General features: G+C 45.6%; 3 protein-coding genes across 15 annotated transcripts; 2 read left to right on the forward strand and 1 right to left on the reverse strand.

Annotated features, from left to right (window-relative positions):
• The first annotated feature begins 29,726 nt into the window (after positions 1 to 29,726).
• Positions 29,727 to 95,714, forward strand: FRMPD1 (FERM and PDZ domain containing 1). Of its 2 annotated transcripts, XM_059657370.1 has the most exons (17): positions 29,727 to 29,838; positions 56,241 to 56,330; positions 65,543 to 65,700; positions 66,520 to 66,622; positions 67,590 to 67,635; positions 71,786 to 71,899; positions 74,147 to 74,254; positions 76,684 to 76,779; positions 78,821 to 78,946; positions 80,123 to 80,242; positions 81,445 to 81,581; positions 83,403 to 83,529; positions 83,650 to 83,745; positions 86,072 to 86,254; positions 87,018 to 87,165; positions 89,388 to 90,182; positions 93,217 to 95,714. In XM_059657370.1, exons 2-17 carry the CDS (start codon positions 56,245 to 56,247, stop codon positions 95,586 to 95,588), a joined length of 4,815 nt encoding a protein of 1,604 aa, XP_059513353.1. In that variant the 5' UTR covers positions 29,727 to 29,838; positions 56,241 to 56,244; the 3' UTR covers positions 95,589 to 95,714. The 2 variants fall into 2 exon arrangements, with proteins under 2 accessions (XP_059513353.1, XP_059513354.1); XM_059657371.1 differs by lacking the exon at positions 71,786 to 71,899.
• Positions 95,715 to 100,258: 4,544 nt separating this feature from the next.
• On the forward strand, positions 100,259 to 113,765 carry TRMT10B (tRNA methyltransferase 10B). Of its 11 annotated transcripts, XM_059657379.1 has the most exons (12): positions 100,259 to 100,308; positions 101,224 to 101,363; positions 102,093 to 102,240; positions 104,261 to 104,396; positions 104,533 to 104,735; positions 105,141 to 105,249; positions 105,866 to 105,990; positions 107,532 to 107,684; positions 108,727 to 108,805; positions 109,228 to 109,295; positions 112,714 to 112,837; positions 113,407 to 113,765. In XM_059657379.1, exons 5-12 carry the CDS (start codon positions 104,550 to 104,552, stop codon positions 113,511 to 113,513), a joined length of 951 nt encoding a protein of 316 aa, XP_059513362.1. In that variant the 5' UTR covers positions 100,259 to 100,308; positions 101,224 to 101,363; positions 102,093 to 102,240; positions 104,261 to 104,396; positions 104,533 to 104,549; the 3' UTR covers positions 113,514 to 113,765. The 11 variants fall into 11 exon arrangements, with proteins under 11 accessions (XP_059513362.1, XP_059513368.1, XP_059513369.1 ...); XM_059657380.1 differs by lacking the exon at positions 100,259 to 100,308 and having other exon boundaries at positions 101,207 to 101,363; positions 104,538 to 104,735; XM_059657378.1 differs by lacking the exon at positions 100,259 to 100,308 and having other exon boundaries at positions 101,208 to 101,363.
• Positions 113,766 to 115,765: 2,000 nt separating this feature from the next.
• On the reverse strand, positions 115,766 to 121,162 carry EXOSC3 (exosome component 3). Of its 2 annotated transcripts, XM_059657394.1 has the most exons (4): positions 120,415 to 121,143; positions 119,574 to 119,723; positions 117,704 to 117,855; positions 115,766 to 116,194 (listed from the first exon to the last, which is right to left on the reverse strand). In XM_059657394.1, the coding sequence occupies exons 1-4, from the start codon at positions 120,736 to 120,738 to the stop codon at positions 115,993 to 115,995; spliced, it is 828 nt and encodes a 275-aa protein (XP_059513377.1). In that variant the 5' UTR covers positions 120,739 to 121,143; the 3' UTR covers positions 115,766 to 115,992. The 2 variants fall into 2 exon arrangements, with proteins under 2 accessions (XP_059513377.1, XP_059513378.1); XM_059657395.1 differs by lacking the exon at positions 117,704 to 117,855 and having other exon boundaries at positions 116,032 to 116,194; positions 120,415 to 121,162.
• Between the last annotated feature and the right edge of the window lie 4,583 nt (positions 121,163 to 125,745).

The following is a 125,745-nucleotide window of genomic DNA, read 5'->3' on the forward strand; positions in this document are numbered from 1 at the left end:
ATTGGGAACCATTAAACTTCACTCTATCGAGGGAAAGTTCCTTCATATGTTCTTAGAGTGAGACACTGGTAGCAGCTTTGACCAAGTATCCCAGGTCTATATGTGGGATTCCTTCCTGAACTTACTAGTTTCCATTCACAGCTTAAAATTGCCACGCACAACTGTGATTTGGAGGAGGTAGCAGTTGGAAAGATGAAAATCCAAGTTGCAAACTGTATGAAATCTCTAAATCCCATGTGTGAAAAGACTCAGTTCTTGTATTGTAATTGCCTTTCTTAGTCTGGCCCTTAGGGATGGATCCTAAGTGAGATAGGAGGCTGGTTCCATCTCTAATACTTATGATTTTTGCATTCAGATCTCTGATTTTTGCCGAAGTACTTAGATGAAATGCAGGCAGAGAGCTCCCTGCTGGGAAGTCATTTGAGGAAAGTTCTGAGTATTGCTTGCTGCAGCAAGCACAGGGAGATGCCTCTATTCTCCTCGGGAGTGCTCCGATTTGCTGGTCCCAGACATCAGCCCGAGGAAATCTCTCCCGAACCCTGGGCAGTTCCTACATGTTTAAGTGGTCTGCTGTTCTCTGTCCCAGGGGTCTGTTCACAGAATCGCTTCCAGAGCTGAACGACCTGGGGAAAATGTGTAAGCAGCTAAAGGAACTGTAGGTGTGGAGACAAGATCATTGGTGTGGGAGGCGTGGTGTGGGTCACCCTTCGGCCATTTCAGCAGTGAGGGGGCAGTCTCCTCCGGAGAGGACGCCTCCTGGTGTCCACGGCTTTGCCCCTGCAGGCCTAGAGGGCGCCTCCCCACCTGGTGGGCTGTGTGAGCAGTGCTACTCAAAGTGGGGTCCGCAGAGCAGCAGCAGAAGCATCCCCGTGGAGCTTGTGAAAAATGCAAATTATGTGCTTTGCCCACAGACCTGCTGAAGCAGAATGGGCGGGGGAGCTTGTGCTGAAATCTGAAATCTGTGTTTTCATCAGGCCCCTGGGGGAGTTGTGTGCACTCTGAAGTTTGAGAGGCACTGGTTTAGAATACAGATATGGCTTCGCTGAAGAATGTGAAGATCTTGAGAGGAAAATCAGATGCAGAGAGGCGACTGTAAGTTTGTCTTCATTCCCTTTGGCGGAACAGATGCTCACAGAATTGGGCTTTTATAGTCACTGCCAGGTCCTGCATCTTGCACGCCACCTTTCCTCATCCACTTTTTCTTACACTTGCCCAGAGTTGTTTATTTCAGCTCTGTCGGTCCCAAAGAAGCACAGTTCTTTCACTCCCTGTCCTTCCAGCTCCAGTCTGAAACTGCAGTCTTCAAGGCCGTCAGAAGCCCAGTCCAATTTCTTTACTTCAGTTCCCCAAGTTATGGAATTTCTCTGGTCTTTCTCCTTCCTGGCCATGTTAAATCTCCAAGAGACCTCCCTGCTCCCCTTTTGAAAACTTTTTCTTGTTTTTATTCTCTACCTTCTTCCAATTGAAAAATAACTCTCCTGGCAAAATTTTATTTCTTTTTTTAAATTTTTTTTTATTGATTTCAGAGAGGAAGGGAGAGGGAGAGAGAGATAGAAACATCAATGATGAGAAAGAATCATTGATTGGCTGCCTCCTACATGCCCCACACTGGGGACTGAGCCTGCAACCTGGCATCAAACTGTGACCTCCTGGTTCATAGGTCGATGCTCAACCACTGAGCAACGCCAGCCAGGCAAACGTTTTATTTCTAACTCTTTATCTCTGGCATCTTCCCACATCACTGTCCACAAGAGTTTTAAGATGCAGGGTCCTCTCCTTTCATCTCCAGTCATTGCTGGGTTTCCGTTTTAGACAACTCAATGTTATTTCACCAGGCCTTTCCCCAGAGTGGGTTACTCCTAATCTCCTTAGTTTGGGGATACTGGGTAGAGGAGCATATGTACTCAGGTACTATGATAAAGTTGCCAGATTTTGGTTGGGGGAAATATAGCGTATTCTGGCTACAAAGTAATGGGTAGAACGAATGGAGGTTCCTAAGAGTGATCAGCAGGATCCAAACAGCCTTAAACTCAGCTCAACTCAATGTACATTGTTTTGAGTTTCTGAACACTGACTGGGATGAGTACCAGGTGCTCACAAATAGGGTTGTGACATATAATGGTGCAGTTAAAAGCAGGATAAGCCTCCAACAAAAAGGAAAACCCTCTACTGGCAGACCCCGGTGACTAATTAGGCATGCTCCGTTGCACATAGTAGACACTTAAGAAACTCTTTGTTAAACAAAGAAAATGACTTTCAGACTAGCATGCCTTTTGATTATGTATGTCTTTTCACCGAATGGCAGTGAATTGGGGTGGTGCACCCATGCTTCCAGCCCTACTTGTCTCCCCTCTGATTCTGTGATAATGGACAGGGCATTGGCGGGATGGAGTTTTACTGGAAAATGTGAAGGAGACATTTGGACTCAAGACAAAAGAGAATTTGTAAACATGTTGGTCTTTGGGGAAATCTTACTGCAAATTGCTCTGAAGAATGGAGGTAGAGAGAAAAAGGACAGTCAGAAAGAAAGAGCGAGGAAGGAGAAATCAAGTTTGAAAAGCAAACAGAAATTACAGCTTAGATTGGATGGGTTTGTGTCACTAATAAACCTACTGAGCCAAGGAGCCTCATTAAATATAGCAACTATATTTAAAATTTAAATATAAAATTAACATTTTGTAGGCACGAAGTACTTATCAGACCCTTTATTGCTCCTCTCTGGGTTGGCAACTAATGTAGCTACCTGAGGGGGGGCCACATGGTGAGGCAAGATGAGAAGGGACTTAGGCCCAGGCCAACCTCACCATAATCATAGTGTGTGATCTTTGGCAAGCCCCTCCTCTCTCCGTGCTCCAGTTTCTTGTCTGTAAAATGAGTAGTTTAGATGAGGTCGGAGGTTCTAAATGTGTGGTCCCTGAACCAACATCCCAGCATCAGCAGCATCTGGGAACTTGCTAGAAATGCAAATTCCTACTGCATCAGAGACTCTGGGGTGGGGTCCAGCAACCTGTCTTTTAACAAGCCCTCCTGGTGGTTCTGATGCATGCTCAAGTCTGAGACCCACTGGACTAGTCATTCTGTGTTTCTCTCTTTAAAAAAAAAAAAAATTCTTTATTATTGAAAATATTACATATGTCTCCCTTTTTCTCCCATTGGCCCCCTCCAGCCCGCCCTCCGCCCCATTCTGTGTTTCTATAAATAAAGTAATTGCAGCAGACGTAGGAAACTGAGGCAGAGGTTGGTGTTGTGCTCCAGGCCGCCAATTTACAGGTGCTCGGGCCGTGGACTGCCGGAGTGGGCTGAGTCCCAGGGCAGATGACCCACTGTCGGGACAATAAGCGCACTCCCAGGGCACCAGCAAGGCAGGGCCACACACCAGCATTATCTTAGTATGGAAAACATTTTAATACCTGATGTTTCCCAACAATCATTAAAGTGGTTCTCATAGGAAAAATCAGAACTTGGCTAGACGTCTTTATATTTAGTTTCTAGTTAGTGCTTTCTTTTTTTCTTCAATTTTAAAATCCCCAAGGCAGGGGTGGGGACACAGTGGGAACGCTATAACCTTTTCAAAGTTGAGGGTATTTACAGTTCTCCATCCTGCCTTTCTCCTTGCTTTTCCGTGAGGTACTGAGTAAGTCACGTACCACACTCCAAACACTAAGAAGCACATCTTTTTTACCTCGGCGATTACCATAGATGGTGCCTTAGATCCAGCGAAATATGCTATATTGTTGGCACCGCTGATGTTCCTTAGAAGCCATTCTACATCAGGCTTTCACCCAAATCCTGTCCTGAAGTCTTAAACCCTCTTATAACCCCTGCCTGGAGTTAGCGGTCAGGGGCAGTGTGCGCGTGGTTAGGCATTCTGACAAACGCAAGCAGGAGGCATCCACTTGGTTCCTCATAGAGCTGCCGTGGTTATGGCGGCCCCAGGCTATGCAGTGCTGGGACAAGCAGCTTCCTCCGGGCAGCTTGACTACTTTTCGGCAGTGATTAATGTTCTGAAAGACAGTGTAGTGGGCGGGTAGGCACGTAGCGTGCCCTCTATGTGTCTACCCACATAGGAAGCTGGACATTCTAGTGGACACAATATAAACATCAACAGATGTTAAGAATGTACTGTGCTAAATGCCGTAATGGAGGCAAGCATGAACTTCTACAGAAGGGAAAACTACCCCCTGGGTTTGCTGGGTGTGACTTTGCGGAGGAGGTGGCACCTCCCGGGCCTGGAAGAATAGGACATCACTCAGGGAAAAAGGAGGGCAAACATGGCCCGTCCGAAAGCACTGAGGGAACACTTACCATGAGGGACTTCCATGGTATGTAAATTATACCTCAGTAAAGCTGTGTTTTATTTTTATTTTTTAAAGGAAAGTGCTTACAGCCTAAAATGCAAACTGCATTTGAGAAGTGACAAGGAAATCTTTGTGACCAGCAGAGAAGGTGTTTGTGTGAGCGGTGACAGAGAAGGCAAGAGGGTGTGCTTGCAGCCAGCTTGTGGAGTTTGGTGGGTCCTACTGAGGTTTTTAAGTGGTCAGAAATTTAGGAGAGAGTGTGGAGTAGAAAACAGATGTGGAAGTTGGCAGGCCGGACTGTGAAGCTGTAGGATTTGTTGCTATCAGCCAGAAAAAGTTGCTGTCATTTAGCACGATACGTGACTCTGATTTTCTTGGCAGCATGGGCAAAAAATAATGTGTGGTGAATCAGATAGCTTTCATTAACTGACAAAGGGAAGCATGTCCATTTGTCAAAAGAGACAAATTACTTTCCTAGCTCTCAAGTCAAAGGAATTTCTCATGTGCCCCTTAATATCGGGGTCTTTGGACACCACCGTGTAACATAATTTCACATCTCTTCATCCTAACACCCGAGTCCATGCGGATGGCGCCTATGGGACTCCTCTCTGTAAGACTGGAAGTTGGGGCTCGGTAAATACTCGTGGAATGACTGGGAGACTCAGAGGCAGGAGGAGGCTCCGTGCTCAGGGCCCTCTAGTTCCCGGAGAGGAGAGGGTGCTGTGCTCGGTCGTTAAGGTCCCACAGGGCAGGCAGCATCACAGTGACAGTGGCGGAGAGAGGACACTGCAATTAAGTCATCATGGGACTTGGGATTAGGTTCAGCTGCAAATAACAGACAATCCAAAATAACAGTGGCATTGACACATAACGGATGAATTCTATCTCACGCATTTTCACAAAGTGAACTCACCCATGTGACCAGCAACCAGATGAACAACAGAACATTACCCAGAAGCCCTCTCGTGTCTCCTTCTAGACACTAGCTCTACCCAAAGGTCACTACTAGCATGACCTCTAACACACAGATTCATTTTTGAACTTTGTTAAATGAAATCATTAGTGTGTACTGTTTTTGTCTAGCTTCTGTTTGAACATCTTTTCATTGCAAAATCACACCTAGACACAGAAAACTGTACACAAACGTGTTTTTTTAAAGAGTTCTTATACGGATTATATATAATGAATTCTTGTACTCTAGTTCAAGCCAACCCAGGGGCCCCTCGGTGGGCAGTCTCAACTCCATTCGTCTGAAAGTAATCACTCTCCCGACTTTAGAATGATCATTTCTTTGCAAGTCTTTATAGTTTTGTCACCTAACTCCGGATCACTAGTCACCTATCTCAGGCTGTGCTGCCCTAGGTTCCACACGGGGAAAGCTGATGAAAGTGAGCACTGTAGGCATGGAGAGAATCTTCGCAAGGAGACCAAGAGAGACAGTGCCCCTGGCCTTCTCTCACTCCATCTGCACCATTGGTGTTGCTGCAGGGTTCCCTTCAGAGGGGCTGACCTGGCTCTGGGCCTGGGGCTGGGTTATGATGGTGGTGATGACCATCCCTTGAGTTGTAGAGTGTGCTTCCTTATATAGTATCTCTACACAGAGACCGTGTGAGTCAGGCAAAGTAGATAGAAAATATTTTGGAGAGGCAGCTACTTTACATGCAGGTCAAATCCCCCTGTTCTACAAATGTGGAAACAAGCCCCATGAATTTAACTAACACTCCTAAAAATCTCCAACTTAGCCAGAGGAAGAGCAAAGACTAGGATTCTAGGTTTCTGGGTTGGTGTCAGAAAACCAGCTGAATTGAAGGATGTGATAGATGAATGTTGTAGACAAAATCCCTTGAGTTTTGGGTTAAACTCTAACCTCTTAAGAAAAAACAGGCTTTCATCATTTGTGTTTCTTAGAGGCATGTTACTCACGTGAAGAAAAATAACCACAACTCTTCATGAAGTTAACATGTGATGAAATATTTAAAAAAACTCTTTCTCTGGGGGTTGCCCCAGGGCCAGTCTTTTCCGGCAAATGTTAACATTATCCACATCTTGTACTTCAACTGATCTGGACCACGTGTGTCCAAGTAACACACTAACTTAAGTTCTGAAAGATTTTTAGAATTCGATGTTAAATGGCGAATCAAAATGAAGATATCCAAAAGAATAAAGAAATAGTTAAGAAATTATTGCTATCACTGTAAATGAGATTTGGGGTATTTGCCTGACTGGTAAACTAGCGTCTCAGGGAGTGTAAAGGTCAGTGATCTTTCTGAGCATGGATAACTGCTACGGACTAATCAGAAACCATAGGAGAGCAGGGTCGCTTCAGCTCCCTGAAGCACAGCTTCCTCATCTGTGAGATGAAGGAGTTCTGGTTTTCCGTTGCTGTATAAAAAGCCAGCCCAGAACATAGTGCCTTCAAACAGTAAATATCAGATATCTTGTTTCCAACTCTGCCATGTGGACCCGGCTCAGCAGGAAAAGCTCCTGTGCTCCATGGGATATCAGCTGGATGGCTGGACAGAGGGCTGAGGAGCCACTTTCAAGATAGCTGGCAAGCAGTGTGGGCTGTCAGCTGGGAGTTTAGTCAGGTTAGAGACTAGGGACCTTGGTTCCTCCTCCGGTGGCCAGAGATTTCTCACGGCCTGGTGGCTGAGTTCCATGACAAATATCCTAAGAGAGAGAACCAAGTGGAAGCTAATTTGCCTTTTATGACATCCCCTTGGAATCACTAGCAGAGTAAACGCTTGTTCCTGGCAGTCCTGCTACTTACTTCCTTTCTTGGCTTTAGAGCAGGCCCTCTTTCCACTTGTTTCCAGAAACATGGTCTCTATGAACTTCCTTCGATGCCATTTGGAGCTCTGACCACGGACGGGCGGAGAAGGAGACAGAATAAACCAAATTGGGAGTCTAAAAAGCACCAGTGCCTGGATCCTCAGGCACAGTTCACCTGTATGGACTCTGACCTTCCAGAGCCCTGGCCTAGGAGGTGCTATACAAGTAGACTTCACAGGTGAACAACTAAAGTGCCCGAAGATGGGTATGAGTCAGGGAAGGAGGAGATTATATTCACTGTGGTTGGGCGATGCATGGAGAGAATCAAGGAAGAGTTCATGGAAAATGTGATGTTACTCTGACCGAGAATGATAGATAAGATTTAGGCACATGTGAGACAGGGAGGGAAGCAGATTCTAAGTAGAGGGGCCAGCATTGACATGGCCAGGGAGACTGGAATATGTGGGCCACATTCAAGACACCTGAGTGGTTTGGGGTGCCCAGAGCGTGAGGCATAACGAGGTGATAGGGGAGAGGATCAGTTTGGTGAAGTGGACCATATTGTGGAGGGTCACTGAGTGCCAGATCATTCAGTGGGCAACGGACTGTAAGCATCATGAGATCACAGAAATATCTGCTTTATTTACCATTGTATATCCCAGCACACATAGTTGGTAATCAGTCTTTATTCGTTGAATGAATGAATGCGAGTGATTTATTAAAAGGTCTGGGGCAGGTGTGATACAGCTAGAGCTGTGTTTCAGTACGCACTGCTAGCTTGGTGAATAGCCTAGGGCAGGTGAGATGGGAGGTGGGAAAAACAGCTAGGAAATTGTTCTAGAGCCTCGGGCAAGCATAATGAGGACCTTTATCAGGGTAACAGCAGTGTGATGGAAAAGAGGGAATGGCCAGCAAGGCATCTTTGGGATAGCATTGATAAAACTGGTATTGGAAATATAAGGCAAGGAAATACTGGACTCAAGGATTCTTGGGGATTGAGGTTTGAGTACAACTGGATACAGATCAAGTTGCTGCTCTCTACAGTTAATACTGTGTTGTGTTTACCAACATGACATTTGATGGGGCCCAGTTTTGATGGGACCCAGTTTTGCTCTCATCGGTTGTAAAGTCAGGCACCACCACCCTTGCCAGTCTAGGAGAGGAGGAACCCTAGCCTAGCCCCCACCCTCAGAGCCTTGCTTTTAGTGTCGGAGCGCCAAGCTCAGGGGGCAAGACACTACCCTTTCTATGTGTCCCATCAAGGAACAGGCACTGGGGAACATCGCAACCTGACTTGACTCCTAAAATTCCTCCTTCCATGGATTCCAGCTCTGTTTCTGTCTTGGGCCTCCAGAGGGTTGAAAACAGGCCTCATCTTCCCTCATATGTCTGATTTCCCTTCTCGGAAGCGAGGCCTGTCTGGAACAGAGGGTACCTGCAGTTGTCCACTGCAGAACGAACAGCCCCTGGAGCGTTTGAAATACAGCCGCCCTCCCTCCGAGGAGCACATCCTCACGAAGGGACGCTGCTTCCGTTGCAGCAGCCCCTGCAGGAGATGAAGGCCCGGGGAGGGAGGGCCCCATGCGTTTCTGGGTTTGTTGGACAGGCTCTCAGTTCTAGGACAGTTAGTGAGGGTGGCCTACCATGAGACAAGCAGAAACTTCCATTTGTTGTTCTGGTCATGGTGAGTAGCTATATTCAACCAGCCCACCCTGGGACTCCGTCTGTGCCCAGGAGACAAGGATAACTTTCCCAGCAATGACTCACAGTGTATCAGAGCTTGGAAGAAACCTCGGGGGTCCTCACGTGGGCCCCTCGGTGGTTGAGCAAATGCATAGTTACATCCACTGCTGTTCTAGTGCCACTTCTGCTCTCTCTAACCAGCCATGCAGGTCAAGAGCCTGTTTTTCTCTCTTCTCAAGATAGTCGTTTCCCATGGAAAAGAAACCCATCAGCTTGGCTAAATGTCTCTACTCTCAGAACCTTGATCTCCTTATCTGGGAGATAAGGGGAGGGGGATGTCCTCAAGATGTCTAGCACCTGCTTCAAGATTCAGGACAGGTGAGGCGAGAGTTGGAGACTGAGCTGGGACTAGGATCCAGGCATTTTAACTCTCAGCCCCGGCCTCCTGTCCTGGTCTCACCCCCACACAGTGAAATAGGAAGAATCCTTGCCTTTTCAGAACCATGGAACATGATTATTCTGATTACTACAGAGAGCACTTACTACTAAACATGAGGATTCATTTTCGGTAATGCTGATATTCCACGTCAGGAGCCTGTTTAGCTCAGTTAGCCTCGTGTAAGATAATGGAGGGCAACGAAGTCTGTATGTTTAAATAAACAAGTCGTTGTTTAGACGCCTTTTGTTTGTTTTGTATTGCTGCTCCAGGAGAGAAGCAAGTGCGTGTTAGAGGTGCTTACATAAAAACAATATTCATAATCAAAATGTGGCTTGATTGACTTAGGTTCTGACAGCAATAATATTGGGCAGGCACTTTATACAACTCGCCTGAAATCTGAGCAACATTTACGTAGCAACACAAACTTAAACTACGGACTCATAGAATAAGAATTTTAAATATTGATAAGCACATGAAAACACAGTTACTTCCCTTGCAATCAAATAAATGCAAACACATTTTAAAAAGTAATGGGGTATCATTTTATTCCCTATAAAATTAGTAAAGAGAGAGAGAGAGAGAAGGCCCAGTTTGGCAAAGGTGAGGTGAAATGGGTACCTGCATATGCACAGTAAATGGGTATATTCTTCCTGGAATGCAATTTAACAGTTATATGTCAAGAGCGCTTTGACTCGGGAATTCCACTTTTAGAAATTTTTTCTAAAACATAATCAGGGAGGCAGATGTTGCTTTATGTACAAAGATGTTGATCGTAGCATTATTTGGGGAAAATGGGAAATAAAATGTCTAAAAATAGGTGAATGATTAAGTAAATTACAGTGCATCTTCAGGGAAGAGCATTTTGAAGCATGACCAGCCATGCTTTTGAAAACAGTTAACATGGAAAAGCATTAAGCTAAAATGCTCAGTCAAAAGAATAGAATGCAAACCTGTATGTCAGACAGTCAATTTTATAAAACAAACAAACAACTAAATAGAAACAGAAAAAAATGGTGGTATGTGGTAAGATTATGGGTTTTCTTTTCTAAACATTTCCGTATTTTCTAAATTTTATACCATGGATATATAGTATCTTTATAACCAGAAGAAATAAGTATTGTGTTTAAAAAGAAAAGGAAGGCCCAAGAGGGCTAGGGTAAATTCATGATGGCGTCTGGAGCAGAAGTGCTTGGAGCGGACATGGAGGCCCCTTGCCGTCCCAGGGCAGCGGGAGGACTTCCTTATCATTGATGCGGAGCCACCGTGGGCAAAACGGTCCAGGATGGGCGAGCACATCTTCCGCCACTAGCCTCATCTTGCTCTCCCCCAGTACCCCTGGGGCTGCTTTCATGAGCACAGTCTCTCATCACTGAACCCCCTTGGCATGTCTCACATTCTTAAATGTTTCCTGAAATTACGTTTCCAAGCAGGTCACTCTGTGCTCCAATCCATGCCCTCCTTCAGCCACTCTAAATCCAGATTCTGCTGCAGATAAAATATAGCGAGGCCCAGGATGACCTCCCAGAAGAAGGAAAAGCATCCAGGTAGCCCGGCCTCAGTTGTTTGGAGGCAGGGGTTCCTTAGGGAGGATGTGTTCCCACCACTTCCCACTGGCCTAACTCCTCCCCATCCGAGGCAGAAATCCCAGAAGGGAGAAGGCCTTTGTGGCAATGCAGGAAGACAGCAGCCTGCTCAGCGTTAGGTAATGTTCTTTCCAAGAAATCCCGGGATCTGAGAGGGTCCAAAGATGGAGGCCAGGTTAAGGAAGGACCTCTCCTACAGCAAGCAGTTTGGAACTCTGATGGAGCTTGGCTGGATAAATGAAGACGCAGAGCATTCAAATATCTCAAGAGCATCTAGTACAGTGGTTCTCAACCGTCTGGCCCTTTAAATACAGTTTCTCATGTTGTGACCCAACCATAAAATTATTTTCGTTGCCACTTCATAACTGTAATGTTGCTACTGTTATGAATTGTCATGTAAATATCTGATATGCAGGATGGTCTTAGGCGACCCCTGTGAAAGGGTCGTTCAACCGCCAAAGGGGTCGAGACCCCACAGGTTGAGAATCACTGAAGTAGGAGAGGAGTTAAACCTAGTTTACATGTGACCCTAATGATAGAACCTGAATCAACAGGCGGAACCCACAGGGAGGCAAATTTCAGCTCAATACACAAAATCCCCTATTTTTTAAAAAACATAATGTGTCTAAATTTTGTTGTTGTTGATTAGTTAGTATTTGCACAGGGTTAAACATTCAAAAGCTACAAAGGGCTGTACAGTGAAAAGGGAGTTGTCTTCCCATGTCTGTCTCTCCCCCAACCCCTCTACCCCCTAGCAACCAATATTAGCAGTTTGTATATTTTTCCAGAAATAGTTTAGAGTTTTGTATAGTCTATATAAAAGCATACTATAAACACACAATATAGGCTGTTGTGCATATAGTCTTTTTTCATTCAAAACTGTTTAAGATTATTCTCTATTACTCCAAATAGTGCTACCAACTTCATTTTTTCTTATTCTTTTTAATGAATATTCTTCTTTTTAAAATCTTTATTGCTGAAAGGATTACATGTGTCCCTCTTCCCCCATTGACCTCTTCTAGTTCATCCCCTTCTTTGTATTCTTTGTATGACTGTACTATAATTTATTAAGCCCTACCCTGTTAGTGAGCATTTAGAATATTTCTAATCTTTTGCCATTATATAAAACACTGCAATGAGTATCTTTGTACATATGGAACATATATGTAAATACATCTATAGGGTTCATTCCTAGAACTGGAATTTCTGGGTTAAAAGATATTTTTCAACATTCAAGTTAAAAAAATATTTAATACTATTACTCAGTTAAAAACTCAGAAGATACTAAGGGTATATGTGAAGAGTCTAACTTTCATTCCTATTCTTCAACCTTCTAGTTCTAGTCCCTGAGTCAGCACTATTATCAGTTCATGTGTATTCTTAAAGAACTATTTCCTTCCATTTTAAAAAAATGTATTTATTTATTTTATTATTTTTCATTAATCCTTACCTGGGATATTTTTCCATTGATTTTTAGAGAGAGTGCAAGGGAGGGGGAAAGACAGAGAGATGTGAGATCAGAGGTAAATGGCAGGACCATGATCCCCATTGATGTGAGAGAGACACATTGATTGGGCCCGAGAGCGAGCCTGCAACTGAGGCACATGCCCTTGACCGGAATCGAACCCACAACCCTTCCGTCCGTGAGCCAATGCTCTATCCATCAGACCAGCTAGGGCTCTTTCCCTCTTTAAAAATATAAGTGGTGGCATATCATATTCATGATTCTGTGCCTTGCTTTAAAAATTTTTTAATATGCAGTAGCATGAAAATTGTTCTCAATCAGTAGTACTCAAAGGGTTTTCTTTTTCATCATGACATGGCCTTCCATTAAATGGATATGCCATAATCTATCTGTTCTTTCATGATGGACATTCAAGTTGCTTATTTATTTACTTATTTTATAAAATCCTCACCCGAGGATATTTTTCCAATGACTTTTAGAGAGAGTGGAAGAGAGAGGAAAAGATAGAGAGAAATATCGATGTGAAAGAAACACATCGATTAGTTGCCTCCTGCACGAGCCCCCAACCAGGGCTGGGCCGGGAAGGAGCCTGCAACCGAGGTACATGCCCTTGACTGGAATTGAACCCTGGACCTTTTGGTCCGCAGGCCAATGCTCTATCCACTGAGCCGAACCGGCTAGGGCTCAAGTTGTTTAAAGTGTTTTGCTACTGGTACACATTTAAAAACTTTTCTTAGACATTGTCAAATTGCCCTTCATAGAGATTGTACCAATTTACACTCCCAACAACAAAGTATAAAAGTTTGTTTCCCCACATCTTCCACAACACAGTGCATTGTGAAACTTTTTAATCTTTGACGTTCTAATAGGCAACAAATGACATCTCAATGTTGCCTTTATTTGAATTTCTCTGATGAACGAAGTTGGGCATTTCTGTAGATGTTTAGAGCCATTTATAATTGCTTTACTATAATTTATCTATTCTTATCTTTTGCCTAGTTTTCTACTCAGCTGTTGGTCTTTTAATCATTGATTTTTAGAAAGTTTATATAGCATAAGGATATTATCCATTTATTTGCCATATGTATAGCAAAAATTCTTTCTAGTTTTTATGTATCTTTCGACTATGTTTATAGTGTTTTTCCCCCATGAAGGATATTTATTTTTATGTAATAATATCTATTAATCTTCTAATTAATGCTATGACATTCTCTGCTCCAAGATTAAATTATTCCAAATTTTCTTCTAGTACTTTTATGATTTCGCCACTTAAATATTTTATTTATTTGAATTTTTTTTTTTAGGAATAAAGAGTAAGATATAGGAAGTAAATAGGGATTCAGCTCTTTTATTTTTTTTTTAGATGGCCATATAGCATTTATAATTTAGAGTCTTTTGAGGGTCAGGACCATGTCTGATTCATCCCTGTGTCCTCCATAGCACCTCTCACTAATAACAACTAGCACTTAATGAGCACTTACTAAGACCAGGATGTTCCTACCTCCATGTGCTACAAAACCCTTATACTTCTCAGGACACGACCACCCCCTCATAGCCCAGGATCCCCTTATAGCCTTCCCCATGGGATCCCAGTCAATGTTATTTGAATGAATAAATTTGCATATACTTATTTTGGGCCCCATCTTGATTTGGACAATCAAAGAAGAGCAATTCATAGAATCCAATCAAGCCAAGCAGATGCCTCTACACATCCAGCCTGGAGATAAGCCATTGCATTGGACGAAGCACAGTCCTGCCGTTTACCTCTGACCTCCAAACAGCTGAACCGTTGTGTGCTTCTGTTTTCCTCATCTGTGAAATGGGACAATAACAAATAGCTCAGAGGAGTATTGTGAGGGTTGAGTGAGGTATCTGCATTAGGACTTTGAAGGACATCAAGGTGGTGTGCCTGAAGGGGTTATGGTTCAGGTATGGATAGTGCAGCTGCCATTAATGGCAGACCTCTGATGCCTCTTCCTGGGAGAACTGAAAGGAGAGGGGAGGCTGAACAGAGGGCAGAGTCGTGGGAGAGGTGGGGATATAAGTAGCTATTTCTGTTCTTCAAGTGACCATTCTCTAGGCACAGACCAAAATTCCCCCTGGAGCCACACTAATGGGCACATTAGTATCAGTTGACAAAAGTACCATATGCTCTGAAATGCTCTCCCATTAAGCTTCATGGGAAGTGGCCGGAATTCATAGTCCATTATAGGAAATCTGCCATGACTTTAGCCCCTAGTAAAACGCACTCCCAGCTTGCCTAGGCTCTGGAAGTTTAGGCGATGTCTGAACTACATGCTGATGCCCAAAACGTCACTGACTTTAAGAGAGAAAGTCTGTAAAGTCAGATTATCCTTGCCTGTCAATACTAGGATCCTAAAGGCATCTTTTATTTTTGAAAAACCAATGTATGTTTTCATAATGGATTATTTTGTGAACACTCTTGCTGTTGGGTTTCAAGCTACTCAGTATGTACGACAGGCATTAATCAGGGTTCACATTATGAAAATATCTCATTTCTCCAGTTCAATAAGTAAGTGGATTTTCATAATTCACCTCCTTCTATTTATGGTACTTCAGCATTCCTTTGCAAAAAGTATCGTTTCTTTCCATGTCAATCAATCTGCATAAAAAAAGAGAAAAAAACAAAAAAGACCAAAGACCCAAGCTCTACAAATTGAAAAAAAAAAAAAAAAAAAAAGAAGGCAAAGTGTCAAGATGTCAGCGTTTCCAAGTGCATAATAATAGCTGCCTTTTGTGGACAGTCTACACAGCACCCTGCTCACACACTAGGTACTTTGTCCTTATTATTTAATTTAATCCTCACAACACCCTTCCAGGGCAGTATTATCTCTTTGGTATTATAAGAAAACTGAAAGGTTACACTAGTTGTCCAAGGTCACAAAGCTAGCAAAGGGGAGAAGAGCTGGAATTCAAGCCACGTCTGACTCCACAGCCCAAACCCTTCCCAGAACATCCCTCTGATTCAAAGACAAGACTAAACACAATGTTGCAACTCACAGTACGTAGTAATGAAACATGAATAAAGCCTTGTTTTTAAGAAAATCTAGGCCATCCATCTCCCCCCCTAGCCTACACGGAAGATGGGAGAGAATGCCTCCAAGACTCTCCGCTGTGCCCAGGGCCTCTCCACGCACTATTTCCGGAATTTAGTGCTGCAAGAGAGCGTTTCAGCTGAAGAGGGTCCAGCTAGCACCAACCCTGCACCCCCTGGTTTCCTCCAGTCAGCTTTGCTCTGCCTTGACCTGTCTTCTACATGGGATTTCTGTTTAATGGGATGTGAAATAACAGAAGACTCCACTGGTCTCCCCTCTGCCAAGTTAGAAAAACACCGATGTAGCCGGATTCTCTGTTTTAAGATGAAGACACTCAGACCCAGGGAAGGTTTGACCAAAAACATGCAGAAAGGTGGCTGATCCCTTTCTCTTTAAGGTTTTAATTGCTGGGCCACAACAGGGAAACTATTGGGGTGGCAAAGACAACCACCATGGGAAATACATTCTAAAAGCCTTTCCGGCCCGTTGATCTAAAAGCGGGAGGGGGGGTGTGTGGGGGGGGGTGGGGGTGGGGGGGGGCTGACCCAGATTTAAATTCTGGCTCCATCACCTACTAGTTGGGTTATGTTGAGCAATTAACTGAACGTTGCTGAATCTTTTCATCTGCAAAATGGCCTCCCTAATACCTGCCTGTTGGAGTTTTGTGGTACTTAATAGTATATATTAAAAAGCCAGTATATAGTAGGTGTTCCTTCCCATCCTCAAAACCTTCCCAGGGGCTGTTCTCTCTGCCTGGGAACTCCCCTATTCAGTTAGCGAACGGGTACACAATCTTTAGTTTCTTTCTTTAGGCAACCTGGGTTTGAATCTAAGCTCTGCTAATTAAGTGGCCTTGGAAAGTTAACCTTAGTTTCATTATCTATAAAATGGGGATACTAATAATATGTACCTCAGAGAATTGTTAATATGAAATAGCACACACTGCTTAGAACAGTGTCTACCAATATTAGGTCTCAGTACATTTTTAACAAGGACTGTTTATGGAGTCCACAAAACCATTATGGAGGGTTCTCCTCCCTTCATAGGTAAGTTATTCACATTGTCTGGAAGCTCAGACCATTTTCTCTTTATTCTTACAGTATAGAAATTTCAGCAGGGTCTTCAGAGAGGAAGGGAGAAGGAGAAAGAGATAGAAACATCATTGATGAGAGAGAACCATTGATCAGCTGCCTCCTGCATGCCTCCCACTGGGGATCGAGCCCGCAAGGTGAGCATGTGCCCTGACCAGGAATCAAACCGCGACCTCCTGGTTCATAGGTCGATGCTCAACTACTGAGCCACGCCGGTCGGGCGAGTTCACTGTTTTTGTCCTGTTATCTCTAGTAAACCTATCCAGGGAGCTTTTAACTTCTCTAGTTGTGTGTCCCAATTCTGTAATGTCCATTTGGTTATTTTTATAACTTCTATTTCTTTGCTGATACTTTCTCTGTTTTCATTTGTTTCAAGAGAATTCATAATTGCTTGTTGAAGCATTTTTATGATGGCTGCTTTTAAAAAAAGCATTGTCAGATAATTCCAACATCTATAGCTTGCCCATTTTGCCATCTTTTGATTGTCATTTTCTCACTCAAGGTGAAATTTTTGTTTCTTGATATGATGGAAATTTTGGATATTATGTTATGAGATTCTGGATCCTTTTTGAATTTTCTATTTTAGCAGGCCTCAACTGATGCTGTACTGGTGGGAAAGGGAACACTGCCTCATTACCCCGGGGTGGGAATGGATGTCCAAGTCCACCACTCAGCCTCTGCTATCACCTCCTTGGTGTGGAGTGGAAGGTGTGTCTTGTTACCTTAGGGCATGGGTGGAAGCCTAAGTTTCCCACTTAACTTAGCCTGTACCGGCAGGGGCGGGAGAGTGGGAGTGTTGTGTGTTATTTTTCTGTGGTGTTTGGCTGGAATAAGGTGGGTGTTGTCGCAAAGGCTTCTGTCTCATTAGGCTGCCCTTTCCCATTCCTTGGGCTATGGAGACCAGTCTGTGCCCATTAGCATTTCCTAGTTGTGGGCTTCTCCAGTACCCAGTCTGGGATATTTGGAGGTTGAAAGAAACCACAGGGAATTCATTTCCATGTTGTTCCTTAAGTCCTGAGGTCCCTAGCTGGTCTTCCTTCTCTCTCCATCATTCATAAGAGTTTGATTTTTGTTTTTTTTACATTTGTTTGATACATTATGTCTAGGGGTTGCTGCTGTATTTAGCAGGGAATTGGGGAGAAATGTATCTCCTGTATCATTTCCAGAACTGGAAGTCCTAGGTCTGTGTTTTTAAATTACAACGCATAGAATTCAGTAAGTCTTTTCTATCTGACAATGCAAGTTATTTTTAAAGTCCATAAGATTTTATTCTATTATTTCTTTATTGCTTTGCTCCCTGCTTATTTTCGCTCCATTTGGTACTCCTATTATTTGAATAGATTCTAGCTTTTCTTATCCATGTTTTTAAATCTTTTTACTCATAATTTTCATTTATTTGTATTTTTGGCTTGGTGCTATAGGATTATTCTCTTCCTTTATCTTTCAGACCATTCAATCAGTTTTCAGTGGTGTTCAGTCTATTTTTTACTTCCACAATTGAAATGTTTAAATTTAGAAATTGTCTTCTTAATTTCCCAAAACTGTTTTTTTTCTCACTTATAATTTTCGATCTCTACTGGAATCTTCTTAAAATTCTTATTTTAAGAAATGTACTTTCTTTTCTTTTTAAAAAATCTTTATTGTTCAGATTATTTTTTTTAATTAAATCTTTATTGTTCAGATTATTACATTTGTTCCTCTTTTTTTTTTCCCCCCATAACTCCCCTCCTCCCAGTTCCCGCCCCACCCTCCGCCCTCACTCCCCACCCACTGTCCTCATCCATAGGTGCACGATTTTTGTCCAGTCTCTTCCCACATCTCCCACCCCCCCTTCCCCCCCAAGAATAGTCAGTCCATTCCCTTTCTATGTCCCTGATTCTATTATAATCAACAGTTCATTCTGTTCATCAGATTATTTATTCACTTGATTCTTAGATTCACTTGTTGATAGATGCATATTTGTTGTTCATAATTTGTATCTTTACCTTTTTCTTCCTCTTCCTCTTCTTAAAGGATACCTTTCAGCATTTCATATAATCCTGGTTTGGTGGTGATGTACTCCTTTAGCTTTTCCTTATCTGTGAAGCTCTTTATCTGACCTTCAATTCTGAATGATAGCTTTGCTGGATAAAGTAATCTTAGTTGTAGGTTCTTGGTATTCATCACTTTGAATATTTCTTGCCACTCCCTTCTGGCCTGTAAAGTTTCTGTTGAGAAATCAGCTGACAGTCGTATGGGTATTCCCTTGTAGGTAACTGGGTTTCTTTCTCTTGCTGTTTTTAAGATTCTCTCTTTATCTTTTGCTCTTGGCATTTTAATTATGATGTGTCTTGGTGTGGTCCTCTTTGGATTCCTTTTGTTTGGGGTTCTCCGCGCTTCTTGGACCTGTAAGTCCATTTCTTTCACCAGGTGGGGGAAGTTTTCTGTCATTATTTCTTCAAATAGGTTTTCAATATCTTGGTCTCTCTCATCTTCTGGCACCCCTATAATTCTGATGTTGGTGCGCTTGAAGCTGTCCCAGAGGCTCCTTACACTATCCTCGCATTTTTGGATTCTTTTTTCATTTTGCTTTTCCGGTTGGATGTTTTTTGCTTCCTCGCATTTCAAATCATTGACTTGATTCTTGCGCTCCTCTGGTCTGCTGTCGGGCGTCTGTATAATATTCGTTATTTCAGTCCGTGTATGCTTAATTTCTAGTTGGTTCCCCAATATAAGATCGAGGGTCTTATTAGTTTTCGTGTAGATCTCGTTAAGTTTATCGGCAGCTTCTAAACAGTTCTTGAGAGACCTTAAAAGTGTGGTTCTGAACTCTATATCTTCCATTGACAATTTTGTCCTGTTTCTTTGTCTCCACATTTTGTTATGCTTCCTTGGTGCACCCCCTAGTGGTCTTTGTTCGGAGTCTTATAGTTAAATCTTGATTGTTGTAGCCAATTCCAGGGAGGGTTTGACCTCCAGGTCAAGTGGCTATGAGAATCAGCTGTGTCAGCAGTGAGAGAACTTCTGTCCTCTAGGGAGGTGCTAATCTAGCCTTTGCCTGAGGCTATCCGGCAAATGCCTCTGTGCAGGGCTTGGGCGGGGCGGGTCGCACAGGATCAACAGGGTGGGCCGGAGAGAGCAGTTATGGCGGCTCTCAGTCCTGTCCCCAGGGGCTCTGCCTCTCTGAGTCCCAGCACCCGCTGCAAAGCTGGGAGAGAAAGCTGCCCTCGCTCTGACCGAAGCCAGACAGTCCCGCTTCTCCCATTTGAGTCTGGGTCCCTAAAGACTCGCCTGGATCTGGAGCTCAGAGTCTGCGACTCCCTCCCGATTGAAAACGCCAACCGCGCCCTCCGCCGCCAGCCCGCTCCGCGCACTCCGCACCTCAGAATTTGACTTCAGCACTGCGCCTCCTCTGAGTGTCCGTGTGCGTTTCTCTTTCCTCCTAGTTGTAGGACTTCCACTCAGCCAGCGTTCCTGTGGTTCTGGGTGATGTCCCTTCCGTTTTTTGGTTTCACTTTTGAAGTAGTTGTTCAAAGCAGCAAACTCCGGCGTTAACCTATGCCGCCATCTTGGTTCTCTCTATTGTTCAGATTATTACAGTTGTTCTTCTTTTTTCCCCCCATAGCTCCCGTCCACCTGGTTCCCACCCCACCCTCCGCCCTCACTCCCCACCCACTGTCCTCATCCATAGGTGCACGATTTTTGTCCAGTCTCTTCCCGCATCCCCCTCACCCATTTCCTCCCCAAGAATAGTCAGTCCACTCCCTTTCTATGCCCCTGATTCTATTATAATCACCAGTTTATTCTGTTCATCAGATTATTTATTCACTTGATTCGTAGATTCACTTGTTGATAGATGTGTATTTGTTCATAATTTGTATCTTTACCTTTTTCTTCTTTTTCCTCTTCTTAAAGGATATCTTTCAGCATTTCATATAATACTGGTTTGGTGGTGATGAAATCCTTTAGCTTTTCCTTATCTGTGAAGCTCTTTATCTGACCTTCAATTCTGAATGATAGCTTTGCTGGATAAAGTAATCTTGGTTGTAGGTTCTTGGCATTCATCACTTTGAATATTTCTTACCACTCCCTTCTGGCCTGCAAAGTTTCTGTTGAGAAATCAGCTGACAGTCATATGGGTAGTCCCTTGTAGGTAACTGACTGTCTTTCTCTTGCTGCTTTTAAGATTCTCTCTTTGTCTTTTGCTCTTGGCATTTTAATTATGATGTGTCTTGGTGTGGTCCTCTTTGGATTCCTTTTGACTTGTAAGTCTATTTCTTTCACCAGGTAGGGGAAGTTTTCTGTCATTATTCCTTCAAATAGGTTTTCAATATCTTGCTCTCTCTCTTCTTCTGGCACCCCTATAATTCGGATGTTGGTACGCTTGAAGCTGTCCCAGAGGCCCCTTACACTATCTTTGTATTTTTGGATTCTTTTTTCATTTTGCTTTTCCGGTTGGGTGTTTTTTGCTTCTTCGTATTTCAAATCTTTGACTTGATTCTTGTGATCCTCTAGTCTGCTGTTGGAACTCTGCATAATATTCTTTATTTCAGTCAGTGTATGCTTAATTTCTAGTTGGTCCTTTTTCATAACCTCGAGGGTCTCACTAGATTTCTTGAGGATCTCACTACATTTATCGGCGGTCTCACCAGACTTTTTGAGGGTCTTACTAAATTTATCGATGGTTTCTAGAAAGTTCTTGAAAAACCTTAAAAGTGTGGTTTTGAACTCTATATCCAGTCGTTTGCTTTCCTCCATTTCTCTAATTTGTGACCTGTTTTTTTGTCTCCGCATTTTTTATGCTTCCCTGTGTTGATAGAGTGGCTTTCTGTGCTAGGTGTCCTATAGGGCCCAGTGGCTCAGCCTCCCCAATTACCTGAGGTTGACACTCTTGGTGCACCCCTTTGTGGGCTTTGTGCACAGTCTTGTTGTAGTTAAGCCTTGGTTGTTGTAGGTATCACTGGGAGGAATTGACCTCCAGGCCAATTGGCTGTGAGAATCAGCTGTGTCTACGGTGGGAGAACTTTTGTGCTGAACCCTTATGAGGCAAGACTTGCTTCAGTGGGGCTTTGGTGCTCACTGAGTCTTCCCCCTGAGTGTGTCCCTTATGGATCTGAGGAGTTGTAATCTGGATGGTCCCACTCTGACCACTGCGTACACTGACTCTTGGATCTAAGGAGGTGCTAATTTAGCCTCTGCCTGAGGCTACCCAGCAGGAGCTATGAAGAGATCTGCAGATTCCCCTTCCTTGTTTGGGGTTTGGAGGTGCCCAAATGAGGCCCAGCTGCAGTTTGTTAGGTAATTTTCAGATTGCAAAGGGCCAGGGCATTCATATGCAAAAGCCTCTGCCGCAGCCTGGGTGGGGCGGGGTCTCAGGGAATCAACAGGGTGGAGCAAGCAGCTGTGGCTGATCTTCAGCCCTGCCCTAAGGGGCCCCGCATCTCAGTGTCCCGGTAAACCGCTGAGAGAAATCCACCCTGGAGTTCCGAGTTCTGCCCGCTCCCAGACAGTCCAGTTTCTCCCCATATGAGTCTGGGTCCCCAGAGACTCACCCGGAACTGGAGTTCAGAGCAGTCAGGGGCTTGTGACTCCCTCCCAATTCAAAAAGACAGCTGCGTCTTCAGTTGCCAGCCCTTGCCGCTTGCGCCTCCGACCCTCTGCACTTCCGCACCTCCTCTGAGTCTCAGTGTGCTTTTCTCTTTCCTTCTAGTTGTAGAATTTCCACTCAGCCAGCCTTCCTGTGGTTCTGGATGATGACCGTTTTGTCTTTTAGTTGTATTTTTGAATTTGTTGCGGGAGGCAGCAATTTCCGGTGTTTACCTATGCCGCCATCTTGGTTTCTCTCTACTTTCTTTTCTTAAATAGATGTTAACATGAGTCCTCTCTTCTAGTTGTTTAGCTTTCTTCATCTCCTTTACTTTTTCATAGCACTTTACAGTTTGTAAAACACCAGAGAGAGAAGTCATCTTATTTTATTCTCCCAATAGCAAATTGAGTTACATAGGACGAACATTATGATCCCTCATATTACAGATGAAGAAACTGAGACAAGATCAGAGAAGGAAAATGATTTGTATAAACTGGGATCCAAGTTTAGGTTAATCTGAAGAAAGTGGTGATGGAGAGAAGGTGGCATCTGCCCCTGGGGCTGTGGGGACCAAAGCAGTAGTGTGCAGCTATGGTCCCCTGGAAGATTCACAGCAGAATTGAGCCTGTGGGAATTAGAGCAGATGTAGCAGCACCACCAAAGTAGGGTCACACAAGACACTGGCCACAACCTCAAGCACATGTCTTTGAAGCTGATATTATGAGCTGGTCTCTCAAAAGTTGAACCAACAGAGGAAAAAAAAAAAAAGAGAATTTTAAAAAGAGATAAAAAGAGAAGAGTAAAAATTGCTAAAGCCACTCATATTTTTGTACCTGTCTCTCAGAACACAGAAAGATTTATCATTTGAGGAATGAGATAAAAACTTGTCTGGTAGGAGACAGAATGAGCACAAATACATTTTTCTATTGTAATAATCATTTCCAAATCTATGCAAATATCCCATCCCATCCCTCTGTTTCCAACCAAGTCATTAAGCCCATTGCATTAGCAATTGATTAGAATACCAGATTTCATCAAGGAGCAGAGACTGTGATTAGAAACAGGAAAAGATGCTTAAGCAGACAGGCTTATATGAGAGCAAAAGAAGCAATCTACAAAGGAGAGGTGTTTTTCAAACTTTAACGCTATCCCCCTCCTCCCCAAAAGTGAAAATAGGTCATCTTTGGGAGAATGACTGTGATCAAACAAGGTTTGGAGAATACTGGGAGACTGATCTCTCTTCACGAATACACAGATAATAGACTGCCTAGCCCAACTCCCTATTCTTAGTACTTTGCAGTTAACTGGATAATTCATTTTTAAGAAGTGAGCAGCGAATGTCTGCGTCTGTGTCCTAGAATTGTGGGAGTAAGAACATGTTGTTTTTGCATCGTCATTTCTCTCTGTAAAGCAACAATTTATTTGTCCTCAAGAGGTAATATAATCCGCATGGTAAGCACCCAGCTCCTTTTGCAGACAACAGCAGAACCTCTCCTTCTAACTGGACAGTGCTTTCTTTAGCTTTGTACATCTCAGTTTAGAGTTCAAGAGAACTTGGTTGTCATAAGTGTCATTTCCTCCTTTTATAGAAGAGTAAACTAGAGCCTAGAAAGGTGATGTCCCACACAGCAGGGTAGGGACAGACGTAGGTCCTTGAACCCTAGGGCACTGCTTTTCTAAGAGCAGCTCACCACAGTGCGGGCACGGATCTCAGCTGGGGCTGCTCCTAATGGGCTTCCTATAACACTCCAGTGGTCCATGAGTCCTGGTTCATTAAAGACTCAATGAAACCACCATCATTATCGTTCAGTATTAAGTCAATCTTAAATATTAAAAATACGTAATCAGCTTATATGGTATAACACACTCTCTTAACCAAACCATTCCATTCCCCATCCAATCTGGATTTATATGTAAATCACTACGCTTTAAAATAAACCCACAGTAGGCACTCAACAATGCTGAATGAATGGCCACTTTGGGGCCCAGGAAGGAATCATGTCATTTTAGATCTGAAAGAGACCTTGAAGGTCATGGTGTCCCACTCCTTTCTTCTGCTGCCTGAAGAGTGAGGGGACTTGGGCAAGAGGCAGACAGTACTAGAACCACCTCCCCTAAATTGCCAATTTATTTGTTTTGGTTTGCAAAATAAATGTTCCTAACATCTAATTTAAAAACACTACTCCATACAAAATGGCAGGGTGAGGGTTTTTGTTTTATTTTATTTTTTTAGCCATATGGAATTTGACCATTCCGAGGAAGAGCAGAAACATGTCCTAAATCACTGCAGACTGTAAAGCTGAAATTTGAAGCAGTAAACTATTCTATTTTGGGAACAATAGCTATGAAGTCAGGAAGAGTTAGGCATTCTAAGAAGAAAATTGTATAGAAAAGCTAACTATTAAGTCAGCTCTCAGAAATATTTGAATGCAAAGGAGATTAATGTGGATAAGGAGTAGGTATGGGCATTTAACAGGTGACAAATGGCACACTCATGCCAGAGAGAAAGCAAACTTTTAGCTGAAATGGTACTTATGGGAAATAAATTCAAACCTCAGATGTTTTGAGTCAGGAAGTCTCATTAGGATGCAACACAGCTTCTCATTATGGGTTATTACACAGTGTCACTGAAAAAGGAGAAGGACAAGGCATGGCCAAATAGCAATATGAGAAATTTCGGTCTTGCTGTATCTTGCTCTATATTTTTTTAAAATATATTTTTTATTGATTTCAGAGAGGGAGAGAGAGATAGAAATAATTATGAGAGAGAATCATTGATCGGCTGCCTCCTGCATGCCCCACACTGAGGATCGAACCCACAACCCGGGCATGTGCCCTGACTGGGAATCGAACCGTGACCTCCTGGTTCATAGGTCGATGCTCAACCACTGAGCCACACTGGCTGGACCATCTTGCTCTATATTAATAATGGATCATTTGATGCTATCTTCTAATCAAAAATGACTTCAGAGTGACAAAAATAGAGATTAAAAGCGATCTATATTGAGATGGCAGCTGCTAGGGTAAAATTCTTTTGAGAATCTTATGTGTATTTTATTTATTGATTTATTCATTCATTCAACAAATATCTATAGAGTTCTAGGAAGACAAAAATAAATAAGATCTTGTCTTTCTCAAGGAGGTCTCAAGAAGACAACCATGTAAATAAATCATTATACTGTGCTGTGCTTGGTGCTTTATTTGAAGAATAAACCAAGTACAGCACAGGCACAAAGGAGGGTCTGGAAAACCTGGAGGAGAAGACATTTTGTTTTTTGTTTTGTTTTGGTTTTTTTTACCAGAATTTAAAGGAGGAAGAAGAGTTTGTCTAGCAGTTGTGGTAAAGGTGAGCAAGGTAAAAGCTCATGCAAAGTATTTGGTAGTATGAGATTTAGAATCACCTATGAATCCCAGTGCAGCGACTTTAATGCTGTGGAATCTTGAGTAAATGACTTCACATCTTGGATCCTCAGTTTCCTTCTTTTTAACAGGAGCATAGTAATCCCCACGGCATGTACTGATTGTAAGCAGGACTAACAGTGCCATCTGGTAGGTAATGAATACTGTTCCATCTCTAGTAACTCTTTTTAGAACATTCTTAGGTTGCAGGTTTCTTTGTGCTCCCTTTGCACAGGAAGAAACCTAGAACTGAGAGGATATGGAACTTTCCCAAGATATGCAGGTTAATGAGTGGCTGCATTGGGATTTGAACCCCAGCAGTTTGGCGTAAGGCTATTTTTTAGCGCTATGCTCTATGCCAGGGTTCTCAACCTTCCTAATGCCGCGACCCTTTAATACAGTTCTTCATGTTGTGGTGACCCCCAACCATAAAAATTATTTTTGTTGCTACTTCATAACTGTAATTTTGCTACTGTTATGAATCGTAATGTAAATATCTGATATGCAGGATGTATTTTTATTATTACAAATTGAACATAATTAAAGCATAGTGATTAATCACAAAAACAATATGTAATTACATGTGTTTTCCGATGGTCTTAGGCGACCCCTGTGAAAGGGTTTTTCGACCCCCAAAGAGGGCGCGACCCACAGGTTGAGAACCACTGCTCTATGCCTTTCATTACATGAAATATTATATGTAAAGCACTTAACATGGCGCCTGACATATAGTAATAAATTAATAAATTATAGCTATTTTTACTGTTATAAAATACTAGGGGCCCGGTGCACGAAATTCGTGCACTGGGTGTGTGTGGGGGGGGGGGGAGTGTCCCTCAGCCCAGCCTGCCCCCTCTCACATACTGGGAGCCCTCAGGCGTTGACCCCCATCACCCTCCAATCGCAGGATCGGCCCCTTGCCCAGGCCTGACGCCTCCGCCAGAGGTGTCAGGCTTGGACAGGGGACCCCCATCTCCCCCCGATCACTGGCTCTGGCCCCCGCCCAGGCCTGAGGCCTCTGGCCCAGGAATCATGCCTGGGCAGGGGACCCCCATCTCTCTCTGATTGCTTGCTCCACCCCCCGCCCAAGCCTGACGCCTCTGACCCAGGCTTCAGGCCTAGGCAAGGGGACCATCATATCCCCCCAATCCCTGGCTCCGCCCCCCGCCCAGGCCTGATGCCTCGGCCAGAGGAGTTGACCCTCATCACCCTCCGATCACCAATCACCGGATCGGCCCCTTGACCAGGCCTGAGGCCTCTGGCAGAGGTGTCAGGCCTGGGCAGGGGACCCCCAGCTCCCCGTGGTTGCAGGCTCCGCCCCTGCCCAGGCCTAATGCCTCTGGCTGAGGCGTCCGGCTCGGGCAGTGGGGACCCGCAGCTGCAGCGGCCCCACGATCGTGGGCTTCGCTTTAGGCCCAGGCAAGGGACCCCTAGCTCCCGGGACTGCCCCCTTTGACCATGCCCAGCTCCCATCGCTGGCTCCACCCCTAATTCCTGCTATCACTGGCCAGGGCGGCAAAGGCACCTGATTCTCCGATCATGGCTGGGCCCCAGGGCCACCTTTGCCCTGCCCCCCAGCTCTTAGCTCCCCCCTGGGTTTCCGATCACTGTCAGTGGCAGGGGGCTTCTTCCTGCTTTCCCTTTCGCCTCCCTGCATTGTGCCTACATATGCAAATTAACCGCCATCTTGTTGGCAGTTAACTGCCAATCTTAGTTGGCAGTTAACTGCCAATCTTAGTTGGCAGTTAATTTGCATATAGCCCTGATTAGCCAATGAAAAGGGTATCGTCGTACGCCAATTACCATTTTTCTCTTTTATTAGATAGGATGATATGCCCTAGGAACATAGGTATTTATTGTGCAGGTATGGGGTGTGGTGGAGATGGGGTTGTAGCAGTAATAAGTCAGATCCCTGAGCGCTTCATGCCAGGATAAAGAGTTGGAACGTTATAGCAAGGTCAAGATGGAACAATGGCGGTATCTTCAGCAGGCGAGTGACTTGTTGGATTTGCGGTTTAAAATGATCACTGGTACCATGTGGCGGATGAATTGCAAATAGGCAAGACTGGAGGCATTTATGGCAGCTTCATCAAGAAATGGTGAGGCTCCAACTAAGGCATGGGGAGGAGGAGGAGGCATGTACATGAGTTGTTACAGAGATAGAGATGACTGGACTTCATGAGCAGTCGTGAACAGGGAAGAGTCTAGAATGGTCCATTGGTTTCTGGGGTAAGTGCCACTACCAGTTGAGATATGGGAGCAATGCAAAAGGGGTAATTTAAATGAGAGATATGAGTTGGGTTTGGGCTCTGTTGAGACTGGGGCACCTGAGGGACATTCAGGAGATGTCCAGCAGGCAGTTGTGTCTCTAAGGTTGGAGAACAGAAGAAGGTCTGGGCTGAAGCCATGCCGCCAATAGAATTGCGCAGTGAGGGTGAAGACAAAAAAAGAGACCAAGAGAGGACATGAAGAACTTGGGCATTTAAACAAATGGCAGAGAAAGGAAGGCTGAGAGAGAAGAGCAATCAGAATGGGAGCATGGGCAGAGTGGGGACCCAGGAGCCACATGTGAAATTCTTTACGCATAAATATATAAGCACCTGAAGAGGCGGATGCTTCTGGCATGCGCCGTTGGGAAATTGGAAAAAAAACGGGGCAAAATTCCACAAGCAGAATTTGAACACACTGGACAAGAGAGTTGAGTTTTTATTTTCCTTTCTGACAAGTGCCCTCTTCAGTCTAATCAGCAAGAGTAAGTTGGTTATTAATCTTTAGCTACAACACAATTTTAAAAACTCAACTTTATTTAGAGATAGCTGTAGATGCGCGTGCGGTTGTAAGAAACCATGTACAGAGGCACAACACTTAAGTTTTTAGAAGCTTCCTTTATTTCCACCAGGGCTTCAGAATTCGTCATGTTTGTCCGTGTCTCCTTCTGGTGCTTATCGGGGGCAGAACTTTGGACGCTGCATCTAGAGTGGAGATAGGGAAGCAGGCTCCAAGGGGTGAAGGGCCAACTCGGCCATGGATGTGGGAGGCAGAGGGGCTGGGGCACCGAGAGCGAAGGAGCTTTGGGTACTGAGGAGGCCTTTCAAACACAGAGCTTCTCAGGAGAGGTTTGGATAGAGGCCTGAATGTGGGGATGAAGGATAGAGAGGCAACAGGTCCTAGGCCAGGTACGCTCCAATGTGCTGAAATCAATGTTGCCCCCCCCCCTTTTTTTTAGCGAAGAACACATTTGTCAACTTAGATTTGTGCTCCATTCCATCACCAAAATGATCTAACAGGCCAGTCTGATGGTGCCCCTGCCCTCCTCAAAACTCCTCCTAGGGCCCCTGCTGCAGCTCTCAGCTCCTGCCCCTCCCTCACTGGGACAGCTCATCCTGGGGTCTTTGCTCCGGTGGCCTCTGCCTAGAAGGCGCTCTTCACACTCCCCCTTCCCATTGGCCAGCCCCGCTGGCCTTTTAGGTGTCTGTTTAGAGGGCCTCCTCTCCAGGAGGCCTGCTTTCCTCCCTCAGCCAAGGCAGGCACCTGCCATGGCCCCCGTGGCACGCTGGCCTCATGCTATTGCTGTAGGAACTGCACTGTATGATCGTCCGCTAGACAGTACATTCCATGAGGGCAGGGGCTGCGCTTTATTCCAGGCTGTATCTCCAGTGTCTAACACAGGCCAGGGACCTGGACGGAAAACAAGGAAAAAGAGTGCTTGGACAGAGGCATGCATTGGGTATGACGGATAGAGAGATGGTGGGACTGGAACCAGAGGGGTGGTGAGATGGCCCAGGGAGTGAGAGGAGGGCTAAGTGCAGAGTCCTAGGGCACCCCAGAATTTTAGGGGGTGGGGGTTTGAGGAGCGCTCAAGGAGACCAAGAAAGAGTAGCCAGAGAGGCCAAAGGAAAGCCCACCGAGTCCAGCGACCCAGAGCCAAGGGGAGGGGGGCGTGCGAAGGAGGGCCGTTCCTTGGGACTCTTTGGGGTTCCAGTTCTGGCCCCACCGCCGCCGGTCTGGGTGACCTTGGGGAGCCCTCTTTCTCTCCGACCTCAGACTCCCTGTGGGTACCGGGCGGACGCTGCGTGCCCAGGCGGGGAGCTGGGGGAAGGCCGGCAGAGGCAGGGCCCGGGTGGGAGCGGGACCGCCCACTGCGGCGGGCCGGGACCTCCAGGGCCCGCGGGGGCGGCGCGCGGGGCTGTGCGCGCGGGGCTCCTCCCCCGGGGCGGGGGTCGCGGCGCCGGCAGCTGGCGGCCGCGCAGCTGCAGCCTCAGCACCTGCCGCGGCCAGACGGCGCGGGCGCGGGCACGGCGGGGCCCTATCCCCCGCCCCCCCCCCTCCCCCGACTGCAGCCGCGGCGCGGGAGGCGGAGCCCGAGCCGATCCCGAGCTGAGCCGCTGCCTGAGCCTCGCACGCGTCCGAGCCCGCCGCCGGGGCGGGGCCGCCCCTCGCCCAGAGCACAGGGTCCGCGTCCGCGCGGGCGGCGCCGCCTCTGCAGGTAAGGGCGAGGTCCCTGCGCCGCAAAGTTTTGGGGGGACTGCTGGTCCCCACGCCCCGGGCCTGCGCGATCTGCACACTGCCGGCCGCTCGGCTGCCTCCGCGCGCTCTGCTGGCCCCACCGGCCCCGGGTGACCCGCAACCACTTCCAGTCGTCTGGTCCCCACTCGGCGGGGGCGCCTCTGCGGGCTCGTTCGGGGCCTGCAGCGGTTTTAAGTCTGTACACAGTATCGGTGCTTTGCTTAAGTTTTCGAGATCTGCATGATGTAGTGCCAAGAGCGGCAAACCAGGAGGCAGGAGACCTGGGTTCAGGTGCGGCCACGGCCCGCGCCAACTTTCTGAGTGACCTCCGACCAGCCTGCCCTGTGGGTCTCAACCGCACCTGGACCGGGAGGGGTTCGCCAGGGACATCGCCTGAAGCGCCATGCCTGTCTTGCCATTTTGTGAGTCCAGGGCTGTCTCCGCTCCAGGGCTCCTTGGCGGTGGAGAGGAACGTTGGGACGGACCCACGGAAGTCAGCATCAGGGGTCATGTTGCAAACCTGCCGCCGCTTCGGCTGAGCGTTAGGAAGGGTGTTGAGTCAGCCTCTGGGAATAGTCGATGCTCCCGGGGCTGGGCGTCGGGTCCCTGGCTCTCGGTGGCTTCTCTGCCATGCCCTGACTGTGTGACCTTGGGCGAGTACCCCCACTGGTGTTGCGGGGGAGGGCGGGAGGGTGCACCGGGTGCTGGCTGAGGTCCTTCCGCTGTAGATCCGGAGAGGCAGGATCGCCAGGTCTCCGTAGTTAGGGTCAGGTTGGGTAGAGGCAGTATTTCACCAAGGACCCACCCAGAACTTGCAGACGGGCGCGCGTTTACGGTCGTGTAGAAAATAAAGAAGGCATTTGCAGCTTACTTTGGGAATCCCGAAATAGATAGGGCAAGTACTTGTGAATGCTAGTGCTTTGGGCTATCATAAAATATTCAACGGCATAATGATTTGTTTTCAAAGTGGCTTATAAATCAGGAAGCGTTTCTGTTTGTGAGTCAGTTATTTTAATAAAAATCTCAAAATAGTTGCTTGGGGGGTAGGGTGGGGGGAGGGAGATAACGCACAGTTCTAGGAGTCCTGACACAGAGGCCAGCATCTACTGGTTTCTACTCTAAAGCGACGGTGGAGATGTTTGCCAGTCAAGCCGATATACTAGTAAAATCACTCCACCGCGGGCATCCTGTGGTGGGTGTTCAACGTCGGTGTGGTGGGAGCCACCTACAGTGTCGCCAGTGCATGTTTCGCAGGACAGGCGAGCGCTGGTGCAGCCACAGCGGATCAAGCGCCAGGTTAGTTCATCCCAGGCGGTGAACTTTGTTCTTTCGCCCGATGGCATAGCCTCCTGGTGCTGCAACAGCCATTTCCCCCGTGTGTGGGAGAAATCCATCACTATGAAAGGATTCGTATGGAAGTGATTTTATTATTTTATTTCCTTCCTTGACTTCCTGGTTTTCAGTTTCAAGCTTTTTGCAATCAGAACACTCGCGAGAGTGCTTCGGGACCGGGGCAGGAACATGGCAGGGCTGTGGTCCATGTTTGCCTCGGTTCCTGCCCCGGACTCCTAGTTGAGGCTCATTTGCCCAGAGACCTTTGATCTCTCAGATGCGTTCGAAGGCCACCCGTCTTCACGCACTTCATTTTTTGGTGGTTCAGCAAGCAGTGGCTCGGCACTCATTCAGGGCACAAACAGGGGAGATACCAATCAGCCCTACTCTCAAGGAGCTCAGACCTAGGGAGGGATCAAGAGGATTAGATCACAGGCCGTTCCAGGAGTTAGTAAGACGTGGGACCCCTGGGAACACGGAGGAGGGTGAATTCCAACCGGGGAGATGAGGAAGCCTGCACCGTGGAAGGCAGAAGGAAGTAGAAGATTTCAACAGGTGGTGGAAAGTGGAAAGGCCCTTGTAGGTCAAGGACCTGGTCCGAGACAAGCCACAGAGGCTGGAGAGCGCGGGGCCCAGGTGGAGAACAGCGAGTCTGCTTCCAAGCAGAGGACAGTGGGCAGAGGTGCAGGAGGCTCCGAGCCTGGCCTTGAAGCCACGCTGGCTTTGGGAGATGGTGCCTCTGAGCCTCACTGTTCTCACTTGTAAAAAGGGAATACTAGTAATTCCAAACTCACAGGGTTAAATGAGATCCTGTTTGTAAAAGCGCCTGAGTGTTTGCTTACAATGGGTGTTTGATAACAACTTTTATTAGTGTGTTCTCGGGCAAGCTCCATACATGTTGCTAGACACCATTGGGGTATCAAATGGTCCTTTTTGTTTTAGAGACCTCACCATCAGCATGAAATTCCCGTGACAGTGTCCTCTGTATTCAGGGTGCCTCCTGATTGATGCAAGGGGCAGGGACTTTTTGTAATTTGGGGGGAGCTCAGATCAGACACTGACATCAACAGCAGCCAGTGCCCTGTACATACTGTTAGGTGCTGGAAGGCCACAGAGGGGTTAACTGGAATACGCAGTCCCTGCCTCCCACAAGCTTATCACTGCATGTTCAAGGACCCAGGTTAGGGGATTAGACAGTCAGACACAGTTATAAATATATCAGCGTTGTCCATATATCCTGGGAGTGAGGCGCCGGGGATTTGCAGTAGCCAAGGGAGGAGAATAGGAGAGGATGTAAAGGACGGTGGTGCAATACCTTATGACCCTGTGTAACATCACGTAGCATCCATGATCCTGTACTTCATTTGTTCATTCAACAGCTATTTATAGAACACCTGCTCTGTGCCAGAGAATTATTCTAGGTGCTCCAGGAATGCACGGAACCAAAGGGAAGATCCCTGCCTTACTGGATTTATATTCTAGTTGGAGAAACACAATAAACAAGTAAACACATAAATAATCACAGGTTGTGCTAAGGACGAAGAAGGAAAAAAGCAGGGTAATGTGAGAGAAGAGAAGGCAGGGTGCTCCCTTTGAGAGAGCAGGGAAGGCCTGTCTGAGTCATTGAGAGGCAAAGGAGAGAAGGAGCCAGTCATGACAAGAGCTGAGGGAGGGGCGGACCAGCTCTGCAAGAGGCAGCATAGCTTCATGTGTGAGAAGGCAGGCCCTGGGGCCACACCACCTGGGCTTGAATACTGGTCCCTCCAACGACTAAATATATTAATGATCAGGTTAATTAATATTCTAGGCTTCAATTTCTTTTTTTAAATTGATTTCAAAGAGGAAGGGAGAAAGGAAGAGAGAGAGAGAGAGAGAGAAACATCAATGATGAGAGAGAATCATTGATCGACTGCCCACACTGAGGATCAAACCCATAACCTGGGCATATGCCCTGACTGGGAATCAAACACTGAGGCACGCCGGTCAGGCTGGGCTTCAATTTCTTCATCTAAACTTGGAATAATAACCCTACCTGACAGGGCCATTGTGAGTATTAAATAAGTTGATGTAAGTAAAGTACTTAGAATAGTGCCAGGTATGTAGTAAGCACCAAATAAAAGTTAAGTGAAACTGTTTCTGGCAGAGGGAACAGCAAATGTGAAGGCCTGGAGACCTGAAAGGGTTTGCTGTGTTATAGGACCAGACAGGCTGTCTGCACAGACATTATCCCCATGGTTTTTGGGGAGACTGTAGAGCAGATTACCTGCCCCTTTCATACTGTGGTTTAGGAGTTTTGAAAAGGGGAACTCTCAGCCTTAGCACTCTCACCTGCAAAATCAGGCCCCGAGTGGTGTGGTGAGCTGCTGCTGCTGCTGCTGCTTTAGGGGCGTTCCACTATAGACACTTCAGGATCTCTTCCCTCTCTCCCTTCATCTCTCTTTCCCTCAATTACCCTCCCTCTCTCACCCCTCCACCTTTCCACTCTGTCCGCCTCCCTCCCTCCCCTTCTCTCCCATTCCCTCATCCCCTTTCTCATTGACAAGGCTTGAAGAGTAGTGTCCCTGGAGGTGCTCAGTATGCAAAGGGGAAGCATGGGTAGGGCTGAGCCCATAGAGCCACCACCAAAGCTAGCCATGCCCTCTCACTGTGGGACTGATGGCCAGGCTGGAAACTCCATAGCAGGGGAGCATAGTCACCTATGAACTTACCCTCTGTCTGGATCCCTCCTTACTGAAATCTAGTCACTCACTTAGTCCTGTCATTCTTACTTCTTAAATCTTCCTCAAACATCTCCTCAGATTTCCATCCTCTCTCTGAACCTCAGGCTTCTGTTTTCTTTAAAGTGTAGCCCAGAGACCTTCACTGGGTCCCCTGTGTAAAGATAATGAAGTCCAGAGTCCTCAGCTGGGCAGATCTGATGGGCTGTCTCCCTCCCTCTCTCAGTCCCTCAGGCCCCCTCCTCCCTCACCCACTCCACCACACTTATGCCCTCCCACCCCCAGGTCTCTAGGCCTTTGCTTCTCCGTTTGGCCCCTCTGCCTGGCATGTGCCTCAGCCCTGGTGGTCTTGCTGAAGGCTCAGCTCATATCCTATCTGCCCTAGGAACTATCTCCCAGATGCCCTTGTCCCAGGGTTTTCATCTTCTCCTGATCTCCCACTACACTTAGGACCTCTCATGGAGACACCATCACCATTAACCTTGAAGGATTTTGTGTGCGGTCACCTGTGTATGTGGCCGTGGCCTTGAGAAGCCCCTGGGAGGGCGGGATTCACCCTGCAGCCCTTCTCACAGAGCCTCGCCCTAGTGCAAACTCAGTATGTGTTTGCTGCATTGGATTGACAAAAGCCTGTGATTTCCCTGAGATCTGGTTCGAGTCCAGCCAGAAACAACATGCTGAAGCTCAGGGGTTGTGGTTCTCAGCTGAACTCATTCGCAGCATCCAGATACCTCGGAATGTAGGTCCTTCATCTGAGGAAGAGTTGATGCAACCCCAGAGATGGGTCTGAATTTTGAATTTAGCTTTTCAATAAGGCCTATTTTTAAAAATATATATTTCATTGATTTTTTACGGAGAGGAGGAGAGAGGGACAGGGAGTTACAAACATTGATGAGAGCAAACCATCGATCAGCTGCCTCCTGCACACCCCCCACCGGGGATGTGCCCGCAACCAAGGTACATGCCCTTGACTGGAATCAAACCTGGGACCCTTCAGTCCGCAGGCTGACGCTCTATCCACTGAGCCAAACTGCTCAGGCCAATAAGGCCAATTTTTAAAAATATATAAAAATTTGAACCTTCAAGCTAGATGAACTTGGAAATAATTGTTCATATCATAAAAGGATTTTTCACCATACCAAAAGGTCTGGTATGGAAAGCTTTCAAATACCAAGCATGCTTGTGTACTTAACACCATTCGGTATGTAAAATTTTGATTTATGCACAGCTGCTGTGGCTGTATTTCTACTGTAGTCGAAGATATACACCAAACGTAATATACATTCACGGAGGCAGGGTAACACAGACTTAAATTTGTTTGGGTAACTACAGATGGCATTATGCAGCTCGGATGATATAAAGTTAACTCTCTGCCTGAAGGACAGTGGGAAGCTCGATTTGGTGCCTGGCCAGCTGATGGGAGGTCAGTAAGCCATTCTTTGCACGGGAATGGCACTGTTTTTCAAGGACCCGCCTGATCTTTGGAGACCTTTTGGCCAACGGTTAGAAATGGTCAGGCCTCCGATCTTTTCAGAAGCTGCTGCTAAATGACATGTGTGCTTAACACTGATTATTTGGGGGTGGGGGTGGGGGAGGAGGGACGGGAGGAGGGGGAGAGAAAGCACTAATTACGGCTAGAAAAGATATGGTGGTAAAGCTGAAGTATGAAAGTATGTGCTTTTGACCTCTCTTGAGGAATGACCTGAGCTCGGCCGCTTCAGTGAAAAGGGTAACATGGCAAATTTTCAAAATCCTGAACGGAAGGCGCTTCAGAGGAATCCATCCGGATGCAACGGTGCTTAGTTCTCCGAGGTTCTGACTTAAGAGAAGACAGATGCGCAGGCAGAGGAGAAATGAGCTTCCTGTTCTTTGAGCATCCAGAACGTAGCGGGTGGGCTAGACCTGGTCACGACCAGCGATAGTAATCCAGCCCCCCACCCCCAAAAAACAGCCTCTCCCAGGCTGACTTGTGAGCGTCCAGGTAATTAAGCTTCTGGGTTAACTGCTTTGTTGTTTCCTTTGTTCCAAATGTAGGATCCAGAAGGCTGCAGAAGGAAAAGCAATGGCTGAAATAAAGATGAGGTGCCACTTATTTCTTTTTACGGAAGTGATTCAGCGGGTAGCTGGAGTCTCTGTCCTCTCTGGTTTTCCCTGGAGAAGGAGCTCACGCCCAGGCTGCCCGGGGCTCCTCTGCTTCTGAGACATGTGCTGTGGCTCCTGCTCAGGTTGGAGGGTGGCGTTCACAGGAAGATGCGTGCTCTTCCTCTTCCTTTCTTCCTGGGGGCAGGGGGCATTTTGTATACAGGGGCAAGAAGGAGTCATCACTCCTTTCCTGAGCGCGCTCCTGGGTAGCTGCAGCACTTAGTTCTTTGCAAAAGCTTTGCAGTAAGTTTCTTAGAGCGTTCCCTGCCTCTATTCCAAAAACCTAGATCCACGCAGGCTGTTTTACAGGATATCTTAGCTGACAGTCGTGGATCTTCAAATGGGGTTGCCAGCCCTGGAGAGGATGAAGAGCCGCCTTTGTCTGGTGCAGGAATTCCCCCAGCACAGCCAGCCTCTCTCTGCGGTGGCCCGCCAATCCCCGAGGCCCTCCTATGCCATTGTCAGTGGGCTCTGATTATTAGAAAGTTCTTCATGGTGCTCGACCAAACCCTTCCTCCAGGCAGTGGCTGCCCCGTTGGCCTTGATTCCGCCCTCTGAAGCCCCACACAGAAATCCATGTCTTCTTCCCCTGGACAGCCATTTAGCCAGGGGGACATTCAAAGACAGGGGCCAGGTCCCCACGTCTTCACTTCTGCAGTCAGAATGCCCCAGTGTATGCAGAGCCCTGCAAAGGACAGGGCTAAGCGTTGGCACCGCCGTGCAGGTGGGGCTAGGCAGCCCGGAGGCCCGTAGCAGCCTCCCGTCAGAGTCTGCCCTTGTTGAGCACAGCCGAGGCCCAGTTAGGCTCTCTGTGGTCCCCCTAGCCTAGGGCCTAGAGTTTGCTGTCAGGCCCTCTAGGGGCTGTACACTGGGCCACTGGGGAGCTGCATGCATGTTGGTGTCATGGAGACCTGGTGGGCTGTGGAGGAGGGTGTCCCGAACCAGTGCTCACGTGGCGTGGTTCTGGGTGACTCAGCCGCATCTCTGGGACTCAGATCCCTCATCAGTCCAATTACTTCTAAGGTGGTGCGTTGGTTTTCTGTGGCTGTTATTACACATCACTGCAATCTTGGCTTAAAACAGCAGAAATGTATTCTCACTCAGTTCTGGAGACCAGAAATCTGAAATCAAGGTGTCGGCAGGGCCACACTCCCTCTGGAGGCTCTAGGGGCGAATCCTTTCTTTGCCTCTTCCAGCTTCTGGCATGTCTTGATTTGTGGACACGTCACTCCAATCTCTGCTTTCTTGGTCCCATTGCCTCCTTCTCTTCTGTCTGTGTCAAATCTCGTTCCACCTCACTCTTAGAAGGACACGTGTCTTGGGATTTAGGGTCCACCTGGATAACCTGGGATAAACTCCTGCCTGAAGATGCTTAACTTAATTACATCTGTAAAGATCCTTTTTCCAAATAAGATAACATTTACAGGTTCTTGGGATTAGGGTGTGGGCATACTTTTTAGGGGCTGCCCTTCAGCCTTTGGGAGCTCCACTTTCTCTCCACCTACGTGGCTGCCTTTTCTCTCAATTGTATTTGGACCCAGCTCTCTGGAGTCACTAGCGCAGGTCTTCATTCTGCATGTGTCACGTCTCTTTCTTCCCCTAGTGTCCTGGCTGCTGCTGTGCAGATGCCGGGCTGCTCTGATCATCCTGTTCACAGATGTGGGAGGGGGCTCAGGGATTAGGCTGCCCAAGGAAACGCAGGTCTTGCTGGGCCACTCCCTCATTTTCACCAGCATGCTCTAGCTCAGGGGTGGGCAAACTTTCTGACTCGAGGGCCACAATGGGTTCTTAAACTGGACCGGAGGGCCGGAACAAAAGCATGGATGGAGTGTTTGTGTGAAGTAATATAAATTCAAAGTAAACATCATTACATAAAAGGGTACGGTCTTTTTTTTTTTAGTTTTATTCATTTCAAACAGGCCGGATCCGGCCCGCGGGCCGTAGTTTGCCCACGGCTGCTCTAGCTAGTCAGTGGAGTTTTTATCAATGGGAAGGAGAAGCTGTGACTATTAAAATATTCATTACCAGTTCTTAGACTTAAGGGAGATACCGAAGATTACGTGCTCTAGCCAGAGAAGGGACACAGAGGAAGACTTAATGCCCTTGCGTTTCCCCTCTAATTTAGTCTGAGATTGGCTCATTGGACTTGAGGGAAATTATTTATATTCTCTGTGCCCAAACACATATCTCTTTCTGTAAAATAATAATAATAATAATAATAATAATAATAATAATAAAAAGTAGGAAATGCTGCTTTGCTGACCTGAAGTGTGCTGTAGTGTGACCTTCTTGCCCTTTAACTAGTCTGTTTCAGAAGTTCCAAGGTTCTTTTTTATTTTTTAATTCTCACTCGAGGGTATGATTTTTTAAAATTAATTCGTTTATTTTTTATATATTTTTATTGATTTCAGAGAGGAAGAGAGAGGGAGAGAGAGAGAAACATCAATGATGAGAGAGAATCATTGATCGGCTATTTCCTGCAGGCCTCCTACTGGGGATCGAACCCTCAACCTGGGTATGTGCCCTTGACTGGAATCGAACCTGAAACCCTTCAGTCCACAGGCTGATGCTCTATCCACTGAGCCAAACCAGCTAGGGCTGGAGGAAATGTTCTTATTGATTATAAAGCAAGAGGAAGGGGGAGAGAGAAAGAGAAACATCAATGTGCCAGAGAAACATTAATTAGTTGCCTCCTCTATGCGCCCTGACTGGGGATCGAACCGGAAACCTAGATAGATACTGGTATGTGCCCTGACCAGGAATCAAACCTACAACCTTTTGGTGTACAGGATGATGCTCCAACCAACTGAGCAACCTGGCTAGGGCAAGTCCCATGGTTCTGTTTTTGTTTGTTTGTTTTGGTTTTGGAGAGAAAGGGAGAGGGAGAGAGAGATAGAAACATCAGTGATGAGAGAAAATCATTGATTGGCTGACTCCTGCACTCCCCCAACTGAGGATCGAGCTCATAACCAGAGCATGTGCCCTGACAGGGAATCAAACTGTGACCTCCTGGTTCATAGGCTGATGCTCAACCACTGAACCACACTGGCTGGGCCCATAGTTCTTTAAGTGGGATCTTCAGTCTGCTGCTGGCTAATGGGCTCTCCAAATGCAATGCACCATAAAGCATGGGCACCACCTGGTTTGCAGTTGATTTTCCTGAGTCTGGTGATGGAGCGGGGGTGGGGGGGCATGGGGGGGGGGAGTAGGCGGAGACCAGTGTCCTGAGAGGGTCTGGCACCGAGCAGCTCCCAACTCTGCTTATGGCTGTCACTGCTGCTCCAGGATTACTGCCTCACACCTGTCCAGAGCATCCTCCTGGACTCTGCTCCACAGAGTTCAATATGCTTTGCTAAGAAAGGCCTGCCTAGGGATGGGGGTGGGAGGGGATGGGAGAAGACAGGTGAATCAGACCCTGCCCTGTCTGCAGCTGCCAGGAGGGACTGACGTTTAAACTGAGCCCTAGTGAGTGAGTAAGATAGAGAAAGAGGGGAAAGCCCAATGAAGCAGTACACCCAGAGGTGCCCTCAGTTGTATACCCACCAGGGCCCATGGTTGTCCTCCTCCTGGCCATCCAACCAGAGCTGAACTGGAAGGACCTCAGGTTTGAAAGGGACCATAAGGATCACCTAGTAAGGCAGATATTCCAGCTGCACTGCTTGGAGCCCCACGAACAGGGAACTGGAGCAGTTCAGAGATCTCTGCTTCTCGTTTTGCTTCTGGGTTTAAAGAACAGCGATTTTCCCATTTGCCAAGGCTTGTCCGATGCAACCGCTTGGAAATATCCCCACACCAAAACGTCCTGCTTTGTCTGGGAAATCTTTTTCCAGGCTGGGGAAGCTCTCCCACTCCTGCCCCCTCATCCCTCCAAGATAACCTCTCCAGGTCGTGTGGTCACAGGGTGTTTCTGCGGAACCAGTCCCACTTGACTCTGAGCTTCTCTTGGGCTGAGCCTTGCTGCTCACTCAATCCAGAGCCGAGAAGAGGGCTCAGTCCTGAGCATACAGTGTTGACTGAAGAAATGAAGGCCTGTGACTATGATGACTGCCTTACTTGCATCTAGCTCCCAGCTGCCCTCATTGCTCTTTGCAGTCACCAGTGGTGTCCTAGCTAAGTCAAGGGCAAATGTGGGCCTCTGTGTCTCTCTGTCCTATGCCTGCTTCTGAAGGAGGGATGATCTGTCAGCCTCGTATTAAGGAGGGATGGCCCCTGCTCTCTATACTTCCAGAGGATGGGAAGGCTGCTGAACTAAGGTCCAGTGGGTCATGGCCACGCTCACCTGTGAACTTTCTCACTCGGTCCAGCGGCTCTTCCTTAGCACCTTGCAGCCTCAGGACTAGGGTCGGCGAGGCACTGAGGTGCCGGAGAAGGTACTGGACTTTTTACTGTCAAACCTGGGTTTTCTAGCTGCATGACCTGAGGCACATTATCTACTTGCTTATTTAATTGATTATCTTTGAGTGTTGAACTTACAGAAGACACATGGAGGATATGATCGCTGTTTCCCACCTACACATGGTAAATATTCAATAAATGTTCATTTCCTTCTTATATTATCTGAAGGGTTGTCATGGAGAAGAGAGGGAAGGCTTGTTCCATGCCTGAGGGACTGTCCAGACTCAGACTTGGTTTTCCCCCAAGTTGTCATCCTTTCTAAATTCCATGAAGCCCCTCAGCCTCCTAACTCCTCCAGCATTGCTAGCATCCTGGATTTCTTTTCTTTCATTGCTAGCAGCTCTGTGTGTATTTGGAGAGGTCGCTTCCCGTGGCTGGAACTCAGTTCCCTGTCTCTGGACTGGGTTATTTCTAAGGTCGTGTATAGCCCCGGCACTACATTTGATTTCACAACATAGGTTGATCATCCACTAATTGGAGGGTGATGGCCTGGGCCCCAGGGCACATAGGGATAGAGGAACAGTCATCGGCCTTGTAGTGGCCACAGCCCAGTGTGAGAACAAACAAGTAAAGCATTGTGATGAATGCTATGGAAGGGGCTGAATCCAGAGCTGGAGGAATCCAACCCAGAACAGGGAGAGGCTAGCCATTTGAGGAATGAATGGGCTCTTTGCCTTCAGGGAAGAATTACCCCCAAACGCTTGTTGCCTGAATGAAAGAATGAATGATGAGGCTAGTTCCCCCCAGGTGGCATTCGAATTTTTCCTTTTTGAATTGGAATTATCAGCATGGAAAATCCCAGCAAAGAGGCAGGTATTAGGGGCCTTGTTTCCTCTCTTCTCCTCCTGCCTTTCTGCAAAGAAAAAAATAAATCCAAATCTCCAGAATATATTGACCTTTGCTCACAGAGCTCTTGGGATGTGCAGCACAGTTTAACAAGTACCGTTTGTGTGCCTCACTGAGAAATGTCTAGGTAGACGGAGAATTACATGCCTAAAGAGGATTAATCTATCCTCTGCCACGATTCTGTTCAGAGCTAATTTTCAAAGACAGTTTCCATTTCCCCAGTTGTCTGAATGATAGTTACAAATTGTGCACTCTCGTGCTTTCTCTTGTATTTATTCTACCCAATTTAATTTGGTTAGATTCCATAAGCTTTTATTGATTGTCTATTATAAGTTAGCCATATGTTGAGAGGCTAGGGGTATGAGAGAATGTATCACTATCCAGAAGTTTCTTTTCTAGCTGGACTGATCAAACATATACCCAGGAATCAGCAAACAAAACCATCTATTCATTGGGGGTTGCTGAGTAGATTGGTGTGAGTGCCAGGATTCCCGCCCCACCCCACCCTACCCCCCACCCCCACCCCCGGCAGAGAAGTGTGGAGAGATGGATGGTGAGGATGGTTCTCCAGAAGGCTGTTGGAGGAGTCTGCACTGGAGAAGGGCCAGGACTGCAAGCAGAGTGGAGGTGCAGGGAAGAGAGCAGAACAGCAGGTGAATTCAGCATGAACTAACTTTTCATTCTCATCTTTAGCCCCTCGTTCTCATGCCTTAATAATGAAAATAGTCCTTCAAAAGATGACACTTTAGCATGTCTCAGGACCTTTGCCTAGTCTGCCCTGTACCCTCAGTAAAACTCCACGTTTTCCCTTAATTCAAATCTTCTTCTGCAAGTTGGTCCTCATTAACTTTCCCGTTCTGGGCTTTTCATCGTGTTTTGTTAATGTCTTAGTATGGCGCCTGGAGCATTACGGACCCCCAAGAGCTATCAGGCACATAAAAGGATGAGAAAACAAATTACTGATTATTGGTTTTTGAGTCTGACTTACTACTGGGACTGTGAAATGTTAAGAAAGAAGTGGAGGGCACCAAGGTGAAAATGTGGGTGGCAGGTGCTGAGGGGGTGTGTGGGGGGGGCACTGGGCTGCTCTTGGTGGGGGGGGGGGTTGGGTAAATACTCTTTGGAGAGGGAATAGGATATTGGCTTTCCAATGAATAGATGCACACAATTAAAAGAATACTCTGAAAAATCACTAAACAACATATGGGGGGAAACCTGCCTCTAGTCTAGAGTAATCAAAAGGCTGCAAATAAAAGCAGCAGCACCTCATTAATAAACTCTACTAAATCAGGGGTCAGTGAGCAGTTGGGGGAAATAACTTTCCCATTGTCTGAGGGAGTGAGCCTGGGTTAACTTTTCTGGAGGGCAATCTGGCCATATCTAAAGCCTTAAAAAAACTTGTGCAGTCTTCCACCCAGCAGTGCCTCTCCTGGGAATCCATCCTCAGCGAATAACTAGAGATGTATTATGCAAAGATGCTTATCTCAACATTGTAATACAGACATTGCTAAAGTAAACCAGTTGTCCAGCGATAGCTTTACAAACGACCCTCCTAGCTATATGAAAAAGAATGTTTTCGAACAAGAAAGAGGCAGGAGAATTGTTTTAAGAGAAAAATCAGGCTATAAACCAGTACATACAGTAAGTTCCCAATTATGTTGAAAATGTGTATTTTCACCCAAAAGTCTAGAAGGGTAATTAGCAGCTTGTGGAGTATAGTGGATAAGTTTTTATTTTCTTCTTTTCCAGGAAGAAAAATTTCCAAATTTTCTACCAAGCACATATATTACCTTTATAATCAGGGGTGGGGGTGGGGGGGGGGGAGAATGAGTATTATGTAAGAAGAAGAGATAAGCCATTGGAGAGCACTGTTGGAGTCTCATTGGGTTGAAAGCAATTCAGACACATTGTTTATCTTGCAAATTCCAGACAGGTAGTGTTTTCAGAAGGCAGAGTGGTCTTAGGTCCATTTGTGTGAGTGTATTTATAGAAGTGAAAGCTTTGGGGAAGGAAATAGATTGATTTTTTTTCCCCTTGAACTTTTGAAATTATTTTTGCCACTCCATTTGTAATTGAGCCCACGGAGCTATTCTCATTTCTTCTTTTCTTAGGTACTACGTTCGACCTAAAAATGTTAACTGGCTTAGGATGTGGGTTTTGCTAAAATTCCCCTTGAAGTCTTCACTGGACTCATGCTTCACCAGTGGGGTCCCAAAGAAGACCACCGTTTGAAATGTACTTTGCTTTGCTGTCTGATGCTCTCTGCCCCCACAGCCTTGGATAAACCTGGACGGCCCAATAGGAAACCTCTCCTGCTTTGTTGGTGTGGTTGCATCAGCCACATGTAAGGGACTCAGGAGAAGGCACCTGCTCTGGGCGCTGTCTGTTGGGAAGGTTTATTTAGAGGCCAATCTGGCATCCACCTTATCCCGTGGACGTAACATTAGTCTGCAGAAAAAGAGATCAGAGCTGGGTGGAATCTCTTTAAATATTAATTCTAGCGATGCCTTTTGCCACACATCTCCAAAGAGCTCTGAACATTTCACAGACATTACCTCATCATTAATTTTCACAGCGTTCTTGGGTGAGAAGCGGATGGCAACTATTATGGTCTCCATTTAGGGCGGAATAAAACATATATTTTAGATAGTTAAAATAAACTTAGGCGTTGTACTGACTAGCTATTAATTGGTTTTTAAAAATTGAGGCAATATTTTGGTGTCTTGTTTCACAGTTGTCCTGTATTTCCCACAGATTAAATCGCCTTTCTGCATTTTTCTCTACCAACATTTGAGTGCCTACTGTGAACTACAGTGCTGAGCAATGTCGCTAGGAGGGACATTTAACCTCCTTAGTTCCACACTTAAGACCTTTGATGTTATGGCTTCTACCTGCCATTCCTACACTAAATCTCTCAACCCTGCTTCACAGACCCATTGTCCCCCTCAGCCCTAATCCTAACTTGTCTTCAGTGTAGCTCTGTGCCGTCTCCTTTCTTTGCATTTTCTATGCCATTTCCCAGCCACTGCCCCAGTGCCCTTCTCTCCACTCCTGCAGGTCTCACTTGCCTCTTCTTCACAGCTTGGTCACCTCTTACACAAGGCCTGCTCCGGTATCACCCTACTGTGTCCACAGCTGATGTGATCTCCCACTGTCCAATCCCCAGATATTCTACCAGCATCTCTGCTGTGGTCCTTACTAATTTTTACTTTGTATTTTAGAGATTTATGAATACTCCTTGATGGTATTTCAAGTTTCTTGAGTGCAGGGATAGTCCGATTCATCTGTATGCGTTTCTCAGGGACTTGCCCATGTTAGATGTCCAAGCACTCACTTGTGTAAAGGAATGAAATGGACATAATTTCAGGCCAGAGTTCACCAGTTTGTGCAGAGCCCTGTGGGGGACAGAGGATAGAGGTCACCGATAGAACCCTGCTTGGCCTGGCCCTTCCTTTGATCCTAGTCACTGAGGCCACTTGCTGCCTACAGGCCTGTTCTGACCTCTCACTGCCTCCACACCCACACCCTCTGAGGACCACCCCCACACCCACACCAGCTCTCATCTAAGACTTGTGTATTAAAAACCACCCTTCTCTCATGGCGTTCTGGGGAGACATAGGGAAAGGGACATTGGAGTGTTTTTAAGGGTCACCTCTGTGCTTATTTCTTTTTCCTCTGTTGTGCAAATCACCCACACTGTATGGGACCCTTTATCCAGAGCATTCTCCGTTCACATTCACGAGCGGGCATGAGGGCCGGGGTTGGCTCGTGCTCCACCTGTGGCAGGCTGTTGAGGCTGGGCAGGTTATTTAATCTTCCTGTGGCGTCATTTCCCCATCTGTTAAGGGGGGGATAGTGTGCTTGAGGGTGACCTGCCTCCCTGGGATGCTCTGAGGCTTATTGACTTAATGCCATTGCTATTAACGTTAACCAAAGATGGCTGGATGGAACCGGCTGGAGATGGGGCACAGAATAAATATTACAACCATAAAATGGACGCCTCGTGAGACCTTGGGCGTCATTTTCTGTGTTGCCCTTGGCACAGAGGAAACCAGTTAGCCCATCAAGGACCTCTAGGACTGGAAGGGCCTTAACAGGCTTCCAGTCCCGCCCTAGTTGGTGTGGCTGTGCAGCCGTCGGTGGCACCAGGGAGGTCCCAATTGCAAGGCTGTGGTCCCTTTTCAGGATGGATCTTTTGGTTATCTTGACTGATTTGTCATGAATGGTCACATATTCTTTTGTGTGTATGTAAATATATGGTAAATATATATGTATATATCATAAAATTTATTTTTAAAAATCCATTTTAAAGTGCACAATGTAGTGGCATTAAGTGCATTCACAATGTTGTACAACCATTAACACTATCTAATTCCACTAAATAGACACACCCTATACCCTCCTCCATTGAGCAGTTGGCAACCACTAATCTGTTTTCTATCTCTATGCATTTACCTAATCTGGATATTTCATATAAATGGAATCATACAACATGTAGCCTTTCGTGTCTGGCTTCTTTCACTTAGCATAATGTTTTTGCAGCTTGTCTATGTTGTAGCATGTGCCAGTACTTCATTGCTTTTTATGGCTGAGTAATAGTCCATTGTATGGATATGCCACAGTGTGTTCATCCATTCATCCATTGATGAACCTTTAAGTAGTTTCCCTCTTTTGGCTATGTGCGCAGTGTCACTATGAACATTCATGTACAAGTTTTTGTTTGAACATCTGCTTTCAATTCTTTTGAGTATATACCTAGGAATGGAATTTCTGGGTCGATGATAACTATAGTTTAACTTATGGGAGAACCACCAAAGTATTTCCATACCCCTTTTTTAACCTTCCTTCTCCCCAGCTCTCAGTTCTCTCTGACCATTTCTTCTCAGTTTGCTTCATGACTCTCTTGGGTTTTCAGGCCCAGAAAGGATAGTGCCACTCAGGGTTTGTTCATTCCTTCCGTAGTTCTGCTCTTTCTACCCTAGTGGTCCTCAACCCTATCTGCACATTACAATGATAGTTCCTTTAACAAACCCTGACCAGGACCCACCCCAGACCAGTTAAATGCCCGTCTCTGGGCTGATGGAACCTGGGCATTGGTGTCATTTAAAGGACCTCAGTGATTTGGATATGCAGCTCCTTTCAGGATAATCATTCATTTCATAGTTTCAACCTGATGACCGCCTAGTTTTTATTTCTGCTCCAGCTGTCTACTGGACATATCCATGAATGGTCCTCCAGTACGCCAATTCAGCTGTCCCCAACCAAACCCTTCATCTTTCCTCACAACCTGCCCTCTCCCCGTGTTTTCTCCTTCAGTGAAAGGGACCACCGTCTCCAGGCATCCAGACCAGACACTCGAGACTTATCTATGCCTTTTCTCTCTCTGTTATTCCAATTTCCCTTTGATTGATTCGTTTATTCAATAATTTATTGCCCAGTCGTTAGGACCGAGGGCAATTGGAGGGACATGCAGCCTAGGAATTATGTTAGGATGACAAAAAAGACATAGATGGAACACATAAGTCACAATATAGATGAGAGGATAACCTGAAATTGACAGCAACATTATTATAACTACCATTATGAGGACTTTCTTTGTGCATCCAGTGTATTCTGGTAATACTTCATATGTATATAGAATCTAATTTAGTGTGAGGTAGGTGAAGGCAGCCCACTTCACATGTGACAGTACAGGTTGAGGGAGGCTAAAGTACTTGTTCAAGAATGGTGGTTAGCACATGCTTAGTGAGAGTTGGGATTGGAACTCAGGTCATGTCAAAGCCTGTGCTCTTGACATGAGAGGTCCCTGGGGAAGAGCCATGAGCCCAGCAGCACTGTCATAGCGTGGAAGGAGGAGGGTCCAGATGTGACCACCAACTGAGATCATCCATGCTATGGGAGCGCTTTGAAAACTGTAGAGCCGTGGTTCTCAACCTTCTGGCCCTTGAAATACAGTTCCTCATGTTGTGACCCAACCATAAAATTATTTTCGTTGCTACTTCATAACTGTAATGTTGCTACTGTTATGAATCGTAATGTAGATATCTTAAATGCAGGATGGTCTTAGGCGACCCCTGTGAAAGGGTCGTTTGACCGCCAAAGGGGTCACGACCCACAGGTTGAGAACCGCTGCTGTAGAGGGTGGTGCAGATCCCTTGCAACCTTTGCTCATGTCTCTAGCAGACCTCCTCTTCCATTCTGCTCCGAATTACAGGTAGGTGTTTATGTCTCTGATTCCCCGGGTGAATTCCGGACTCCTTGAGGGTGAGAACTGGGCTTGCTTATCTCAGTGTCTCCCTCAGCCCCTGTACCTGGCACCTTGCTGCTAATCAATGAGCGTTTCTTGAATGAAAGTGTGGATGTTAGAGTTGACTCGGAGGAAGAACGGAAAGTGGGAGCCATGGTGGTGTTTGTCCAGGGATGTCACAGCTAAGCACTTCCCTGGAGGTTTGACTTAGAGAACTGAAAAGAAAGAGAGGAACTCTGGGGTTCTTTGGAGATATGAGTGGGAGAACCCATAACAAGATCTCCAAGGGAATGGACTTCAGCCCAACCTCTGACTTCCAGTTCCATGGCACAGGAATAATCGGATAATCTGATTCTTTTTGCTTCCTAGCCCTTCTCACTTTCTAACATTCTTTTTTTTTTTTTAAATATATTTTATTGATTTTTTACAGAGAGGAAGGGAGAGAGACAGAGAGCTAGAAACATCGATGAGAGAGAAACATCGATCAGCTGCCTCCTGCACATCTCCCACTGGGGATGTGCCCGCAACCCAGGCACATGCCCTTGACCGGAATCGAACCCAGGACCCCCCAGTCCGCAGGCCGACGCTCTATCCACTGAGCCAAACCGGTTTCGGCTCTAACATTCTTAATTAATTTCCTTTATTATGTCTATTGTTTCTTGTCTAGTGAGAGTTGTCCCTAGAATGTAAGCGTCATGAAGGTACTCAGCTTTGTCTATTTTGTTATTCTCCTCTCTCCCCCAATTCCCTCGACCTAAGCAAGCACTAGTAGCTTTCTGTCACTATAGATTTGCCTATTCTGGACTTCCAAATGAAAGAAATCCTATGTGGAACTGGGCGTTGGTGTCATTTAAAGGACCTCAGTGATTTGGATATGTAGCTCCTCTCAGGATAATCATTCGTTTTCATGGTTTCAACCTGATGACCATCTAGTTTTTATTTCAGCTCCAATTGTCTACTGGACATATCCATGAGTGGTCCTCCAGTACGCCAGTTCAGCTTTTCCCAACCAAACCCTTCATCTTTCCTCACAACCTGCCCTCTCCCTGTGTTTTCTCCTTCAGTGAAAGAGACCACCAATATGTGGTCTTTGATGACTGTTCCTTTCACTTAGCATAATGCTTTCAAGGTTCATCCATGCTTAACCCCTTAAGTTCACAGATAGGAAAGTTGAGGCTCAGGGAGGAAAGGGAAATGACTTGGGCCATGCGTCCTGCTGGTAACAAAGCAGGAACCTGATTTCAGATCTCCTGTCTCCCTGTACAGCGCTCTGTTCCTGCGTAGGGTGGACACAAGGGGTTCAGTAGCCGCAGCTGACCCAGCAATGTCATTCTGCCATTGACCTTGAGGCTACTTATGGGGCCCCTTCAGGTATAGCTGTGGTGAGGTGAGACCTTGCAGGTAGCATCACTGTTAGCATCAACCCTTTCCCACATCCAGTTCACTGTCCATCTGAGAAAGTGGGTGGCTTATGTGATCAGCTTCTAGTCTCCTACTTGGAGTGGCCTGGGTCCCTATGTCCTGAGATTACCAGCAAGAGAAAGGCACAGCCTAGGCCCCATTAGTGCTGACTGTGCCTCGTGCTGCCCTGTAGCTCCCAGAGGGCCATGCAGAGGCCATCTGTACAGAGCTAGATAAGAAGCTAAGCCCTTCCTGACAGACATCAAATCCTGTTATGCAGATATGAAATCTGAGTGGCATGACGTTGTCCTGAACCCATGTTTCCCAGAGGCTTGTCTTTGTACCACATGGCACCCAAGATGATTTTAGGTGATACATGGATGAACATTTTTGTTTAAATAGTTGTATATTTATTTTAATGTGTACCGGGAAGGAAAACTCCAGCATGATCAAACCTGTGATTTAATGAATAGTATTGTCTAGGGCAGTGGTCGGCAAACTCATAAGTCAACAGAGCCAAATATCAACAGGACAACGATTGAAATTTCTTTTGAGAGCCAAATTTTTTAAACTTAAACTGTATAGGTAGGTACATGGTTATTAACTTAATTAGGGTACTCCTAAGGCTTAGGAAGAGCCACACTCAAGGGGCCACAGAGCCTCATGTGGCTCACGAGCCGCAGTTTGCCGACCACGGCTCTAGGGTGAAGCTAACGTAGAATCCTTTTACAGAGGCTATGTACGTTACAGGTGTGGCAGTCTGGCAGTTTGCCGACATGGCAAAAGTCATAAGGACAGGTTGAGGTCAAGTTTCATTTGGGGGCTGTCACTCTGGGGTGATGATGACCTAGGGTACTTTCCTTGTAAAAATGTAAGATGGCAGAAGAGCTGATGGCCAGAGTTCCTTTACATGCCCCAGGGGCTTAGAAAACGAGGAGGAACAGCTGTGAGACACTGGTTGTTCTTCGGTCCATGATAAACCTCCTTTCGGACATTCCATGTCCTTTCTATAAAAAGGGGATTCCTGTTGGAGGCAGAGGCTAAAAGGAAAGGCAGAGGAGGAACAGGGATGATGTGTGGCGTCGACCCAAAACAAGAAACGAAAATAATACAATTTCATTTAGCTTTTGACTTTTGGGGGGCTCATTTGCATAGCACTTTATAGTTTTTAAAGAATTGTCACAACATAATGGAATGTAAGCCTTAGGCCAGTCCTGGAGCACAGCGGGGCATGGAGCATTGTCAGTTGTTAGAGAGAGAGCTGGAGAGAGAAGTGGTCTGTGCTAGTCCCGTGCACTGCCTTGCGCGCTCATGAAGAGCGAACAGGACTTGATGTATAAAAAGGACAAGCAGAGGAAAAGCATCTTCAGAGGCATGAGGGTGTGAGAAATCAGGGCCAGTAGGTCACTCAGTTCTGCGGGAGTGGACAGTGTGAGGGAGCCAAGATAGACAGATAGTCAGGGGCCAGATCACAAAAGGCTTTCACTGCCAAGGCCCAGAGGGAGGCAGGGGGATGGAAAGGTTGATCCAGCCCCAGAGACAAGCCAGCTAGTCTGATTTGAAATTCCACTTCTGGGCTAAAATGCATACCGTCTTTATGCCTCAGTTTCCTTTTTGTAAATGAGGATTGTAATCAGAATTAAATAAGATAACACATGTAAATTACATAGCCCATTCCTGGCACACAGCAAACAGTATATTGTTAATGTAGTTATTAGTAATATTATTGTAATTCTTGAGCTCAGACTTTATCCTAAAGATGAAGGGGAAACACTGGAGGATTTTGCAAATAAAAGTGACATGATTTGAATGACATGTTGTATCACTTTGGCAGCCTGGGAGGACAGATTGATGAAGAGTGCTTCTAGAAGTAAAGATACTGGCTAGAAGGTTATTATAGTATCTCAGACAGAACCAACATTTGAACTATAGTACTAGCCCTAAGACAGGAAGAGGAGGGGAGAGGTTAAGATAATCAGGAGCAAAGTCAGTAGAACTTGGTGGCTGGCTCAGTGTGGGGCATGAAAGGGGGTGGGGGGTGGGGGCGGGGAGTCAAGAATGATTCCCAAATTTTTGACTTGGGAAGTTAGAGAAGGTAGTCTCCTTCAACAAAATGTTCCACCTTTGAGTGGAAATTTGAAGAGTGGAGAAAAAAACAACAGCACAGTGAATTCTGTTTTCGATATAATCGGCTCAAGTGCTTACTGCATGCGCATCTTGGTGGAGATATCTTAGAGCAGTGGTTCTCAACCTTGGCTGCACATTAGAATCACCTGGGAATCTCTTTAAAATCCTGATTTCTGGGCCTCATCCTCCGGAAATTCTGTTTCTTTGTTATGGGGCGGGGCCACAACATTAGTAACGAAGAAACAGAATTTCTGGAGGATGAGGCCCAGAAATCTGGATTTTGAAAAGATTCCCAGGTGATTCTAATGTGCAGCCAAGGTTGAGAACACTGTCTTAGAGGCAGTTGGTTCTTAAAGCAGCTGAAACTGTGGGAGTAAATGACATCACCTGGCGAGTGTTTAGTGCAGTGAGTCTCAAACTTTGCTGTACATTGGAATCACTGGGGATGGGGTTGGGGAATGTCTTTAAAAATGACCAGCGTCCAGCCTGGCTGGTGTGGCTCAGTGGTTGAGCATCAACTCATGAACCAAGAGGTCACCGGTTCAATTCCCAGTCAGGGCACATGCTCAGGTTGTGGGCTCAATCCTCAGTAGGGGTGTGCAGGAGGCAGCCGACCAATTATTCGCTCTCATTATTGATGTTTCTATCTCTCTCTCCCTCTTCCTTCCTCTCTGAAATCAACAAAAAAAAATTTAAAAAAAGGAGAAAGTAAACTGTAATTGAAAAAAAAAAAAAGATTGCTATGTTCAAATCCAGAAAGGCTGATGTATGAAAGAGGGAGCTGATTTATTCTGGATGGTGGTGGTGGGAGGGGCCCGGGGGCAGTGCTACTGTGGAGGACTGAAGCGGCAGAGAGGTGGGATTCAGCTTTATGTAAAGAAGCTTTCTAGCAATAGGTCCAACAGTGAGTGACAGAACAATTAGAGGCCAGATGACTTCTTGGCAGTGGGATTGTAGAAAAGAGTCAAATGTTTGGGGATTATCTCGGCTCTTATTTTCTTCCATTAGCCTAACAATTCAGAGGCTAATACTAAAACCATTAGAAGGTCATTTTCTTGACTTTAAAATTTCCTGCTCAGACCTGGCTGAGACAGGGAGCACTTCTAATGGCTCGGTTGATGTAGTTATTTATTTGGTCTTTGGGGATCCCTGGATGAAGGCATGTGCCTACCCACAGGCCAGATATATAATGCAAATTAATTCTCTTAATTAGAGTCATATATGTTTATAGAAATCAATTAGCTAAATTGTACTTGGCAGCAACTTCCTAACAATCCCCTTTAAGTAATCATTGCAGTTTGGTGACCTTCGAAAGCAACGGAAAGGCTTGACAGTCCTTTTCTTTTTCTTTTTTTAATATATTTTTATTGATTTCAGAGAGGGATTGGGAGAGGGAGATAGAAACATCAATGAGGAGAGAGAATCATTGATCGGCTGCCTCCTGCACACCCCACACTGGGGACCAAGCCTGAAACCCGGGCATGTGCCCTGACTGGGAATCGAACCGTGACCTCCTGGTTCATAGGTCGATGCTCAACCACTGAGCCATATCAGGCTTGACAGTCTGTAGTCCTTAAGGATATGTCTGAGATCCCTGACACCTCTGCAGTCATTTGGAGATTGAAAGAACGTAGAGATCAGAGATTTTGTGTCTTCCACTGCCATGGTTACTTCAGGATTCCCAGAAACTCCAGGAGATGTGGGTCTTGGAATTTCAAGACAAAACACAACAAATATCATCTGGCCTGGTTCTTAGACCTCCAGTTGCATGGGTGGGAGGAACTGCAGAAGTCATCCGGCCGCTGTGTTCCGGTGTCCTGTCCCTGTATCCCATCATAATGCAGTTAGTTATTCAACCCCTGCTTGACTGCCTTCAGTGACCAGGATCTTGCTAATTCTTTTTTATTGTTGTTGTTAATCCTCACCGGAGGATGTTTTTCCATTGATTTTTAGAGAGAGTGGAAGGGAGGAGGAGATACAGAGAGAGAGAGAGAAACATCGGTGTGAGAGAGGCATCGATTGATTGCTTCCCACGGGGATAGAGCCTGCAACAGAGGTACATGCCGTTGACCGGAATTGAACCCGGGACCCTTCAGTCCAAGGGCCAGTGCTCTATCCACTGAGCCAAACTGGCTAGGGCAATCTTGCTAGTTCTTGAGAAAACTCATTCCATCCTCGGATCCCTAGGAACAGCAAAGAGGTCCAGCCTTAGCCAAGCTGAAGTCTCCTTCTCTGTGGCATTGCCCCCATTGATCCTGACTCTGCTTCCCAGAATTACGTGGAATATGTCTCTTCCACCTGGTGCTGTTTGTGAACCATGATCCCACAGGCCATTGTCCTACAAACGTTCTCTGATTTTTCAAGGAGTTGGCTTTAATCTCTTTACCATCCTGGTCCCCTATGAAAAGGTGCTGAAAATGCGATGCTCAGACATAAAACAAACCAGATTAATGTCCATATCCTAGATTGTCAGTTCATTTACTCCCGTTAAGGGCCTGATGAGGCAATTGGTACTATTTGAAAACAGTATCCTGTGGACTCAGTTGGATGTCCTTTTCTACACTTTGTGATTAGTCTCTGTGTTGTCAGGACACTAGAATCTACATTCTTGACCCTCCATACTAAGTCTCACAGAAATATGATGTGGCTTTGTGTCCTTGGGAAAGGGACATTAAATAATCGATATTATAAAAGACCTTTTACAATAACAAGAAGGTAAACATTCCAGTAGGAAAATAAGGGAAAATCAGAAGTAGGAAAAAATAAATGCAAATGGCCATAGTGAATGAAAAATCTTCAGATGTATTAATTATTAAATAATTTCAAAACAGTAATGAGCTCAAATTTGGAAAGATGTCATGATATATTCACAGTTTAAAAACTGCAAGGTGCAGACCACTGAGTATAGCATGATTCTATGTTTGTGGACTAAATATTTTAATATACATACTCTGGGTCTCTACAGATTTAGGGCAAAGTTAAGTGTGAATACCCACCAAACAGTGGTAATCTCTGAGGGACTGTATTAGATGCTTAAAATATGATGCTTATTTTATATAATTTTTAGTTTATATAATTTTTAAATATATATATATTTAAACCAATAATTAGATGTTACGTTCCATCCAGTTAGCAAATATGTTTAAATTATAATATCCAGAGTTTATGAGGATGTGTCTACATGGGATGACACTCCAACCAACTGAGCCACACCAGCCAGAGCCCTTTTTGTACTGTTTTTAATAGAATTGGTATCAACAATTGTACTGGCTGCTTAAAAAGAATTTGGAAGCTTTCCTTCTTCATGCTCTAGAATAGCTAAAATAGCATTTGGGGAAAAACAAACTAAGTTGGCTAAAAGCAACATTATCCTGGATTGGATCCTGGAACATAAAAGGATCATTAGTGGGAAAAAAAAAAGGCGAAACCTGAATAAAGTCTATATTTTAGTCAATATTATTGGACCAATGTTAATTTCTTAGTTTTGACAAAGGTACAATGATCACATAAGATGTTAATATTAGGGAAAATTTGATAACGGGTATATATGGGAACTCTCCATATTATCTTTGAAACCTTCTATACATCTAAAATTATTCCAAAACAATAAGTTTATATTTGAAATAAAACAAAAGATTATCAGGAATAAGGTACATTGTATAGATTTAAAATTCACCTTTCAACCTGTCTGTGTCTGGGCCTTTTTTGGGGGGGACAGGAGGGATAGCTCTTTAACAACTTTCTCTTCTATGGTAATTGTTTATTTAGATTTTCTATTTCTTTTAGGGTCATTTTGTATTTTCCTGGAAAACCATCTGTGTCATCAAGGTTTTCAAATGTCTTTGTGTATTATTAAGTAACGCAACCTCTTAAAATTCCTTTCATATTTTCTCTGTTTCCTGGTTATTTCCCAATGTCATATCTTATTTTGTGTGATTATTTATTGTGTTGTGAAATTAACTTGGTGATTTGAGACCAGTATTTTAAGAAAGTGAAATAGACTAGAATAGAAAAGAATATAAATATATATTGTTTTATGAACTGGAATCTCAACACATGTATTGTTTTTCTTGGTAATCTGACAATACCTATCTATCAAAGCACAAATGCATATAACTTTTGGCCTAGCAAATCAATATTTGGGAACTTATCCAGATATATAATTGCATACATGCAGAAACGATACATTACAATATTATTTGAAATAGTAAAAGATTGGCAGTAACCCAAACATCTATCAAGAGAGGGCTACTTTTAAATTACAGTACATTCATACAATTTAATGCTCAGTAGTTGTCAGAAAGAATGAAGAAGTATTCTATGTATTGATGTGGAGAGATAACACAATTATACTATATTCTGAGGAGAAGAAAGCCTGGTGCAGAACAATGTGTATGGTGTACTACATGTGTTATGTTAAAAGGAGGAAATATGAAACCTATATTTGCTTGTGTCGGCATAAAGAAAGTCTGGAAAGACAAATAGAGGAGGAGAGCAGTGATGACATAGGGGTGTGGGAACTGGGTGGATGAAGGCAGGTAAGGGTAGCAGAGAGACCTCTCACTGTACTTTTTATTAAATTGTGGTAAGAACACACTTAACATGAGATCTACCCTCTTAACAACATTCTAAGTGCACGATACAGCAACTGTATATCCTTTTACGGTGGAGGGTTTGAATTATGCCAATGAATCACCTGTTCAAAAATTAAATATAAAACACTGAGCAAAAGAAGCAGCACTCAGAAGAACAGGCCTGTTCGGCGTGCAGTTGCTGATGCTGGCAGCACTGAGCTGCGCTGTCGGTTGGGGTGCACACACGGTCGGGGGGCGGGGGCAGTGTCGCGCAGTAAGGTATCTCTCTCCCAGGAGGTCACAGTCACAGCTGGAGAAGCCTTATCTATTTTATTCCCTCATCCTGAAGTTTAACTGTTTAGATGGGAAGCCGACTTGCTTACCATGAGACCGACGGCTCCTCAGGGCTGAGGGCTGCTAACGTTGTTCACTCGGTGGCCCCGGAGCGCCTGTGTGTGTTCATTCCAGCTAGAAGGAGGGCCCTGGTACTGTGATGAGCGTGTCTCAAAGTGGGCAAATACAGGAAGCATCAGAGTGACTTGTCGGAACCCTCTTCAAAATGCGTGGGCTAGCTTCTCAAGGAAACTCTTCTTCCGTTTAGGTAAATGGAAGAGCTGGAGACACGGAAAGCCCACAGAATAGAACAAATGGTGGCAAGATGGCTTCGGCGCTCCCGGGACAGCTCAGCCCGGTAAGGCTCCTGGGCTGGCAGTGATTTCTGTCTGTAAAGCTCTGGTGTGCCTGTGGGAGGAGGTTTTGCCAGTCTTGGCAGCGCCTGGGGATCACTGTCTCCGGCGCGCTTTGTTCTTAGTATCCCACATGGTGGGAGAGGTGTAAACAGGTCAGCAATTTTGCTGGAGTGCCTTTCTCTCTGTCCCCCTTCCAACGCTTCCCGCTGTGTCCCTCAAACGTGCACCCCCAGACACAGACACACTCACACCAAACTCACTCACACCTTTACAGAGACAGACACACTGACACGCGTGCATATGTGCACTCTGGAATACACACACTCATACACACACTTTTGAACACACACTCACTCATGCCCGCTCTCTGTCTTACACACACCCCTTGTCTCCATCCTTGATGTGAGGATCAGACAATCTGCTGTTGATACTCCTTCCCAGTCCTTGTTTCTGGCAGCTGTTCCTTCCTTGCAGTCCCTGTTTCTTTCTAAACAAAATAAAATGAAATCAAATACAGATCTGATTTGACTGCTACAAGAGAACTTAAAATATGTTCTGTTTCAAAGTGTTCCTTTTCCATCTCAGATTTCCCATCTGGCCCTGCCACGGAGATGAAATATCACGTGTCAGGTGTTTCTGAGACACATTCTTCCGAAGGAACTGGAAACAGCTGTTGTACTGCTGAGCAATAAGCCTTGCTCAGGGCTGCACTGCGGCCAAGGGCTCCGATCCTCACACACTGCGACGAGATAAGGCTGGTAGGGTTAGCCCATTTTACAGATGAAACAGCCAAGTCTCAGAGAGTGACTTGTATAGGACCATCACCAACCCCCTTCCCCTGTTCAGAAACCTCTGATGGGTCTTCATTTCTTATAGGATGAGTTTAAACATGTTGGGTTTGACATTCAAGGTTTTCCATGATCAACCCACTATCCGCTACAGCTCTTTGTCTTATTACTCTGCCTCATTCACAGCATACTCCAGCTCGTGACCTACTCATTATTCCCTTGCTGTAACCACCTCACCTTCCCTTCCACACCGTCGTTAGACCCGAGCTTCTGTGTCACATCCCTTCCCCCCATCTCCATGTGTCCAGAACCCACCTACAGTGCAAGGTCTGGCTAAAGTGCTGTGTCTTCCATGAAGTGGTCCCTGGCCCACAGTCAGAATTAATTTCTCCCACAGGGCCCCATAGTATTTGATTTGTAGAATTGCCACTGTGCTTCTTATGATGTGTTCAACTTATTCGAGCATATCCCTTTTCTTTCTTCTAGCATAAGCTCTATGAGGGCAGGGAAAGTATCAGCCCCCTCTCATAGCCCAGAGGATTGAGTTCCAGGCGATTGCAAGTGGTGAAGTAGTGCTTGATGAACAAATGGGAAAACTTCTAGGCCCATTGTTTTCGAAAGGGGGTTTTGCAAAACCTAGTGTTATGCTGCTCCTTAAGAAAGGTCAGATCTGTTTGGGAAGTGATACAGCCTATGTCCCACTCAAACCCACCACCACTTGGTGATTCATATTAGCACAGTAAAGGCTCTGAGAACTCCTGCAGGAAAGAGATTTGTATAACTTTAACTTGATGTTGCCTAAATAGTTGATGTTGGAACTCTCTAACATCCAGCTTCTCTCACAGAATATAAATAAAAGGTAACATGTTTAGTGTCTATATAGAATTGTACAACAAACACCAGAATCAAGTTTTAGAATTTTTATTTTAGAATTCTGACTTTCAATAACCCAAAAAGAAACTCCGTACCCACAAACAGTCATTCCCAACTTGCCATTCCCTCAGTCCCCAGGTAACTGCTCATCTACTTTCTATCTCTATAGAAGCTCCTGTTCTGGATATTTCACATTAAATGGAATCATGGAATATGTGGTCTTTTGTGACTAGCTTCTTTCACTTAGCATGTGTCCAAGGTTCATCCATATAATAGCATGTATCCGCATTTCATTCCTTTTTATTGCCAAATAACATTTCATTATGGAATATTTACTTTGTTCATTCAGCAGTTAATGTACACGTGGGTTGTTTACACTTCGGGGCCATTATGAATAATGCTGCTATGAACATTTGTCAATAACTTTTTGTTTAAACATGTTTTCATTTCTCTGGGGTAAATATTAAAGAGTAGAACAGCTAGGCCATAGGGAAACTCAATGTTTAACCTTTGGAGGGATTGCCATACTGTTTTCCAAAAATGCCATTTTACATTCACACCAGCAGAATATTATGGTTTCAATGTCTTTGCCAATACTTGTTATCATCTGTCTTTTTTATTGTAGCAATCCTGGTGGGTGTAGAGTGGTATCTCCTGTGGTTTTGACCTGCATTTTCCTGATGGCTAATGATGCTGAGCATCTTCCCATGTGCCTAGGGCAGTGCTGGCGAACCTATGACACACGTGTCAGAGGTGACACGCGAACTCATTATTTTGGTTGATTTTTCTTTGTTAAATGGCATTTAAGTATATAAAATAAATATCAAAAATATAAGTCTTTGTTTTACTATGGTTGCAAATATAAAAAATTTCTATATGTGACACGGCACCAGAGTTAAGTTAGGGTTTTTCAAAATGCTGACACGCCGAGCTCAAAAGGTTCGCCATCACTGGTCTAGGAGTATTGTTTGCCAAGTGCTTGAGAAAGAGAAGAAAAAAGAGGGACAGGTTCATAGCACTGTCCATGGAAGACATAATTTCTGTGTTTCTAGGATAAACCACAAGTAGCCTTATTTAAATTGCTTCTCATCTCTAACCCTGAACCTTCGATACAGTCTGGGTTTTTTGTGCCCTCAGATTATTTGATGACCAAGAACTGAAAAGCTGCCCTGGCTCAGTTGGTTGGGACGTCATCCCCATACACCAAAAAGTCATGGGTTCGATTCCCAGTCAGGGCACATACCTAGGTTTTGGGTTCTATGCCTGGTGGAAGCATGTACTGGAGGCAACCAATTCATCTCCCTCTCCCTCTCCCTTCCTCTCTCCCTCTCCCTCTCTCAAAATTAGTGAACATGTCCTTGGGTAAGAATAAAAAAAAAAATTTTTTTAAGAACTGAAAAGCTAAGTTTGAGGTGGATAATTACAATTTTTGCAGTTTCCCTGGAGTAGAGTAAATGGTAAACCAATTAGAAGTAGGATTTCACATTTGAATTCAAAAATTAACTCTGAGTTTCCTGATAGCCAGGGCAAGAAATTTAAAAAGTTCATTGAACTGTTTTTAAAGTCCAGAAAAAGGAAACAAATTCATCTGCAGCCCTATAAGTTTGCATGTATCTTGTAGCAATCCTGTTATTTTTTTCAGACTTTAAAAATCTCCCATTCACTTCAGCTGGTTGTACTTTACTTATAATTGCCATTTTTTCTCCATAAATGTTAAACCTTATGTCAGAGTGTAATTGAATCATCTGGGAACAAATTAGTTAAAAATAACTGTTCATGCCGAAACCGGTTTGGCTCAGTGGATAGAGCGTCGGCCTGCGGACTGAAAGGTCCCAGGTTCGATTCCGGTCAAGGGCATGTACCTGGGTTGCGGGCACATCCCCAGTACGAGATGTGCAGGAGGCAGCTGATCGATGTTGCTCTCTCATCGATGTTTCTAGCTCTCTATCTCTCTTCCTTCCTCTCTGTAAAAAATCAATAAAATATATTTAAAAAAAAATAACTGTTCATTTCCAAAACTTACTAAACAAATTGATAACTTTTGTGAACCTGGGTAATGTTAGAACTTTATAAAGCATCCAAAAATGGTGCTTTTCTGGGGAAGAGTGTCAACTTCCAAAGTTGCTTTGATTGCTTACATTTAAAATTAATTTTCAGTGGGTGGCTATTTACAATCACTAGTCAAATTCAGACAGTGGTACTCAATTTGAATGAGAGACTATTTGGGGGGTTAGCTATTTCTAAAAGAGCACTGATACAGTAAATATTTTTATATTGGAATGTGAAATTATGTAATGAGAGAGTAGTCAACTTCATCATATCTGATACAAAATTATTCAGGTACAAAATTATTTAGATACAAAATTATTCAGATGCAAAATTATTCAGATATGATGAAGATGACTACTCTCTCATTACATAATTTTTCATTCCAATATAAAAATAACATTTACTGTATCAATGCTCTTTTAGAAATAGCTAACGCCCCAAATGGTCTCTGTGACATGTTTTGAATTTCTGCATAAACAATGCAATGCAGACTACTTAGTAAAAGCTGCAGCATAGTGACATTAAATCACAAACTAATTTTTAAGCATTTTGCTTTGAATTTCATTGTCATCTTTTTAACAGCTTTGTATAACTGTAGAAGTGATAAAATGAGAAAGAGTTATAGTATACTTATCTCCTTAATTATACCAACTTTTTCTCTCCTGCAAAATTTTTTTTTTTATGTAGTTAAATGGTATTTTCTTGGCAATTTCTTTGATTGCTTCTAAGCTTAGAAAATCCTCATCCAATAATTAATGAAATTAGGTTAATTAATTTTCAACTTAATAGTTAAAATATTTTATATTTAATTATTTTATATGGAGCTTATTTTAGTATAGGCTATGAGATGAAGATCTAATTTGATTTATTCCAAAGTAGCAAGTAGTTTGACTTACCATTAACTGTGAGTGATCTTTCCTTTCTTTGCTGACCTATGACCCCTCTTTATCATCTCGGAAATCCCTGTGTCTGTGAGTGGAAGACTGGATCTCTTTCCAGGCCAGTTCTTCTGTTCCATTGGTCTAATTGCCTGGTATCACACGCCTGTATTAAACTTATTTACATTTATTATCTATTAAGTGAGACTTTTATTACTCTTTGTTTTTAGTTTTTTACCTGCCTATTTTTCCATGTGAACTTTAAAATAAGTTTATTCTATCGTTAAAACAATTCAGCATAAGATTTACTGAATTTTCTTATGCTTAATCTGGAAATGTTACTTTTATAGAGTGAGATTTAAAGAAACTAAGAGCTGAATGCAACTTGATTTCTTCTTCTTGGTGCTTGGTTTTATCCTCAGGGCTGAATAAGGTGATTTCTTTCAACTTATCTTGAATCCTACTACTAATGAGCACACATGCCTGTGCACATGTGCACACAGACAGGCATACGTGTGCACACACATGCACCATGGCAGCTTAGTGTCTCTGCCCTTGCCGTTGGTTTCCAAACTGACCTGCTCATTACCACCATCGTCTGTTTGCTAATTATAGGGATGGCCTTATTAGACTTTCTACTATCCCAATAATGGTACCAGTTTTTATTGCATTTTTGTCCCATGGGCAAGAGTGGAAAGGTTCGAGGAGAAGAGGCTGAGAGGCTCTGCACTGCATGTGCAGAGTTGCCATTGTCTCCCGAATTTCCTTTTAAAAGTAATAATGGAATAACTTCTCCTTCTCTTAACTATAGGCCTTTGCCCTATAGCACTTACTCACAATACATATGTTCAGTGACCCCCTAGGAACTGTCACAGCCACAAGCATTTCTTTCTGGGATAGGGTGCTGCTACCTCTATTTATTCTTTCCTTGAATAAACTTTAGATTAAAAATCCAGCTTATACCAGACTTTAGTTTTTAAGTCACTTAAGCTGAACATAATACAGTGTTTAAACATAGATTCAAAATAGTTTCTCTACATCCTGCTGGAACTCAAAGATGAATTCTTTGTTGCTACAACAGAGAGGTAAAATATAAAAAGCAGATAAAAAGCTAGAGAATATTTGAAGCATAATCTGGTATTTTTCCTTTTTTGTGTTATTGATCAGCTCAATATTAACTGATAGCCCATAAAATATGGAATTGGTCTACATGAGACTATGTTCATGATAAATTTAACATTTTTTTCCTGGTTCTACCTTAGGCTAGATTCAATTATAGGACAGGAATTCCATTAGTGTAACCACAGGTCTTATTTCTGTTCCAATGTAATATCATAGGAATGATTTTGGAGTTACGATTTGAAACCATTACATCGCACCAAAGTGGATTCTATTTAACCATGGAATAAGGTTTGTTTTCTCTCCTGTTCTCCAAACATTTATCAAGCCTTACTCTATGCTTAGCATTGAATTCAGCACATGGGACGAGAAAGACAGTTTTTGCCATATGAACTCTAGTCGAACAAGAGACTTCACACTGGTCATTGCAAATAGTTGAACATTTCAAAAAGGGAAGGACAGTTTCCGTGGGCATGCTCAGGAGGGGGAGGCAGCAGACATAGGTTTTGGGATTACCAGTCCTTAGTTTGACGTTTATAAAATTTTGCATCAGAAGAAAATTTTGCTACAGAGACCATTTTCTTCAGCTCCCGTCAGATATTGAACATTTTGTGTGTGTGAGGAGAGGCCATGGTCTGGTCATATTCTTAAGCAATCCCTTTCCAAACAAAAGCTGAAACGTGGCCTTCGGGGAAGATGTCAAATCCAGACTTTGGGCCAGAGCTACTGGCACTGTCTAGGGATTAGTCAACACAGTGGGGCTTCATTTGTCTACTATTGTTGAGGAACACACCCTTCCAAATGGACAAGTCAGACAAGCCTACCCATTGGAAAAGCATCAAAATGGGTCCTATTTAACCATGGGATAAGGTTTGTTTTCTCTTCTGTTCTCCAAACATTTACCAAGCCTTGCTCCATGCCTAGCATTGGATTCAGTACATGGGATGAGAAAGACACAGTTTTTGCCATACGAACTATGGTCGAACAAGAGACTTCACCCTGGTCATTACAAATATGTTGTACGCTTCAAAAAGGAAAGTACAGTTTCCGTGGGTGTGTTCAGCAGGGGGAGGCAGACATTTCTTTCTTTTTAAAAAAAATATATTTTATTGATGTTTTACAGAGGGGAAGGGAGAGAGATAGAGAGTGAGAAACATCGATGAGAGAGAAACATTGATCAGCTGCCTCCTGCACACTCCCTACTGGGGATGTGCCCCCAACCAAGGTACATGCCCTTGACCGGAATCAAACCTGGGACTCTCAAGTCCGCAGGCCGACGCTCTATCCACTGAGCCAAACCGGTTAGGGCAAGAGGCGGATATTTCTGCCAAAACCAGAGGACAGAGTAGGAGTTGGGCAGGTCAAGTGCATGGTCAGGTGTGTTGGGGGAATCTGTAGAGAGTATGTATGTTGGGGTGGGGTGGATTCTAGGCAGAGGGAAGAGCTTGTGCAAAGGCCAATGTATTTGAGAACTCCAGGGAGACTAGTTTGGAATCCAGCATAACTTCTTCCAACTACTTGTCCTCTATTGCATCAGCTCATTAAGATTGCCTACCCCCTAATACACAGTCAACTAATCTGTTTTTAATGAATTTGCTGAATGCTTTTTGTGGTTGTGTTTTTATCGTGCAGCTTCACCAAACTTGTTTTTTTAGCACTAGCAATTCTCTGTTGGTCATTTTCTCGGTGTATATCATCATCTGTGTTTTTTTTAAAAAGTGGTACTTTTCCACTTCCTCTGCTAATTGTGCCTCTTATTGTTTTTCCTTCTGTGAAAATTATTACAAGCATTCCTCCTGCTACATTAAATAGGAGTAGTGTCTAAGGCAGCCGTGGGCAAACTACGGCCCGCGGGCCAGATCCGGCCCGTTTGAAATGAATAAAACTAAAAAAAAAAAGACCATACCCTTTTATGTAATGATGTTTACTTTGAATTTATATGAGTTCACACAAACACTCCATCCATGCTTTTGTTCCGGCCCTCCGGTCCAGTTTAAGGACCCATTGTGGCCCTCGAGTCAAAAAGTTTGTCCACCCCTGGTCTAAGGCATCCTTCCTGTTCCTTTTTTAAAGGGATGTAGGTGTTGATTTTTGGCCATCAGTGTACTATGCTATTTATTATATTTAGAAGGCCCCTTTCATAGCTATAAGGCATTATTTTTTAAAATCAGGAATAGCGATGGGTTTTATTCTGTACAAATTTTCACAGCTTTCTATTGCTTCCCTCTCATTAAGTCTATCTGCTAACACTTTTCAGTACTACCCATGAGCTCGCCTAGAAGAAGTCTTCTCTTTGCTTCTAAGCGGTGTGGGTCTGGTCACCCTCTGTTCGGACAGCCTACACTTGCTGTCTGAGGAGCTCCTGGGTGGAGAATGAGCAGGCTTTGCACTTGGACTTGTCCCATGCCATTTTGGCTCCACCAGACTGTTTTTCATATTTCCTGGTCCTTGTTGAAATAGGAGATTGTGATAAATGACGGAGAGGGGATTCTCAGATGAGTGAGGTCCTATTGCATCAGTCAGAGATCCAGACAGAGTTTGGGAAATGGCTGAGAGTGAATGATAGGCCTTAACTGCAGCGGCCTGAGGAGCTGTTCCTTCTCCACGTTTCTGTAGTTTATAGTGACAATAAACACCTCATCCCGTCACAATTTGACCTTCCCCAGAAAGAACCACCGACTCTTAGAGGGAGAAAAATCATTTGCTACAATCCGATAAACCATCGTTTGTAACTCACTTTGTGGTTTTGAGAGATAGAAAATACAACTTTCAACTGACCTGATTTTAGGTATATAGAGAACATACATGTTTTTAAAAATTAATATAGAGAAAGTCTCACTGTTGGGGGTTTCATGTTGGAAATCCTGTCCTTCTCAATTTTCCTGAGCCACAGAGGCTGAGGAGAGAGCAGCTGCTCTGTAATCCAGTTACAAAGTTGAAAGGAAAGCAAAATCCATCAAAAAGCAAAACAGGTAAAAGACGCAGCAAAGCCGCAGTATGAAGTGGGCGTCATCAGACATCCTAACCAAACAACTCCTCAGCCCTGCTTGCGGTCCCTGTTTTTCCTCTCTGTGCCTCGGCTCAAGTGGTGCCTTCTGCTTGGAATGCCTGTCCATCCATCCATCCACCCGCCCACCCACCCCTCCGCTCAGCAGCAGTTACTATGCCAGGAGCTGGGCCGTGAGGATATACCCTCAACATCTTTCAAATGTCACCTCTTCCAGGTAGCAAATGCTTCCCTGATTCCTTATCCCCTGCCCCACAAAGTTAAAGCTGCTCTCCCCTCTGAGTGCCCATAGCCATTCAAGACATGGTGCTCCTTGGTGTTTTATCTCCCGCTGTTTGTGTCTTATCTGTCCAAGGAGAGTGGTCCCCTCAGCTCTGCCTCTTCCTCCCCCAGGATGCTAGGGCTGACCTGGTTTGTAGCCACCACTTAAGTCTCTCTCTCTCTCTCTCTCTCTCTCTCTCTCTCTCTCTCTCTCTCTCTCTCTCCTCCTTCTCTTCCAGGGCTAAAGTCACTGCAGTCGATGGGTCCCCCGGGATCCCAACCCAGGCCCTCATCCCTGTGAAGCACACAGTAAAAGTAGACAAAGATGCCCTCCTGCAGGACTATGGGTTTCACATTTCCGAGAGCCTTCCCCTCACAGTGGTGGCCGTCACACCAGGTAGGCGCTGGCTGGGAAATTGGAAAGGAGTTTGGCTTCCTGGGGGCAAAAAGCCCTGGTTCTCTTCCCATCTCTCTATCCTGTAACATAATGCAGAAAACGCTACCCCAGGGAGTTAGAACAGGCACACCTAATTCTGCCCTAATTCTCTCCTGGGCTTTTGCACCTTCCTCTGGTGCTGGCAAGGAGGGGAGGAAGCGTCAGTGCACTTGCTGATCTGAACCCCAGGCTCCCGCTGGCCTCAAGCAGGGCTCTGCCCACCCTCCACTCCCTGGCCCGTCTCAGGGGCAGGGACAGTATTTGGATCCACCAGTGCTCCTCTTCGAACCCGCCGAGCTGGGGACAGTTTCTGGTCAGACAGTAATAGAAATTATTGATGTCTTTTCACTTGAGTCTTTGTAAAATGTAGGCTGTATCACAGTGAAGAGAAGCAGGCTGGAAATGTTTACTGTTTGCTTTCACACTCCAGCCATGTATTGATGTTGGATCTGGCGTTAGTTAAAAATCTATTCATTTCAGTTCACACATACACAGTTCCTTAGAAATGAAGGTAGTAGACTTACTGGCCAGCTCTGTTGATCAGGGAGTCCTGCTGGTCGTCTTTCCCAGGACAGTCTCCTGTCATCCCTTGAAGATGATGGATGGTAGGTACATTATCCACGATTTATAAACAGGAAAACTGAGATCAACATGGGCCTGAGGCTGTCTGGGGGTCCAGGATGGGGGAGGGGTGATCCATAACTCTGGGGCTGCATCAGGCTGCCATTCAGGTGTGGGTGCTCCAGGGCCAGCACCAGCTACTCCTTTCCTGTCTAACAGGAGGCTGCGCTCACGGCAAGCTTTTCCCCGGCGACCAGATCCTCCAAGTGAACAACGAGCCGGCCGAAGACCTCTCCTATGAACGAGCAGTGGATCTTCTGAGGTACAAAATGTCTCCCGTCATCCGAAGTCGCACGGGTTATCACAGAGCAGAGGTGGGTGACAGGGATGGTTTCCCCGTGATGTTAGTGGGACCCCGCATCCGTAGAGCAGCAACAACAGCCTCATTTCAGAATTCCATCTCGGTTACGATCTACTCTCTTTCATCCGCCGACAGAAGCAATGGGAGGCACAGGATGCTATTTGTCAACCCCTCACTACGGCCAAGACACTGTGCTGGATGCTGCGGGGGATGTAAAGATGAATAATACATAGGCCCTGCCCTTTAAGAGTGTGTAGGGTGGTAATACATGCCAAAGATCGGGCTAAGCTGATCCTCAGTCTCTCTGTTCTTCTTTCACCCTTTTGATATCTCTTCTTAAATGTTATTGCAGATACAGCCTGATGGGTGTATGTGTACTTCCATCGATATGGCACCTACCATCTTCTACCTGGTGTCATTGAGATTTGTGTAAATGCCTCACTTTCTGCCTAGACAGGATCTCCTTGAGACCAGGCACACAGTGGGTGCTCAGTTAAACGAGTGGATATGGTTGGCACTACGTTTTCTGATATAGCAACCTAAAATATCTGCGTTACTGCTATGCTTTCTCTGAACATAAACCTAGCAAGTGGTCATAGCAACTGGAAGAATTCTCCATCATACAGATGAAATTAAGTCTACGTGACTTAATTCAGTGGCTGTAGGCATAGGCTAGGTGGTAGAGGCAGGTATCTGAAGACCCCCTCATGGGGCACTCTGGGACCGCGTAAATTCCTTCGCAGAGCACTGCTTTCCTCACGTCCTTCTCAATTTCCCTGAGCCAAAGAGGCTGAGGAGAGAGCAGCTGCTCTGTAATTCTGCCAGTCTTTTTTACTTAACACACACACACACACACACTCACTCACACACTCACACACTCACATCACCCAGAATGACAAAAGTTTTTTGTGTTTTTTTTTTTTTTCAGGGAAGCTGGAGATTCTCTTTCCATAACAGTTGTTCGCTGCACGTCGGTAAATCTCTTTCTATGCCCTGTGTGTCAGTTGCTCCCTCCTCAACCCCAAGACCCCATCCCCCTTGTGAGATAGCCCTCAGAGGATAAGCAGGGAAGACCGGTCGCCCAGGCACCCGTGTTGTGGAGGAAACAGGTGTGGGTCCAGGCTGCAAGAACTCGAGGTCCAGCCGAGGAGGCAGACCTGTGATTATACGGAGTGGGACGATGAAAAGGGCACCCAGCTAGGGGTCTCAAGACAGACTTGAGTGGTATGACTTGGGCAAGTCATTTCATTTCAGTTGTAGCTTTTGTAAAAAAATGGTGATGACAGTAATGGCCATGCCAATGGGTTGCTCTGAGGGCCAGACAAGGTGTTGGATGTGAAAGTATTTTATCAGCTCTGAGCTTCCTCGCAAGTCAAGGAGTGGCATAGATGAGGCAACAGCCATCCTGAACTAGCACATCCAGGGGCCCTTCATATGTGATGTGGGGGAGAGTATAGAACAAATTGTAAGAGAAAACCACCAAGGAGGAAATGTGGAAATAAAATTCTCATTCTGAGAGACTTTGGCCACATAAAGACAAAAGAAAGAAAGAAAGAAAGAAAGAAAGAAAGAAAGAAAGAAAGAAAGAAAGAAAGAAAGAAAGAAAGAAAGAAAGAAAGACAGGCATAGAGAATTTTAATAATGCACTTAATGATTTAATATAATTGACCACATATCAGGCTACCAAGAAAACTTGGTAGTTGCCATTTGCTGCTCAACAAATTCCCCAAATAAGGAACTCTGTAGGTCTCTTTTTCCAGAATACAATAAAACAGAAATTAATAATCAAAAACGAATTCAAACTATCAACCCATTTGGAAATAAAAATGCTATGTCTTACGTAAAGATGGAGTCAAGTCAAAAAACAAAACTACCATTATATAGGGTGTCCCAAAGAATGTATACACACACACACACTTTGAATAATTATAAAGGCAGTGTTTATTAAAATACATTTCACTTTCAAAACTGAGCTATCAGCTGTTAAAGTGTGTGTGCATTTTTTGGGACACCCTGTAAGACTAGAAAATAATTAAAAATTAGATTTCTACTTCTTAAAATTTATGTGCAGCTAAAACTATACTCAGTAAAATTAATAAATAGCCTTAAATAATTTTATTTAATAGGGATGTAGGTCAAGTAAATATTCAGTGAAAGAAGTTGAGCCCAGACAGTATGGCTCAGTGATTGAGCATCGATCCATGAACCAGGAGGTCACTGGTTTGATTCCTGGTCAGGGTACATGCCCAGGTTGCAGGCTCAATCCCCAGTGTGGGGCATGCAGGAGGTGGCTAATTGATGATTCTCTCTCATCATTGATGTTTATATCTCTCTCTCCCTCTCTTTTCCTCTCTGAAATCAATAAAAATATATTTAGAAAAAAAAAGTAGTTGAAAGAAAAGACCAATAAAACAAACATAAAGCAGAATAAAGAAAATAATAAAAATTTAAATTTAAATGATGCATTGGAAAACAGAAAAATGATAAAGTTGATAAATAGATCCAAGGGCTAGTTCTTTAAGGGAGACTATAAGAAAATAGGAAAACTTAAGGGAAAAGAAACATGTGGGTCCTGTTTGAAGGAAACTAGAATATTACTGAAGGATGCTTTAAAAAAATTTTCTATAAAAGGAGATACATATCATGTTCCTTGATGGGAAGACTATTATTAATACATTGGCTTTTCTCATATTAATGTACTGTATAATGAAAGCTATTCACTGTAAATGACTGTGCAGGTGTTCAGAAGTTCTTTTTATTTAGCTGATTATCATCTCAATGGAGAAGATCTTAATCTTAATTAGGTGGTTATTTTTCTTCTCTATTTCCAAGAAATGAAAGCAAAAAAATAACTCTTGTTAAGTAAGGAGAGAGGGAAACGGCATATAGCTGCATCCTTTAAAATATGAAAAATACAGGGAGAGGAAAACATATTCCACTACCACTCCTGAGGGTCCCAAGGGTGCCAAGAAAGGGGGCGTGTGATTGCTGTGCTCTGGAGGTCCTGCAGGGGACCCTGATATTATCCTTGCTGACGCCCCTCGGTGCCTCCCAGAAATGCTCTGAACATTGTCTAGCCCCCTCCTCTCAGCAGAACTTTTACGATCATAAGACAAATGACCGTATGTCTTGCTTCAGCAAGGAACGCTCATCTTTGGCAGAGTAGATTCTAGGGCCCTCAAATAACTTGAAATTGATTAGGAATGATAAGATCCAAAGTTGATATGTCAATTACTGCTTCTCTAATGCATAGAATTTTATGGAAAAAAATGTTTGGGTTTAATTGTGTAGATTTGCATTTATATGAGTTATTTATATATTGTTATAATGTTAACACTAATATTTAATGTCTGATTTAATTTTTACCAAAAGAAAATCCTACGAGGCAGATAAATTTGTAAGCCCCCCCCCCCCCTTTTTTTACAAATGAGAACATTGGGGCTTCACACACCCATGGTCTCCTGTGAAGAAATGGGTGGAGCTGGGTTATTCTCCAGGTAGTTAGACTCCAGAACCCACGCTCATTAGCAGTGTGCTCTTCTGCCTCCTAAAACCATACTGTTGTCATAAAATGACATTGGCAAACCCAGGGCAGGGTGGCGGGAGGAACTGCATAAAGATAAAGAAATATTTCCCAACTTCTCCCTTCAGGTCCCTTTTAAGCATTGATTCTTAGTTCTACAAAAACATGCACATAGAGCTTTTATCAGCTTAGGTCTGCCTCTTTCTGATGGATTAATTTAGAACCCAGGGAGAACTGAGAATAATGGGTCTTAGCCTTTAAATGGTCTCTCTTTAATATCGGACGGCTCAGGTGGGTGGCTTGAGATGCCAAGGTACACAGGTAGCCGAGTGGACACTGAGGTGTAAAGTGTGGGAGCTGTGGGTTGGGCTTTCATGACAGGGAGCGTATTTTTTCAGCAGCTCGTCTCATGGTTGGATGATCCCACCTGGGAGAGAAGCCCTTCTTCCCTGTGTCTCCCACCAACTAGTCCTAGCTCAGAACAAGTCAACCTTGTATGACATAGCTCTTCAGAGTTTTGGAAGCGTGGCCCTCTCTTCCCCATCACGTCTTCATTATATGGCATGTTTCTCTGAATTCTCTCTTCTCTGATAACTTTCTGGACAGATTCCAGTTTTGTGGCGACCCTCCCAAATGATGGCACCCAGAAAGGAATAGCACCATCTCTGGGCAACCTTTATGAGTACCACGGGGAACAGAGGGTGAAGTTGCAGCATGCACCAAGAATACTAGTGAAGCTCAAGATTGGGTTAACATTTTAGCAGGCCCAATCATGTTTTTGGCTTGGGTGAAACTTGTGGTTGACCAAAAACTGAGCTGCTTTTCAGTCCCCTGCCCCCATCACACACTGTGCAATTGATTTTTTTTGATCCTCAGTACCACGCTTCGCATTGCTTTGGCCTAGTGTTCTGGCATGCTGGTATTTTACAGTCAGGGAGTTGTGGCTGATTTGTACAGTCATCAGCTATAGTCAGTCTCCCTGTCAAGGAACCGCTTCCCACGTCTCCGCCCCTTCTTCCATTATCCAGCCAGTGGGTGTTCTGTATCCTGCTCCAGCTCTGGGCCTGACTCTGGCTGGGTTGCTTTCCCGAGGGTGAGGAAGAATAGCAGTTGCCTCCACAGACTCCTTTTCTTTCTGCGTCTCTCCTTGTTCTGCCCCTGACTTCCCATTCCTTTGAGTCTTTAGGGTGGTGGTGGTTGTACCTGTTGCTTTGATCCCTCACTTTACTTTGTTCTCTTCAGCTCTTGACAGCCCTGCCCCCCTATGCCCTCTTATATTTGTTCTTGATGGTTGCCTGGCCTCTGACCCATAGCTGCCCCTGGTCCTCAAGATTCTGTTATACCCTTTTTAGATTCCTAGTCCCTTTACCTTTCCTCCCAATTTTTTGCTGCCTGAGATCTGATGACACCTTGCAGCTCCATGTCATTCACAGGCTTGGTAAGTCCCACTTCTCTGACTCCATCTAAGGCGTTGCTAAACATTGACAAAGATTGAGCCAAAAGGGATCCTGAGTTGCTTAGTTAGAAATCAGAACAATTTTGAGTAGAAGTCAGCTAGTTTTGAATCCACCTAATGGCTCTGCATCTGGCCTTCTCCACAGGGGGATTATAGGAGACCTTACCCAATATTTTGCAAGAATGAAGGAATACTGCTATGTCCACAGGACCCTGGCCTACTAATCTGGAGTCCTCTCATCAAAAGAAATATGACCTTGGTTAGCTCTGACTTGTTTTGGGTAACTCTGTGTTGGTTTTTAGTGATCAATGTCTGAAAGCTCTCTGACCATCTCTTGTCTTGGATTTTGCCAAGAATGAACAAGCTTACTAATATGTGTTTTCTTGAATCTTCCATATTTGTTTCCTGGGAAACTTGATACTTAACCACTTTTAGTTTCTTAATATTTCTTCCATTCTCTGTTCTGTGGGTGATGCCGACTGATGCATATAATAGGCCCATCAACCCCTTGTAGTCACTGGGATAGGAGTCTTGAATACATTCAAAGCAGTGTGGTAGTCTCATCACTATTTTGGGTTGTAATTTTCTCTTTCCTTTATTCCTTCTATCTCTTCTGGTTGGAAAATCATTCTGTTTGAAAAACAAAGCAAATCGAGGTTAAGTAATTTCTTCAGTTGAGGGTGTACCTCTTCTCTGGAAACATTGCTATTTCCCCCTCACTGTCTACGGAACTTTTTAAAAAAAAACAAACTATATATTCGAAATACTGAATCATAGTCATGAACCCTGTCACACCAAGGTCCTAGTTGCCATAAGATCTTATTTATCTGCTTGCATTAAAACTTCAGGGCCACGTGTTCACTTCCTGTGTTTCATGGCATTGGTCTATTGACATCTGAGTCTATGAACATTGTTTCCAGCAGTTTCCCCGATTGCTGTTCTCTGTCTCTTCCCTCAGCTACACAGAATGTGGCTCCATCCTGGGACTCTTACACATGTAAACATTCTCGAGGCTGTCCTAGAGGATTTTCCAGGTTCAGGACATGGGATTTCAGGCTGGGAAATAGCATATCATGATTTCACCCAAGAAGATCACATCCTATTGGTCTAGACCAGGGGTGGGCAAACTTTTTGACTCAAGGGCCACAGTGGGTTCTTAAACTGGACCGGAGGGCCGGAACAAAAGCATGGATGGAGTGTTTGTGTGAACTAATATAAATTCAAAGTAAACATCATTACATAAAAGGGTACGGTCTTTTTTTTTTTTTAGTTTTATTCATTTCAAACGGCGGGATACGGCCCGCGGGCCATAGTTTGCCCAGGCTGGTCTAGACAGTGGCCGGCAAACTCATTAGTCAACAGAGCCAAATATCAACAGTACAACGATTGAAATTTCTTTTGAGAGCCAAATTTTTTAAACTTAAACTATATAGGTAGGTACATTGTTATTAACTTAATTAGGGTACTCCTAAAGCTTAGGAAGAGCCACACACAAGGAGTCAAAGAGCCGCATGTGGCTCGCGAGCCGCAGTTTGCTGACCACGGGTCTAGACCATGTAAGTTACTGTTTATTGTAAGTGTCACAATTTAGTCTGATATGATCTAAGCCAAGGGCTTGACCACATACTCTACCAACCTGTGATGACTCTTTTTACCTCTGAGGAGAAGAGGTACCAACCAAAAGATGAGAAGAGCAAAGAGGGGCCAAGAGTAAATCACAGGGGTGAGACCTTCCGGGACCCCTGGAGGTGGTCTTTCTGGTCCAACTCCCCACATTGTGCTGGAGGGAAGACTGGAGGCCAAAGAGGGTCAATGGCTTGGCCAAAGTCGCGCGCGCACACACACACACACACACACACACACGCACACGCACACACACACGAGCCACACTCACACCAACACACCAAACTGGTTTCCTTCCATAAGAATTTGTGTTTGAGGTAGTTCTCACAGCTGCTGAGCAGCACAACTCGAATTGCAGTTGAGGTCCCCTTAGTCACAGGCCAGTTCTCTTTGTCTTCATCAGACCACAGTCATTTTTGTATTGAATATTTGATCATTCTCAGACACATAGAACATCGTGGGGGTTAGGATCCCTAGATTTTATGAAAAGAGATCGTTAATGGAATGCCATCCTTCTCTGTGGGTGTTAACTGAATCCTTAGCAGTTGTCGGAGTTTTTGTTTTTAAGAATGAGAAGGTGTGTGTGGCTCTTGTGAAAGTCCTGTTCTAAAACGTGTCATGTTAATTTGGTGAACAAGAATAGATCGATCTAGAGACAAATGGTAGGGAGGGGGAATTCGAGAGCAACTAAAGGACTTGTATGCATGCATATTAGCATAACCAATGGACACAGACACTGGGGCGGTGGGGGCTTGCCCAGGATGGGAATGGCTGGGGCTGGGGGGTGGGGTCAATTGGGGAAAAAGGAGACATATGTAAAACTTTAGACAATAAAAAGAATGATAATAATAAAAATAAAACGTGTCACGTTACTGCTTTGCAGGGAGTCCCCAAGTCATCCTTCCTGACCGAGGAGAAGAGAGCCAGGCTGAAGACCAACCCTGTGAAGGTACACTTCGCTGAGGAAGTGCTCGTCAGCGCACACAGCCAGGTGTGTCCTGGGCAGGGCATTGCAGTGACTCTGCGTGAGGCTGGTGAGCTGCCCTCTTGGCACACAGCAGCCTAAGACTCTGGAATCCCACAGCATAGAGAGGATGCAGAGGACGTGCGGTGGGTTTGCTAGGGGCTCTGTGCACCCCCGGGGAGATGCAAGCTCTCATGGGAAGAGTTCTCTCTGGGGGCTCTGGGAGGGGACCAGGGAGAAAAGCACTGGGTGTGGCTCTCTGTTATTCTGTGGCGCCATTCTCCCGCCCATGAAATTCAACAGATTCCAGCTGTTAAGTTCTGCTTTTGAGTCTTTAAACTCACTATTCCCTCTGAAGGTGATATACAATGGTAGTGATGATGGTAAGTAGGAATGGCTTTTTTATTTTTTAAGAGCCCATCTATTGAATCTCTATTGTGTGAACCTAAACTGTTTGTGTACATAATCCTTAGTCACCACAATACTCTGCAAGGAAGGTATTGTAACAAAAGAAGAAGCCGAGGCTTAAAGAGGTTAAGAGAATTAACCTCTGAGATCACATCGCAAAACAACAACAAAAAACAACAGGAGCCCAGGTCTCTGTTACTGCCGTTCTTTTGTGTTCTACCTTGACATGCTGTTTAGCTCCTTTGATATGAAGGGAACCAGGGTTGTGGGTTCAGAAGACATATTAGTAAAGAGAAAATATTGGCCGAAGTTTGATGTTTTTAATGTGGACTGTTAGATAAAAGACTCATTCATAATCTACACATTTTCCTCCAGTAGTCTGTAGCTTTTGCCATTCTGAATTCAGCAACCACTATTAGATTTTGAAATTTCCAGGTTAGAGCTTGTCCTTATCTTCTCACATAGAGACCAGCAAGTGGGGAGTCCTGGCCATTTAAACAAGAGATCCGGGTGATCAGGTTCACATCTGCAGAGCCCTTATTTTCTACATGTCCTGCTGCCTAACAGACCACACTACGTTCGACCTGAGAGGGAAAGGTGGATTTGTTCAGGAAAGGGCCCATGGGAGGCCCAATGCATTAATCAGAAAAGACCCAAGATCTGTCACTCAGCAATATTGGAGTCTCTGTGTGTTCACATTTATGAAAATGAGTTGAACCTCTTCATCACATTAAATTTAGATTCAACATGTGATATTGTTTTAAATGTAAGATTTCCTTCTCTCTTTTTTAATGTTTTTAATGATTTCAGAGAAAGGAAGGTCAAGGGAGAGAGAGATAGAAACATCAATGATGAGAAATATTGGCCAGATATCGTTGATGGGCTGCCTCCTGTACACCCCCTGCTGGAGATCAGGCTCACAACTGGGCATGTGCCCTGACCAGGAATCGAACTGTGACCTGGTTCATTGGTCGATGCTCAACCACCAGCCGGGCTCAACATGTGTTTTTAAGAGTAGTACACAGTGATGAGACGTAGGGGCTAGAACCCACTAACAACACTGGTTCCAGCTTGGATCTCGGTGACTCTAGAACAGCCGTGGGCAAACTACGGTCCGCGGGCCGGATCTGGCCCGTTTGAAATGAATAAAACTAAAAAAAAAAAAAAAAAAGACCGTACCCTTTTATGTAATGATGTTTACTTTGGATTTATATTAGTTCACACAAACACTCCATCCATGCTTTTGTTCCGGCCTCTGGTCCAGTTTAAGAACCCATTGTGGCCCTCGAGTCAAAAAGTTTGCCCACCCCTGCTCTAGAACCTCTCGCTGGTTCTGGAGGACGCTAGCCCCAAGGACGCTCTTTATTTGCATTAAACACTCAGAGGTCCGTTGTTATGAGCGCTGGCCCTGGGGCATTCTCCAGACCCAAAGGGAGCATCCCCTGCCCTGCTCCACCTCTGGAATTCTGGCTGGCGTGGGGTCACCAAACACTGACCAGGCCTCTGCCTCCTTTCCAAAAAGCCCTCCGAGAGTGGCGATTCCTTAGGAGATCCCAAGAGTATGGGGTGATGGTTGGAATGAGTGGAGGCAGAGAGCAGCCCTCTGCCCTTTGGTGATGCTTCCCTACCGGGAATACTGCAGTGAAACGGGACAGGGGGAGGGGAAGTCTCAAGGGTTTCACTCCAACCTCACCAGGAGCAGGAGCAGGTTGTACCTGCAGCAGGCAATAAACAGGAGGAACTCATCTCATTGTACCTGCTTGTCATCTGACTTGTTAAACTGCATCCCCTAAGGATGGCAGCCAGCAGTGAGGTATCAGCTGATGATTCCGGTGCGATGCTATCAGCATGCCCCCGTCTCTCGGGTCCCACGTCACTTGAACAAATCGAGCCTGTCTCTGTGGCATAGGCCGCGCCCATTGGAGCAATCTCCAGATGCAGGAATCACACCGTGGCATGAGGAGGAGGCGAGGGAGGACCTGTTCTCCGCACCACGCAGGGCCGGAGGCAGGAAGGGCCAGCTTCACCCCTACCCTTGTGTTTTCCAGGGAAATTCTCTGTTGTGTATGCCCAACGTGCTCAAGCTGTACTTGGAGAATGGACAGACCAAAGCTTTCAAGTTTGAAGCAGACACCACTGTGAAGGTATTAAGAGTAAACCTGAATCTCTTCCCCAGTGAGAATTTGCTGGCCCCCGGGATCCCCCGCATCTTGCCCTGCGGCTGCCTTGGTGGTCTCCCAACCACCATCGTCTGAGCACCTGCAAGAAGCCAAGCACTGTGTTATCTCATTAGTTGTACAGCCACCCAGCAAGATTTCATCACCCTCTTGCAGGGGAGGAAATCAGGGCTCAGAGAGGTGAAGTGACTTGCTTTCACCATTAACCACCGGACTTCCCTGCCTCTTGTATGTGATCCCCCACCCCATCTGCTACCCAAAAGATAAAGCAGCTCAAAACCCAGATGAGATGTCAGGGCAGGCCCAGGCCTCTGCATATTCTGTCCTGAGTTGAAATCAGTTTCACTTACATTTAACACGCTCCCCCTACAAGATGCTCTGGGCAGAGAGTGAGGTAGAGAGCGAGGCAAAGGGTGGGCACTGTATTCCAGGAGCTTGCTCCCTACTTGAGGGAGGAAAGACATTCAAGGAGCACCCAGTAGTTGAGGGCAGGATGGAGAGGGCTGTAAGGAGAGGGACAAGGAAGTGCTCAGTGTAGGGGTAAGAGTCCACCTGTTCCATCCGGTCAGGACACCAGAGAAGGCTTTGGAACGGAGCTGGATCTGAGCTGAGCTTTGAAGGGCAACTAAGAATTGAACAAGGGCAGGTGGGAATGGGCTGCTGGGGGATAGGGGTGGAGGGGGCACATCAGTCTCAGGGGGTCACGTTAACTGATGCAGAGAGCCAGTCAGATGAGCACTGCCCTGTTCGGGGTATTACGTTCTCAGCGAGTTCAGTGGATGAGAGGCAATAAGCGAGAAACCAAATCTAGTGTGTACTGAACACTTGCCATCTGCCAGGTACTGTTCTACGTGCCCTATATGGGAAATTAATTTAATGTACACAACAACCCTATGAGATAGTGTTAACATTGTTATTATTTTACAGACCAAAAAGAGAATGAGGCATAAAGAGAGGAAGCAGTTTATCCCGGGACATACAGCTAGCAAGTGGTAGTCTAGTTGTAGAACCCATTCACTTAGTTTTAATATACTGTCTTTCACTGAAGAACATAGCTTAGCTCTAGCCAGTTTTGGCTCAGTGGATAGAGCGTTGGCCTGCGGACCAAAGGGTCCCAGGTTCGATTCCGGTCAGGGGCACATGCCTGGGTTGTGGGCTCGGTCCAACGTGCAGCGGGCAGCCAATCAATGATTCCCTCTCATCATTGATGTTTCTAGCTCTCTCTCTCCCTCTCCTGTCCTCTCTGAAATCAATAATAATAAAAAAAGAACATAGCTTATGTTGAAGAAAATAATACTAAATAGTGATGAGGGAAATAAACAGGACCCTAGGACGGAAAATGGCAGGGCAGTCAGATTTAGATACAGTGACCAGAGAAGGCCTCTCTGAAGAGAAAGAAGCAGCCTTGTGAACAGCAACGGGGGAAGTGTGCCCGGCAGTGGGAACAGCATGTGTGAATGCCTTGAGGCAGCAGAGACCTGGTGATGGCCAGGGGCCGCTGTGGCATCGCATCTCTATCGGCACAGTATGAATGATCCCATCCGATCAGCGACTCTAAATAGGCATCACTATCCTCCATTTTCTCAGGAAGAAACAGGTTCAGAAGCATCTGGTTAATTTCTCACCGCTACAGAGCAGGTGGGTGCCGGGGTTCAATCTGGTAGGCAGTTGAAGATGCAGACTCCAGAGAGAAGATGAATCCGCTGACCTTAAAGGGAGGCATCAGCCCCCGAGGGGTGGCTGTGGTCTTCCAAGTAACGCAAGAGAGGAGAGCTGTATGGGCGGCCTGAGGAGGGGGTGCCGCGCCAGGAGGGGCATGAGACGTCTCATGGGTGTCCTGTCAAGATTCAGCTGCCTGCGTTGGCAGTGGACCCAGTGAGCACCCGCCTTTCTCTCCCCAGCTGCACCGAGGAGAAGAGAGAAGGCCAGGGAAGGCCTCCCTGTTCTGGGCCTGAGCCTGAGGGCCAGCCTGCTCCTCAGGTGACCCCCATGCCTCTCTGTGTGGCAGGACATCATCCTCACGGTGAAGGAGAAGCTGTCGATCCGATGTACGGAGTACTTTGCGCTGGTCCTGGAAGAGCAGTACAACGTCTCACGGCTGCACCTGCTGCATGAGGAGGAGCTCATCCAGCAGGTATGACCTGCTCCTGCTCCTGCGCCTGCTCCTGGTGAGGAGATCCGGGCTGGGCAGCTGCGTGCCTCAGCCAGGACCTTGGGGCACAGGGCTCAGCACATCGGCAGGTTTGATGCACTTCCTTGTGCCAAGAAGGCACAGAGTCACTCCGCCTGGAGGTAACAGGACTAGAGTCAGGCCTGATTTTCCCATGTGGCCCCATTTTGCAGATGTGGAAACAGAGGCTTAGAGAGGTAAGGTGACGTACTCAAGGTAACACAGCCAGTCGAGCCCCATCTTTTGCTTCAGCTCGGATGAACTTCCCCTGAGCGTGCTGCCTCTGAGATGTCAGGGAAGCATTTGTTGCTGTGTCTAAGCCCTTTTTGTGAGACTCACCCCAGTGCCGGTCCCTGAGGGCAGGACAGAACAAACAGTCCCTCTGCACCACGCAGTCTTTCGGCCATTCAGTGATTTGCTGTACCAACTGTTCAAAGCCAACACAGGTCAGTTCAACAAATCCTTGTTGAGTGTGTCCTCTTACCAAGAGGAGTAGGATCTCCACAATTGGAAAAGGAGAGGGGGCTTTTTAAGCAGGGCAACAGCATGAGCGAGACATGACCTTGTGCAAGCCACTCCCAGCATTCCTCATTGCAGAGGGAGTCTGACTCTACTCACCCTCCTCCCATTACTGGTGCTTGCACACGTTTTTTAAAAATCACTTCTGTTCTATCAGCATTGGGAAAGCGAAACACATTGAATCCCTAAGATAGTTTAAGTGGGGGGAAAAGGTACAGAATATATATATAATGTAGATTATACTATTATTTGTAGGAAAGAAAGCATGAATAGGAGCATGTATGATATTTATACAGAGACTGTTTCTGGAAGGGCTTAAAAGAAACTGGAGATTTCTTTCCAAAAATTTCTCCTGGGAAGGGGAATAGGTTAACGGAGTCAGTGGGAAACTTTGCTCTTTTGAGCCTTTTACATTTTATACTCCTGGGAAAGTCAAATTAGGAGCCGAGGCCTACGCTGCCTTGGGAAACACTAAATTGAAATCTCTGGGAACTGTCTTTCATGGTCTTTTTTTTTTTTTTTAGGTGTTTTTGTTGTTGTTGTTTTTAGTTTTTTTGTGTGTGGAATAATTGCAGGAACAAAGGCAGCTAAGATTAATAGTATCTCCCTTCCCCATCGCAGGTGGTGGAAAAGGAAGAGCTACAAGACTACCGCTGCCTCTTCAGGGTGTGTTTTGTTCCCAAGGACCCCCTGGACCTCCTGAAAGAAGACCCCGTGGCCTTTGAATACCTCTATCTGCAGGTGACTGGCTCCGTGCTTCCTAAAATAACAGTGGTTGTTCTCAAGTTGCAATTGGGTGTTTTTTTTTAAATTAAATTTTAATTGCCAACACTGTTGCAGGTGTTCCCTATTTCCCGCCCCCCTGTGCCCGCCTCCACGCATCCCCGCCCCCTCCCCAGGCCTTCACCACACTGTGGTTTGTGTCCATATATGTTCATTAGCTAATCCCTTCACCTTCCTTTAACCAGTCCCCACAGCCTCCCTCCCCTCTGACCTCTGTCCGTCTGTTCAATGTATCCATGCCTCTGGCTCTATTTTGTTCATCATTTTATTTTGTTCATTAGATTCCAAATACTAGTGAGGTCATATGGTATTTGTCTTTCTCTGCCCGGCTTATTTTGCTTAGATGGACCTAGAGATTGGGTTATTTTGAACATGAGCTCAAGGCAATTAAGCAACTCCCTGGTGTAGATTATCTTTATCTGAAGAAGAATGGGCCCTGAATATCCCTTACAATTCCTTTTTCCATCAAGGAGTTGCGATCTTCGGAGATTAGTGATGTATTAATGAAATTTAGGCTGTCCTCAATGTAGATGCTACATTTCCTAACGCCATTTAAGATCTTTAGAGTTACAGTTTTTATTGCTAAAAGAGGCTTTAGTGCTTCAAAGCTTTATTTTACAAACGATGAAAGGTCACGTGATTTGCCTGGGTCACCCATTTAGTGGTGAAGCCAAAAATGGCTTCCTTGGTCCCTGTAGCCTTTTGCTGCCCTTCCTCTACCTCCATAGGTGAAATTTACTATGTCATTTTTATTCTGATGAAAAGGAATCATTTGGGAGGCATCAGTCTTTTACAGATGAGGGAATTCACACTAGGTGGATTGACTTGCCCAAAGTCTTACAGAAATGACGGTAGCAACTAATAACAGCAATACTTTATTTTTGCGTAGTACTGTGCCCCTCATGCCTGCTTTCAGAAGCGTTATCTAATTTAAACCCCACAGAAACCACCTAAGGTAGACGTAACTATCCCCCTTTAGCAACGGGAGGGACAGCCATGTTCAGAGCGTCTTAGTAACTTAACCGAGGTCAGACGGCCAAGCACAGGCAGAGCCAGGGCTGGAGGCTGAGCTCCTGGGCCTGCTGCCTTTGGCTTGAGAGAACTAGGAGCACAGTTCCTCTGTTGCTGGTTCCCAGTGCCCCTGATCCCATCTCTTCCAGAGCTGCAGCGACGTGCTCCAGGAGCGCTTTGCTGTGGAAATGAAGTGCAGCTCTGCGCTGAGACTTGCGGCCCTGCACATCCAGGAGCGGATCTACGCCTGCGCCCAGCCCCAGAAGATCTCTTTGAAGTACATAGAGTGAGTGGTGGGGCCTCCTCTGACCCCTCAGCAGCTGCTGTGCCGTGCTGTGCCGTGTGGGTAATCCGCTGGCCCCTAGCCAGAACGGCCAGATTCCACAGAAAGCTGAGACTCACCTACCTAGCCTTCTGTCCCTTGTCTTTCTATCCAATTTCCTCTCCACCCTCTCCCACCCAGCCGGGCTCCCCCAGATGTCAGACTCTGGCTGCTCCCTCTGGGGCAGATGCCAAGTCCAGATAGAGTGACACAGGATCCCTTTGTAAGTTCCCAGTTCCCTGGAGAATGCATAGGGAAGCCTTTTGATAACTTCAATGAGAAGCTCCGATAAGGGCAGGAATGCCTTGAAAATTAATGTGTGAACCAATTATGTTGCATTATATTCTGACTAAGGAAGTTTCAGATCCTGGGATTCCAACACCACCTAATTCTTAGCTGAAAATTTGCTCTTGGCAGTATCACCCAGGTTTGGTAACCCCCTCACCAAATCTCAGCTCTGTTGTCCTATCTGGCATCAGAGTCAAATGAGAGTCAAATTTAAAAATTGAAACAGATCTAGGGCTCTGTCCCTGATGTACTGGGTCAAATCTCTAGAGAGCCGGACCTGAGAATCTGTATTTTAACAAGTTTGTTGGAGACTTTTGAGGCTGTTAGGGTAGCACCATTCTGAAGCACGACCTCAGGGACTCACAGGTGCTACGTGCTGCCCCTGAGAGTGTGTTATACATGCTGGGTCATTATTTGTCACGTACTAGTACATTATAGTGAAAAAAGATCAAGGTTGCCCTAACCGGTTTGGCTCAATGGATAGAACATCGGCCTGCGGACTGAAGGGTCCCAGGTTCGATTCCAGTCAAAGGCATGTACCTTGATTGCGGGCACATCCCCAGTAGGGAGTGTGCAGGAGGCAGCTGATCAATGTTTCTCTCTCAAAGATGTTTCTAACTCTCTATCCCTCTCCCTTCCTCTCTGTAAAAAAGCAATAAAATATATTTTAAAAATACTATGATAAATAAAATTAAACTACAATCTGAAGAGCTTTAAAAAAAAAAAAAAAGATCAAGGTCTCCTGCTCTGATTAACAAAATATCACACTGCACCAAGAGTAATAATCTCCCAGAAAGATCAGTGGGGTTTTCCTGAATAGCTGGGGCTTTTGTATATGTGTTGGGGTGAGGGGTAAGAAATATATATAAATATATTTATAAACATATATATTATGTACTTACATAAAATACCCTATATAATAAGAGTCTAATATGTAAATCGGCCAAACTGCAGGATGATCGGTGGAACAACCAGTCACTATGATGTACACTGACCACCAGGGGTCAGGCGCTCAATGCAGGAGCTACCCTCAGCCTGAAAGCCCCAGGCCAGCCAAGGCAGGTGCCCACAGGGCCCCCGATTGCCCCGCAGGTTTCCCTGCAGAGGGAGGCAACCAACTAGCAGCAGTCGGGGGGGGGGGGGGGGGGGCAGCGAGGGGGCGGCGTCAAGTTGGCCAAGGCAGGTGCCAGTGGGGGTCCCCCGATCGCCCCACTGGTCACCCCACAGATTGACCCTGATCACCTGTCAGGCCTAGAGACCTTACCCGTGTATGAATTTCGTGCACCAGGCCTCTAGTAAGTATATAAGATATTTCTATATATTTCTATGTATTCATACACACATAAATGTACATGTGTATGTATCTTCTGTTGGGAAAGAGGCTCAGCTGCAGTATTCTGAGAACGCTAAGTACCGAGTCAAATGTAATTATGCTCTTCAGCAGAGCCACCAAGGACACTGTAAAAATGAGCCTCCTTGTTCCATGTCTCATGGCAGGAAAGATTGGGGCATAGAGAACTTCATTTCTCCAACGTTACTCCGAAACATGAAAGGCAAAGACATCAAGAAAGCCATAAGCTTCCACATGAAGAGGAACCAGAACCTGCTGGAACCCCGACAGAAGGTAATGGAGGCCTGGCCCCGGCCGACCCACCCAGCTGTCTGGGGACCGCATCTGCAACATTGCCTTGATTGTAGCAAGTGAATAACTCTAACTTACGTCTTTTTTTTTCTTCTATTTAAGCAACTTATTTCCGCTGCCCAGCTACGTTTAAATTATCTACAGATCCTTGGGGAACTCAAGACATACGGCGGGAAGATCTTTAATGCTACTTTAATGGTACGTGTTAGAGAACCGTGGAACCCCACGCTTATGAGGGACCTTAGAAGTCCTCTGAAGTTCGGTGAACCTTGTGGCCTAACATTTTTTGAGAACTCTGTCAAGTACTGGAATTTGTTTGGGGAAGTAAATATTGGGGAGTGTTTCTTGTGCCCTCGCTTGGTGCTAGCGGCTACCGCGGGCCGGATCCGGCCTGTTTGAAATGAATAAAACTAAAAAAAAAAAAAAAAAAAAAAAGACCGTACCCTTTTATGTAATGATGTTTACTTTGAATTTATATTAGTTCACACAAACACTCCATCCATGCTTTTGTTCCGGCCCTCCGGTCCAGTTTAAGAACCCATTGTGGCCCTCGAGTCAAAAAGTTTGCCCACCCCTGTGCTAGCCCTATGGTAGGTGCTGGGGGAGGCAGAGCTGACATGATTTCCACCTTCCAATGATCGAACAAAGTAGCCACAAGACAAAGCAGAGCCACGAGAGACACACAGGGCGATGGCTGTGGGGTGTGAAGACAGAGGGTAGCACTGCCAGCTTCAGGTCAAGAATGGCAGGGGCAGGGGGTAAGGAAAGGCAAGAAGGTTGGATTTGGCCAGATTTCCGTATAGAGGAAAGGCATTTGGAGGGAAGGGTACTGTAAGCTATTTACTCTGGAGCTTTGGGAATATGAAGGTGGAGAGGGAAAAGTGGAAAGATAAGAATGTTAGACTGACTGCCAGGCTGGGGCCCCGATTATTCAGAAAAAGGGAAGAACTGAGGAGGGAAAGGAGAAGCAAAGGAGCCTTCTGCTCTGTTACCCGGTCCTCCCCCTGCTTCCTTCTTGGACCCGAGGCCCAGAGCTGTGTGCTTTTCAGCCGTCAGTGATGGGGCTGTGGCTGAAGGGAACTCTCCCCACCACTCAGTCAGCCCCAGAACTCTCCAGCACAAAGCCAGGCAATTTACCAATGAGAGAGTTTTTTTAAAAAAAAAAAACATTAACAAATCTTCTTTTAGTGGATTTAGTATGTCTCTCAGTCATTTACAGTGATGGGTCCATTTAATCAGATTGCTGACTTAACAATATAGATAGAAAAAGAGAATCCATGTTTTGAGAGCAAGATAGAGCAATCAGATCAAGCATGTCAAACTCGAGGCCCGCAGGCCGTATGCCTCGTTTATTTGGCCCGAGTTAGCCTTTGAGTTTGACATACTTGAGTCAGATAGTTAGGGGAAGGGAAAATTAGATGGCTTCTTAAACGAGTAAATGACCCAAAGGTTGAAGAGAGGCCAGAGCACAGAAAGGAAGGCTTGAAGGTACAAGAAAAGCTTCCCACTTTTCCCAAGGGCCAACCCTGCCCTCTCCCAGCTGTCCCCAGCCCCCCTTTACCATTACTATCTAAGGAAATAATTGGTAATGGGAAAAGAGACGACACTGAGCTGGCTCAGGGTGCTTGCTGGCCACTGGGGTTACACTGTAGATAAACACAGTCTGTCGTCAGGGAACTTGGCAGGGAATCTGAGACTTGAGAACAAATAATTACAATAAGAAGTCACAGCTCAGTGTTATGGGAGACATGGACAGGAAGTAGTGTGGGAACAGCACAGAGGAAAAGGACTATTCTGGTTTGAGGAGCCAGAGATCAGGCAGATAGTTTCTGTAATGTTTGCAGTAGGTTTTGACGGAAGCTTTTCAAGAAAAGTCAGGATTTCTGTAGGTAATGGTGGCAGGAAAGGGATTCCAAGAGGAATGAAATAGGCACATAGGTATGAAAATACAGAGAAAGATAAGTATCACGTGATCTCACTCATTTGTGGACTATAATGAACAACAGAAGCCGATGAACAAAAACAGATCCAGAGACAGAGAAGCATCGATCAGATGCTCAAACCTCAGAGGGAAGGTAGGGGAGGGCGGGGTAAGGGGCAGAGATCAACCAAAGGACTTGTATGCATGCATATAAGCGTAAGCGATGGACACAAACAACAGAGGGTGAGGGTGAGAGCAAGACTGGGGGGATGAGGGGACAATGGAGGCATAAGGACACATTTGTAATACCTTAATCAATAAAAAGTTTTAAAAAAAGAAAAGAAAATACAGGTTGCTTCGACGGAACAGGTAATAGCCTGGTTTGGCTCTCTATTGTGAAGGGTCTTGAAGAGATCATTTATACTTAATTTATCTGTCACTGGGGCCCAGTTCAGGCTGTTGCCTAACTTGGTAGTCCAGGGAGTGGCGGTGGGGACCTGAAATAAGAATCCGGAGTTTGCGGAGAGAGGTCTCTTGTCTTACATGTGCAGTGCATTTTACTAGCTGTGAGTGGGAACTAATTCCTCCTCTGCCCTTCTGCAGTTACAGGATAGAGAATCCTATGTTGCCCTTCTAGTGGGAGCCAAGTATGGGATTAGCCAAATTATCAATAGCAAACTCAACATCATGTCCACGTTGGCCGAGTTTGCAAACATCAGCCGCGTGGAGCTGACAGAAGAGTCTGAGAAAGTGAGCGTGGTCAAAGTGTACCTGCAGGACATCAAGGTAACACACCGGGGAGAGGTTCTGCATCCAGCTCCTGGGGTTGGGGGCTAACTTATTTTAGGGTAGTTTATATGCGTGTGGATATTTACAGTCTAAAGTCCAACATTTGCTTAAGAGGATGACTTGTCCGTTCTGTCCCATCAAAGGGAAAGTGGTAACCACGGTGCATTTTCCCGGGCAGGTCCTGAAAGGTTTCTTCGTATAAACTGAGCCTGACCTTGTGCTTTCCTGATGGGTTCAGAAACTTAGATGGGAGCACCAGATGGGACCAGAAAGGCTGTCCAAGAGTTTTGAGTGACAGCAATTAAAATGGGTAAATGATGTAGTGAACTTCCTGAGCCTCCCGGGGAGGTCCTGCATTTGTCCTGCCTTTCTTTGCTTTCATATCAACATGATCAGAGATGGTGCTTGATTCTTACCACCCTCTCTCTCCTCTGTTTGCTTTTGCTTCCTTTTCTAGGTCAGGTCTTGAAGGGGCCCCATTACATGAATGAGCAGAGTGGGGTGGGTGGTTTGGATGGGAGGCGAGGATAGGGGTCAGAGATGGAGAGGCAGGAGATACTGTGGAGTTTCGATGAGAGGAACCCACACATGCCTTTGCTCATTTCAAGTCTTAAAGGTGAGAATACAGGACGTGAAGCCTGCCTGGGGACCAGGGCTGGGTTTGCTTGGAATTTCTCATCAGTCCCATAGGGTCTTGTTGTCAGGCTTCGGGCTGTCCCTTCGCCCTTCCCAGGCTTAAGAGCTCTCTTTACCTTCCAAGGTTCTGACGTTGCTGCTGGAATCCAACAGTGCAAAAGACCTGGCCTGCCTGGTCGCTGGGTACTACAGGCTGTTTGTCGACCCGGTTACCTCCATCTTCCTCTGGCCGGGGAGCAAACAGCAGGTGCACCGAGTGTCTGCTGAGGAAGGTAAGGCACTGAGGCAGCCCCGGTAAGGATGGGCCCGTTTCACTGCCCGTCCTTGGGCAACAGTTGATCTTTCCAAAGTCCTAAGTAGAGAAGCTTTCTTTGTACCTGAGAGTCCCTAAAAATATAAAAGGTCTCCGATTGCCCTAGCCGGCTTGGCTCAGTGGATAGAGTGTCAGCCTGCGGATTGAAGGGTCTCAGGTTCGATTCCGGCCAAGGGCACAAGCCCTGGGTTGTAGGCTCGATCCCCAAGAGGGGCTGTGCAGGAGGCAGCCGATCAATGATTCTCTCTCATCATTGGTGTTTCTCTCTTTCCCTCTCCCTTCCTCTCTGAAATCAATAAAGAATATATTTTAAAAATAAAAATATAAAAGGTCTCTGAGTCCCTGTAGAATTTCCTAAAACCATCTCTAAGATCCGTTGTATCAGGTCTTTATTTGCCATCAGAAAGTGCTGTCAGTTATTTGTTCAGCAAGTTCAGATGGCCAGCCATGGCCGGGTAGCTCAGTTTATTAAGAGTGTCATCCTGATGCACCAAGGTTGTGGGTTCGATCCCCAGTCAGGACACATACAAGAATCAACCAATGAATGCATAAATAAGTGGGAAAAGTCAAGGTTTCTCTCTCTCTCTCTCTCTCTCTCTCTCTCTCTCTCTCTCTCTCTCTCTCTCCAGTTGTCTATTTTCATTGTACAGACACTCCCACCATGGCTAATTTCAAGCTACTGACTTGATGGCACTGTGTGGAGATGGGGAGAGATGCTCAATAGCATATCATTATGTAGCCCTTCCTCCATGTGGATAAAACATAAATAATCTCAAGAGCTTATATGACAGTAAGATAAAGTAAAATGATCAGGCAGTGACGAGTTTGGGGTATTTGTGAACTTGGCCTTTAACACAATTTAGAAACAAGGGGTGATGCCTTAGGGAGACACAGCAGAGTGGGAGCAGTGAAGTCGTGGAGGTCAGATGGCGGGAGGGCCTGCTTCTACCAGGGCAGGTGGCAGAGTCAGAGAAGATGCTGGGGGGAGGGGGACAGTATTTGAAACAGATCTCGAAGAACATGCTGGTGTAGGCCAGACGAAGGAGGGAGGAGAGATCGTTTGAAGCACGGGGGGCAGCATGGAGGCATGACACAGAGGGCAAGGTCATGAGTGTGAGAAGCTGTCTGTAGTGGCTGGAGCATGGGAAAGCTGCGGGGGCGGCCAGGCTGCCAAGGAGGAGTCAGGGCCGTTTTGGGGGGCCTTCGCTCTTGTGGGGGAGCTTAGGCCTTTCCCTGTGGGCAGGGGAAGCCATCAGAGGGTTTAAGTAGAGTGTGATGTTGATCAGAAGGCTTATGGTAGAGGAGAGACTGGGGACCTGGCTCAGTACTCCCCACCCTCACTCCATGGAGCCTTCCTGAGTACCAGCAGCTGGATGAGCTGTCACTCTCCCGAAAGCCTGGAGCACCAGTGGGTCCCCAAGACCAGGCTTCAGAATGGTGCCAGCCGAGCAGCCTCAGAATCGCCCACGGAGGCGCTAAAACACAGATTCCCAGGCCCCGCTCCCTAACTGTTTGACCCAGTACATCAGGGGTAAGGTCAAGGATCTGTTTTGGATTTTTTTTTAAATATATTTCTTTATTGATTTCAGAGAGGAAGGGAGAAGGAAAGAGATAGAAACATCAATGATGAGAGAGAATCATTGATTGGCTGCCTCCTGCACGCCCCACACTGGCAATGGAGCCCACAACCCAGGCATGTGCCCTTGGCCGGAATGGAACCTGGGACCCTTCAGTCCGCAGGCCGATGCTCTATCCACTGAGCCAAGCCGGCTAGGGCTGTTTTGGATTTTAAATATGATTCCCATCCGACTTTGATCCCAGACAGGACAGAGCTGAGATTTGGGGAGGAAACCTGTGCAATACTGCCCAAGCCAAGTGAAATCCAATCAAAGAAACAGCCCCCAAGTGTCTGGGGACAGATAGCTCTCCTTGGAAGTGGGGATGGAGGTAGTCCTGTCTCTTTCAGGGGGTTCCCATGGATGTGGGAAAGGAGGCCTGATGTTGTGTGGCCCACGGACCCTGTGCCGGTCACTATAGCGTGACCTGGGCCAGTCACCCGCCTGGACCTCAGCTTTCTAATCTGGAAACTGGAGGGCCAGCAGCGGGGACAAGGGGGGAGGGGGCGGCATGTGCCGGTCCCCAGGGGCTGTTTTGTGACCCTCCGCGTCCCCTGTGTTGCAGGCTACGAGTCCAGGGCGTGCAGTGACTCAGAGGAGTCCTCCGAAGTGGACTGCGTGCTAGAGCCCCTCTCTGACCAACACCTGCCAAGGCCGGGCGCCTGCAGATCGCCCGCAAAAGAGGAGCAGCCCCCCGGGGACAGCCCCGCGCCCGAGGTGGCCGGGAGCGGCCCGAGCGCCTGCGGGGCCAGCAGCGTGACGGACAGTGCCGAGTCCGAGGCGTCCGACTCGGCCAACACCGAGAGCCGAGGCTGCAGGACCAGCGGCTCGAGCGAGTCCATGGATGCCCTGGAGGAGGATGACTTGGACGCCTGCTCCTCCAGCAGGTCCGGCTTCTTCCACTTTGGCTCGCCAGGCTTCCCGGAGAGAGGCGAATCTGACAGCCAGGAGGAGAGGAGCAGGGTGGAGACCAGCGGCTTCCTCTGTCTCCTGGACCTGGCCCGGCGAGCCAGCCCTCAGCCCCAGAGGACGGAGCTCTCTGAGAGCCCCGCTCCCGGGACCTGCGGCTGGGCTCCAGACCCCAGAGCAGCCCGGCTGGACCCCGGGCTGTATGAGGGCAGCCAGACCGACTACTACAGCCTGTGCTCCAGCGTCTCCCCGGCCAGGCACCTGAGTGACAGCTCAGACAGCACAGCTTCCCGGCAGGGTGGGGGCCCGCCAGCCTGGGGCCGGCAGGGCTGGTCTGAGGCCCAGCCCAGCTCCACGCTGGAGGCCCTGGGCCCTGCCTACGAGGAGGGCAGCTCGGATGAGGAATACTACGATGCAGCTGACAAGCTCACACCCCCAGACACCCTCTCAGGTGAGCGCCCCCCCCCCCCAGCAGGTCTGCAGACTCGCAGGCAGGGACCAAGCTTGAGGGGGGAAACACATGAGTAAAGCCGGGTCATGGTCCTCTTCTGAGGAGGCTGCCCTGGGGTCCGTGGACTAAATTACAAGCATCATGACTTCGCCCGGCTGGTGTGGCTCAGTGGTTGAGGGTCGGGTGGACCTATGAACAAGGAGGTCACAGTTTGATTCCCAGTCAGGGCAAATGCCTGGTTTGTGGGCTCAGTCACCAGTAGGGGGTGTGCAAGAGGCAGCCAATCAATGATTCTCTCTTGTCATTGATGTTTCTGTCTCTTTCCCTCTCCATTCCTCTCTGAAATCAATAAAAATATATTTTTTAAAAGGAATCATGACTTCAAGTCAGACCTACAAGGAAGGTTCAGAGAACTGTGGGCAAGCAGCGATGGGCAAGGATGAGAGGCATTCACAGTGGGGATCCGGGAAGGCTTCCTAGAAGAGGTGGGAAAGTGCTGAGACTGGTAAGATAGACAGAATTTACACAGAAAGCACGGGTTGACAGGGGAGCCCAGCAGAAGGTAACAGATGTGTCATTACTGACCCTGAAGCTACATTCAATGAGGCCTCGAAGCAAGAAGAACCCACCTGGCAGGCTATGGTGGCCCCTTAAGGGACTCTGACGTAGGAAGACAGGGGGGCCTGTTGGCCTGTTTCTCTCAGGTTCCTCTTGCCTTCCTCCCTGTACAGTGGGCGAGTCCTTCCATACAAGTGACTTCCCAGCCGACCTGAGAGCCTTCCAGGACATTTACACACACAGACATTGAAGGTGACCCACGAGGAGCTGGGGACGCCACAGCCCTTGCAGTTCTGCTCCCGCCCTTTCCAGGTGCTGCCTGCCTGCAGTGGTTTCCCTTTGCTCGTGGAGAAAGGCCAGCGCCTTAGGTTGAGGCCTGTGAGACACGGCCTCTGTCTGCCTCTCTGCTCCTGAGCCCTCTCCCTGCTTCCTGCCACACAGGCCTCCTTGCCATTCTTTAAAAGGGCCAGGCTCGCCCTGGCCGGTTTGGCTCAGTGGATAGAGTGTCGGCCTGCGAACTGTAAGGTCCCAGGTTTGATTCTGGTCAAGGGCACATGCCCAGATTGTGGGCTTGATCCCCAGTAGGGGGACTTGTAAGAGGCAGCCGATCCATGATTCTCTCTCATCGTGGATGTTTCTATCTCTCTCTCCCTCTTCCTTCCTCTCTGAAATCAATAAAAATATATTTTAAAAAATAAAATAAAAGGGCCAGACTCTTTCCCACCCCTGGCCTTTGCACATGCTGCTCCTCACCCTGATCTTTGGTTGCTGATGCCCATTCATCTGTCAGCACCCCGACCCCCACCACCACCACCTCTAAAAATTCACTTTTTCTAGAAACTTTAACCAGACCACCAAGAGTAGGACAGGTCTCCCCAGGCCTGTCACACCTTCCTGCATCACCTGGGTGCTTCCTGCCTGGCACTTAGCACTGCCTGTAATTATGTGTTTATTTGTGTGATCTGGTGCTGGTATTTCTCTCCCTCACTTCACTGGAAACTCACTCGCCTGTGTCCCAGCACATAGCGCCTGGCAGTTGTTGCTGAGTGAATGAACGAACTCTCCACCATCTACAATGAGTTCCTTGACTGTGCCCCTGGGGGAAGGAGAGACCATGGCCAGCTTGTGCACTGCCCTCCAACTGCGTCCATGCCCCAGCCTTGCCCTGTTGGGCTGGGCATTGTGCTGGGGGCACGATGGGGGCAAGACAGGCCATCAGTCAAGGCCTTTCTCTAGCCTAGGACATAGGACCATACTGGACATTCCCTATTGGATAGAGAGCCAGTGTGGGCCTGGGGAGACCGCCCAGAACTGGGACTCCTGGCCCAACTCACTGAGGGAGCCTCTCCCTTTTTGGGCCTCAGAAGCAGTGTTGGTCGGTGGCAGTAGGTGGCGTAGGCAGCAGCTCCAAAATATGACTGGGCCTCAAAATCACCCCAGGGACCTCGATTCAAGCCCGTCGATTCCTGGGTCCCAGCCCCAGAGATTCTGACGTAAGAGGTCTGAGAAGCAGCCTCCCACTGGGTGTTTAATAAGGGGCAGCCTGTTGGGATCAGCGGTCTGAGTGTGAGAGCCCTCTGAGTCTCAAGTGCCGGCCTGGGACCCCATCCTCTGGCTGACTCCCAGGCCTTCTTCTCAGGGTGCTTCTCGGCTCAGGGAGATCCATCCCGCACGCACACGACCCCTTCCCCCCCACCCCCACGTCTGAGAGTCATGCCACGTGGTCAGAAGCAGGCTCCCCAGAACCTCACAGACGTGGTGACAGGAACAACCACGGTAGCAGCTCCCTCCGGTGAACACGTTAGGCACAGGCCTTGTGCCGGGTGCCGGAGACGCACTCATTCGGTTAACCTGCATGGCCGTGCTGCTTAGTCCCTTGGTGCTGACTGACTTGGGTTAACACAGCACAAAGGAAAAGTGGGAAAGGCTGTAAGAAAGCTTAGAAAATTGCTAGCAAAGGCGAAGACCTGCTTCCGACACAGGCAGCAACCAGACCAGGAGGCTGGGTAGCAGGATTCCTTGTCGTATTGTCAGGGAAATGTGGCTATAAAGAATGACCTCTACTTTTATTATTATTTTTTTTAAATCGGTGTTTCAACTTGAAGTTCTAGGAAATGTGTGGCTGACTTTCTGGGTCATAAATCTGACCACTTGGCTGATAGGGACGGGGCGCCTTCATTGATAGTTCCAGCACCTGCAACCATTGTTGGGGGAGGGGGAGATGTCAGTCCCTAAAAGACAAATGAAGGGCAATGAAACAGACCCTGGGCAACTAAGAATCACAAACTGTCTGCCACAGTTACTATCCCCAACTTTCCGAGGAGGAAATTGAGGAGACCAAGGTTTAACTTGCCCAAAGTTATGCATGCAGCCCGGCCATGGTTTGAACTCAGGTAGTCCTGAGTCCTGAGCCCAAGCTCGGAGTGGCTCTTTGTTTTCCTGCTTCTTATGTACTTTTTCCTTTCTTGATCCTCAGGGCCCGGAGCTATTTCTGCTGCAGAACCCAGTGCCACACGCACACAGAGTGAGGCTAGCTCCTGCAGCCCCGCGGACGGCCTGAGAACTGGACCGGACGGAAGAGAGGCACGCAGGAGGGGAGGGGTGAAAAAGTACGCCAAGACCCTGAGGAAAAGAAGGTCTTTCCTACAGACCGACTACACCTGTCAGGTCTCGTTTCCCCTGGTGCCATCAGCCTCCCTGGAGAACATGGACGACGTGTGCTACTACGACCGGGAGCCCTACCTGGCCCTTGGTGCGCCCTCCCCAACTGTGTCCTCTCTGCAGGACGTGCTAGGTGAGCCCGGCCTCCTGGAGACCAAGGCCCTGGGGCTGCTGGCTCCCTTGAGGGAGGCCAAGAGCAAAAACCCAGCCGCCCGGGTCATGGAGATGGAGCCGGAGACCATGGAAACCAAATCGGTCATCGACTCCCGAGTGTCTTCTATTTCCGCCATTCGCCTCCGGATTGACCCCGGCCCTAAAGAGAGTTCTGGGGGTGCCCCTGTGCCGGCCACTGTTGCCAGTTGCCCAGCAAGCACCCCTAACTGTCCCAACCCAGATTCACCTGGCCCAGACACTGCTCAGACGGAGTCTTCCCAAACTTTATCTGCATTTCTAGACTCGGATGGCGGTGCCCCCGAAGGACTCTCCATGGAGCTCGAGGGCAGCACCTCCCCTGTCTCCAGTGCTGAGCCGAACACAGGCAGCGTCTGCCTGGCCATCAGCCAGGGGCCACCTACTGTCTCTCCGGGAGACACACTAGAGCTGGGAGGAGTCCTGTTGGAAGCAGGATTGGGATCCCTGTTTACAAATCCTACGCAAGAGACTGCCCCCCAAAACACCGGGCCTTCGTTGCCTCTTGAAGACAGGCCTGGAAGTGGTGAATGTGGAATAAATTCGGGAGAGAAGGCAGCTCCTTTCCCGATAAAGGAAGAGCAACAAGGACAACGATCTCTGGACCGTGATGGAGGAGTTACAAACAAAAATGGCACCAACCTGTTTCACGATGAACCTGGCAAGGATCCAGGTGACCCTGAGGGTGATGTGTCAAGTGCTGTTCCGCAGACGACTGATGTTGGTGCTCCAGGTGGGGGGGTAGCAGCCTCCCCCTCCTTGGAGACTCCTGTAACAGAGACAGACCCAACCCCAGCACACTCCCCCACCCAACTCCAAGGGCAACGCAGAGAAACCCCAAGCCACGCTCGCCAGGCCCCAGAACAAAAACTATTGGCAGAGCTGGATTTAGACCCGGAGTTCCTGCCTGAGAACCAGACCATTCCATCAGCCTCCCCTCTGGAGGAGGGCAAAGCAGAGCCGCTTAACCATGTGACAGGGGAAGACACGGGCCCTAGGGACACCCCTCAGCAGGTCTGTTTTACTCCCAGGCCTTCTCCGCTACACCCACTCCCATGTCCCCACTCAGAAGGTTCAACCCAATGTTCGCTGTCAGAAAGCAGAGACAAAACCCCTAGCGTCTGCCTCCCAGCTGAGAAGTCTTTCTTGTGCTTTTCCCCAGAAAGCCATCCTAAAGTTTCTGCCAGTCTCAGGGTGGCCACATCTCTGGGGTTTGCGGGGGTGAATGAGACAGTGGCCCCCGGGATTGGAATGGAGCAGTGCAGCTGCCAGCTCTCCTATGCCACCTGCTTCCGTGGCCTGCAGCCTGAGTCAGAGGAAGAAGACAGGGACTCGGAGGCACCCCCCAGCGCCCCCCTCACCTCACCGCCCTCTGCAGGGAGCGGGCTGGCCCTGCCCTGGAGGCCGGCCCGGGCCCACAGCTGCAGCGCGGAGCCCCTGTTGAGGAACAGCCACATCTGGCCGGAGTACTGCTCCAGGGCTCTGACGCGGTTGAAAGCTGTCCCCGCCAGCACTCCCGAGGGCTTCATCCGACTCTCGGAGAGCTTGCTGGAATTACAAGACATTTTAGAAGCTTCCTGGGGGAATGGGGACAAGCACCCCCCAGAGAAGTGCACCTGGCACTTTTCTGAAAGCCGGAGCCACCTCTGCATGGGCTCCCAGAAGCTCCTGTCCAGCTGTCAGCACGTGATCAGAATGGACCAGTCCCCCGAAGAGATGCAGGGTGCCGTGCGCGACACCTTCCAGCACCTGGTCCAGCTGGCTGGCCTGTGCTTCCAGTTCACGGACTGCCGCCGCTGCTCCGCCCGGCACAGGGAGGCAGCCGGGAACCTCAGGGACGTGGTGTACACCTACCACCAGTTTGTGGAAGCCGCCAAGCTGACCTGCGAGAGAGGCTACCACGACCTGAGTGTGAAACTCTTGGCCCGTCAGTGCACGGCCCTCACGGCTGCCGTGTTCTGTTTGACCCAGAAGTTCCGGGCATCCACTGCCCTGTGAGCAGGCTGGCTGCCCAGACCCCCGGCCCTGCCCTGGATGCTTCCCGGGAAGCCTCTTCCGTCCCTCCACCCGCCCTCTCAGATGTTTACTATTTAGAGTATTTAAATAAACTGCTGCTTAATCTTGGTCTGAGTCAGACAGAATGATCATAAGTCTGGGTCCAAACATTCACTCCGATCCATTCAACATACATTTACTGAATACCTCCTCTGGGCCAGGCCGTATGCGAGGAGCTCGGGGTAATTATAGACAAATAAGACAAGTCCCTCCCAGGTCAGGATGCTCACAGACCTTGTGGGATACAGATAAGTAGATTACCATCAGTGAAGTGTGTCCTAAAAGGAGCATTTCCTGGGGTGTGGAACCAAGAAGTCACAAACTGTCCCAAGAAGCAGGGGTGAGGAAGGAAGCTGGGGGTCGCCAAAAAACAAAGCTTTCTTATGCCACACTATTTGGCAGTAACTTTCACAAACGGGAGTGAATACATGTGGTATCTGATAGGCTTCCATCTTCACCAGCACCTGCACCAGGAGCCCTGGAGAACTTGGCGGCCTCGCTGTGGTAAGCCTAGACTGCCACTAGGTGGCAGTATGTCCCTTAGCTGTGTCACTACACTCTTCGGGTGTGCTCCGTGCTTTATCTGAAATTGACTGCACCCCTAAATCTTGCGTCCTATTTTTGTTTTAAATCGTTAAACGGCGAACATGAAAGCCCTGAACTAGATTTGCCTTTTTGAGAATATTATTAGCACAAAATATATTTAGTACCTTTCTCACCAATCCCAGCTGAGCCCGTTAATCCCAGTTAATCTTGGGGGGACCTTGGACAAGCTATTTCGCCTCTCGTTGCTTTGGTTTTCCCTTCTGTAAAATGGGGACACGAATAGTGCCTGCTCTGTAGGGTAGACACCTAGTAAATAATCTAGGAAATAGGAAGTAATGAACGCCCAGCTTTGTGGCTGGCTGCTCCTCCTCGTCTGAAATCCTGCCCTGCGTCTGTCTTCTGACTCCAGGAAAACTGATTTCCAGCTACCTTGGGAATCGTTTGCCCCTGGCCTCTCTGTCCAGGCCAAAGGGGGTGTAGACACTCACCTTGGATGGCTAGAGTTCATCCGAGGGGTCCCTTTGCCCCTCTGGTGCTCCTGGTCAGTTGTGAGCTCAGTGCTGCCCCTGTGGGTCCTCTCCTCTAGGACTCCCCAATTCCTCTTCTTCTTCACCCAGCAAGAGCAGGAGCAGCTCTGTAGGTGTTTAGTCCCCCACCCACGTGCTCTCCAATCAGAAGGAAAGCAGTGCCTTGGGAGAAGAGGAAAAACATCCTTCCCATCCCCTGTTACCAGTTACTTGTTAACTAGTAAACAGTTAACCAGTACTTGTGCCGGGAAAATATCTTCTTTTCTTAGAGGCCTGTTTCTTTCCACAGAATACTTGGAATTAAATTTAAATGAGGCTCTTGAACACAGATTTGAAGTGATTTCATGGCCATGAAAAACAGGAACAATAGGACATTGAAATAATAAACAGGGTATGATGTTGAGAAGGACCTGAATGCTTTTACCAGCAGAAAACTATAAAGAGCTACATGAGTTGTTTATGTGAGCACCATCTATATGCTCACAAATTTAGAGAAGGAGCTCAGGACTTCAGGTCAATCAGGGCTTGAATCCTGGCAGTGTTATTACAGGCACTTGTTTGAATCTCAGTCTCCCCACTGACAAAAGGAAATACTAGTCTCCATTTAGTGAGGGTCCACAACGTGCAAGATGCCCTGAAAATACTTTCTTATCCACACAACACCCTAAAGTAGACATCCTATATAATGAAAGCCTAATATGCAAATGGACTGAATGACAGAAAGGCTGGTCGCTATGATGCACACTGACCACCAGGGGGCAGATGCTCAACACAGGAGCTGCCCAAGGTGGGTGCCAGTGTCTCCCCCCCCCCCCCCCCCGCCATTCTCCCTGCCAGTCATCCCACAGATTGGCCCTGATCGCCAGCCAGGCCTAGGGACCCTACCCATTCACAAATTTCGTGCACCAGGCCTCTAGTTGTTATATATATAATATACATTCAGCATTACTATGGGAAATAATTCATAGGAAGAAGATTGAAACCTCCAGCACAAGCACTCAAATAATGGTTTCCTTCTTTCTTTGCTTCTTCTCCCCTCAAATCCATGAACTTCCTTGGGTTGCTACAGTATGGAGCTGGCATTTTTTGCTCTGCAATTTCCATGAGGAGTAGTAAGTCCCAGAAGTTCTGAGAAACCCCCCATTGCTTGTTGAGATGCTAAAGTACAGGGGAAGTACCCTGATTAGCACTTTCTTTGAAATACACAACTCCTACATGAGATAAGCAGAGTGGGACTGCCTACTCCACAATGTAATAGTTGTTTAATGACTGAGAAACTACTGGACATTTACATTTCTCCTTTCTTTTCCCACCCATTATTGGCTGATTCATTTCTTTCAAAAAACATTTATGGCACACCCATGCCAGGTAATACCTAATGCAGGATTAGGGGTGTAAATAATTGGGAGAGATCCTGTTTTCAAGTATTCTTGGTCCAAGAGATAAAAAGACATGTAGAAATAGAGACCTACACCATAAGGCATGTAATGCTCAGGGCAACCAAAGAGAACAGATAAAGTGTATGCGAGCTTAAAGGAGAGAAGTCATTGTTGGGTGGGAGCAGAATAGTGATCAGGGAGGTTTCCTGTAGGAGGCAGCATTAATTAGAACTGGTTTGTCAGGACATATTTTTGAGTAGCTATTGTGTGCCATGCCCTAGTTTTGATAGATAGGAAGATAAGTTTTGGATGTGTCAAGAAAGGAGAAAAATCACTCAGTTGTTTATTCCGTCAACAAATATTTACTGTGTGGTGGCACTGGGAATACAATCATCGACATGATATAGTCCCCTCAAGGAACTTATAATAAAGACACAGAAGAAAAAGATGACTGACTAATAGGTGGTATAAAGAAAATGAAGAGAATGCCAAGATGGGGTGGGATGAGCCAATCTTACCTAGAGTGATCAGTCAAGGCCCTCTGAAGAAAGAATGTTTAAGCTGAAGCTTAAAGGATAAGAAGGAGCCAGCCATGGAGAAAGTGAGAGAAAAGGGAACAGTATCTCCAAAGGTCTTTGGTGTGTTTGAAGCATTTCAAGAAGACAGGTGTGCCCGGCCAGTGTGGCGCAGTGGTTGAGCATCGAGCTATAAACCAGGAGATACCGGTTCAATTCCCAGCCAGGGCCATGCCCGGATTGCGGCAGCTCGATCCCCAATAGGAGGCGTGCAGGAGGTAGCCAATCAACGATTCTCTCTCATCATTGATGTTTCTATCTCTTCCTCCCCCTTCTTCTCTGAAATCAATTAAAAAAGAAAGAAGAAGAAGGAGAAGAAGAAGAAGAAAAAGAAGAAGAAGAAGAAGAAGAAGAAGAAGAAGAAGAAGAAGAAGAAGAAGAAGAAGAAGAAGAAGAAGACAACGACAGGTGTGACTGGAACACATCAAGCTGGAGTAAGAGTGACAGATGAGGTTGGAGGGGCAGCCAGGAACCAGGCTGTGCAAGGCCTTGGGAAGGTCAGATTTTACATCAAAGTATGATAGAAAGCCACTGAGGGGTCTGCAAATGGATGGCTGGGGGAGCAGGCAGTGAAACCAGCTAGGAGGCCTTTGCTGTGGGGAAGTAGCCACGAGCTCATTCAAAGGTAAAGAGACACAAGAGCAGTGTCAGAGAGGGGCAAAGGGTATTCAATATGGCTGAGTGCAAAGCGTAGATGTGGTGGGAGGCACTGGAGACCATCTGAGCCACTTTGCAAGCCCTGCTAAGTGGGAAGCTAGGTCCAGCTTCTAGGTAGAGAAGAGACACTAGAGTTAGGTTTTAGAAAAAGCCTTTTGGGGGGAGGGAGGGATGTTTAGTCAGCATTTAAAAATTGCTCCAGTCCCAGACGAAGGCTGAGTTGGAGCATGGCTTGGGGATGGGGTGAGAGTTGCTGAGGAAATAAAAGTCTAGAGTGGTAACAGTGGGGGGCCAAGAAGGAATTCAAACAGGGCTGTGGTTTCTTGGGTGGGAGGCATTTGAAGCTCATCATGGTAGGGTCTCTCTGAAAGGGTGAGACCCTAGGACTGCAGGAATAAAGAAAAGAATGGCTGATAGCTTTTATCCGGACAAGGGTTGGGCAAGTCACTTCAGATCTCTGAGCCTCACTTTCCCCACTGACTCCTTATCTGCTCAGGCCCGGATATCTCTCTTGTGAGCCTGGACAGACAGGCACCGGTGAAGGGGAATGTGTGCTCAGGGAAGGGCTGTGTCAGCTCCTGGGCCTTGCTGGTTGTGGGGAAGCTCAGAGATGGGCAAAGCCCCTAGGCTGGCGAGATGAGAGGTGGTTTAAGTCTGGTTTCAGCCTCGTTTCACAATGTCCAGTCTTTGATAGCTATTAAAGCGCCTGATCACCTGCAGCAGCCCTGCCGGTCTGCAAGCACCTGGGATTGTAATCCCGTGTATCAGGCGGAGAAACAGGCTCAGAGAGGCGCGACCGCGCTCCCTAGTGCCTGGGTGAGGCTAGAAAGCCCAAACCTCTGCTCACGCCCCTGAACACCGAGCTGCCAGGCCGAAAACTACAACTCCCAGAATGCCGTTCGGAAAGGGGCAGGGACCGGAAGTGGGCCAGGAGGCGGGGCCTGACGTGCCCTGCCGCTGCGTGAGGTCCTGGGATCAGGTACGCCCGGGCTGGTGGCGGGGCGGGTAGGGCCTGGGGGTCTGGGGGTCTGGGGGTCTGGCTCCTGAGTGCTGCCGCGTTTGCGGACAGGGAAGACGCCGGGGAAACAGCGTTTCACAGTTGTGTGGCCTGGTGTCCCGCACCTTGGTGCCTTCCCTTCCTGCCTCCCCTCGCACTCGCAGCCTATGGGCCAGGCGGGGTACCTTTGGGCCTGGGGTCTAAAGATGCCAGAGGCGGGGAGCAGCTTCCGTGGACTAAAATTTAGATTGAGAAAATGAGAGGAGCATGCCAGCAGAGGCTGGCCCTTCACTAAGTGCCCAGGGATATGCTCATCAGGTGGGACTTGAGTTAGAAAACTCGGAGATGGGGGGGAGGGCGGGGGGGCGCGGGGAGTACAGGCCAGGACTGAGAATGCTTCGCACGGGGAAGCTGGCAATGGAGAAAGTGGATGCATTAATTCAGCTAGCGAGTATTCATTGAGCATCTACTATGTACCAAGCCCCTTTCTAGGCATAAGGATACAATAGCGAACAAAGCAAACAGAACGCTTGGTCACGTTGTAAGAATGGGGACGCTCCCACAAAAACTAAGTAAAATATATGCCACGTTGGATAGTGACAATCTGAATGAAGTGAGAAATGTAGTTACATAATTACCTCGACTAGAGGAAGAATATTGGAGGTAGAGAGAACAGCAAGGGCAAAGGCCCTGGGGTGAGAGTATCCGTGGTATGTTTGAGGATCCGAAAGTAGATCAGGTGGCAGGGGACAGTAGGCGGGGGAGGTAGACCTGGATGATCAGTACAGGCCATTGTAAAGATTTTGGCTGTTTACCGTAAGTGAAATGGAGATCCAGAGTGGTGCTGAGCAGAAGAGTGATGATTATCAATCCCATAGGATGCTTTTACTTTGCAAGGCTCCGTATTAAGTGCTGGGGGTGTGCCCGTGAATTCTTCATCCTCTCTTCTCTGCAAGTGTTTGTAATCTGGTGGGGAAACAGGCAGACCAGCTGTCATACAAGGCTGAGTCAGGTCATTGCAGCCCCACGAAGGCAGAGTAAGTATCAACCCCGAATCCTTAGCAAGTGCTATGAAGTCAAGTGCTTAACTATTAGTTAAATGAGTAACTAACTGAGTAACCTCAGTACCCAGCACTGGACCTGTAATGAGGCTCAGAATACATTTTTTTTTTTAATGAAGAAATGAAATGCTAAATGTGGGCATAATGTCTCACATGAATTGATAGATCTGTGCTTCTGTGATGCCCTAAGGATCACTAGGTGATAAGCTTCGACTCACTATGCACTGAGCTTCCGTTCTGCGCCAAGCCTGTGATAGCTAGTGAAGATACGAAGATGATCAAGATGTGGTCCCTGTCCTCAGGAATGCCCAACCTGCTGTGTTACAGACTCGTCTGGTAGCAGTTGGAGTTGCCTCCATTTGATTTTCAAGATCACTGTCTCCCACGTTCTGGTCTGAAAAGCATTCCCAGGGACTATAGGAATTCAGAGAGGTCAGAGATACAAAGAGTGGGGATAGGAAAGAAGGAAATGGAGGCAGGGGTAGTAAAACTCTGTTTATTCAGCAAGTATTTATTTAAACACTGCTGTTCAAAGATTTTTTGTTCTGTTCAGTGTTTAGGTAGATGCAGTTACATATTCCTTCTGAAAAAGAATTCAGTTTGGTAGGAGAAAAAAGATGAGCATTAACCTTCCAATTTTTAAAACAGCAACGGAAAACTGCACCCCCTCCCGCTACCTCACCCCTGTCTCTCTTTTCTCCTCAGACAGACTTCTCCAGTGAGGACATTCATTGCCTCCCAGTCGTTCCCCAAAAGGTCCTGACACAGAGGAGGAGCTCAATGAATATTATTTATTTATTTTAAATTTTTACCCTCCCTTTACTCTCATCCTGTGTGAGTCTTTTGTTCTGAGGTGGGTCTCTTTTAAATATATTTTTGTTGATTTAGGAGAGGAAGGAGGAGGAAGATTGAGCCCGCAAGCTTGGTATGTGCTCTTGACCAGAATCGAACCCGGGATCCTTTAGTCCGCAGGCTGACGCTCTATCTACTGAGCCAAACCAGCTGGGGCCAATGAATATTTACTGACTCAATGAATGGACAAACACAGATAAGAATGCAAAATACTGTGGAGTTCAAAGGAGGAAGAGATCACGTGGCTGTTAACAAACTAGCATTCATTTAACATTTGTTTTCAGGTTGTTAGGTGTTGGACCAGTTTATTTTAAAGTTTTCGTTTGTTCTTTTTTGAATGCCTAAGTGCAGAAAAATGCAGATGACACTGATGGTTGGCATACAAAGTGTGTTCAGTCATCTGGAGGGAGCGAGGTATCTTTTAAAAAAAAATTTTTTTTTTTATTGATTTCAGAGAGGAAGTGAGAGGGAGAGATAGAAACATCAATGATGAGAGAGAATCATTGATTGGCTGCCTCCTGCACACCCCCTACTGGGGATCTAGTCCACAACCCTAGCATGTGCCCTTGACCAGAATCGAACCCGGGACCCTTCAGTCTGCAGGCCAATGCTCTCCACTGAGCCAAACCAGCTAGGGCTGGATATCTTTTGTTAAAAAAGATATTTATAACTAACATCACTATTCCTATGTGAACAGTGCAGTGCTTCTGAAATGTTTAAGAATAACTTGGTATTTTCCTAATTTCTCTAGATTATTATGTACACTATTACATTTTTTGTATGCCATAAACTCATAGTGACACAGTTAATGGTATATATACATATACTAAACTGTGTACTGACTATTAAAGAACAGAGTTTTAAGCAAAAGTAAACTCTAGCCTAGGCAGGAAAATGAACATAAGTTTCAAATCTTAAAAAAATCTCTCTACTGTAAATAAATTATGGCTCAAAAAATTTAAAGGTTAAGATAACTAACAGAAACAAAAAATAAAATGGGGTTAATTTTGTTTTTAAATCCTCACCCAAGGATATGTTTCTATTGACTTCAGAGAGAGAGGAAGGGAGAGAGAGAGAGACAGACAGAAACACAGCTATCTGTTGCCTCCCGTACGTGCCCCAACTGGGGATCAAACTCGCAACCTGGGTATGTGCCCTGACCAGGAATTGAACCCAAACCCCTCGGTGCAAAGGACAGTGCTCCAACAAACAGCCACACTGGCCAGGGCAAAAGGAGTTAATTTCAATATTTGAATTCTAGTGTTTCATAGGGAATTGATAAAATTCAGAGTTGATGAATCAAGAAGTAATGGTGTAAGCATGTGATTTCAGGTTAAGGGGCTAATCACCAGAACTAAAAATGCCTGGTTAACAAGAGTTGCCTCTAGAGGTGGAAAGGGTCAGAATGAGGATCATGACTTTTATCATAAAAATCTTTTTACCATGTGGATCATATTACATAGATTTACTTGTTCAAAGGTAACACTTTTTCTAAGTTGGTGGTAGCACATGGACTCAGGAGCCGCCACGAGCAAGGGTCATACCATTCTTTGTGACACCTGTAGACTAGAGAACATTTATACTCATCTTAGGGATATCGAATACCACTTTGAAACTGACATTCATTAGGAGTGCTATTAGAGTGGTTCTCTATATGTTAAACATTCTCACTGGTGACTGTGGCTTTCTGCTGCAATGATACTGAACTGAGATGAGGGAATGAATATGTAATTTGGAAAAACAAATTTTGATAGATCACCAGCAGCAACCTAGATGGATCCTTGGTTGGTTTGGGGCCACTCTTTGCCATATTTTTTGGCTCACTCTTCATCCTCCAAGGATGTCCAGGACTTTGCATATAGTAGGTACTCAATAAATACTTGCTTTCCATCATAAAGGAATGGTTTTGAAAACAAACTGAAACAGAGGGGAGGTGACTTTTGCCATCTCTGTCCCACCCTCAACTCATGAGTGGATTTCAAAGAACATGATAAATGACTTGGTTTTCTCTGTCACCGCAGCAGTGAGTCACCGATTGCTGGGAGGTGTCAGGATTGTGCTTGTGTTCTGAGAAGTGGATTTGGCTCCCTTACTACTGAAGCGTTTCGGTGCTGGCTCATTTCTCTGGAAAACACACATACTTTTCAATAAACCCATGTTAGTATTTTACGCACTTCTCCTTCAGTAACACAAGAACGCTGTCTGCCACTTGGATGTAGGGGAATAGCTCTGTAAGTGCAATAATGTAATGTAATGTCTCACATAATTGTGCCTTTTCCAACCTGGGTGGAAGGACAGAGGGCCAAGCACATGGACTGGAAATCGGAAGGGAGTGCTCAGAAAGCAGAGTCACAGGTGCTGCAGGAGCAGGAAGTGATCCCAGAGGACACAGGCGAAGATGGCGTCTCTGAAAGCTTCCAGCTTCTACAGATGGATGTGGAGTGTGAGCCTCGGGAGAGGGAGACCCTGCCCGCGGACAGCGCCACCTGGTGCTCGGTGAGTGCAGTGGGTGGCCATGGCTGTGAGATGATGGAATGTCCCAGAGACCCCTGTTCTATGGGTAGACACTGGTAAGAAGACTGGGAGTGAGTTTGGTGTGTCCCAAGGGTTGAATTCCCTGCTAACCAGTCTAAGGCTTCAGATCAAGACGTCTGTTTGATACACCTCAGAAGCGTCAGAAAATCCAAACTCCCCTTTGGCCTGACAGGTCACATGTCTTTCTGGGGCTCTGGTTTCTCTAAACACAATCTAGTCCATCTCTGTTGTGTTAAATCTACCATCCTTTTTCTCTCCTAACTTTATATCTAAAATTTAAAAAAGTAAGTAACTGTTTCTAATATTCATTTTCCTTTTTGGTGCTTATGAAGTTTTCAAACAATTTTGTTTTCTGGATAACCTAAGAAAAATGTCCAAAGAAAACAGAGACACTGGGAAAAGATAGTTGCGGCAAAGAAGAGCAAAAGAAAGCAAGAAAAAGAAAGGAGAAAAGCCAATCGTACAGAAAATTCAGGTAACAATTAATCAGGTTGTTGGTATAATTATATTTATTTGTTAGCAAACTGGTATCTGTATGTTCCTAGAAGAATAGTAATACTGTTTTTAAGTAAAAACAAACATCTGGGAGGTGCGACCTATAGTCCCATTTTGTTGGGAATCAAAGTTTCAAAGAAAACAAAATTGAAGTCTGCCTTTCAGATGTAAAGTATATAGCGTACATATGTGTTTATAAGCTCAGAAGTAGAAGGGATGGTACCAACAGCTATGTGCTAGGTTCAGTGCTAAGAATTTTACCTTGACTACCCTCAAGGGTAGGTCTTTTATTATCCCCATTTTGTAGGTGAAAATACTGAGGCTCAGAGAAATTAAATAACATGCTTAAGCTGATACGAGTAATAAATGAACAAACTGAACTTAGATTTAGACCCAGCAGAGTGCTCCAGAGCCCACAGTCATCACCCCTCTGCTATACCTGAACTGCCTGATGAATGAATACCTGGCACAAACTTCAAGTTTCTAGTTTCTCTCCCTATGCAAATAGTACCACCTGGCTGGGGAGATTTGTTTCTTACTGAATATTATTCCTCTGTTTTCCCACTTATATATTTTTTCTGATATTTCCACTCTAGGCATCTACCCCCAGCACAGCAAACGTTTTCTGAGATCCTTAACCAAGGAGAAACTTTTGGAAGCCAAACACTCAGGACCAAGACTCTGTATCGATTTAAGTATGACCCACAACATGTCTAAGAAGGTAGAACATCCACTAGTTTCCAAATTCCTGATCAACCCTTTGCCTCTGTGCTCATAGTGTCCCCAGTCCAGTTACAGCCTTTCAGTTTCAGTTCTCCAGAGACGAAATCTTTGGCCTTCCGCTGGGGAGAGGGATATTTGCCTGGTTCTGTGTTGTGTGGAGATAACCTGGTAGCATGTCTTCCTGCAATGTATGTGTTTTAGTGATCTCCCACTCACCCTACAGGTTCTGGGGCTGGCTGACCACATGGCACTCAACACTGAACAGATAAGATGAAGCGCAGTTTATTAGTCACACTAGAGGCCCAGTGCACGAAATTCCCGCACGGGTGGGGTCCCTAGGCCTGGCTGGCGATCAGGGCCGATCGGAGCCAGGCCAATTGGGGCCCAAAGGCTCCAGCGGGGTCGAGAGAAGAAGTGACGGGCTAGGTGCAGAAGGAACGGACACCAACGCCCCCATTGGCGCCCCGCCACTGAGGTTCACACCTCTCCCCCCTCCTTCCCTCACTTGCTGTGCTGCCACCACGGTGGGTGGGTGGCAGGCCAATTGAGGGAAGGGAGGGATGAAACCAGCCCCAAGGCCCTCCTGTGAAAGGGGCCATGTCTGCCGCCACCACCAGTGGGAGGTTGGCCAGCAGGGGGAGATTGGCTGTGGGAATGCACTGACCACCGGGGAGCAGCTCCTGCGTTGAGCGTCTTCCCCCTGGTGGTCAGTGCACATCGTAACAACCAGTCATTCCAGTCATTTCGGTTGTTCCAGTCGCTTAGGCTTTTATATATATAGATATACTCAGCCTTGGGGGGGGATGGCATTGCATGCCATGCAGGGCCACATGGGAACCGAATGAACAGCCAGGCACTGTGGAGGCAGGCTCTGTAGTTAGCATATTAGTAGAGATATGCTAGGGTTTGCCTGTTTTTCCAAGAAATTAGGAAAATTGAAGATTTGTAGGAATCTCTAACTACAGCCCTCTGAAAAGGTCAACCAAGGATTTTCTACTGTTTCTATTGAAATACCAGATTAAATCAAACTCACAGCCTTTTCTCCTCTATGAACAAAAGCAGGCCAGATTGTGAGGTCTTCTGAATTAGGATGGAAAGTTAAAACTCCCAATCCTTTACATCTCCTAGAGTAAGGGAGAAGGTGCCAAGTTTGTTTGATGGAGTATAAAAATGCCTGCATAGTAATCTAACCTCTCTTTAATAAATAATAATCATCACATGGTAAGATTTTAGATAAAAGCTAAAAGAACAATTTCATATATCATATTAGATATGTAACGACAGGTCCTGAAGGAGGGGACGGTCTCAGTTTTCCCATTAACTCACTGTTTCATTACCTCAGTTGTCATCTATAAGGTGATGCCAGGGGCGTAATGTGTACTCACACATGCATGTACTCACTTCTGGAGTGAAGGGGGTCATTCTAGTTCATGAGATTTTCCAGAGTAGCACTCAGTGAACTTACTGAGTAACCATTTATTGACAATGAATTTAGAAGAGGGCATGTTTCCACCCTAAGTTGTTCTTACTCCTTTGAAGGAACTAAGCAGGCTGGCTGGACAGATCCGAAGGTTGTATGGTTCGAATAAGAAAGCGGACAGGCCATTTTGGATCTGCCTCACTGGATTCACAACAGACAGTCCCCTGTATGAAGAGTGTTTGAGGATGAATGATGGCTTTTCTAGTTACCTGGTAAGCCTCATTTTGCATATTATTTGAATTGTCATCTATAAATAGGTTGTGGGGTAATTTTTTTACTTTTTCATATTTTGAGAAATTGTGTTTTCATTATTACAGTCTAAATTTTTTTTTTTAATTTAAGAACCACTTATCAGTTCTTATATTTAAATTTTTTCTTCATTCCACCATGTTGGCAAAAAGTATATAGGACTGTATTTTGTGTCCTATATAATGTATGTAGACTGTGTACTCCAGGGATGTTTTGGGGAAATGCCATGAGTCCTTTCTTGTTCTCGGCGATGCAGAATTAGGAAACAGTTTTGGAGGAAGAGAAAGAATCCTTATGGAAGTAATATGGATTTAAGATGAGTTTTAGGGAATACCAAGTTGCTTTTCAACTTTCAATGGGATCTCATACGTGTAGTGATTAACATACAGGCAGGAATCCAGATCAGTCCCTAAGAAATGCCACTAAACACGCCCTTGTGTAGCTGAGACTGGGCAGTGTGGCCTTTCCCAGGGAGGCCCATGGAGGCGATGAGTGTGAAGAGTGCCCCATGCAGTGCTGCACAATCCGTCATGGTTGCTGTTACTGCCTTAACAGTCCCTCCCGTAGTGCAGCCGTTTCCAGCCTTACTTTCTGCTGTGCATGTTTGTTGATTCCTGCACGTGAACCAAAGAGACCCAATCTCAGGGCCATGTAATCCCTTGTCCATGCCTTCCTTAGTATGATTCCCTCCACTTTGAGTCCTTCTTCCTGTTGTGTCAGTCTCACCTCTTTTCAGAAACCCAGTTCCAGCATTCCCTTCGCTACAAGGTTGTCTCTGGGGTGTCCCTCCCTCATCCGTAGTCCTGAGGTATGCTCCCTGTATGTCTGTTAGGGCCCCATATACTTTCTGCCTTATTTCATAGGGTTGCATGTCTGTGCCTTTCTACGTCCCCTCCCCAGCTGAGCACTTTCTAAGAACAGGTTGTCAGACATATAGCCCCTTGCTGCACCGTGGGCTATGTCTTAACCTAGTTCACAGTACATTGGATTATTCGTATTTTTCAGCTAGACATAACAGAAGAAGACTGCTTTAGTGTATTCCCCCTGGAAACCCTTGTGTACCTGACTCCTGACTCAGAACATGGTGAGTTCTTGACTGCACAGATCATGTAGCATTGTATCGAGCTAGTTTCCCTGGTCAGCTCCCTCCATTGACCCTTTTGGATCAATTAGATATATATCATCTATTTTAGAAAATCATCTATGTCACATAATTTTCAAGTTTATTGATATTAAGTTGATCTTCATATTCTCTATTTCACATTCCTTTGTAATTTTAATTTTGTCTCCTTCCTAAATCCTAATGTTGATTTGAGTCTACTACCTTTTTACCTTGGTAAGATATGCCAAAGGTTTATCTATTTAATTGTTTTTTCAGAGGATTAGAAAATCTATCTTTGTTTTCTATTTCATGAAATTCCTACTTTTATCATTCTTTCCTTTTACTTTTCTTTGGATTTAGAAATTATAAAGATTTGATCTCATTAGCCTTCATTTCTTCACTAGCTCTTGAAGATGTTGATCTAAACACAGTTTACATCCTTGGTGGACTTGTGGACGAAAGCATTCAGAAGGTAAGTGTACATTTTTTGGCTGAAAAACTGTATTCTGAAAAATGGTCCTTACTTGTAGAGGCACCTACCCTGTAATAATCTTACCCAAAAGGCCTAGAAACACTAAGGGAATAAGAAGAAGGAGCCCTAAATGGTTTGGCTCAGTGGATAGAGCATCGGCCTGTGGACTGAAAGGTCCCAGGTTCCATTCTGGTCAAGGGCATGTACCTGGGTTGTGGGCACATCCCCAGTAGGAGGTGTGCAGGAGGCAGCTGATCGATGTTTCTCTCTCATCGATGTTTCTAACTCTCTATCTCTCTCCCTTCCTCTCTGTAAAAAACCAGTAAAATATTGTTTTTTTTAAAAGAAGGAGGAGCCTATTCTGCCTGAGTTGGCCCTTCCTCGTGTGAAATTCACTCTCTCCTCCTCAGCAATGTAAGCCGTGCTTTCCTGACAGAACCCAGGCTGGGAATGTTTGGTAATTACATCAGTAGCCACTGTGGAACTCCTCTCCTCTCCTCTCTTCATTTCTGTAAGAATAGCTCTGATCTTGACCAAGGAAGTATTGCCTCAGCATTCTTACTAGCTGTGTGTTCTTGGTGAGAGAGTAGTTTGCTCCTCCTTAGCCCATCTTCCCTGCTGACATAAGTCTTATAAGCTCAATCTCGATAGTACTTGACCAGATTTCTTTTGTTGAATTGGAATTGTATTGGCATAATTGGAGTTTTTTAATGTGTTTCTAGTATATAAATATTTTTTGATAATTTTGTTTATTTTTCTAATTAGCACTGCATAGATAATAATGACGTAATAGTTAAAATGTATAAAAAGGAGAATAAGTCTCCCTCCAATCTTTGTCCCCCAGTGTCCCCATTTGAGAAAACCAGTTTTCTTGTGTATCCCTTGATAGTCTATGATCACACAAGTATCTGTTTGATATCTGCATATATATATGTTTTTCACATGAGCATATTTTATATATTATTTCATATATGTATAAGATGCACACATATTTAACAAGATGATATTTAACTGAATTGCATTTATTCTAAAATAGTCATTGTTCTCTGACTTCATAGTGATAATCTAAAAAAATGGCAGGGGGACTCTTAAGAATGCCAGCTAAGAATGAGAAATGCCTAGAATTCAGAAATCAGTATTTTGTCACTGCTAGGGCAATCTTTGATTCAGGGATTGATTGAACGAAAGGTTGGGGGAAACTGACTACTCACATGGTCTCAAAGTATCACCCCACAAATTGCAATGTACCATTGCAATGAAATGACATGGAGGTCACCATCTTAACCAAGTGATCAAAATTAGAATCACCAATAGTGACATTAGGTACCTCCTGATAAGATGGAATCTCACCTGAGAAGTATTCCTACTAGAAAATGTTTAAATTTAATTTAATCGTGAGGAAACACATCTAGAATGTGAGACATTATGCAAGAGAACTGGGCCAGACTTTCAAAAAAGCCAGTGTAATAGTAAAAACTAAAATAGTTGGAGTGGTGGGGGGGGCTGTTTTAGTTTAAGGGAGATGAAAAGACAACAGTTAAATGCTGTCTCCCGTAGCAGAGTGACAGCCCCTTTTGGAGGCAGCAAAGCCCAAGGATCAGTGAGTATGAGCTATAGATGTAGTTTTGACACAGCATCTTACCTTCTTTCTCCACCAACATTTAAACTGAAAAATAAGTGGCACAGAGATTTGTCAGATGAATGGAACTTTTTGGTTGTTGCTGGAATTTGGCTTCTTAGAAAAATGCTAAGAAAAATGTCTCTTCAAGAGGAATCATTTTATCTTTAAATGTTCAGAGAACAAACACTAGACAGTAGTCTCCTCCAGGGCAGCATCCAAGTCTCCTACTAACTTTTAATTCTATACTCCAGTTCAAAGTGGTTAAAAAGGAATAGACTTTCAAAAAAAAAAAAAAAAAAAGACAATAGCTCATATATGCAAGGAGTGTTGTCCTTCAAAGAAGTCCTTTGAATAACTGTACCCTTATTCCATCCGAATCACATTACTTAAAACATTTTTGGAAGTTCTCTATTGGAACTGTGTCTCAAGTGAGTCTGAGAGGGGTTGTAGTCCAGGTATCAGAACAAAGAAGGTGCTAGGCCTGCTTCATGCTGGTCCAGTTAGTTAGACCATACTTAGGTGCCCAGTCAATTATGGGACCATCAATGAAAGGACATTAATAAGCTAAAACAAGTTCAGGAGAGGTTGACCTGAATGACGAAGGGACTCAAAACTAAGTCATAGTCAAGGAAGTTGACAGAACTGAGACTATGAGTCTGGAGACTAGAGGATTCATAGTGGCATGATCCTACTTGAAGTATCTGAATGACTGTCTTGTGGAAGGGCCATTTTACTTGCTTGCTGTGGCCCTGGGAGGGTAGAACTAGACAAATGAGTGGAAGTCTCAGAAAAAAACAACAGAAAACTGGCTCAATAGCAAGAATTTCTTGCCCTAGCTGATTTTGCTCAGTGGTTGGCTTGCAGACTGAAGGGTCATGGATTCGATTCCAGTCAAAGGCACATACCTTGGTTGCAGGCTTGATCTCTGGTCCTGGTCCGGTTGGGGCATGTGCAAGTGGCAACCAGTCAATGCGGTTGGAGGGGAATAGTTAACTCTTGAGGTCCCTTCCAGACTTGAGTATGTTAATTATCCCAGTAATCTAAATCTTTCCCTTGAACCCTGGAATTTGCAAAAAGATACCTTTCCAGCTTCTTATAAGGTAGCAAATATAAACTTCAGTTCATGGTTCAGGGACATTTTTTTATATACACCTTTTTGTTTTTTAAAACGTACTTTTATTTCAGAGAGGTAGGGAGAGGGAGGGAGAGATAGAAACATCAGTGATGAGAGAGAATCATTGATTGGCTGCCTCCTGCACGCCCCACACTGGGGATCAAGCCCGCAATCTGGGCATGTACCCTTGACCAGAATCAAACCAGGGACCCTTCAATTCGCAGGCCAATGTTCTATCCACTGAGTCAAACCGGCTAGGGTAGGGACATTTTTAAAGGGACATTAATAGCTGAGCCGGGTGTAGCTCAGTGGCAGAGCATCGACCTAGGAACCAAGAGGTCACCGGTTTGATTCCCGGTCAGGGCATATACCCAGGTTGTGGCCAGAATCGAATCTAGAACCCTTCAGTCCGCAGGCCAACGCTCTATCCACTGAACCAAACCAGCTAGGGCTATCTGCAGAACTCTTAATTATCTGCAGGTTACTTTTCTTTTTTCCTTTTTTTAATTGAATTTATTGGGGTGACATGGTTAATAACAGGCTACTTCTTTTTAATACATTTATCATTAATTATAATTATAGATGAAATTAGAGTGATAAATGGGGATTCTCATAATTTGCTATGCATGAAAATATTTTCATGTATTATTTTTAAAAGAAAAATATTTAACTGTTATTTACAGAAGGTGACATTTCAAAAGGCCCAAGAACACTCTGTCAAGACAGCCCGCTTGCCAATCCAGGAATACATGGTCAGACGCCAGAATGAGAAAAACTATCATTCAGAGATATTGGCCATCAATCAAGGTACAGCTCACACGGCCCACGCTTAATGTGTTAATTAATTCTGGTGCTTCTTTGCATCATGCCTAAGTATGAATGGCCTTGACGCAGCTTCCCCCCATGACTGATGTACTTGTACTTTATTGCATGCACTTTGTGACATGTATTCTGGCTTCTCAAAGCTATTTTTCATTTTCTTCCTAATTCCGATCTATGTTAAATACAGTTGAAATTGTTGCCTTGACCTAGAACGCCCTGCCTTTAACCCATCATTGACAGTGAATTCAGGATTCAGTTCACAGGCATTTTGGCTGCTCCTCTCCCTGTCCCAGGCCACATCGGAACCAACCCTTCCTTTGTATTGTGTTCCTCTCTGTTGCAGCATTGTCCATTTATACGCTTACATCTCTCAGTGTAGGCAGTGCTTGTGGGCAAGCAGGGCCTGTAGCTGTGCCTCTGTCTCCCCAGGATCTAATACCAGGTGTGGTACAGAGTAGGTTTGTTGAATATTCAAGAACACCCTTTTCGTTAGTCATTTACTAGTTCTTTTTTTCCAGTATGTGGTCACTGTTTTCTATTTACCCTTCTAACAGTATTTGATATCCTGTCCACTTACTTTGAGACTCAAAACTGGCCTGAAGCATTGAAGAAAGGAGTTTCTTCCAGAAAAGGCTATGTTCTTCAGAACTCAGTGGAATGATGGACATCCTAAGAGTGCACCTGCAGGAGGTGAAGTTGCTGGAGGGGCCTTGACCAAAGAGGAGAGCAAAGTGGTGATGGCACATACTTGCCTTTACTTGACATCTCGGATCTTCATTAGGATGTTATTAATAACAGGGACCACATTTTATGCTCTTTTGTATCTCCTATAGTGCCTAGCTCACAGGAAGTGCCCTGTTTATCTTGACTAAGTAAAAAGTTTACATAACAAGGAATTAGCCCTTAAACTACATGGCTTTGGGTGTGTTAATTTATTTTTCTACATCTACTTGTGAAAAATCTACTCTTTAGAAGTAGCTTAAATAATGAAATATTGTGATATCAAGAATTTAATTTTCACTAAAGTGGCATCATAAAGTTCTATGACTTTGTCCAACCTGCTCTGATCATGCTGATTTCCTCTAACTCAGTAATGTGCTGTACATGTGCTTTTCAGGATCAGCCTGTCCTAACCTAGCCCTCCTTAAGCCCCCATAGCAATTTTCCCACCTGTGGCTCCTACCTTGTCTTCCCTGTGCTGAGTATGGGTGTGGAAGGCTTCTCTCTTCCTAACTGTAGCCTTCCTACGGGACAACTCGTGGGAGTATTTTTGTATCCTTCTGAGCCTTGTACAAACTAGATTTTGCACATACATCTGAATTATCAGTTCAAATTGAAAAGCAAAAACATAGTACTGGTAAGTCTAACTTGAAAATAGCCCTAACCGGTTTGGCTCAGTGGATAGAGCGTCGGCCTGTGGACTGAAGGGTCCCAGGTTCAATTCTGGTTAAGGGCATGTACCTTGGTTGTGGGCACATCCCCAGTAGGGGGTGTGCAGGAGGCAGCTGATCAATGTTTCTCTCTCATCAATGTTTCTAACTCTCTATCCCTCTCCTTTCCTCTCTGTAAAAAATCAATAAAATATATTTTTAAAAAAAGAAAACACATTGCATCTCACACAAGCATGTCAGAGAGCCTCTTATGATGCAAATCTCAGTGATCCCTTTTCTCATGTCCTACTTAGATACAGTTGCTTCAGTTACTATGGCCAGTTTATGTCGGTCAACTTATTTCTAAACTGCTAGCAAATTGAAAAAAATGTAACCTCTATTTCAAAAGAACCAAAAGGTTACCTCTGGGTTCTATCTCCTTCCTTTCACAATTTAATCCCCCAGGAACTATGAACTTGATTACTTAAGAGCAGCCTAGTCTTTAGGAACATCTTTAGGAATACAGTGGGGCCTTGACTTACGAGTTTAATTCGTTCCGAGGTTCCGAGACCGAGCTCGTTAACTCAAATTACTCTATCAACTCAATGCAAAAAATTGGCAGAGACACAGCTGGTATCTCAAAAAACTCGTTAGTCGGGACACTCGTAAGTCAAGGCCCCACTGTACATAATGTTACTTGGTCTTTATCAACATAGTTCTATAAGCTATGCATCCAAAAGGGAGGACCTCTATGAATAGGCCTCAGAGGTCTGTAACTCTTACCATATTCTCAGGGAGGTCTCTAACCCAAGAACCATTGACCTGGATCAGCTGCCAGGCTTCATTTTGGCCTCAAAAGGCTTTGCTTAAAATTCCAAATAACATAGAATTTCCTCAACTCTATCACAAACATCTAGAATTTCTTCAAAACCTAGGTAGGTAGTTTTTTGTTTGGCTTCTAGGAAATGACCCTTGGCAAAATAAGACTTGGATGAACTTATATTCAGAGATCCTCATCATAGTGTTTTTTATAACAAAATAAGAAGCTGGACATTTCCAAAATATCCTGTAACACAAAAATGAAGCATTATACAACTATGGAATTTTTAATAGTAATCATGAAAGAAATATATTTAAATGTTTGAAGTGGACAAAGTATATTACAGACTAGTATATAAAATATAATTCTATAAATCCATTTTGAAAAACATATTCACATGTAGTGGTTGAGAATGTTGGCCAAGTTAAGCCTCAGTTTCTTGCACTAGGGAGTTGTGTTTTGCAGTTACTAAGAATAAATGAGTCAATCCAAACAAAACACTTGGAACAATACTTGATTTGTAAATATATGGTAATTGTTAGCTGTTACATACTCACCACTACATAATAGGATTACAAGTGATTTTTGTTTGCTGCTTCATACTTTTTATGTATTCTACATTTTCTTTGATGAACATGTTTTACTATTATCAGAAAATAAGTGTTATTTCAATGGTTACTTCCAGCAAAACTAAGGAAATTAACACCAAGTAAATCATAATACTAACTTTTAGTAAACTTTTTTATAAAAGAAAAAAATAGTACTATTTTATGATTTTTTTCACCCACAAGAACATGAATGGCAACCAGTGACTTGTTTATAAAAATATTTTAAGACTCATATAAGACAATATCTTATCTTCTGAAGATTAATGGGGAGAGGTCCACCTGAAAAATTTTTCCCCAGGGAATCCAGTCTCTTGGATCAACTATAAAAAGAATCCACATAGATCAACTTTCTGCCAACCTGGAGAAGATTTGTTTTCTTTGATCTGCTGTCATATGTTCACAAGCTTCTAAAATGTTTGCCAAAATTAAGGTCTGCTGAATGGTTTTTGCCTTCACCCATATTCTTCCATTCATTCCAAACACTATTTCCAGTGGGTAGAGTTTTCCCACTTCCTGTAGGATTTCACAGTCTGGAGCTAGCAGCCTGGTGAGGAAAAGGAAAGAAAATGAAATTTTAATGAAGTGGTAGAGTGTGATCTAACTTTCCTTTAGGACTCCTTTTCTAGGCAGTTGTCCATAGTTAAAGCCCCACTAACATCATTCAAATAATTAAAGGCACATGACAGCATTTACTGCCCCTTTTCTTCTAAGACAGTGGTTCTAAGAAGATTTACACTGATCAGTATATCAGGTCACAGGTGGGCTAGTGCCGCTAGTCTCAACAAAGAAATCAAACTTCCTGTATCATCAACTTTACCTTAAACATATAAAGTTCTTCCCCTACACTGTCAGAGCACCTTAATTCTAGGCTTTAAGACCATAGCTTTTAAAAATTATCTACAGTGCTGAAAGAACACCTTAAACTTACTTTCCTGACCATGTAAGTTAATCCCTGGTATTAAATTCACTACTTGGAAAGAAGTGTTAGCTCTTTCAAACCACAAGGGTGCTGCTTGATTAGTAACATGCTTCTCTAACAACCTGAACTAATTCTCCAAACCTGCAGAATAAGTAGCAGAGTCATGCAAGAGAGCTCTGAACTTCGGGATCTACAAGTACATAAAACCCTTTAACGGGGCACAGCTTTGGGTAGGTAAAGGTGTAAACACCTAACAGAATCTGCCTCTGGGAACTTTTTTTAAAATTGATTCTTAGGGAGAGAAACATCAATGTGAGAGAAGCATCCTGAGTGGGGATTGAACCCGCAATCTGAGTGTGTACCCTGATCAGGGATTGAACCAGCCACCTTTTGCTGTACGGGATGATGCTCCAACCAACTGAACTGCCGGGGCTGGGAACTATTAAATCTATCAGGACAGACAGCAGAAGTCTTCTGTGAATGTCTGCATAAGCTCAAGGATCCCATCAGCCTACCTGCACTGCTCCCATTACTAGAGAAATTTGGTGATTTTGTACAAATTACATCTGTATTAAAGTGACATAGGGGGGAAAGGCCAGTTTTTATGTGTTTAATTTTTAAAAACCCAAAGCCAAGGATATGTTTTTATTGATTTTTAGAAAGGGAGAGAGAGAAACACTGATGTGAGAAACATCAAACAGTTGCCTCCCTTAAGCACCCCGATGGGAATGAAACCTATAACCTAGGTATGTGTCTTGACCAGGAATCAGATCCACAACCTTTTGGTGTAGGGGATGACGCCTCACCAACTGAGCCACCTGGCCAGGGCGGAAAGGCCAGTTTTTACATTTGGGCTGAGTAAATCAGCTATAAGAAATAGTAAACCAGGAGGAAGCCCAGACTCCATTTCAACACAGAAACTAGACCACCAAGTACATCTGAATACAATGTATTTGCATTAAGAGAGGATGGGACTAAATGCTTGAGTTTACAAGTATACTTAAATGGATAATGATTTTTTAATTCTGAGGAAATTCAGATGTTGTTACAAAGAATCCAAATCCCAAAGATAGTTGGCTTTCCAAGAAGGTGTAATTATAAAAGACCAGGAAACTAGAAAGCATTAGGACTTACTTTCTAATTAAGCCCAAAGTCACTTTAAAAAGTAGACCATCCTGTCCAATCACACCCATTCCGTTGGCTCGTCCACAGCTGTCAATACAAACCATCTCTGGTTCCATATCTTTATTAGCAACCACAAATTGTCCATAAATGAGATCTCCAACCTACAATGATAATTTAAAAACAGTAACCATTTTATAGTCGTTATTTCCCATAACAGCAAGGCCAACTACCTACAGTTCTGTAGCTAAGGAACTGACTACATGCCAAGATTCGCAGTCACTTTGGAGTTGGGTCTTAAAGGCAGCATTGACACATGTACCCTCCCCCTTAACCCACCAGGAAATCCCTAGACTGGGAGCCATCACAAAGCCAAAATATAAATACCCTCTAGAGCTACACTGTCCAATGTGGTAGCCATCTACCCACAAATAGTAATTTTAACTCACTTTTGAATTAATTAAAATTAAATACTTAAAATTCAGTTCCTTAGTTGCATTAGCCATATTTCAAGTGTTTAACAGGCATATGTGGCTAGGGGCTACCATACTAATCATTGTGGAAGTAAAGCATTAGCATCATCACAGAAAGTGCTATTAGGTAGCTCTGCTCTAGGGAATTACAGAAGATAGATGGATAGAAGAAACTCCTGGCATGCAAAATGGAACAATGGCAATTCATTGACACTTCTCCATGCAAGATTTAAAAACTTCACAAGAGATGAACTTCAAAATGATGAAACTAAAGACATTGAGAGTGAACTTGTTTACCTGTTAAGTTGATGACTATAGGAACTAGAAACAAACATTCTCTGCCTTTCTTTCATAAGCATCTGGTCTTGAGGGCATGGGGATGTACATATAAACAATAAACTTCATTCAAAGCCAAACCTAGTTAAGTGCCAGAGCAGCGCTAAGAAAAAGTGATTGCAAGTCAGGAATGGTTTTATAGAGGTGGTGGTATTTGGCCCGAGTCTTACAATATGAGTATGTGTTCCACAGGCTGAAAAGGGGATACAGCAATCCAGACAGAGAACCAGCATGAGCAACAACAGGGCAGGGCACTGTGAGTTCAGTCGTGCTGTTAAATAGTTCAGTCTGGTTCAAGCACAGCTGTGTAGAGATATAATTAGGGAAAAGGGAAGACTTTTGGAGTATAATGCCAAGGAAACCTGTATGCTTTGAAGAAAGTGGAGTGTGAGAGGCTGTAGGCTCTCAAAAGCCTGGATTGAGGGGTTAAAGTGTACAGGCAGGGATGTTAAATCGGCCAACTCCAGTCAAGGGTATCTAGGGCCTGAACTTGAAAAATGGAGATGCAGGGTGGACTTAAAGATAGAGTCAAATAGATTAGTAAGATTAAGCAACAAAAGACACCTGAAAGGTGAGTGATAAGGGGCAAAAAAAGCACCAAATTTCTGGCTTGGGTGGACAGGAAGAGTGTTGCTACCTGAAAAGCCCAAGTAGAAAATGAGGAAACAACCAAAAGGGATTGCTGGAAAACAGTGATGTGACTGAAGTTGTGAGATGACAGTTCCCGGACGGACAATCAGGAAAGAGAGATGACTGGTATGGCAATTTGCACCACTTACCAGGTATTCCTCTTTCCCTTGTCCAGTGGATGTGGACAAAACAGATATCAATAGAACAGATAGAACCTTTCAATTCAATAGAGATTAAACAACCCCTAATATAGCAAAATGTACGTGACTCCAGTCCCAGAGCTGAAGCAACATAAGGAACCCTTGTAGCCTAGAGTGATCACACAGATGCTGGGAGGTCGCCCTATAAAACTGGGAAAATAGTCAGACTTTGGAGACATTCAGGAAGCCTTCAGAATATTTGGATGTTTTTCCTTTTTTGAAACCAAAGTTTCCTCTCATTACCTGCACATTTGGTCTGTTTCTTTTAGTTGCACCTTCAAATGCCAAGTAAGACAAAGACGCTGGCTCGCTCCCTCCAACATCGACTTTAAATATATCTCCAGATTTAGCCGTCACTATGCCAATCACATGGTCTCCTTTCACTGGGACATACTACAATACAAAAGAAATCAGAGTGAGAGAAAAACCATAAATGACCATCACTTTCCAAGTATCTTGGAAGATATCTTCAGCCAGTCCTACCGGTTACTAAAGTTTGTCATTGGAGATATTCAGGAAATATTTTGAAATCTAATTTACAAATTAATACACATCTCACAATAAACCGTCGTACACCACCTTCAGTAGAAGGAAAACAACCACATCCTATAACTCTCAGGTTTACAGCTTCTAACAGTCTGTTCATTTGAGCTGGTAGCCCGTACCTCTTCTGTATCAGGGAACAATGTTCGACAATGTTCCCTCTATGAAAAGGTCTTCCTATTCTAAGAGAAATTTAACTCCCTGTGACATCCACTCAGAGCCGGCTTCTGCCCTTTGGGGCCCCTGACGATAAGCCTGGTTTTCCCTGGCCTTCGGGATTGTGAAGACAATACCATGTCTCACAGTCCCCGTCCCTTACAGGCCAGGATCTCCACCCCCCTTTCTCTCCTGGCCGTCCTTCTCGGGCCACGTCCCAGTGTCACAATCCCTCTAAAGCAGACGACGTGGGCGCAGACATCGGGGCTCTGGGCTAGCTTAACAGAGGCCTCTGCTCGGGGCCCCTCCCTGCCTCTTCCAAGAAGTCTTCCCAGAGCCGGGCTACCCCTCACGGCCGTACCACCCCTCCGGGGTCCCAACTCACCCGTTTCTGCTGCGAGTCCACCCAGTAAACGCCGCCGCCGCCGCCGCCGCCGGGCTCCTTGTGCCGGAGGCGGCCGCACTTAGTGACCAGCAGGCGGTCGCCACAACGCCGCAAGCCGGGGCCGCACACGACGCGCACCCGGGAGCGCACGCCGGCATTTAGGCGCAGCGGTCGCTCCCCTGCACCTCCCAGGCCTTCGGCATCCTCCTGCTCGGGCAGCCGCAGCTCCTCACCCGGCAGCACCACCTGACCCAGCACAGCGCGCGCCGCCCGCGCCCTGCCACCCGCGAGGGACTCGGCTGCGGCCGCCGCCGCTTGAGCCATCCCGGGCGGCACCGAACACCGTTTCCGGTTCCCACTTCCGGCACGGCGTCCAATCAGCAGCCCGCCCAAGGCTTTCCGTTTTCGGCAGTAGCGGTCGGACCGGAGCCTAAGTCGATGAAGCGTGGTCTATGTGGCAGGCGGGTGCCCGCAGTCGGCCCGCGGGTCGCCGGTCGGTAGGAGCCCTCGGCTTGAGTCGGTCTCAGAACCTCTACTTCCGGTGTCTCGGGTCGCTCGGTGGGATACTAGACGCTTGCACAAAGGTTCCGTGAGAACAATGGGAACTGGGCTTCGGGGCTTCGGGAGCTGGCCCTTCTTACTGACTTTACCCTCAGAAGTGAAAATATTTTCCTTTTCCAAAATAAAACCTTTTTGGTTGTTGCTGGAGAAGATGTCCACACTGTGCAAAACACAGAGAAGAATAAAAAGAAACTAAAACGTATTTGGCTTATACCCATTGGCCTCCCTTGCTAGGCTGTCTGTCAGGTAGTTCTCATTATTTGTAACAGGGGTCTGGCACAAAATAGGTAATACCTGATAAAAGGATGTTAACCTTTCAGTGTGTATTTCTCCCTAGACTGTTTTCCTACAAATATACACATATCATGTGCACATTTCTACATGCTTGGGAAAATCGGTAATTGCAGTTAAATCCTTGATGCTACTTTCTCTGGGGCACACTTTATTTTCCCATCTTTTTTTTTCTCTTTTTTCAGCCTCACCTGAGGATATGGTTGAGAGAGAGAGAGAGAGAGAGAGAGAGAGAGAGAGAGAGAGAGAGAAAAGAGAAACATCCATCAGTTGCCTCTCCTTCACGCCCCCACCAGGGATCAAACCTGCAACCCAGGTATGTGCCCTAACTCAAATGGAACCCAAAACCTTTTGGTGTACAGGAGACACTCCGACCAACTGAGCCACCCAGCCAGGGCTCTGCTCATCTTTTTGAGGCATCTGCTTCCAATGTGAATTTTTGAAGCTTTTTAGGATGTTTAAATTAAGATGAACCATCTCTAACATGCCCTCCAAATCTGGCAACATACTTGTGAGCCAACTGAATAAGATGCCAACTGAAATGTAACTTTTGTTGTATATCAGTCAGACTGTAAAAATTGAACTTGGTCAGTTACATGAAAAACCAAGTGTTACAGTTGCTGCAACAACCTGATTCAGAGTGTCAGTCCTGAAATTACAGATGAGGAAATGGTTACCTCTGTGTGGAAGGCAGGCAGGGGTCAGGATAGGTGTCCTAAAACAGGTACTCTTTGAGTGAACCTTTAGCATTTTTTAGTTCATTGGTTTATAAAAATAACAAATTAACTACATGCTGATTTATATACATAAATTAATAGGAAAAGAGGCCATGGAAGGAATGTTAACATAAAGAATTTAAACATAAGCAAAGAATTTAAACATAAATGCTCAAAATTATCACTGCACAAATGAGCAACTACTCGCAACAGATGTTTTTAATCACAAAGAATTCTGGCTAGAAAGAACTAAAGAGAGCTTTAAGGATTATAAGAAGATCAGATATAAGGACCAGCCATTACCTCAGTGCCGAACTAGAACACCCAAGGAAGAGCCCCTGCCCCTTGGAAGAACTGATTGAGACCTTGTTAGAGAGGGCATTGGCCATGGCTCGTGAAATGGCAAGAAGTGACTGGAAATCTGTGCCAGTAGAACTTACTAGAAATCCACCCTCCAGAACTTGCTAGCACTTCAAGGGTGCTGAGGAACGCTATTCCTGGGAGGTGTCTCATGGAAGTTACAGAACTACCTGATAGGGTACTAGGGAAAATTGATGGCGGAAGCTGCCCTGATGCAGGAGTACACCAGAGAGCACATGAGCCAGGAAGCACACCCCATTCCCCCTGCAGGGCCTTCTACCCGGAACGCTTACTTTCATGAAAACAATTTAAAGGCCCAGCTCCTGCAGTGAAGGGTGAGTTTAGAGCTGAGTAGCAATACATTGATAACTAGCCCAAGGTCTCTTAAGGTGGCAAGATCAACAAACTCATCAGTAACAGTAATAAAGTAGAGTCTTCCCAGGCTCAAATGGCTTCACAGATGAATTCTACCAAATATTTAAAGAATTAATGCCCATTCCCACTAAACTCTTCCAAAAAATAAAAAAGGGAACACATTCCAACTCATTCTATGAGGCCAGTATCCTATATCACACCAAAGCTATCATAGGAAAAGAAAACTACAGGTGAATATCCCTTATGAATACAGACACAAAAATCCTCAACAAAGTACTAACAAACTGAATCCAGCAGCATATAAAAAGGATTACATACCATGACCGAATAGAATTTATCCCAGAAGTGCAAGGTCTTTTGAACACCTGAAATCAATTAGTGTAATATACCATATCAATAGAATAAAGGGAAAAAACCACATTCACATCTTAATAAATGCAGAAAAGGCATTTGAAAAGTCCAACCCCCTGTCAAGATAAAAACACTCAAACTAGACTAGAAAGGAACCCCATTAACCTATAAAGGGCATCTACAAAAAATCCACAGCTAACATCATACTTAATGGCAAAAGACTGAAAGGTTTACCCCTAAATTAGGAACAAGACAAGGAAGTCTACTCCCTCCACCTTTACTCAACATTGTACTGGAGAGTCTATCCCAGGCTTGTCAGCAAGAAAAAGAAGTGAAAGGTATCTTGATTGCAAAGGAAGTAAAAGTATCCAGTGGAATTACTAGTAAGATGGTATTAATGCCCACTCTACAGAGCTGGTGTGAGGATTAAATGAGGTTACATATGTAAAGCTCCCAGATTGGTGTCTTGGGCCAAAGTGGATTCCCTCCTTCTCTGCCTCTCCCTACCCCCGAATAATAGGTCTCCTGAGGTTAGGACACCTCTTCTTTTCTTTTCCTTCCTCTTTTCCTTGTCTATACCTGATGGGCCTCAGAGACCATTTCTTGAATTAAGTAATTCATTTGACACATTTCCTAAGCAACCATTGTATGTCAGACACTCCTCTGGGAGTATAGTAGTGAACACGTTAGAAAAATGCCTAGACTTTCAAACACTCTGGAGAGGGGGAAACAATGAACAACTAAACAAAATAAAAGAACAAATTGACTGTAAATGGTGTTAAGTATCATGAAGAAAATAAAATAGGCTATTTGGTAGCGAGGGACTGGCAAGGAATGTGTAAGTGAATGGGTAGGTGAACAGATGGGTGCACAACTCTGTTGCTAAAATATGGCTGAGCCTGTCTAGGTTCTTCTGAGCTGCTATCCAGGGCTGGCGGACAGGTCTCCTCTTCTTCTGCAGGCCAGCTCAGCAAAGCTGACAAGAAGCTAACTGTGCTTGTCCACAGTGACAGTACAGGGTGTACCTGAAGAACCCAGTGCGCTCTCACCAGGTTAGCATCCACTTCCCCTGTGCCAGTTTCAGGGCACCTTCCAACCTGAGAAAAGGAGAAAAGCCCATGCCACTCTGAAATGCAGGGAACACACACCTCCAGCTCATGCCATTGCTTGAGTTACCTTCCAGTCCCCATCACTGTACCCACCTGCTTCTGTGTTTGTACGTTTGGGACTAGGTGTTAGCTGAGCCCCTCTAGCTTTGTGCCAGACCTGGTACTAGGTACTTGGCATACATTCTCTCGCATGCACACAATTCCCCCTCTACTTTGCACCTTATTATAACCCTTGAGGTTCAGAGCGGTAGCCTATCATGGGGCATACAACTGGAATGTAGAAAGTGGTGGAGTCCATTTTCAAAGCTTGCATGCTTTCTGCTACATTATACTGTTTGCATTTTCCAGCATGAATTTAATCTACCCACTAATTATTCCTAAATGGGCTCAAACCAGTTCTGTGGGTTTCCTTTTCTTTCTTGCTGCTGGCCCCAAGCCTGAGTCAGTTTGCCTCCCTTTTTGGAGCTGCCTCCATCTACTCTTTTCCACCAAGACTGGTTGTAAAATGGGCCTCGATCCTCCAACCAACAGTGTACCTTCTCCTTGATTCATCCAAAGGCAGGTCCTTTGGGTGTCAGAGGTCACGTTAATTCTTCCCAGACAAATGGACTGAGGGTAATGACACAGTGAACATGGGTTTGCCACCAAGCTTACAATGTGCTGCTCTACCTACAGTGAAATCCCTGACCCTCTGGGCCATGGAACAGAAACATCTGTTTTCTGCATTTATTCCCGAGGTTGAGGGTCATCGGTCTTCATAACCCCACCCTGCCCTCCTGACCCCACCTGAGTGGAGACCTTACAAACTGTTCCCAGCCTGCAGATAACTTTGGGGCAGGTACATCATCCCATTTGTCCTGCCGAGAGCCTCCTGCTCAGTCACCAGACCTTTGTTCATCAGTGTCTCAGGCACTGCCTCCCTAGCGACCGTAGCATGTATGATGGTTTCCTGAACTATTCTATTTTTTGGTATTTGGTGATTTCCAGTATTTTGCAAGGGTGATTATTAGTATAGTCTTTGGAATCCAATACACTTGGATTCAGGTCCCAGCTCTGCCACTCTCTGGCTGTGTGACTTTGGGGGAAGTTACTTCACCTGTCTGAGCTTCAGTTCCTTTGCCAATAAAATGGGGGTGAAATCAAAATACTACTTCCTAGGGAAATAAAGGGATAATTATCTGAATTTCATTTTCCTCATAATAAAAGACTTGGGATTGGGGCCCTTATGTACTAAGAGCCTCTGGGTCTTGGTTCTAATATTTTTTATGACATAGGTGTTTAGGGGAGAAAGAGGTGCTTGTGTTTAGAGTGAGTAAAGAAGATTTTTTTTAATATAAATTTTTTTTATTGATTTCAGAGAGGAAGGGAGAGGGAGAGATAGAAACATCAATGATGAGAGAGAATCATTGATTGGTTGCCTCCTGCATGCCCCCTACTAGGGATCAAGCCCACAACCCAGGCATGTGCCCTTGACTGGAACCAAACTCGGGACCCTTCAGTCCGCAGGCCAGTGCTCTATCCGTTGAGCCAAACCAGCTAGGGCAAGAAGATTTTTGGTTGAGGTGGTG

The sequence above is a fragment of the Myotis daubentonii genome, chromosome 11, assembly GCF_963259705.1.
Source record: "Myotis daubentonii chromosome 11, mMyoDau2.1, whole genome shotgun sequence".
Classification (NCBI taxonomy): Eukaryota; Metazoa; Chordata; class Mammalia; order Chiroptera; family Vespertilionidae; genus Myotis; species Myotis daubentonii.

What these genes read in the sequence shown, in the direction of transcription:
- FRMPD1 (XM_059657370.1), top strand. Translation starts at nt 56,245, where the DNA reads ATGGAAGAGCTGGAGACACGGAAAGCCCACAGAATAGAACAAATGGTG. An exon ending in CGAGCAGTGGATCTTCTGAG is followed by an intron (nt 66,623 to 67,589) that starts GTACAAAATGTC and finishes TTTTTTTTTCAG; the next exon opens with GGAAGCTGGAGATTCTCTTT. An exon ending in TCAAAAGAAATATGACCTTG is followed by an intron (nt 71,900 to 74,146) that starts GTTAGCTCTGAC and finishes ACTGCTTTGCAG; the next exon opens with GGAGTCCCCAAGTCATCCTT.
- TRMT10B (XM_059657377.1), top strand. Translation starts at nt 101,186, where the DNA reads ATGATTATCAATCCCATAGGATGCTTTTACTTTGCAAGGCTCCGTATT. An exon ending in CAATCGTACAGAAAATTCAG is followed by an intron (nt 105,250 to 105,865) that starts GTAACAATTAAT and finishes TTTCCACTCTAG; the next exon opens with GCATCTACCCCCAGCACAGC. An exon ending in ATGGCTTTTCTAGTTACCTG is followed by an intron (nt 107,685 to 108,726) that starts GTAAGCCTCATT and finishes CGTATTTTTCAG; the next exon opens with CTAGACATAACAGAAGAAGA.
- EXOSC3 (XM_059657394.1), bottom strand. Translation starts at nt 120,738, where the DNA reads ATGGCTCAAGCGGCGGCGGCCGCAGCCGAGTCCCTCGCGGGTGGCAGG. An exon ending in TGGACTCGCAGCAGAAACGG is followed by an intron (nt 119,724 to 120,414) that starts GTGAGTTGGGAC and finishes TTTGTATTGTAG; the next exon opens with TATGTCCCAGTGAAAGGAGA. An exon ending in GAAACAGACCAAATGTGCAG is followed by an intron (nt 117,856 to 119,573) that starts GTAATGAGAGGA and finishes TTATCATTGTAG; the next exon opens with GTTGGAGATCTCATTTATGG.